This window comes from Salvelinus namaycush, chromosome 38, assembly GCF_016432855.1.
Source record: "Salvelinus namaycush isolate Seneca chromosome 38, SaNama_1.0, whole genome shotgun sequence".
Lineage (NCBI taxonomy): Eukaryota > Metazoa > Chordata > Actinopteri > Salmoniformes > Salmonidae > Salvelinus > Salvelinus namaycush.
Genome location: NC_052344.1, coordinates 16,431,077 through 16,575,255, shown reverse-complemented (window position 1 = coordinate 16,575,255; position 144,179 = coordinate 16,431,077). Strand labels below are relative to the sequence as shown.

The 144,179-nt window shown below is 45.3% G+C and overlaps 1 protein-coding gene across 1 annotated transcript; it reads right to left on the bottom strand.

Moving 5' to 3' along the window:
- Positions 1 to 24,887: 24,887 nt before the first annotated feature.
- On the bottom strand, positions 24,888 to 107,339 carry LOC120032284 (membrane-associated guanylate kinase, WW and PDZ domain-containing protein 2-like). Its single transcript, XM_038978299.1, has 22 exons — positions 107,276 to 107,339; positions 103,833 to 104,048; positions 100,620 to 100,851; positions 98,885 to 98,964; positions 75,260 to 75,317; positions 72,244 to 72,365; positions 70,142 to 70,324; positions 65,791 to 66,480; positions 49,863 to 49,894; positions 46,428 to 46,650; positions 43,290 to 43,331; positions 42,543 to 42,634; positions 41,961 to 42,153; positions 40,862 to 41,131; positions 40,062 to 40,247; positions 39,448 to 39,575; positions 39,341 to 39,396; positions 36,525 to 36,768; positions 31,448 to 31,591; positions 28,782 to 28,920; positions 27,755 to 27,843; positions 24,888 to 25,040 (listed from the first exon to the last, which is right to left on the bottom strand). The coding sequence occupies exons 1-22, from the start codon at positions 107,322 to 107,324 to the stop codon at positions 24,981 to 24,983; spliced, it is 3,528 nt and encodes a 1,175-aa protein (XP_038834227.1). The 5' UTR covers positions 107,325 to 107,339; the 3' UTR covers positions 24,888 to 24,980.
- Positions 107,340 to 144,179: the final 36,840 nt, after the last annotated feature.

Below are 144,179 nucleotides of genomic sequence, written 5' to 3'. Positions count from 1 at the left end.
CTAATTCACACCAAAGACTCATTACTAAGATGGTGAACAGTTAGCATGTCAGGCTAACAGGAGGCTGCTTAGTTAGAACCCATTCATCACAGGCTGGGACTGTGGACCAGTGACTCAATCCCCTAATGTGGAAAAAGGGATATCGTTGCAGCCATAACCACCGACTTCTCAATGTTTCCTGCATCACTGCAGGAGCTTCAAATCAAGTGCTTTTAGATCTGGGGTGACTGATCAATAATTCACTTATTCCATTTCTCCCTGTCAACTGATGCCTATAATATAGGGTTGGTTTTCAGCCCAAGACCAACATCAATTTCAAGATGGTGGAAATTCAGTGGACCGCTAACAGGTTAGACTGACATTCCCTGATAATCCACTGCTGGTCATTCACTATTCCCAGGAGACACAACAGTGTCAGTAACCCAGACACAACCCTCCACTGTTACTGAAGCTTCCATGTCTAGGGCCTTTCTCAATGATGCATCATCATTACATGTAACAGCAGCCTCTACTTCCTGCTATCTAGGTCATAATACTGTAAACAAACCTACCTGATAGATTTCTACTATTGACATGAAGGATGCATGAAAGTGAAGTCTATTTCCAGCCTTGACTTGAGTGACAGGCCCTGAGTAATCATGAGACCAGCCTGAAGTGAGGTGTCGTGACCCAGGCAGATTGATTAGTTTAATCAAGCATTGAGTGGAGAGTCGCATTACAGTCAACAGGAGATGGAGGGAAATGGACATGCGCACGACCACGCATCAATGTACGACTACACAATAATGATGGGGCCTTGTTTGCTGCCAGCACGGTCTATAATAAATGAACATTGGGTGTCATTGGCAAGCTGTCTGGATGTACTCCATCTTTTGGTCTTACATTGTGACTATAGGCCATGATAAGACCAGGAGTTTTTCCTGGTCAAGTCACCAGGTACCAAATCTTTTTTTTAGATTGTTTTTCAATTTAACCTTTTATTTAACTAGGCAAGTCAGGTAAAATGGAAATAGAGGGTTGAAAGTAGAAAGCGGAGTTTTTCCTGACCACAATCCTAGTCCACAAGAAAACTCTTAGGTCTAGTTGAGAGGCTTCAGGTGGTAAAAAGCAGGAAGGGGGTTAGGTTAGATCAGGAACAGGCAACTCCAGTCCGAGGGGGCCGGAGAGGTTTCACTCTTTTACCTCATCCATAGCAAACACAGCTCATTAAACAAATTGCATTCTAAACTGAAGATCATGATTAGTTGATTAGTGGAGTCAGGTGTGTTAACTGGAGAAAAGGTGTGACACCAATCAGGCCCCCCGAGGACTGGGTTTGCCCATACCTGGGCTAGATTAAGACGCGGGAAAATGATATACCACTCCCAGGCAGATTACAGTATTGCAAAAATATTTATTTCCTTCCATGAATTCGGCACACAAGAAGAAAATTTCCTGGATGCCTCCAACAAACATAGACAAGCTGTTCTAACACGTATCATCCACACAACCACCTGTAAAGTAGAGGTACAACCTAGAAAAGCTCACAGATAAAGGGAGATATAGGCCTATTCTTCTTTCAGAGGAGAACAATTCACAAAGGAACATTTTTTATGTCTGTTTTTATCCTTTTAATGCCAAGATGCCAAAGACAATTTTCCATTCTGTGGAAACCTAATGGACAAAAAAGTTTTCTGACAAATCTAACTAACTACATTTTGGGCCGGAAGTTGTTGTTGTTGTTCATTTGTTTGTTCGGGGAAAAGAGGATACAATCAGCTTTGGCCTTCTGCTGGGTACAAGGCTGGTCGGAGTGAGAAATTAAATAGCTGTCTCTAAGGTTATTCTCAGAGGCACCACTTTACTGCTATAAAGCCGCGTCCCGTTTCCCACATCTGTTAAAAGAACACTGTTACAATTCTGTTAGTTTCTGACAGGTATATTTTCGGGAATGCAATCAACGTCACCCTCTGTCATACCTTGAGGGGAACAGCGAACTCAATAAGTTCAGCGAACCTGAATGTCTCAAGAATGTCTTGCGTTCACCTGAATGTCTCAAGAATGTCTTGCGTTCACCTGAATGTCTCAAGAATGTCTCGCGTTCACCTGAATGTCTCTAGAATGTCTCACTCTCACCTGAATGTCTCAAGAATGTCTCACTCTCACCTGAATGTCTCAAGAATGTCTCACTCTCACCTGAATGTCTCAAGAATGTCTCACTCTCACCTGAATGTCTCAAGAACGTCTCACTCTCACCTGAATGTCTCAAGAATGTCTCACTCTCACCTGAATGTCTCAAGAATGTCTCACTCTCACCTGAATGTCTCAAGAATGTCTCACTCTTACCTGAATGTCTCAAGAATGTCCCACTCTCACCTGAATGTCTCAAGAATGTCTCACTCTCACCTGAATGTCTCAAGAATGTCTCACTCTCACCTGAATGTCTCAAGAATGTCTCACTCTCACCTGAATGTCTCAAGAATGTCTCACTCTCACCTGAATGTCTCAAGAATGTCTCACTCTCACCTGAATGTCTCAAGAATGTCTCACTCTCACCTGAATGTCTCAAGAATGTCTCACTCTCACCTGAATGTCTCAAGAATGTCTCACTCTCACCTGAATGTCTCAAGAATGTCTCACTCTCACCTGAATGTCTCAAGAATGTCTCACTCTCACCTGAATGTCTCAAGAATGTCCCACTCTCACCTGAATGTCTCAAGAATGTCCCACTCTCACCTGAATGTCTCAAGAATGTCTCACTCTCACCTGAATGTCTCAAGAATGTCTCACTCTCACCTGAATGTCTCAAGAATGTCTCACTCTCACCTGAATGTCTCAAGAATGTCTCACTCTCACCTGAATGTCTCAAGAATGTCTCACTCTCACCTGAATGTCTCAAGAATGTCTTGTGTTCACCTGAATGTCTCAAGAATGTCCCACTCTCACCTGAATGTCTCAAGAATGTCTCACTCTCACCTGAATGTCTCAAGAATGTCCCACTCTCACCTGAATGTCTCAAGAATGTCTCACTCTCACCTGAATGTCTCAAGAATGTATTGTGTTCACCTGAATGTCTCAAGAATGTCTGTCCCACTCTCACCTGAATGTCTCAAGAATGTCCCACTCTCACCTGAATGTCTCAAGAATGTCTCACTCTCATCTGAATGTCTCAAGAATGTCTCACTCTCACCTGAATGTCTCAAGAATGTCTCACTCTCACCTGAATGTCTCAAGAATGTCTCACTCTCACCTGAATGTCTCAAGAATGTCTCACTCTCACCTGAATGTCTCAAGAATGTCTCAAGAATGTCTCACTCTCACCTGAATGTCTCAAGAATGTCTCACTCTCACCTGAATGTCTCAAGAATGTCCCACTCTCACCTGAATGTCTCAAGAATGTCTCACTCTCATCTGAATGTCTCAAGAATGTCTCACTCTCACCTGAATGTCTCAAGAATGTCTCACTCTCACCTGAATGTCTCAAGAATGTCTCACTCTCACCTGAATGTCTCAAGAATGTCTCACTCTCACCTGAATGTCTCAAGAATGTCTCACTCTCACCTGAATGTCTCAAGAATGTCTCACTCTCACCTGAATGTCTCAAGAATGTCTCACTCTCACCTGAATGTCTCAAGAATGTCTCGCGTTCACCTGAATGTCTCAAGAATGTCTTGCGTTCACCTGAATGTCTCTAGAATGTCTCAGTCTCACCTGAATGTCTCAAGAATGTCTCACTCTCACCTGAATGTCTCAAGAATGTCTCGCGTTCACCTGAATGTCTCAAGAATGTCTCACTCTCACCTGAATGTCTCAAGAATGTCTCGCATTCACCTGAATGTCTCAAGAATGTCTCACTCTCACCTGAATGTCTCACTCTCACCTGAATGTCTCAAGAATGTCCCACTCTCACCTGAATGTCTCAAGAATGTCCCACTCTCACCTGAATGTCTCAAGAATGTCTCAGTCTCACCTGAATGTCTCAAGAATGTCTCAGTCTCACCTGAATGTCTCAAGAATGTCTCACTCTCACCTGAATGTGTCAAGAATGTCTCACTCTCACCTGAATGTGTCAAGAATGTCTCACTCTCACCTGAATGTGTCAAGAATGTCTCACTCTCACCTGAATGTCTCAAGAATGTCTTGCGTTCACCTGAATGTCTCAAGAATGTCTTGCGTTCACCTGAAGGTCTCAAGAATGTCTCACTCTCACCTGAATGTGTCAAGAATGTCTCACTCTCACCTGAATGTCTCACCCTCACCTGAATGTGTCAAGAATGTCTTACCCTCACCTGAATGTGTCAAGAATGTCTCACTCTCACTTGAATGTCTCAAGAATGTCTCTCACTCTCACCTGAATGTCTCAAGAATGTCTCTCACTCTCACCTGAATGTCTCAAGAATGTCTCACTCTCACCTAAATGTCTCAAGAATGTCTCACTCTCACCTAAATGTCTCAAGAATGTCTCACTCTCACCTGAATGTGTCAAGAATGTCTCACTCTCACCTGAATGTGTCAAGAATGTCTCTCTCACCTGAATGTCTCAAGAATGTATTACTCTCACCTGAATGTCTCAAGAATGTCTTTCTCTCACCTGAATGTCTCAAGAATGTCTCACTCTCACCTGAATGTCTCAAGAATGTCTCACTCTCACCTGAATGTCTCAGTTAAGCTTCCTTCCTCCTTTCAAGACAGTCCGGGATACAATCCGATTGCAGGTTATAGGCATTGCAGCTTTTAAAGTTTGTTCCCACGTTAGCTGAGACTGCATTCACTGCATATGTCGGCTCAATCTATCGTGGAATCTGTAAGGCTTCAGAGATAGCAGGCTGAATAGAGCCTGTACTGTGTTTTCTCCCTTATCAAACACTGCAGAACACTAAAAACTTCTCAAACTTCCCTCTGGTTCCAGGAAAGGATTACTGCACACTATCACCAGAAGAAATTGGGAGTTGTGTGTGTGTGTGTGTCAGCTTGTAATTGTATGACAGAAAAGCCTCTGGGCTGATAGAAAATGAACATTAAAACAGGCAAAGGTCATTCAGAATGGTGCATAAGTCTGAGAGAGAAATATTATCTTACGTCAATACTGGGTATCCACTCTAGAATATAGGATAAGGATCAGAGCCAGCAGTACTATGTTGACCACCGCACATACTGTAGCAGACAGTTCTCATGCAATGTCAGGTCTAGGTTGTCCAGTCCTCTGTTAAATACATGTACATTACTGTATAGAGAAGCTGTGCAGTGTTAGCCTATAGCATACTGGCCTATAGCCATAAGTGGATATGACATCATTGCTGACATTTAAACAGTCTCATAACTCAGGCACACACACACACACACACACACACACACACACACACACACACACACACACACACACACACACACACACACACACACACACACACACACACACACACACACACACACACACACACACACACACACACACACACACAGTCTCCTGGTCTCCTTTTCCCTCTCTTAACCCATTTAACCCAGTCTAGAGATTGAAAATCAGTGCCTCTTCTCAAATCGAATCAAAGTCTATTTGTCACGTGCGCCGAATACAACAGGTGTGGACCTTACAGTGAAATGCTTACTTACAGGCCATAACCAGCAGTGTCATTTCTAAGTAAAAAAAATAAATAGAAAGGTATTAGGTGAACAATAGGTAAGTAAATAAATAAAAACAACAATAAAAAGACAGTGAAAAATAACAGTAGCGAGGTTACATACAGTTGAAGTCGGAAGTTTACGTACACCTTAGCCAAACACAATTAAAAATTCCCTGTCTTAGGTCAGTTAGGATCACCACTTTATTTTAAGAATGTTAAATGTCAGAATAATAGTAGAGAGAATGATTCATTTCAGCTTTTATTTCTTTCATCACATTCCCAGTGGATAAGAAGTTTACATACACTCAATTAGTATTTGGTAGCATTGCCTTTAAATTGTTTAACTTGGGTCAAACGTTTTGGGTAGCTTTCCACAAGCTTCCCATAATAAGTTGAGTGAATTTTGGCCCATTCCTCCTGACAGAGCTTGTGTAACTGAGTCAGGTTTGTAGGCCTCCTTGCTCGCACACGATTTTTCAGTTCTGCCCACAAATGTTCTATAGGATTGAGGTCAGGGCTTTGTGATGGCCACTCCAATACCTTAACTTTGTTGTCCTTAAGCCTTTTTGCCACAACTTTGGAAGTATGCTTGGGGTCATTGTCCATTTGGAAGACCCATTTGTGACCAAGCTTTAACTTCCTGACTGATGTCTTGAGATGTTGCTTCAATATGTCCATATAATTTTCCTACCTCATGATGCCATCTATTTTGTGAAGTGCACCAGTCCCTCCTGCAGCAAAGCACCCCCACAACATGATGCTACCACCCCTGTGCTTCACGGTTGGAATGGTGTTCTTCGGCTTGCAAGCCTCCCCCTTTTTCCTCCAAATGTAACGATGGTCATTATGGCCAGACAGTTCTATTTTTGTTTCATCAGACCAGAGGACATTTCTCCAAAAAGTAAGATTTTTGTCCCTGTGTACAGATGTAAACCATATTCTTGCTTTTTTATGGCGGTTTAGGAGCAGTGCTGAGGGGCCTTTCAGGTTAATTCGATATAGGACTCGTTTTACTGTGGATATAGATACTTTTGTACCCGTTTCCTCCAGCATCTTCACAAGGTCCTTCGCCGTTGTTCTGGGATTGATTCGCACTTTTAGCACCAAAGTACGTTCATCTCTAGGAGACAGAACGCTTCTCCTTCCTGAGCGGTTGGACAGCTGCGTGGTCCCATGGTGTTCATACTTGCGTACTATTGTTTGTACAGATGAACGTGGTACCTTCAAGCAGATGAACCAGACTTAAGGAGGTCTACAAATTTCTTTCTGAGGTCTTAGCTGATTTCTTTAGATTTTCCCATGATGTAAAGCAAAGAGGCACTGAGTTTGAAGGTAGGCCTTGAAATACATCCACAGGTACACCTCCAATTGACTCAAATGATGTCAATTAGCCTATCAGAAGCTTCTAAAGCCATGACATAATTTTCTGGAATTTCCAAGCTGTTTAAAGGTACAGTCAACTTAGTGTATGTAAACTTCTAACTCACTGGAATTGTGATGCAGGTAATTATAAGTGAAATAATCTGTCTGTAAACAATTGTTGGAAAAATGACTTGTGTCATGCACAAAGTAGATGTCCTAACCGACTTGCCAAAACTATAGTTTGTTAATAGGAAATTTGTGGAGTGGTTGAAAAACAAGTTTTAATGACTCAACCTAAGTGTATGTAAACTTCTGACTTCAACTGTACAGTAGTGAGGCTATAACAGTAGCGAGGCTATATACAGGCACAGGTTAGTCAGGCTGATTGAGGTAGTATGTACATGTAGATATGGTTGAAGTGACTATGCATATATGACGAACAGAGAGTAGCAGTAGCGTAAAAGATGGGTTGGCGGGTGGTGGGACACAACGCAGACAGCCCGGGTAGGCAATGTGCGGGGGCACCGGTTGGTCGGGCTAATTGAGGTAGTATGTACATGAATGTATAGTTAAAGTGACTATGCATATATGATAAACAGAGAGTAGCAGCAGTAGCGTAAAAGAGGGGTTGGGGGGGGCACACAATGCAAATAGTCCGGGTAGCCATTTGATTACCTGTTCAGGAGTCTTATGGCTTGGGGGTAAAAACTGTTGAGATGCCTTTTGGTCCTAGACTTGGCGCTCCGGTACCGCTTGCCATGCAGTAGTAGAGAGAACAGTCTTTGACTGCGGTGGCTGGGGTCTTTGACAATTTTTAGGGCCTTCCTCTGACACCGCCTGGTGTAGAGGTCCTGGATGGCTGGCAGCTTAGCCCCAGTGATGTACTGGGCCGTATGCACTACCCTCTGTAGTGCCTTGCGGTCGGAGGCCGAGCAGTTGCCGTATCAGGCAGTGATGCAACCAGTCAGGATGCTCTCGATGTTGCAGCTGTAGAACCTTTTGAGGATCTGAGGACCCATGACAAATCTTTTTACTTTCCTGAGGGGGAATAGGCTTTGTCGTGCCCTCTTCACGACTGTCTTGGTGTGTTTTGACCATAGTCCTTGTACGGTTCAGAAAATGTCAAACGCTACCCTGTTTTTTCCCAGTTCCCACAACATGGCTCTGGTCTGAAACAGCCAACAGGTCCACAGATATCAAAGGGAGGCAGGCAGTGTTGAATTTATATCCCTGCTTTGAGGCGTGAATGTTCCATCAAATATACTGTTAACAGTGTGTCAGGCACCTGGGCAGCTCTCCACCCCCGTCTCCCCTTCCCATCCAAAGGCCATTCATCCTTGGGGTCTGACAGGTCCCCTCCTTGATCCCTTGCCTCCCCTGCTCATAAATACAGGGACTGTGTACAATGGCCTTTAGTGCTGACACAGAGGAATCTGGGTTTCCCATGAGGGATGTGCGTCAGGTGGAAGAACAGCGTTCCGTTTCCTTCCTATTTCTTCTGCCTCATTTGTTCTCCTCCTTTCTTCTCCTCCTTTCTTCTCCTCCTTTCTTCACGGTATTTTCTTCTTCTTCTTTTTTCTTTTATTCTGTCTATTTCTCTTGCTCTAATGCCATTTAATGATCCTTCCTTAATTCTTTTGAACTCATGATGAAATGTTTCCTTATAAGAGGGTCTTCAGACATACTAGACTTTTCACAAAAATACCCTCGTCTTATATACTGCAATGTAAACTTCCGAACTTGTCACGTCTCGACTGCTATCTCCAGAGGTAGGACACGACACTCGCCCGAAAGTTGCCCTCCTCTAAGCTTTGCACAATCTTGGCATTCTCTCAACCAGCTTCACCTGGAATGCTTTTCCAACAGTCTTGAAGGAGTTCCCACATATAATTAGCACTTGTTGGCTGTTTTTCCTTCACTCTGTGGTCCGACTCATCCCAAACCATCTCAAGTTGGTTGAGGTCGGGGATTGTGGAGGCCAGGTCATTTGACGCAGCACTCCATCACTCTCCTTCTTGGTCAAATAGCCCTTACACAGCCTGGAGGTGTGTTTGGTCATTGTCCTGTTGAAAAACAAATGATAGTCCCACTAAGCCCAAACCAGATGGGACGGCGTATCACTGCAGAATGCTGTGGTAGCCCTGCTGGTTAAGTGTGCCTTGAATTCTAAATAAGTCACAGACAGTGTCACCAGCAAAGCACCCCCGCACCATAACACCTCCTCTTCCATGCTTTATAGTGGGAAATAAGCATGCGGAGATCATCCATTCACCCACACCACGTCCCACAAAGACACGGCGGTTGGAATCAAATATCCCCAATTTGGACTCCAGACCAAAGGACAAATTTCCACAGTCTAATGTCCATTGCTCATGTTTCTTGGCCCAAGCAAGTCTCTTCTTATTATTGGTGTCCTTTAGTAGTGGTTTCTTTGCAGCAATTCAACCACGAAGGCCTGATTCACACAGTCTTCACTGAACAGTTTATGTTGAGATGTGTCTGTTACTTGAACTCTGAAGCATTTATTTGTGCTGCAATTTCTGAGGCTGGTAACTCTAATGAACTTATCCTCTGCAGCGGAGGTAACTCTGGGTCTTCCTTTTCTGTGGCGGTCCTTATGAGAGCCAGTTTCATCATAGCGCTTGATCGTCTTTGCGACTGCACTTGAAGAAACTTTCAAAGTTCTTGAAATGTTCCATATTGACTGACCTTCATGTCTTAAAGTAATGATGGACTGTCGTTTCTCTTTTCTTATTTGAGCTGTTCTTGCCATAATATGGACTTGGTCTTTTACCAAATAGGACTATCTTCTGTATACCTGTTAACCTCTTGACGCTAGGGGTCAGATTTATTTATATTTTTTAAAATAACGTTCCCAAGGTAAACGGACTATTTCTCAGGTCCAGATCGTAGAATATGCATATCATTTACAGATTAGTATAGAAAACACTCTAAAGTTTCCAAAACTGTCACAATATTGTCTGTGAGTATAACAAAACTGATTCTGCAGGCGAAAACCTGAGAAAATCTAACCCGGAAGTGTTTTTTATTTTTTTTATCTGTGTTTCCTGGCCAGTCTTTCTTCCATTTAAAGGGGTATCAACCAGATTCCTTTTCCAATGGCATCCTCAGGCTGTGACCAGGCTTTAGACATAGTTTCAGGCTTTTATTTTGAAAAATGAGCGAGATTTTTCAAAACTAGTCAGGTGTCCTCTGATTAGTTCCTGTGCGCGAGAGGGGTAGCTCTCCATTTTCTTTTTCTCTCTTATTGAATAGGTTACGGTCCGGTTGAAATATTATCGATTATGTTTGTTAAAAACAACCTGAGGATTGATTATAAAAAACATTTGACATGTTTCTACGAACATTACGGATACTTTTTGGAATTTTCGTTGAACGGACCCAAATGGCGTTTTTTTGTTATAAAAGTAATATTTATCGAACAAAAATAACATTTGTTGTGTAACTGGGAGTCTCGTGAGTGCAAACATCCGAAGATTATCAAAGGTAAGCGATTAATTTTATTGCTTTTCTGACTTTCGTGACCATGCTAATTTAGGGCTAGCTGTTGTAGCATTGATTGATACACTCACAAAAGCTTGGATTGCTTTCGCTGCAAAGCATATTTTCAAAATCTGACACGATAGGTGGATTAACAACAAGCTAAGCTGTGTTTTGGTATATTTCACTTGTGATTGCATGATTATAAATATTTTTAGTAATATTTTGCGCCCTGCAATTCAGCGGTTGTTTAGGAAAATGATCAAGGGATCCGTAGCGCAGAGAAGTTAACTGAAATGCATTTCAGGTGACTACCTCATGAAGCTGGTTGAGAAGGCAAAGGGTGGCTATTTGAAGAATCTCAAATATAAAATATATTTTGATTTGTTTAACACTTTATTGGTTACTACATGATTCCATATGTGTTATTTCATAGTTTTGCTGTCTTCACTATTATTCGACAATGTAGAAAACAGAAAAAATAAAGAAAAATCCTTGAATGAGTAGGTGTTCTACAACTTTTGACGACCGGTAGTGTACATTCTGAAATTGTCGCCGTAGTTTTAAATCTCAGTTGTTTTTATTTTTACTTGACTGCACTGAGCCAACAAGGTCCATGCAAGAAGCAACTACGTTTTCAGTCGCAATTTGCTTTTACCTCATATAATGACTTCCATGATATTGATACAATGAAGCCTGGTTTGTTTTAAGACAACTCTAATACGGTAGCTAGTGTAAACCTAAGAACGCCTCTCTAGCCGTAGTTAAGCAAAATGTCAGCATTCAGCTACAGCCATAATGTTTATGTGAGAATTAAGAAATTATATCGTTACCTAGCCGTGTAGCCTAGCTACACAGCTGTGTAATTTTATTTTGCACATGCGCCAAATACAACTTGTGTAGACTTTACCGTGAAATGCTTGCTTACGAGCCCTTCCCAACGACACAGAGTTGAAGAATATAAATAGCACAACACAAGAGGAGTAAAATAAAATACACAAGAATGAAGATATATACAGGTAGTAGCAGTACCAGATCAATGCATACCACTGCTGGCTTGCTTCTGAAGCTAAGCAGGGTTGGTCCTAGTCAGTCCCTGGATGGGAGACCAGGTGCTGCTGGAAGTGGTGTTGGAGGGCCAGTAGGAGGCACTCTTTCCTTTGGTCTAAAAATATCTCAATTCCCCAGGGCAGTGATTGGGGACACTGCCATATGTAGGGTGCCGTCTTTTGGATGGGACGTTAAACAGGTGTCCTGACTCTCTGAGGTCATTAAAGATCCCATGGCACTTGTCGTAAGAGTAGGGGTGTTAACCCTGGTGTCCTGGCTAAATTTTCAATCTGGCCCTCAAACCATCACGGTCACCTAATAATCCCCAGTTTACAATTGGCTCATTCATCCCCCTCCTCTCCCCTGTAACTATTTCCCAGGTTGTTGCTGTAAATGAGAATGTGTTCTCAGTCAATCTACCTGGTAAAATAACAGATAAAAAAAAAATGTGGAGCTATATACAGGGAGTACCAGTACCAGATCAATGTGGAGCTATATACAGGGAGTACCACTACCAGATCAATGTGGAGCTATATACAGGGAGTACCACTACCAGATCAATGTGGAGATATATACAGGGAGTACCAGTACCAGATCAATGTGGAGCTATATACAGGGAATACCAGTACCAGATCAATGTGCAGAGGTACAAGGAATTTGATGCAGGGTAAAGGGACTACTGTAGGCATCAGGATAAATAATAAGAGTAAAATAAAGAACAGAGTAGCAGCAGCAAAATATGTGTGTGGGTTTTGTGTGTGAGTGAGTGTGTATATGGTGTGTATATATAGTCTAGTGAGTATACATAGGGTCAGTGCAAGATAGATAGTTTGGGTACCATTAATTGAATATTTAGCAGTCTTATGGCTTGGGGGTAGAAGCGGTCTCAAAGCTTGTTGATCCCTGAGCCGATGCTCCAGTACCGTTTGTCAGACAGTAGCAGAGTGAACAGTCTATGGCTTGGGTGCTTGGAGTCTTTGGCAATTTTTCAGGCCTTCCTGATATAGAGGTCCTGGATGGCAAGGAGCTTGGCCCTAGTGAGGTACTGGGCTGTCCGCACCACCCTCTGTAGTGCTTTGCTGTCAAGAGCAGTGCATTTGCCATAGCAAGCAGTGATGCAGCCAGTCAAAATGCTCTCGATGGTGCAGCTCGATAACTTTTTGAGGACCCGAGGGGCCAATACCAAATCTTTTCAGCTTCCCGAGGGAGATAAGGCGCTGCTATGCCCTCTTCACGACTGTGCGGGTGTGTGTGGACCATGTCCTTAGTGATGTGGACGCCAACGAACTTGAAGCTCTTGACCCATTCCACAACAGCCACGTTGATGTGGATGGGGGTGTGCTCTCCCCTCTTTCTCCTATAGTCCAAGATCAGCTCCTTTGTCTTACTGACGTTGAGGGATAGGTTATCGTTCTGGCACCACACTGCTAAGTCACTGGCCTCCTCCCTATAGGCTGACTCATTGGCGTCTGTGATCAGGCCTACCACTGTTGTGTCGTCAGCCAACTTGATGGTGTTGGAGTCGTGCATGGCCACGCAGTCGTGGGCGAACAGGGAGCACAGGAGGGAACTAAGCACACACCCCTGAGGAGCCCCAGTGTTGAGGGTCAGTGTGGCGGAGGTGTTGTTGCCTACCCTTGTCTCCTGGGGCCGGTCTGTCAGGACGTTTAGGATCCAGTTGCAGAGGGAGGGGTTCAGTCCAAGGGTCCCTAGCATGGTGATGAGTTTGGAGGGGACTATGGTGTTGAACACTGAGCTGTAGTCTATGAGCAGAATTCTCACATGGTTATTTCTCCTTTTGTTCAGGTGGGAGAGGGCAGTGTGAAATGCAATTGAAATTGCATTATCTGTAGATCTGTTGGAGTGGTATGCAAATTTAAAGACACTGTATAACGTTACTGTACTTTTATATTCGTATGGGAGGGTAAACATTCATTAATGATATGCTAATGCTACTTGATCACGAAGCATGTTGTTAGTTAGCTGTGTATTGTCAGCTAATTTAATGTGTACGAGAAAATGAACCCTTTAATTATAGAGCTGGGAATTGCCAGGGACCTCACGAGATAATATTATCGATTCTCACGATTCTATATGTATTGCGATTCAATACTGTGATTTTATTGTGACTACGTGCTTCAAACATATTGCTCACCATGTGTCTGCTGCAGAGGGACAAGAGAGAGCCATGAGAAAACTAATTGGCTGTAAGGACAGACGCTGGGAGATGAGAAGCAAGTACAGGTAGTGAACATTTTATAAACAACGGACATGAAACAGAACACGGACAGTGTCTGGACAGGGGAAACAAAACAACATTAATGCTGACACAGGGAACAAACTGAGGAACAGACAGATATATAAGGGGCAATCAACAAAGTGAAGGAGTCCAGGTGAGTCCAATATTGCACTGTAATGATGGTGACAGGTGTGCGTAATGATGGACAGCCTGGCGCCCTCGAGTGCCAGGGAGGGGGAGCGGGAGCAAGCATGACATTGACTTCACATTTAAAAAGAAGATGTAGAGAAAGCTATGAAGGAAAAATACTGGAGTTTTGATGCAGGTACAACTATACTATACGATATATCGTAAAAAATATTATATTCCGATATGTACCTGTATCGATTTTTTCCCCCATCACTAGTTAATTGTCTGCACATGCTTGTGGATTGTTGCATTACTCAAGAGTGTAGTATGGTTTGGTTGCATTATTCAATACTGAAATATGTTTTAGTAGAAAAGTTGTTTGGATTATTAAATTGTTTTTGCATAATTAGTGGCTACTTATTTACGATCAATTTGAGCTGCGGACCAAGAATGTAGTATTGCCAGACAACGAAAGGTAAGGCAAGGATGTAGTGTGAATTGAAAAGTAGAAATCTCTTTGGCCACTCCGCTCTTCAGACTCTCCTTCAGCTCTCGTAGGGGGAATAGTGCCATATTTAACAGAGTGTGTGTTTAGTGTTACTCACATCCTGCTGTGCCAACTCCCTCATTGACAGGATTAGCATCTCCACTGGCACCGAGCACACAAATCACACAAAACCAAAAACACAGAACCAAATCAGCCAGTTAAATAGATTACATGGTCACAATAATTATGGGACTGTATTGGAACAGAAGCAAAGTTAAAGTAATGGTATCACAGATATGCCTCGAATAAGTGAACTAAAGCAGTAATAAACAGCCTACAAAGCAAGTAGTCTGAAATTATAACCACCTTCCCCCAAAGCAAAGTTTCCTTTCCCATTGCTTCAGTCTAATGTGTTTGTATTGACTAGGGGTGAAGTGCATCATCATGTCCCATTAGCATGGCTCCTGTGCCTGACCTCTTCAACCCATCACAGGAAACACATTAAACTATACTTCTCCTTCCCTATGCATTTCCCTACATTATTAATTCACTTCATAGACAATCCCAACAGCATGCAGGTCCTTGCATTCAACATATGAGACTGTTAAAGTTTGAGGTCTACCTTTTCTTCAGCACTTTTTTAGTGGGGTCCTTAAAAGTAGCAATCAGCAGTTAAAATAATAACAAAGCGTCTCCCCACCACTGTGTGGGTAAAAAAGCAGGGGGATAGGGCTGGAGCAATGTAACCAGTCTCAAATTCAAAGACAGAGCTATGGATGTAAGGACAGACCATGTTTTAACCAGGTTTTTTAAGATAAACAGTGTTTGTTTACATTTACTTTGTTCACAAACATTGGAGTAAAAAAAGCTCATATTTTTAATTCTGATGGGTTACGACAGTTGAACTAAGCTCAATGGATACATATAATTTAATTTATAACTCCAAAAATGGATGTAGCAACTGCTGACTACTCCTTTAAGCATCTGTTTGAGGAGGTTATTTACAGTTACATAGTTGAGGAGTTCATGCAGTGGAATATCTCTGATTCTCAACAGGTGTGTATTTCTTTTACCCCTTAGGTCCAGAGCACCTGCAGCACACTCTACAGTTACAGCGCGCCACATCACATGAGCTTTATGCCACAAAACATCCATCCATCCACAAGCATCCTGATGTGTTTGCATAACACAAAGCCTCTTTGACAAAAACCCCTGCAGGTTTCCTGACTGAAACTACTGGCCCTGACAGATTCAAACCTGCTCTACAAATAAATGCTTCTAGAAGTGCTTTTGAGGCTGTTGCAGAACTCATCCACCCCAAACTTCTACTTCCGGAAATGAACACGAGTTGAAAGGAGGACGGGACTTATCTAAGTGGGGAGGAAAGACTCAACCAGGAACGGATGATGATGCCCACAGCCACTGAGTTCACCCATGATGCATCTGTGATGTGCATGCCACCCTGTTCTCTGCGGGCAATGGGCAAGAGCATGGTGGCAAAGAGTGCCAGGAGAATGAAACACACTTTGGCACCGAGAGAGAAAGCACAGCGGCTGTTTAAAGTAGGGGGGAGTGAGAGAGCAAGAAAGAAAGAGAAAGAGAGAGAGAGGAAGTGAGTAAGAGAGTCTAGCTGTCTGATTCTGCCTATCCATACTAAGAAATAAGAGAGGGAGAGGCAGGAGGAGAGAGGAGAGAGTGAAACGGAGAAGCATGGCTCAGAGACAGTAAAGAAGAGAGAAAGTGCAGTGAGCACAAAGGAATGGAGAGGGTATGCCCCTGGAAATTGAGGGTGTAATTTAGAACTCCTTAATGCTCAGTCAAGAGTGTCAATGGTCATCTCTAGCGTAATGTTCTCAGTAAATTGAATTACTACGTACCTTACTGGAATGAGAGTACAAGAATGTAGCGCTGCTTTTACATGGACTTTTATGAGGGGAATGAAGTGTCAATGTGTACTCTGTCAGGTTGCTACACCATGCACAAACTCATACACATAACTACTTGGCTGTGAACAAGAGCAGATCATCACTGAGGTCTCCCAACAGAACAAAAAGTAAATATAGGCCAGTGCCAGTCTCTGAGGATAACTCAACCTATCTGTGACATCTAGGTTCAGAAACCACCGCAAGACATTACCTTTCCTACGTTTTCTTTCTTTTTTAAACTGATGACAAGTGACATAACGTGACAAGCTATTTTCTCACACCACATACCTCCAGACCCCAACACCTGGCTCAAAGTGCACTGGCATATATGGTGACTGCAGAGGTCAATTTGGCCCTCACTCTCCTTCTCCTCACCTCTGCAGTGTTGTATAAGGTCAACAGGGATTCTCACACATTCAAAAGTTAGGAGCCCATCAAGGTGCAAATATAGGCTTAAGGTCAGGGGTCAGCCACCTCAGATATGTTGTAAAGGACTATATGAACTCAAATTCAAATCTGACGACTGGAAGTCCCACATAATACAGTGGTGGATACTAGCTCATTCTAATGGCCAATGATAGCAAAGGACACACACATTTGTAAGAAATTGTAATAGATACTGGAAACTAGTAATAACAACTTCTCAACATAAGCCATCTTTTATATAAAATACACACACTCTTCTTTTCTCTTGGACATATGCTGGACTCATTAAGACACCAACCACAGACACACACAACTCCCCTCCCCCATGACAACCACAGACACACACAACTCAAGGTTGGAGCACAAAACAAAGAACTATCTCAGGAACCAATGGAACGTTGACACCAGGCCTGATCAGGACTACCCAAGACCCAGATCGACCAATCGGAAGGCCAGACTACTAGATCAACCTACTTCATTCAATGCATATAAAAAGCTGTACAACTGTTTAGAGTCTAATTTAGACTCATTTCGCATCGTGGGCCACATACGGCCTAGGGAGATGTCAAGTGGGCCGGACCATTAAAATTATACCATACTCTGCTATAAATAACCAAAATATCATGTCTTTCCTTTGTTTTGGTGTAAAGAAGCACAAGAACATTAGGAAAATATTGAAATTTAATGAACTATCCTTTTACAAAACATTTCATGAAACACCTCATATTTCCTTAGACAAATGTGCAATTTACTTTTATCATTCACAAATATGCATTGCAACTGATCCCACTGATTGTACAAAGGCACAAAACTTTAATTGGTACTGAAAAATATAGTAATGCACTTTAAGATTAAATGAGACTTTTAAAGAAAGGAATTTTTAAACCACTTACACATACGCATATAAAATCTAAATGTAATCCCTGCGTACACCTTACAAACTAAGGAGAGTGATTTTAAATGTGTAATGAAGAAAGTGTTCGCCTGTCCTGTAAATCTGTAAACTTCATACATGAAACATACATACACATACAATACATACTGAAAATGGATGAAAGTTGACTGCTGTTTCCTCAGACCCGCCAGCAATTCGTTAATCTTATCTCTTCTCAGTTGTCCTTGCAAGCCGTCATATTTTTCGCTGTGATGAGTCTCGTAGTGGCGTCGAATATTATATTCCTTCAATACCGAAACTTGTTGCAAACACACCAAGCACGAAGGTTTTCCGTGCATCTCTGTAAATAAATAGGACGTGGTCCATTTTTCTTTGAAAATTCTACACTCCTTATCTACTTTTCTCCGTTTGGATAACGACATTTTGGCTAATGAGGGTGTAGCGGAGAGGTAGAGACCAAGGTATTAACAACGTCGTAACAAGCAGCAGATGGCGCATTGATACCGTCTGCTGTTTTCAGTCTGTCTCAGTGATGCGGCTTGTCTTCTACTCTGATGGAAAGAGTGCGCCCCTTAGCGGATAATCCATGAATTGCAGCGAATTAAAAATATTAATTCCATGTCTTTTATGCATTTTTTCCACTTTCAAATTATCCTGCGGGCCTGATCGAACCTCCTTGGGGGCCGGTTCCGGCCCGCGGGCCGTATGTTTGACACCCCTGGTTTAGACTGTCTCTTTCCTGACGATTCCATACGAATCAGACAGAAGGAGCCGTGCTGCACGCTTTGCCTGATATCTTTACATGTGATTAAACGGCCTTATTATAAAATTATCCACCTTGTCCTATGTCTCCACTTGTTCTCCTGTCTCCAGTAAACGTTTTATCAACACATTGTCATAATGCAATGTCCAACATTACCTACAACATGATTTCCTGTTCATTTGAGGTATTTTAATTCCGAATAAATTCTAAGGCAGTTACACAACATAGATAACAATACTGTCAGAACACATCTCTCTCCCCCAATCATTTATGAACCTTTTTGCGCAAGATAGAGAACGCGCGCTTCACTTTCAGCGCGCAGAGAGAGCACTCGCCGACCTCTGATTACTCAATGAGCGCCAGCAATGATTCCACATGAGAAAGCGCTGCACAATAAACCAATATGACAGTTATATCTGAGTCATTTTACCGGCTTTTATACCGCCTCCTTTTATTCGGAAGCATTTATCTAGCTGATTTGTTCAGTTATTTTGAGCTATTGTAAGCTAGTTTATGTGGGCCTACAAGGAACAATATTTACGCACGCAGAAATATTCTGAGGATTTACAAGAGACCTCCCTCACATTACAGAAAGCTATGCAATGTACTGTATATACTGTAGAGACTGGACTGGACTGACTGGCCGCTGGTAGAATCGGGCACTGTAGCTCGCGCGCACTCACTCAGTCATGTTAAGACATTAATGAAAGCGATCACAGTATGGCTAGGCTAAATTAAATGTTCATCATAGCAAGCTAGTGTGCATGTTTGTAAACAAACAGAAGGCGTCAAATGGGCACGCTTTCTACATTCCCAACCCAGACAAATCTGACTGGGGATTGAGAGACACTTCAGTCCTTCACTCCAGCACCTTCTTATACATTTACACCAAAACGGGATTTGAAAAATTTAAAAACGAGTAAAAGCAATCTTACCTTGGATAGGATATCCTTGTATATATGTGTTGGCTGGTAGGTTTGCGACCCAGAACCGAAACATGCGCTTTCAACTTGAGAATGCAGATCTTACTGCCCGCTCCTTCGAAACGTCTCGTTGTGGAATTTTCACTGTCCTAGACCGCGCCAGCCGGCCACTCTCATGTCTCCCCACTGAATACAGAGGAGGAACGTGGTTATTGATGATACGGGATGAGAGAAACCGGAGGGCGTGTTCCAGACAGACAGACATAGATGCACATTTTCTCAGCTACGGAAATCGTTGTTTTCTGTTATTTTGGTTCACCTGAGACGGCCCCTTTCCTGGTGCCATCCTTAGGTTTTTTGATGATGTTCAGCAACAAAAGTGAGGTTTTAACACAGGCCACTGTATAACCAAACACATTGGTTGTGAACTGAATTGTATGGATATTGGACACAGGTAACAAACAACCAACCACAGGTGATCTTTTGCAAGTACCAGCCCACATACCAGCCCACATCTAAACACTCACCACTGTATTGTAGTGTGCACCAGTTGAGTGGTCCCATGAATGCCTTATTGTTCATTCAGAAGGAAGCTCACACATCTCCATCAGGTCAAGACATGTTCTCCAATTACTGAACGGACAATTCATTATAGAACATGAGAAGTTGTCATTTAGTACTTAAAGGTGCTACACATAGGATTTATTTTCCCTTTTGCATTGTAATTTCACAAAATGTTCATAATATATCTGCAGTAATAGTGGAATGATTGTGTTTCACAGTGTTGTGATTGGCTGTGATATTCGCCTACTGATTTCTCCTGCCAAAGTGGCATCTGTTGTCAAAATGGGAAAGCTGTTCTGACTTTGGGGCTGTGTTATCTAGTGGAAATAGTTCTGTCATTTTCTGGTTGCTAAGATTCTACACTGTTTGCTCAATTTCAGTTTATGTAAGAAAACAAGCACTGAATAGTGTAGGAAAACTGAACTGAACACCATTCAGGGCAGGGCAGTGATTTGAACCACCATTCAGGGCAGGGCAGTGATTTGAATCACCATTCAGGGCAGGGCAGTGATTTGAATCACCATTCAGGGCAGGGCAGTGATTTGCTCTATGGAAAGAAAGTTATGATCACATGAGTTGAGAGCTGTGTACTGTACATGTTTGGTGATCATATGTGTACAGTAGGCTATATCACTTTAACTATTCACAGGGAAAGTCTACCTAAGGCCATTCCCTCTGTTTTTCAACACAAGATTTTATCCCTAAAATCGCAGGAGGAATATTTGGAACAGGTTATATAGGTTAAATAACCTATGCATTTATATATAAGAAAATTAGGTTAAATAACCTATGCATTTATATATAAGAAAATGTTACGAAACGATGCAGAAAACCAAAAACGAGTCTACAATGCTCTCTAGTGGAAACAACAAGAATGTACAATAGTCATTTTGAAATCAGGGATTTGCCTTCTTTCCTTACACAGCACTGCCATCATGTGGTCATAAGGTTGGGGAGATCCTGCTGTAAGTACCTCCGGGCAAGTTGTTGTTTTCACTTGGAACAAAACAGAAGCAAACAAGCCAAAATACGGAGGAACTAACCTGAACTTGTCCTATAAGAAACCTTTGTTTTTGTTGCAAAACGTTTTACTACGGTGTGCACTAATGAATACACCCGGGGCAAGCTGTTCACCTGACATTAGGCCATCCGAGGTCAGACATAAATCAATCTTAATTGAATACTTTACACCGTGTCAAGATTTTATTTGACAGCATTTCAGAAATATCATACGGTAAACAAGATTTCTGCAAAAGTTAATATATCCATAGTGTTGCATTTCATAAAAATAGGTCGTTCACTTAAAGTCTGGGACTATCCATAATAATACATTGAGTCATATTTATAATAGCAACACACCTGTACAAGGTCAATAACACGGCTAATAATAACACTACACAGTGATACCCTGCTGCATTAGGTAGGCTCAGGGGGTTCATGTATTGTACGTGGCGTCATTCTTCAACACACTCACCGTTTTAGATAAACCTATCTCTTCTGATCTGTCCATAGAAAAGTACTGACATTTGCCTCAATGGGGGACTGCTCTGACGAGGAAAAGCGGCGAACTGTGCAACGAAGGAAGGACATTCTTCCTTGTCTCTAGTCTACACAGAAGTCATGATAGGCTTAGTGATGAAGGTGCAGTATACAGTCAGGACTGTCCAGACACTAGGAATGGTTGTGTGTGGAGTGAACACAGTGGCACTGTTCAAATGAATCCTTGAAGTAACCAGTGACACTTAACATGAATGAACATGTACTTGCTTTACATTATTATATATGTCTTTATTGTCATTTAACAGATGATCTTATCCGGAGCAATTAGGGTGAAGTGCCTTGCTCAAGGGCACATGGGCAGATTTTCCACCTAGTCGGCTCGGGATTCAAACCAGCAACCTTTCAGTTACAGGCCCGACGCTCTGAACCTCTAGGCTACCTGCTGCCTACTTACTTGAAGTAACCACTGTTCTTACAAGACGTTAGGAAAGAGAGAAGGAAGAGAGGAAGGATGCATTGTTAAAGTATTCAAACAGGCCCAGACAGTGGCTGAGCCACAGACTCCTGTCTGCTCAGGGTCAGTTCCCCAGCACAATTTACATGGCAATTCTCTGAACCACTTTGTGCTTTAAAGAAATATATTTTCCTCTCGTAAATAGAGATTCCAACGGCCTCTGAGCATCACTCACTTCTCTCGTATCATTCCTATTCTGAAAGACTGTCTGCATTTCTTCCACCCGGGGGGGGGGGGGGGCAGCTTTGTTCTGCCAATGTCGTCCTCTCTTTGCTGGATTGTTAGCTCGACACTGCAAATTACCACTCAAAAATCAGATGTCTGCAGAAACTAAAGGGGACACATTCGGATTGCTCCTTAATGACTTTTCTTTTATCGCCAAGAATGATTCTTATGTCTGTCAACGATCATAATGACTAGATGATTGTAGTCTCTCCACATCTCCATGTACAGTATAATAGTTATCAGAGTGACAGATGAATTAGCTTCCCAGGGCCAGAGAGAGGGTTTGAGAGAGTTTTAAAAAACAAAAAACTCTGCCTTAGTCATCGGATGACAAGGCGGTTCTGAGGGACGCGTGTGTGTAACTGTGTACCTGTGTGTGTGTGTGTGTGTCTGTGTAAACTGGTAATAGTAAAGTGCAGACAGGGCCACTGACAGAGCCTCCACTGTCTAGAGTTCCTAAGTGAATTGGAACACAATCTGGTAGAGAGAGATGTGTATATATACAGTATATTAACGTAGCTGGCTATGTAGACGGCATCACTTAGAGACTAAACAAATGTGGAAATGAATATTCAGACAGTTGTCAGTTGTAATGTATAAATATGCGTCTTTGGGAGATAAAAGTGTTTCATGTCTTGTGTCAATGAACAGCGTTAAGTGAAGCCACAGACCATTAGACACATTGTGATGAATGAGCTCGTGACAAATGGCAATGTTTCTCTCTCTCTGATCCCCACCAGAAATACTAGTGTAGTTTCCTGCTTTCATACACTTGCCATATTTTCACCCAAACACGTCATTCTGTGTAGCTACAGCTTGATTACACCATCTGTTAGAGATGTTCTGCCTAGACGTTTCGATATCTGACGATGAGATGCCAACAGAACACCAAAAAGTTGTGGAACTGACTTCAATCTGTAAGGAAATGGAAAGATCTGCTAATGATTTCTGACCAAATAAATACTGTGGGGTCTGTAAATATAGTGAACAAATTTCAACAATCAGATATAAAAACATGAATGTCCGTCATGGCACAGATGTATATGAATATTGGGACATTGGTATTGACTGTACGGTAGCAGCCTGGATTGAATCACATCAGTCTAGAGAGTGTTCTAGGTTCTTTAAGTCCATAACAGACCTCTCTGTCCGTCGGTCCCTGATCGTAAGGCACTCTGCCCCGATATCCCATGAGCCTTCACTCTCTCCACAGTGTCCAACAGACAAACCTCAGCAAATTGCTTTGTTCGCGAAGCACAGTGAGGGGGAAATGTTTCTCCTGTGACCCAACCGTTGATTACTCAAGCACGAACAGCCCTTAGAGTCCACTGCAGTCTCGTAGAATGGGTCCACACAGACTAGAAATGCAATATCCAAGGCTGGGCTGTGGAGTTATAATGGAGTGTTGAAAAATGGTGTTGTGTTCCTTCGCTCGCCTAGCTTATGAGGCGTCTCAGAACTACCATTGGCCCAACTAGGTATGCATTAGAGATGATCACATGTCCCACATATTAATACTCATCATATAATAGATGTATTTCTATACCATTTGATAGATTACTCGGGATAGCTTCTTCAGCCTCGCACAGTCTCTTATTTAAGGCAAAGTTCCATTAATGCGTATACTCTTTTTCAAGTTCTGGTTTTCATTCTCTCTTTTCAAAATACACAAACAGGCAACCCCTCTTCAACATTCCTTTTCATAAAATAGACTCCATTGTATAAAAAAAACTGCAGTGTCACAGTCAACCAATCGGTGAGTGGTTCAATTTGCATGTACGTCCTCGACTGGAGTGCTGTGGGGATTTGAGCACTTCCAAATGAAGTTCCTGTATTCGGACCCCTTAACACTGCTCAAGGATCCAGTCACGCTACACACATTCTGCTTGGTTTCTTCTTGTTTTGAATTTTTAAGTGGATGCTTTCCAGTTCTTAAGGTGGTCGGTGTAAAATATCTCTCAAAATAATTTAGAGTACAATATAAATAAAAATGGTTCTCTAAAAACGCATGGAGGAACCCCCCTTTACATCTGCGGTCTAGAGGGTGGGGGAGTGGAGGCAGGGCGAGGGGAGCCAATGAAGGGGCTAGCCAGGCTTAGTGTAGCCCGGCCTGGGGGTCTGGTAATGGGTATACTCCAAGGTGTTATCTGCTCACAGTGGACGTGCCCGAGCGCAGGGTGCTGGGCAGCTTGTCAGAGCCGGGGATCTTCCAGGGCCCAGGGGACACGGTGGCCTTCCTACCTGCTGCCGTGTTGCCACTGCTGGTGCTCTTGGTGGGGCGGCAGGGCCGGGTCTCTCCAGGGCGCCTCTCTGCCTCTCTGGGCCTGGGCTTCTCCTGCGCCGGTTCCCCCTGATGCCCGACACTAACGTCTGGGTGACTGCTGCTGCCGTTCCCGTTAGAGTTTGTGTATGAGGGCGTGGAGTTTTTCGTCGGGGACTGGGTGGTTTCTCTTTTTCCGTGGGACATGCTGCTGCTCTCCCCAGCTATCTTCTCCTTAGACCTCCCCCTGGAGGAGCTTTTGGGCTCCCCTCCCCCAGGTAGCTGTTCATCCCTCCCCACCGGCCCTCCGTCTTTGGGGCCACTCCCTCTGCAGGTGGACCTGCCACCTTCTTTCTGCTTGGCCCTCCCACTACTGCAACCACTCCCACTAGGCTGGTCGCGGTCCTTCCTCCCATGGCCGGTCTGATCCGGATTATGCGGCTCGGTCGGGACCTTCCGGGGGCTCTGGGAGCAATCCACCCTCCTGCTCTCTTGCGCCGCCGGCTCCCACGGGACCTCCTGCGGTGGCAGGTGAGCCAGGTCAGGGCCTGGTGGCTGCTGGGGCGGGGTCAGATGAGATGAGGGCGATGGCATGGTCAGAGTGTCTGGGGGCAGGGCTACTTCCGACAGACTTGGGGAGGCTGAAGGGCGTGCATCCCAGGGGGAGGTACTGTCTGCTGGGGCACAAACACACAGTTAGACATGGGAAAGGATAGTCTTAACAGTCAGGGGCGAATCCTACCTTCCATTTACTTAGTCATGCATGGATGTCAATGGGAGACTGAGTGAAAAGTTGACTTAAGTGGAAGTTTGCCCTATAGAGATATATCTATGAATCTATAGCTTTATCCAAACAACACACACCAAGCCAAGAAACCCGCCTCTAGTCTACATGGATGACAGCAGCCATATTGTAGCAATCACAACAATCATACCCAGTCTTTGTGGCATGGGCTGCAAGTGAAATATCACTTCACTCCTATAAGTCACACACTGCAAGTTCACTTTTAGGCAGCATACATCTCAGTTCCCTAGCTCCCTTTAAAGCCTCAGAACTTCTAAGAAGCAGGCAGAAAAATCACAAAACAGGTTTAATGGAATGGATGATGTGCTGAATCAGGCGGTGCTTCAGCCTGGCTCGGGAGAGAGAACCTGGGGGTTCGAGACTCCCCACCGGTGCTCTGGGCTGAGTAACCACGGTAGCGGCTAAACCTAGAGGGCTCTACCTTCTTCTGAGGTTGCTGCAGCTCACAAGGCCTGTTAGCTTCTCTCTCTGCATCGCTGAGCTAGCAGTCCCAGGGTTATCATTCATTACAAACAGGCAGGCAGGGAATCCTCCAGGGAGGCTAGCGCCAATCGTCTAACTAGCAGGGGGAAAGAGGGAGGCTAGGCTAGGCTAGCTCCATGAGGCCTCATTACAGACTAGATGGACTCCCAGACCAGCTAGGAAGGTCTGGTGATTGGAGAGAGCTCAGTGAGCAGGCTCACAGACGATGCAGGTGCCTGTTGCACTCTGAAACCCTGGACATTTCACACCAGCTCATTCCCCTACCCATCAGCCACTGCTTGGTGTATTGAAGTGATGACCCATCTCCCGAGGAGGCTGTGTGGCCCAATAGGATTGTGGGAGGAAGTATGTGTAATGAGCTAATACCTGCTGTCACCTTGGATACGGCTCTGTTCGTTCTAAGGGGTGAGGGCCCTGCTGCCCAGCTAGCTGACTGGATCCGACCTTAAAACAACCTCCATACTCTAGTACTCTGTATGAGGGGACAAATGTACACATGCACTAATACATCCACACAATACACAGCATGCACACTTCCACATACTCACAAACGTCATGCACGCGCACACACACAGTATCATATTGTGTGGTAGTAAATGTGGCAACCGTCTTTTATTCCACTTCATTATTTCATCAGGATGCAGTTTTTATAAGCTTTGAATTCCGTTTCCAAAGTACTGTATAAACTAGCTGAAAATACAGAGCCGCTTTGCAAAATGTAGTTAAATACTCTGAAGCAGTGCATCAAACTCCATAAATACTACATCCTCTCAGTATGCAGATAAACCCAGGCCTGTAAAACATCTACGTATCCACACAATCCCCCACATCCATGTTACAAATGGCTATTCCACTTTTATGTGACTGCTCTGCCCAGAACACACAGGTTGATAGTTGATATGAAAAGTGACGCTGGTGATTTAATATGGCGTCCTCTGGCTGACAGTGTAATGGGCTCATGGTGCGTATTTCACAGCTTTATGTCACCCTCGGGCAGGTAATAGAAAAACCCTTTCTGATGGGGGAGAGAGAGAGGGGTGGGGAGCGAGACAGAGAGAGGGAGGGAGAGAGAAAAAGAGAGAGAAATAGATAACAAAAAATCTCTGTCATAAATGGCCGGGGAGAGTCCCAAACTGGGAGAGGAAATCAGAAGTCTCCTAGCAGCGAAGATGGAGAAAAACAATACTATTTCCTGTGTTTAAAGACCCTGGTCACCTGCCAAAGCTAAGTGCTGATGACTGTATTTCACAGTGGAGGCCTTGGCTGGCTGTGGAAGAGTCATGTGCAGTGCTAGCCTCAGCGCTAACTCACTACCCACAGGCCGGGAGTGTGACTCTCCGTTACAGAGGCCATGGGAGAGTCTGACACATCAGGATTTATTACCAAGTGGGCCGCTAGGTGCTGTCATTCCCTGAGGTGCAGGGGACATAAATGTCTGTTAGGAGGCTCAGCGTGCACCACGGTGGGATTTTATCACAGGAAATAGTCTGCCTATATATTTCTGACTAATCTATCTAGACGATAGTGGCTGTCAGTTTGAATCGCCATTTTGTAAAAGTTGGTTCATGGATCTTTCTAAATGTGTAAAATGTATTTATTGTGTGTACATACAGTATAATAATTCCATTGGGCTGGCCTGATGACCATGTGGACATATGCCACGTTCAAGACAACTGGGAACTTGGACATCTCAGACTTAAGTGTGTTCAAAACAAGTGGGAACTTGTACATCTCAGACTTAAGTGTGTTCAAAACAAGTGGGAACTTGGACAACTCAGACTTAAGTGTGTTCAAAACAAGTGGGAACTTGGACATCTCAGACTTAAGTGTGTTCAAGACAACTAGCATCTTTATAAAACTCAGATTTTCCGACCTGAAGATCGGTGACATCATGATTTGACCTCGCCCCCCCTCCCCAGTTGTCTTGAAAGCCCCAATAGCTGAGGAACTAGGTTGATGTCACTGTGATTGAAGTGGAGAGGAGGAGCCAGTGTGTTCTGACCAGGAAGTCACAGCTGCAACACACGGCATGGGCACACAAAAACACACCACAAACCACGATACCAAGTAAAATTAGACTGGAACATGCAGATCGTCACAAACCGTGTCTTTAGAGTGGCCCATTAGGAAGAAATAGGGGGAGCCATGCTTGTCACTTTTCATGCACATGGAGAGACTGGAAGGTACCATTCCTAAGGAAAGGGGAGTAACAACCTATACCAATCATTAGGGTTAAACCAGACGCCTTGAAAGGAAGAGTTACACTATTATTAGTCAAGAGAAAGACAAGTTTATCAGTGTTAAAGTATTAAGTAGAGAGAAAGACATTGCTATGGGTAAAGAAAATATAACTACATTAGAAGATAGGCATGCCAGACATAAGTAGAGTTATAGTTATAAAGTTGATGTTTTTTGTCATTTTTACCCCCTTTTTCTACCCAATTTCGTGATTGCGAAATTGTCTCATCGCTGCAACTCACCAACGGGCTTGGGAGACGCGAAGGTTGAGTCATGCATCCTCCGAAACATGACCCGCCAAACCGCGCATCTTAACACCCGCTCGCTTAACCCGGAAGTCAGCCTTGCCAATGTGCTGGGGCAAACACAGTTCACCTGCAGGCGCCCGGTCCGCCACAAGGAGTCGCTAGAGCGCGAAGAGCCAAGTAAAGCCCCCCCAGCCAAACCCTCCCCTAACCCGGATGACGTTGGGCCAAACCCTCCCCTAACCCGGACGACGCTGGGCCAAACCCTCCCCTAACCTGGACGACGCTGGGCCAAACCCTCCCCTAACCCGGACGACGCTGGGCCAATTGTCCGCCACCCTATGGGACTCCCAGTCACAGCCAGCAATGACACAGCCTGGGATTGATCCCAGGCAGTAGTGATTCCGCAACACTGCGATGCAGTGCTTTAGACCACTGTGCCACTCGGGACGCCCGAGTAAAGAATAATCTATAGACGTAATCATTTTAGAAGTGTGTGTGTGTGACTTTTAAAATGTGATTATAGTGTTACTGGAATCAGATGAGATTAGAAGGTAAGCAGGTGGATTTGAGTGTGTTACAGCTGGATTAGCCTTGGCCTGGGGATGGGTAAACACAGAGTTAGAGGGACAGAAGGGAAAACCCACCATACTCTGGGACCTGCCCTGTGCCTCTCTTCAGGAGCAGACGCACCCGCCGGCCCCCTGACTTGATGAGCTCGATGGCCCGGGCATGGGTCATGTCCCTGGTGGTGTCCCCATTGATCTCAATGATCTGGTCCCCTACCTGGAGAGAAGGAGAGACAACACAGTGAGAGAGAGAGAGAGAGAGAGCAATACTGTAGATAGATAGATAGAGTGTGTGTGTCCCCGCTGTTTGTGTGTGTATGTGCATGAAATCCTGTTGCCATGCAGATACTACACAGACAATAAATAGACAATAGACCACTGTGACAGTAACCTCTAAATCACCAACCCACTGAGCACCTTGTGTTATATAAACATGCGTTACATTGCGTGACAAGTTCACACCAATTCCCTGATTAGATGAACAAATTATGGAAGAACGCTGGCACACACTGCCGCAACCACCAACGCAATTATTTCTTGGCAGGCCTCCGAGATAAGCACACACACTACGTATTAAAGCACAAAATGAATGAGGCAAATTTATTGTGGATCACAATTTATTAGGATCAATGTGGATCTATAAATCATAGTGGTGCAGTGGGATCAGAGCGGCCAGTGTAAAGCGCTAATCAGAATTAGCACTCATGAATGTGGTGTCAGTTGTCATTAATTCCTGCAGCCCGTTTTTATAATGTCATTTAGATTGAATTATGGACTCTTCCCTGCAGGGGGGGCGAGACTAAAGAGGATACCCTCCTGAATACCAATGTCCTGGGCGTTGTTCATTACGTACCAAACGGAAGAATATGGACTGAAACAGGGAGGGTGTTCCTGAATCTGTCCAATAAGAAACAGTTGTTTACGTTTTCCGTTGCAAAACGTATTCCTAATGAATATGACCCAGGACAATAGCAGCTGAAGACCTGGTAGTAACCTATTCATTTCACTAAGTAGACTACACCTCCCTTCCAGCACTGCAGTGAAAAGGTTGTGACCTCTCTATGACTACAACATCAAGGTCAGAAGCCAATTGTATAGGCATATCCCCTGAAGGATCTCACTAACACACTTCCTTCACTTGGGAATGGGACCAGTGCCCTCTTGACTAATAGTGTAGGAGACCACGTGCTGCGGCGCCAAATGTATAAACCAATTACTGTAACAAATGGAAAAGTTCTCGGCTAATAGTGGAAGTAATTTGAAAGCTGAGGAGAGAGAATCCGCCCGGCAACAGAGAGAGAGAAGGGGAGTCATTAAGTGTTATTAGGCTGATCTGAGTGGAGCTGGGCAGCCCGTCCATCTACACCTTCTGACAGTTAGTGAATGGCTGAGGCCGGCCTGAGTCATTCCCCTTTAAATGGATAGGAAGTGACTGGGTGTGGATGGGAGAATTGAACACCAAGCCAACAGCAGTAGTATGACCTCCAGGCTCCAGATGAAGCATGGTTATCCTTGGATTGTCTCTCTGTGTCTGAAACAGCACCCTATTGCCTATATAGTGCACTTTTGACCAGAGCCTGAGCCTTATTCCTTGGTCATGTAAAAAGTAGTATACTATATAGCCAGCCGGCCCATCCCAGTTCATTTCAACAGCGGTGTTAGATGATCCTACCTTTCCCCCTCGACCATTCTTCTTCAAACTGGGCCTGTGTGTGGCGGACTGCAGAGTTTGAGTGGGCCTTTAAAACTGTGATTACTGAAGGATAAATCACGATACCGGCCTGGGCGTTGAAGAGAGAGAAGAGGACCGCTAGCTATCCCTCATCCCCAGTCGATGGGTTTGGGCCTGGGCCCGCCGAGCTGCATTTACCTCGCTGTGGCGGAGTGGGAGTAATATCCCTACGGGGTGTTTTACACACATTATCTCTGACAGGTTCATTACAGATAATGAACGCTATTGGCCCACACTAGGGAGATTGGGCAGAGAGAAAAGTGTGACGGGTAGGAGACGATCAAGATACTTTAGGAGATATAGAAAAACTGCAATGACAGACTTGTAATATACTCTTTGATATCGGAAAAGTAAAGTGAGATTTCTGTATTTTTTGCGCCATAAAGTGGTCAGAGTCACTGTGGATGAACATAGCAGGCTACAAGAACATATACAGCTGTTGAGAGAGAGAGTGACTCATACTTTCACAGAGGTGATGGAAGGAAGGCATGAACTTGGGGAACTAAAAGCTTGGTACGCTCTGCATCTTTTTACAAAGAGTACTACATTTGAACTTCAATTTAGAAAATAATTGTCTTCTTTTTTGTTGTTAAACAGACGGTGACCGGCAGATAGTATCCTCTGTCCCTGAAGAGAACATTACGAAACGGACCATCGTGAAAACTATTAATGGTAAAAGCAGCTACCCTTTAATTATTCATCTGAATGTTCATAGTACCTAATGCATTATTGACTAGACCTGAGAAAGGTTTCTGCTGCCAGTAAACCCACTAACCCAGCAGGTGTCAAAACATCCCAAATCCTTCACACACTCAGCCACACTGCATTAGCAGATTATTTTCTTACAGGGCTTAAAATGGAAATTTGCTGCCAAGATAATCATCAGACAATTAAAACTAGCAAAGAATTATTATTAATATCCCACTAAACCAGCATTGGGAGAGAAGCTACTGTAAGTATGTTGAGGGGAAGTGTTAGTTCAGCGCAGGATGTGACATCGTCATCAGCCTACCCTCATCCTCCCGTTGCGGATGGCGGGTCCGTCCTCGGCCAGTCGCAGGACAAACAGGTCCATCTTGTACTCCCTCCCTCCACGGATACTGAAGCCAAACCCCTTCACACTCTTCTCCAGCTCCACGGTGAAGAAGTCAAAGTCCTGGAGAAGTAACAGGACACATTCAGACAACAGGCAGTAAGAACCAGGGAGGAGGGGGAGGAGTAGGACACATTCAGACAACAGGCAGTAAGAACCAGGGATGAGGGGAAGGAGCAGGACACATTCAGACAACAGGCAGTAAGAACCAGGGAGGAGGGGAAGGAGCAGGACACATTCAGACAACAGGCAGTAAGAACCAGGGAGGAGGGGAAGGAGCAGGACACATTCAGACAACAGACAGTAAGAACCAGGGAGGAGGGGAAGGAGTAGGACACATTCAGACAACAGACAGTAAGAACCAGGGAGGAGGGGAAGGAGCAGGACACATTCAGACAACAGGCAGTAAGAACCAGGGAGGAGGGGAAGGAGCAGGACACATTCAGACAACAGGCAGTAAGAACCAGGGAGGAGTGGAAGGAGCAGGACACATTCAGACAACAGGCAGTAAGAACCAGGGAGGAGGGGAAGGAGCAGGACACATTCAGACAACAGGCAGTAAGAACCAGGGAGGAGGGGAAGGAGCAGGACACATTCAGACAACAGGCAGTAAGAACCAGGGAGGAGGGGAAGGAACAGGACACATTCAGACAACAGGCAGTAAGAACCAGGGAGGAGGGGAAAGAGCAGGACACATTCAGACAACAGGCAGTAAGAACCAGGGAGGAGGGGAAGGAACAGGACACATTCAGACAACAGGCAGTAAGAACCAGGGAGGAGGGGAAGGAGCAGGACACATTCAGACAACAGGCAGTAAGAACCAGGGAGGAGGGGAAGGAGCAGGACACATTCAGACAACAGGCAGTAAGAACCAGGGAGGAGGGGAAGGAGCAGGACACATTCAGACAACAGGCAGTAAGAACCAGGGAGGAGGGGAAGGAGCAGGACACATTCAGACAACAGGTAGTAAGAACCAGGGAGGAGGGGAATGAGTAGGACACATTCAGACAACAGGCAGTAAGAACCAGGGAGGAGGGGAATGAGTAGGACACATTCAGACAACAGGCAGTAAGAACCAGGGAGGAGGGGAATGAGTAGGACACATTCAGACAACAGGCAGTAAGAACCAGGGAGGAGGGGAAGGAACAGGACACATTCAGACAACAGGCAGTAAGAACCAGGGAGGAGGGGAATGAGTAGGACACATTCAGACAACAGGCAGTAAGAACCAGGGAGGAGGGGAAGGAACAGGACACATTCAGACAACAGGCAGTAAGAACCAGGGAGGAGGGGAAAGAGCAGGACACATTCAGACAACAGGCAGTAAGAACCAGGGAGGAGGGGAAGGAGTAGGACACATTCAGACAACAGGCAGTAAGAACCAGGGAGGAGGGGAAGGAGCAGGACACATTCAGACAACAGGCAGTAAGAACCAGGGAGGAGGGGAAGGAACATGACACATTCAGACAACAGGTAGTAAGAACCAGGGAGGAGGGGAAGGAGCAGGACACATTCAGACAACAGGCAGTAAGAACCAGGGAGGAGGGGAAGGAGCAGGACACATTCAGACAACAGGCAGTAAGAACCAGGGAGGAGGGGAAAGAGAAGGACACATTCAGACAACAGGTAGTAAGAACCAGGGAGGAGGGGAAGGAACAGGACACATTCAGACAACAGGCAGTAAGAACCAGGGAGGAGGGGAAGGAGCAGGACACATTCAGACAACAGGCAGTAAGAACCAGGGAGGAGGGGAAGGAGCAGGACACATTCAGACAACAGGCAGTAAGAACCCGGGAGGAGGGGAATGAGTAGGACACATTCAGACAACAGGCAGTAAGAACCAGGGAGGAGGGGAAGGAGCAGGACACATTCAGACAACAGGCAGTAAGAACCAGGGAGGAGGGGAAGGAGCAGGACACATTCAGACAACAGGCAGTAAGAACCAGGGAGGAGGGGAAGGAGCAGGACACATTCAGACAACAGGCAGTAAGAACCAGGGAGGAGGGGAAGGAGCAGGACACATTCAGACAACAGGCAGTAAGAACCAGGGAGGAGGGGAAGTAACAGGACACATTCAGACAACAGGCAGTAAGAACCAGGGAGGAGGGGAAGGAACAGGACACATTCAGACAACAGGCAGTAAGAACCAGGGAGGAGGGGAAGGAGCAGGACACATTCAGACAACAGGCAGTAAGAACCAGGGAGGAGGGGAAGGAACAGGACACATTCAGACAACAGGCAGTAAGAACCAGGGAGGAGGGGAAGGAGTAGGACACATTCAGACAACAGGCAGTAAGAACCAGGGAGGAGGGGAAGGAGTAGGACACATTCAGACAACAGGCAGTAAGAACCAGGGAGGAGGGGAAGGAGCAGGACACATTCAGACAACAGGCAGTAAGAACCAGGGAGGAGGGGAAGGAACAGGACACATTCAGACAACAGGCAGTAAGAACCCGGGAGGAGGGGAAGGAACAGGACACATTCAGACAACAGGCAGTAAGAACCAGGGAGGAGGGGAAGGAACAGGACACATTCAGACAACAGGCAGTAAGAACCAGGGAGGAGGGGAAGGAACAGGACACATTCAGACAACAGGCAGTAAGAACCAGGGAGGAGGGGAAGGAGCAGGACACATTCAGACAACAGGCAGTAAGAACCAGGGAGGAGGGGAAGGAACAGGACACATTCAGACAACAGGCAGTAAGAACCAGGGAGGAGGGGAAGGAGCAGGACACATTCAGACAACAGGCAGTAAGAACCAGGGAGGAGGGGAAGGAACAGGACACATTCAGACAACAGGCAGTAAGAACCAGGGAGGAGGGGAAGTAACAGGACACATTCAGACAACAGGCAGTAAGAACCCGGGAGGAGGGGAAGGAGCAGGACACATTCAGACAACAGGCAGTAAGAACCAGGGAGGAGGGGAAGGAGTAGGACACATTCAGACAACAGGCAGTAAGAACCAGGGAGGAGGGGAAGGAGCAGGACACATTCAGACAACAGGCAGTAAGAACCAGGGAGGAGCGGAAGGAGCAGGACACATTCAGACAACAGGCAGTAAGAACCAGGGAGGAGGGGAAGGAGCAGGACACATTCAGACAACAGGCAGTAAGAACCAGGGAGGAGGGGAAGGAGTAGGACACATTCAGACAACAGGCAGTAAGAACCAGGGAGGAAGGGAAGGAGCAGGATACATTCACAGGCAGTAACAACCAGGGAGGAGGGGAAGGAGCAGGACACATTCAGACAACAGGCAGTAAGAACCAGGGTGGAGGGGAAGGAACAGGACACATTCAGACAACAGGCAGTAAGAACCAGGGAGGAGGGGAAGGAACAGGACACATTCAGACAACAGGCAGTAAGAACCCGGGAGGAGGGGAAGGAGCAGGACACATTCAGACAACAGACAGTAAGAACCAGGGAGGAGGGGAAGGAGCAGGACACATTCAGACAACAGGCAGTAAGAACCAGGGAGGAGGGGAAGGAGCAGGCCACATTCAGACAACAGGCAGTAAGAACCAGGGAGGAGGGGAAGGAGCAGGACACATTCAGACAACAGGCAGTAAGAACCAGGGAGGAGGGGAAGGAGCAGGACACATTCAGACAACAGGCAGTAAGAACCAGGGAGGAGGGGAAGGAGTAGGACACATTCAGACAACAGGCAGTAAGAACCAGGGAGGAGGGGAAAGAGCAGGACACATTCAGACAACAGGCAGTAAGAACCAGGGAGGAGGGGAAGGAGCAGGACACATTCAGACAACAGGCAGTAAGAACCAGGGAGGAGGGGAAGGAGCAGGACACATTCAGACAACAGGCAGTAAGAACCAGGGAGGAGGGGAAGGAGCAGGACACATTCAGACAACAGGCAGTAAGAACCAGGGAGGAGGGGAAGTAACAGGACACATTCAGACAACAGGCAGTAAGAACCAGGGAGGAGGGGAAAGAGCAGGACACATTCAGACAACAGGCAGTAAGAACCAGGGAGGAGCGGAAGGAGCAGGACACATTCAGACAACAGGCAGTAAGAACCAGGGAGGAGGGGAAGGAACAGGACACATTCAGACAACAGGCAGTAAGAACCAGGGAGGAGGGGAAGGAACAGGACACATTCAGACAACAGGCAGTAAGAACCAGGGAGGAGGGGAAGGAGCAGGACACATTCAGACAACAGGCAGTAAGAACCAGGGAGGAGGGGAAGTAACAGGACACATTCAGACAACAGGCAGTAAGAACCCGGGAGGAGGGGAAGGAGCAGGACACATTCAGACAACAGGCAGTAAGAACCAGGGAGGAGGGGAAGGAGCAGGACACATTCAGACAACAGGCAGTAAGAACCAGGGAGGAGGAGAAGGAGCAGGACACATTCAGACAACAGGCAGTAAGAACCAGGGAGGAGGGGAAAGAGTAGGACACATTCAGACAACAGACAGTAAGAACCAGGGAGGAGGGGATCACCATCACAAAAGCTAATGGCCATGTGTATTACTATAGCCTGGTTAAACCAGACTGAATGCTGAGCTCACTATTGTTTAACTCAGTGCAGCATTCAGTCTGGTTTAACCAGGCTAGAATTACCACATCTTCCTCGTTAACCTCTCTACCTGAACTACTGTTTCTTGCTTGTCAATGCCCATGTATTTCAGTTGAATGTATTTATTTTATTTTAGTTTCACCTTTATTTAACTCGGCAAGTCAGTTAATAAGAACAAATTCTTATTTACAATGACGGCCTACACCGGCCAAACTCGGACGACGCTGGGCCAATTGTGCGCCGCCCTATGAGATTCCCAATCACAGCCGGTTGTGATAGTCTGGATTCGAAACAGGTTGTCTGTAGTGACGCTTCCAGCACTGAGATGCAGTGTTTTAGACCACTGTGCCACCTGGGAGCCCCATTTTTGACGGCTTTACATGCTTAAAGTAAAAGTAAAATTTAAGTTTTCAGACATCACAGGTCAATATTGTATTGATGAGTAAAGTATCTGACCTGGTAGACCTGTGGCATCTGTGGCTGGATCTGTCTGTAGTCGTGGGGCACAGGCATAGGGAAGTGCCTGGGGTCAGTGGACAGCTGTCTGTAGTCCATCAGAGGAGGGTGTCTGTAGTCCAGGGTGGGCGGCTGGCGGTAGTCTGCTACAGGAGGGTGTCTGTAGTCCAACGGGGGCTGTCTGTAGTCTGTGAATGGAGGCTGCCGGATGTCCGGTTTCACGTCCTGCCTCGCTTTCACCTCTGACCTGTAACTAACCAACCAATCAAGTTATAGGAAAATTGTCCCACTGGGCATAAACTGGTTGAATCAACGTTGTTACAACGTAATTTGTCAATTTATTGTTACAAGGAATCTACATGGAAAATACATTGGATTTGAAAAACGTAATCAATGTAAACTGCTGTTTTGAGGGTGAAATTTCAACCACATAGATGCTGTTGTCATGGTAACCACATTTAAACGTAGACAAACCTATGTTGAATTTGTACCTTTAAAACAGCGTCAGCTCTTCAAAACAATAGGCTGGGCAGCACCTCCTACTGGAGAATTGATATATCTACAGCTACCCTTTAGTCTCCCATCCAGGGTTGTAACCAAGCCCACCCTGCTTAGATATGATATTTATCAGTGACTATTACCATGATGCTATCTTGACAATGATTGTTTTGAGATCTCACTTAGCAACAGCAAATCTATTTAGTTTTTATCAAAGTCATTCCAAAGGGAAAGTTTCACAGAGAAAATTACATGTGACCATACTTTATCACTCATATAACGTCAATTAGACTATTTCGGCCTATATAGCATTTGCAAAGTCATCGACAGCTATTGTTTCAATTCAACTCAGAATTCAACTAAATATAGACAATACAATAGGCCTAGGGTTGCAAGCTCTGGTTGATTTCAAATGTAATGATATTTAGTTATATTGAATTGTGTTTAGTTGTCAACACAACCAAATATCAACATTTTAAAGGAGATGCATCTTCTGCTTGGATAGTTCTGTCTGTAACACTGACTTAGTCTGGCTTTAATTACAGTTCGTCTCCAAATTAATATTTGATATGTTGGCTTCACGTCTCCATCTCAACGAAATATGTAAATAAACACAACAATCAAAGTTAAAGAATAGGACTAAATTAAATCCAACTTTATTTAAAGTGCATTTAAAGTTTGATTTGAATGAGTCCTATTCTTTAACTTTTATTGTTATGTTGAAAATCAAACACAATTCAATGTTTGGAAAACAATAAACAATGAATAGCATATTGACAAGTTTAACAAATGATATGTTGGATTAATGTCTCCAACTCAACCAAAAATACAAGTTAAAAAATGGGATTAAGCTAGTGGCTCAGATGGAACAATGCAATCAGTAGATACATCTCATTTAAATGTTGATATTTGGTTGCTTTGTCAACCAAACACAATTTAATATAGCCTAAATTAAGGCTATCGTACAAACTAATGTAACATTCAACTTTAAAATGAGTAACACATCCATGGCCACATTGAGGTTGAGAAACTATAAAATCCTTATTATAAAACATGCATGTTCTACATAGCATGAATAGGTTGTCGCAGGTCTCTGGAGATCTTCACTATTGCTGTAATAATCTGTGCAGAATCTTGTGCAGCACCATGTATTTTTAATGTAATCTCAACTGCAATCCAGGTCATTTGGTTCTGCTATTAGATGAAACACAGTGATAACACATTCATCTGTTGTGTATATATAAACAAAATATCTGGCATTTTTTTCCCATTTGAAATTCGCTGTGCTTTTAAATGGTTGAAAGTGCAGTGAGACATTTCAGTGAAAACTAAACCAAAAATCTGACATTGTTTTTCCATTGGAAGTTGGTTGTGCTTTTTTCAATGGTTGAATGCACAGTTGAACTAACTTTTGGATGTCTTTTTGAGTGGGTGAATATATAGTATGTTGTAGTCTCATTGATCAAGTTCTCAACTAAACATTACCTAATTAATGTAATTAATGTTGAAATGATGTAGTGTGTCCAGTGGGTTATCACTACAAGCATTTCATATGAATGTAATGGTAATGCTCTCTGAATCAATTCATGTCAAATTCTACGTTATTTAGAAATACCTTGTTTGTTACAATCAAACTACCTTTGAGACAAGACTCTAATTTTGAGCCACCTAAAAAGACACTCAGTCTTTTAAAGAGTTGGCAATAAATAAGAGTACTCAGAGATTTTTGGAATTCTCCAGAGCAGGAGGGAAAGGACAATGACAGGGTACATTTTGGGCCCCCTGTAAGAGCTTGATGAAATATTCAGCGTAGGTCTATAAAGAAGCTATTTAGGTTAATAATTCAGGAGTCCATAAGAGTTAAGTGATGTTATACAACAAACTGGAGACAGGGAGAGAATACCTCGCTCTCACCTGTAACTCCCTTAGGAACAGTGCTTTTACCCCAGAGATAAAAAAAAAAAAAGCTACTACTGTGCTGTATAAGATATCTAGGACTTCCACAGCATTGGGACCAGCAGACAGTACAATACCGAGGAAGCCCTAAAGATTACATTGAACCATACACATACATGATCAAACATCTTAAACCATTTAAATACATAGGAAATGATAGAGCACTCAAATGCTGCACGTCTTAAATCAAATCAAATGTTATTGGTCACACACATATTTAGCAGATGTTATTGTGGGTTTAGCGAAATGCTTGTGTAAATTATGGCCCTATCCTGGCGGACCAATATTTAGAACTGGGCTGGGTGCTATGGATTGGTGTGTGTGTTTTTAAGCAGTGTGCGTCTGTGTGTGTGACCATCCGGTTGCCTTACCTGCTGTCGTGGGTGTAGATCTGGGGTGTGGGGGCTGGGGTCTGTGTGATGGGGCTCTGATGGGTCAGGGAGCTGGGCTGGGTGACTGCAGGGCTAGGCTGAGTGACTGCAGGGCTGGGCTGGGTGACAGCAGGGCTGGGCTGGCCCACGGTGGGACTGGGCTGGGTCTGAGGACTGTGCTGCTGGGTCACTGCTGGGCTCTGTTTCTGTGAACTAGGGGCTGATGGGCTCAGCTCTGAAACACAGACAGACAGAAGTGTCAGACACAGTGACCGATAGACACACACCACAGTATAGACTGTGCTAGACAGAGCCACATTAACATAATACACGGTGCATCTACTTCAAAGAACTGTCAGTACAATGCTCTGTGTGTAATCTACAGTAGATGCTCGTCATACCAGAAACACCCATGAAGCATTAGAAGATGGTGACAGAAACAGACTCACTAGACAGTTCTCCCAAACAGACATATCACTTTCTGACCCACGCAAATAGTGCCTGAGCCAGAGATAGAACAACCTCCTTTAAAAAAGGATGTAAAACGGTCTGTACAGTAAGACGACGTGCTGCATTTAAGATGACACACAGTTTTAACAACAGTCCCTGAAAGTCCCCCCACATCTACAGTATAGAGTTATCTGCTGACCCCTTGGTCCCCCCATTATCTCCAGTCTAGTGACCGTTGTCCCCCCCCCCCCGTCCCCCCCGTCGCGCTCACCTTCCTGTGGTATGATCCGGAGGGTGACGCTGAGGCCGGCGTCCTTGATGAGCTTAACGATGTCGGCGTGGGGCATGTTGATGATGGACTGGCTGTTCACCGCCAGGATGCGGTCACCCACCTTCAGTTTGCCACAGCGGTCCGCCGGGCTGCCGTCGATGATACGCCCAATCTTATGGGGCACGCCTGGGATGGGAGGAGAGGAGAGGAGGAGGACAATACACACAGAGTGAGAGACACACAGATATGGTTAGTTGAGGATGGGTCTGAGTTCAGGCTAATCTTACTGGTTGGATGCTTTCTTTCCATCTCTCCCTCTCTTCTTTCTATCTATGTTGCTCGCTCTTTTCACATTTCTCTCGCCCCCTCTCAGCTTATGTAAGACAGCTGGCTGTATGCACGGCGAGTGTGGGCAGGGAACTAAAAGGCAATGCGGTGTACTGTAGCCTAGCTACCTCAGATCTGAGGGATTGATATAGTCAGGAAACCATTAGGAATTGAGACGGGTTAGATAGTTAGAGGATGAGTACATGGTTCAAAAATAGAGGTGTTACATTTTCTATGTAGTTGTGACCTCTTCCTCTCAGCAATTTTTGTCAAAATGGATTTGGTTATCTCTGCTTGGAACGACCGTATCTGCTGGACTAAAATGCATGAAAACTCAAGAGCATAATAATATGCGAAGCCTTCCCTTTTAAGGTGAAATTGCCATAAGGCAGTACATTTGTAATGTAAACAACTCATGGACACGCAATAACACACACACTCACTCATGTACACACACACAGAGCAGCACTCACTGATGGCACTGGCGGTCTCGGGCCGGTTGAGCGAGCTGATGATGACGAATCCAAACCCTTCACTCTCCTTGCGGTGGATAATGACATCACTCGGTGGCTGCTGCACGCTGGAGGTCGGCTCTCCGTCTGTGGTGCTACCTGTACCCATGGCGTCAGTGGGTGGGGCTGCGTTGTTGCAAGGATACGTGGCACTGGTGAAGTCGCTTCGTGGGGAGCTGTGCTGGGTGGACACAGAGCCGGGGCTGCGGCCGTTCTCTGGACACGGCTCTCCTGTGGGGGGGGGGGGTAACAGAGAGCTGAGTTAACCTGCTCTGCTCTGCTCTCCTCCACACCACACTGCAGCCCAGCAAAGAAGCACAGCACTCATCAATGGACAAAGAGTGGCCCTGTCTGGACTGGCTATCAGATCAGAGAAAGGTCATGGTTTCTCTCACACCTCATCGGCTGTATTGTTGCATCCAAAGATCTTTTTAATCCAAAAGAAAACCTACATTTGAAGATATCTGTAGATACAATCGCTAAGAACTAAGATTCCCTCAAAACCAAGATGTCATGTTAGAACTCATTACATCTCCTTCAGTGATCAAGGTTGAACTGAAGACAGTGAGACCTCTGGGAGAGACAGAGTCTTGACACCTCCAAAAGTGTTACTTTGAATCAAACGTTCGAGGGATGAATGGCAAGACCACGGACGACATGGATGAGTCAGACAGCTTTTCATGACTGAAGACGGAAGGAGAAGAGGGAGACAGAGGAGGGGAGACGGGATCTCACCAGGGTGGCTGTGCTCTCCTCCCCAGGCACCAAAGGCAGCCGGAGCGTAAGCTGACATAAGGGAATGGGGAGATCTGAAGGGGACGGTGTGTGTAGAGGGCTGCTACACTCATCACACAGCATGTTCTTGCAGCTCTACAATTCATGGTACAATACAACAGCCGGACTCCACATAAGGCCAGAGAAAGTAAGACTATCAGGCCTTCTTGGAGTAGGATGAATTGGTCCCTAGAGGATGATCTAAGGCCAGAGTTTAGTTTTCCTCCCTAATGATTAGGAGTGTTCAGGAAACTGATCCTAGATCTGTCCTCTCCCATCCTCTCACCTGGGCCCTGTAGCCTCCTCCTGATGGTGAGGTTGACCTGTCCATTGCGGGCGGCGCCGTGCATCAGGTCGATGACGTAGCGGTGGGGCTTCCCCGCCACCGGGATCCCATCCACAAAGATGAGCTCATCGCCTGGCCGCAGCCGCCCGTCTCTGTCCGCAGGGCTCTTCTCTATGATGGCCCCAATCAGAATCTGTTTATGGGAACCAGACCAATCAGAACGCATGGAGAGGTAGGGGTTAAAAAGTCGGTTGACCAATCATAGGGCTGGATTCAGAAAAGGACTACATTGAAGCGATATGTAGCCATGGTCAAGTGGACAAGAAACATGCAGTGAGTAACTGTATGTGAAATGACATGTATAAGTGGTTGTTATGTCAGTGGTGCTTATGAATAGATACGTGGCTCCATGTTTGCGCTGTGTGTTACTCTACAGACAATTAACCAGTAACCATCCACAGCAGCATCACCAGTCTCAGTCAGGGTTCAGGGTTAGATATGTATGCAGTGGGTTAGAGAGGAGAAAATGACAGGGTTCCACGCCCATCTCATACGAGCCTTCTCACGGGTGTCCGGACTCACAGGCTGTCCTGCCTCGTCTCCCCCAAGGATGCGGAAGCCGAAGCCAGACTTCTGCCTCCTCAGGTGGACCTCCACCTCCTGGTACTCTGCCCCTGGGGTCAAGGAACAGACAACACCTGTGACACGTGTTGACCTTGGAGTGCCCTCAGCCTAATGACTAATTTATGTGGAGCCAGAGGATTGTTGATCACATATTGTGGAAGTTAACACATGAAATTAAAGGCACTGTTATTTCTGTGTTTTACATAATATTGTACAACAGCTGATGGAACTAACACTGTTAAAGTGTGATTTTTTAAAATCAGTGTTATTTCCTGGTAGCTTGTTGAAAAGAATCGACACAGGACCCTAATCAGCAGGTTTGCATGGGCGGGAGTTTCGGCTTTCCATGGGGACATCAATGTGGTATATTGGTTAATAGACCAATAACAAAGAGTTCCAAACTTCTCTGCCAATAACAGCAAGTTTTCAGTTTTCCACTCCCCACTCAAACCAGACAGTTCTTGCTAAAGTCTTGCTTGAGAATGTTTTTTAGGCTAAAAAGCTAATTTTGCCAATTTTAATGGAACTCTATTACAGCAAGGCACTTATTTGTTACCCAGAAATGATTTGATATTGATATAAAACGGCTGCATTGGGCCTTTAATGCATTGCAAATTAAATTAAAGGTTTCATTAAAAAAGACATTTGTATTTTTTTAGAATAATTCCTATTCCTCCCTGTGGACAGTCTTCTTCAGGGCCATACCTGAGTGGTCCACAGAGAAGATGGTCCGCGGCAGGCCTGGCTCTGTGTGGGGGAGGGAGATTGAGGGAGCACCCATAAACAATAATACAACACACACACTGTCTTACAACTGTCTCACTCAGAGCAGACTATTAAAAAGACTGAGACTAGAGCAAGACAGAAAAAAACTTGCCTCAGCACATTGTCTGCACAGAGTTCCTACATCATCCATTACACTGTGGAAAAGATGTGCCTAGGGCTTGTAATACAGTTATCTTTTTATTTACAGTATGTGTTAGGGGAGCAGAAACTCATCTGCAATCAGGCCTTTACTGGAAAGCAGAATGATTTGTGGCATAGTGATATTCATTACCCTGAAAACCCTTTCCTATGAAATGAAGTAGAGCGGGTCAAAGTGACTGTGATGAGAAATGGGCTCTATTTACAGCAGGTTTAATCACGGAGACCAGTGTCCGCTGGGATACCAGAGGAATTAATTGAGGAAACAAAGATGGCGGATAAGGAGACTGACTGACAAGTCTTACCACGGAACCCATAAACAGTGTTTTAAGTTTATATTAAATAAGATTGCTGGAAAAAATACTCATACATGTGGGCAGAAGATAAGGACAGAATGACCTTGCTGGCTAGAGGAGGATTTTGGTGTATTACAGACTGTGTTGCAGTTTACATAAAATACACAATTCATAAATCTCCATCTATCTCCAGCTCTCTCACATGCAATGGGGTCTCCTGGTTTCCTACTAGAATACAGGCATCTAATTACAGATGTAGGATTTTAATTTGATCACTCTTTTGTTGCTGAGAATTTTCCTACACAGCAGGAAATATAAACTTGTAGTGTATTTGTAACAGTATAACTTTAAACCGTCCCCTCGCCCCGACACGGGCGCGAACCAGGGACCCTCTGCACACATCAACAACTGACACCCACGAAGCGTCGTTACCCATCGCTCCACAAAAGCCGCGGCCCTTGCAGAGCAAGGGGCAACATTACTTCTAGGTTTCAGAGCAAGTGACGTAACTGATTGAAACGCTAGTAGCGCGTACCCGCTAACTAGCTAGCCATTTCACATCCGTTACATATTCAAGCTTAAAAAGGCTTCTAAAGTTCTTAATATATATTGTTTTATCAACCCCTACATTCTTTTCCATGAATTATAACCCATTTCCTGTTGCTGCATGATTATTTTCCAGCTGTAGAAAACCTTATCAACATTCAGTGGAAGCTACACTGACTTGTCTATGGTTGTGGGGTATGGGTGCATTTTCTTCTCTAACAGCCTGTATTGGTCTCCAGGCTATATTGAGAACAGTCCTAGTTAGATAAGGTTACTGAAAAATACCAATGTTCATGACCTAGAACTCCCACACCACTGAGGGAAACAAGTAAAGTGTTCCTAAAAGTTGCCCTGTGCCTCAACCCTGTTAACCTGACTGACCAACAGTCTGCAAGTGTAGCCTAGCAGCGAACAGCACTTTGGGGGCTTGTTACACGGAGGGGACAGATACTTAACACTAAACTGAACACACGAGAGAGCGAGAGAGAGACAGAAAAGCTACAGAGAAAGATTGACTGAGAAGCTGGAAGGCTTTGACGTGGAGTTCTTCCGACAGCCCTGTCCTCTTTAATAAAGGTTGTGTTGCGTAAGCACGCACACAGCTCGCCTCTCTCCTCACAGTGTGCATCTACTGTAGCCTACGACTGACTCAGGCCCACAGAGATTCTACAATAGAGAGGAGCAGAGCATTATCATGTCTACCGGCTAGAGCCTCGCATGTCAATCATGAAGCCTCTATGGTACATCAAGCTGCACGGACTTAACAGAAACTAGCACTGTCACTAGCACTGGTCAAAAGGATGAGTGCACTTTATGTTCAGAATCATACAGTAGATATGACTACTGATGTCAAAAACCAATGGTATACTGTCGTACAACTCCTTCTACAGAGCATATCTTGGCAACCCAGTTAAAAGCTTGGTCGTACACTCAATGAACTGAAAGGAAATCCCTATGCTTGTACCCCTGACAGGATCTTTAATGGCTCAAATACAATTGTTGGCTCCTAAAGTATACAGCGGTCTAAGAAGACAGGTTGTTGGCTGAGATGTTCCTGAAAAAATAGCTAATTTGACTATACACTCTGGCAGAACATCGACTGGAGGCAGAGATCCGCGAGATATTCAGAGATTCCCCGAACGAAGGAGTCTAGGCCAAGTACAAATGTATCAACATCAAGTCATCTGTCAGCACTAAGATAAAAGTATAAACTCTTAAACCGTTGTCCTACTCCATATTTACAGAAATACATCTACAGACAAAACAACATAATACATCTCATTCTGCAGAACTCAGATAACCCAGACTATGTCCCTATAGGAACAGAACCCAGACTATGTCCCTATAGGAACAGAACCCAGACTATGTCCCTATAGGAACATAACCCAGACAATGTCCCTATAGGAACAGAACCCAGACAACCCAGACTATGTCCCTATAGGAACAGAACCCAGACAACCCAGACTATGTCCCTATAGGAACACAACCCAGACTATGTCCCTATAGGAACAGAACCCAGACAACCCAGACTATGTCCCTATAGGAACACAACCCAGACTATGTCCCTATAGGAACAGAACCCAGACAACCCAGACTATGTCCCTATAGGAACAGAACCCAGACTATGTCCCTATAGGAACAGAACCCAGACAATGTCCCTATAGGAACAGAACCCAGACAACCCAGACTATGTCTCTATAGGAACAGAACCCAGACAACCCAGACTATGTCCCTATAGGAACAGAACCCAGACAACCCAGACTATGTCCCTATAGGAACAAAACCCAGACATTTGTCCCTATAGGAACAGAACCCAGACTATGTCCCTATAGGAACAGAACAGGTGGAGCTGAGGCCATTGCTATATTGCACTATGGAGCCCTGACTACTGTTCACGAGGGCTACAATGATTCTTTCAGGAGATGAGGTGTGTGTGTGTGTGTATGAGTGTGTTTTTGTGCATCTTCATAGGTCCACCTGTTCAGAAGAACATTAACCCCTGGAACCCCAGACAGATATGATGGGGCTGTTGTTGTTGTTGATTCTGTTGTTGTACTAGTGTGGTTCCAGTACTTACGCCTACTATTCTCATAGATAGCCCTGGACTTCTCATAGAGGTCATAGGGGTCGGGCCTGCTCAGATCAAAGCCCTCGGGGAGGGCAGAGTCTGGGACTGAGGCCCTGTGGAGGTGGCGGGTCAGGAAGGGGGCGTTGTGGGGGACAACGGGGGCAGACAGACTGGTCTGGGGGCTGCCCTGACCCCCTCCCTGGCCTTGGGCCGCGTCCCACTGCTCCAACACCTGTAAACACATCAGACATCAGGGCATTGGTTCAGTCTCCACCACCCCTACCCTGGTTCTCATCCCTAAGGGATGCAAGGGGGCGCTGTCCTGGTACTCCAACAACTTCCTCTTAGACAAACCAAATGAGGTGAGAGCAGGTAGCAAAGCTATTCATAGTATACAGGTGGGGACAGAGGCCTTCATGGACGTCATCGACTTCATTGACCTCTGTCATTCACTACAGCAGTCTAATATTAGTGGGAGTAGTAATGCAACAAAGCAACATGAGCACCAGCCGGCAGCGACTAATTAAAGCAACAACAAAGATGAAGAGAGGAGAGGTGAAGAAACGTTTTAAAGGAAATAGAAGATGCCAAGGCTTATTAAAGCAGGTCCGGAAAAGCAGTGTGTAAATTATGCAGAGGGAGAGAGAGCACAGGCACACCAGTTCAGGGCTGCTGGGAGGAAGAGGGAGGCAGGCGGAGAGCATATTAAACATGTCAGTGTGCCACTGTCGTCGTCGGAAGATGGCAAATGGCCAAAGTGAGCACACAGAGGGTACTGGCCCAGTTTAAGGTGGCTACGGCCCAAGACATTCTATGATAGAGACTGTAGTGGATGCTAGAGTGGCATGGTAATAGGAGGAGTGCAAACACACAGCATTCACCCCCCTCAGAGAATCTATTTGATGAACCTGTGTGTGCGTGTGTGTGTGTGTGTGTGTGTTCTGCAACTATAATGGAATGTAGATGTGGTGGATAATGTGTGGTGTCTCTATTGTGGTGTCTCTAATACAATGCAGAAAAGCCAGCAGTGCTAGTGTCAAAACAGGTTTGTTTAGTCCCAATTACTCTCAGCAGCGTTGAATCCCAAACCACTCAGTGTGTGTCCAGGAGAAAAAGAGAGAAGTGCTAATTTATGCGGGTGTAAATCCAAACAATGCAGCTATATGGTTAAGTGCATAAAATATGATTTCTCTTCCCATTTGAAATAAGCACCACACTGATTATTTGAAGTGATACACACTATGACCTATTTTGACAAGCTGAGCTGCTTTCTTGTGTTGTACAAATGTCAGTTGTCTTTAGAAAACAGAGTGGTGTTGATGAGATAGTGAAGATGACACATTGGTATGTTAGGATGACAGTGAGAAAAAGTTCTCTCTAGTACCACCCGATAAAATGACTAATTTGATATCAGGAGCTGTATAAAAAGATGCTGCCAAGGCATCTAGTTCCATCGAACCAAGGCAAAATCAAAGTGTTCCCACTCTGTGTGGTTCCACCCATCTCTGCTCCTGATCTTCGGAATGTCTGAGTGTCTGGCCGTGTAATGGCAGGGTGACAGTCAGGGGATCTTATTAAGTCTGGACCAGACTATAGCACTGTCACTTCCCCTACCTCCTTCTCCGTCTTTCTCTCCCTCCATCTATTATACTGTATGTACTAAGTGAAGTATGAAGTATGGTCTTTCCTAACTGGCTCTGAGAGGGTTAAATAAAGTTGTTTTGAATTGAATTGAATCTTTCCCCCTCATTTAGTCACAGGCAGTCAGGCTCTTTAAGACTGTATGACCTGTGTGTATGGCTAGAGACTGCTGTTTCCTACACACAACACTCTCAGGTCTGGCCATAAATTGATTCTGCATCCACACCAATAGTACTACAAACTACTGTATATTCTGTTCTTCACTCTCATGACTATATGAGAATATACTCATATATGAACAGGCTTTGTTCCAAACTGAATTCGGAAGGCAGGGCATCATTAGTATTTGTGCCAACTTTGAGACACAATTACAAAACTCCCATAGTCTCCGTTTTTAAACTTTGTATCCATGTTGGATTATTTGGGCTGGGCTTCTTTGGGCTACGGGAATCGTCCTGAACTAATGATATCCAATTAAACCTGGGCTGTTGGGGGCGGTTGGCAGCTGCTGGTGCTCTGAAGCCTGTTCTGCATCATAGCTCAATGTGTGGAGAGGAACAAACACACGCTAGGGGAGAGAAAGAGTGGCTTCGGCTGGACCGCCTGCCTGCCTGACTCCATAGCTATTTTCCCAGGCACTTCTTCTCCGGGAGCTCAGATTCAGAATTACAGCAGGGATAACACAAAGACTGCTTCTTCTGAGTCCATGGACGTGTGGAATGTTATGATCTGTCACCGGAGACTCTACAAATGAGCTGAGGTTAGTAGCTGGTTAGCTATATCAGCCAAACTAGAACATGAAGTAGCATGAAATGGGATACACACACAAACACACACACCTTGTTTCTTGGCAATACACCATGTCTAACTCGACTCAGAGAGTGCTCTGAGAGGCATTGTAGCTTCTCTTCCTTGTCTGGATGACAAGTGTTTATTGAGTGTTTGGGGACAGAGTCCAGACAGACAGACAGGCAGACAGACAGACAGACAGAGGCTAGGTTTGAACAGAGTGTTGTCTAAGAGGTCTCAGACATCTTTAAAGTTTCAGCTTTCAACATGTTAGTACAATCTGTCTCGACAAAAACTAAAAATACAACATTTGTATATTTTGTCTGACATATATGACATCTGAGAAAACATAGTTATGACAAAAGATGATCAGGAAAGATAGCTAAGTTAGTAGCAGATCAATATCAGCCTGGAGATGAAGGAAGAAGGGAAGAATGGATGAGTGATAATTTCTCGGTATGACTGTTAGAAAAGGGTTCTCTCACTCTCTTTATCAGGGATACAGAGGAGCTGAGAGAAAGATGGAATGTTGAGGGGACCATGCCAACCCAGAGTCTGGACCATAGATATAGCATTACTAGAAGAGCATCTGGTCTAGCAGTTTGCATAGACGTAGACTGTCATGTGCATAGACATACACCACATCGAATGACCATCAAGATTTATTTAGATCATGGCCCATCGGGCTCACGGTATGACGAGTCTGGTAATTCTATATCTATGAGTGGGCCACTTATCCCTTTCCTCTGCATGTGACGGCAAGAGGAAGGGTCCAACTCAAGGCCAGGATACAGCAGCAGCCGAGACACGACAACAGCACTACAGTTAGTATAAGGGAAGGGAATAGAATAGAGTAGTCATTCTCAGCTAGTTCAGAAGATATAGATTTAAGGTTATGTAGTAAAGTCAATCAGAGCAGCTCCAACATATATGCACAGTGCAGCCATTTTGTTAACTAAATGAGTCAATTAGAATTAATGGGAGAGCTGAGGCTTGGAAGACAATGCATTTTACCTGTTTAGGGGTCTTCCAGGGTGAATAGTGACCTGCAATAGTGAGAAAACAACAATGTTTAGCCTAGAGAGTAGTGGCAGCCATTACATTAGGTCTGAGCTGGTCTGTCTGTGTCTGAGGGCTACTCCATGAACTAAAGAAAGATAACAAAACTTAAACGGAATAAAACATTAAGAAACCAATGGAAAGATGACAGATTTGCACTAAAAGCAATGAGAGGGCTGCAAAGTAATCCCACCCCAAGTGGTGCGATGCAATGTCCTTGAGAAGCAGATTCTTGAAGCACCAGAAAGACAATGGGTCAGAGAGGATCTTACAGTAACGTTGGTCTCCAAGCCAAGGGGAAGTTGAAAACTGCCACCACCACAGTGCACAACACATGAAGAACACCTGCTCTTTCCATGACACAGACTGACCAGGTGAATCCAGGTGCAAGCTATGATCCCTATTTGATGTCACTTGTTAAATCCACTTCAATCAGTGTAGATGAAGGGGAGGAGACTGGTTAAATAAGAACTGAGACATGGATTGTGTATGTGTACCATTCAGAGGGTGAATGGGCAAGACACAAAATGTAAGTACGTTTGAACAGGTTATGGTAGTAGGTGCCAGATGCACTGGTTTGTGTCAAGAACTGCAACACTGCTGGGTTTTTCACGCTCAACAGTATCTCGTGTGTATAAAGAATGGTCCACCGCCCAAAGGACATCCCGCCAACTTGACACAACTGTGGGAAGCATTGGAGTCAACGTGGGCCAGCATCCCTGTGGAACGCTTTCTACACCTTGTAGAGTCCATGCCCAGACAAATTGAGGCTGTTCTGAGGTCAAAAGGGGGGTGCAACTCAATATTAGGAAGGTGTTCCTAATGTTTGGTATACTCAGTGTACATTACCGTATGTGTTGCTAAATTATCCCAAATAATTGATAGGGGATCATATTGGAGAAGCCTTTGCCAATATTTGGATAAACATCCAGGCTTGATCGTATAACAGAATTCTCTGTCATTTAATTTGCCTTACAGGGACAACGCTTGGGGAAAACACCAGAGGTGAGGGTCTGATAAAGAATCAAATGGGATTCTCACAGAAGTAGAATAGGTCATAACCTTAGAAAACCCTAAACGCTCCCCTGACTCTAAAGTTGGATTGAAGTGATGAGAATGATTCGATAGGTGATGAGGCTTCACCATTCAACACAATTTTCCCTGGACAAATATAACCTACACAGTAAGTTTCCATGTTAGACTGGTAGATTTTATACAATTCAAGATATACACTACAGCCGTGGTATTCAAACTGTTTCAGCGGGAACCCCATGTTTTCAGCCAAAATTCTGGGGACCTCATTTTTTTTCTGAAGAATTTCTCACGACCCCCCCCACCCCAAGTCTAATGAAACAACTTTGAAATCGGTACATTTTGATTTTTACATCAACATATAACCTTCAATGCATTACATTTTCTTTTCTTATCAAAATGAAAAGAAACCAATAAATACATTTACTCAATAAAATAATGTTTCTCAAAAGCGTTTGTATATTGTACCATCTGCAACCCCAACTACAGTTCCCCCGACCCCGACTTTGAATCTCACTGCACTACAGTGTACAAAGCCGTGTAGGTCCTGTAATTGTGTGATTTTAGCAAGTCATTGCATGCACTTCATTACATCATTTGCTAGCAGTAGCATGGACCTCTGCCTTGGATTGAATCATTCAGGGAACTGTAGTGTCAACAGTCACAGCATGTGATTGGATATCATAAGGTGAATGCACCAATTTGTAAGTCGCTCTGGATAAGAGCGTCTGCTAAATGACTTAAATGTAAATGTAAATGTTTGTGGGGTGATGGCATATCACAACACCACTGTGTTTGGACCACATACTGCCAGGCCAGAGGCTCCAACTATTTCTCAGGTAAATATTAATATTCCAGTTAAAGGTCTCTACTTCTAATATATCAACATGGATTGTGACTTTCGTTCATTGATTGAAGGCATACCAGAGGCGCTGTGTGAATGTGCAAAGTTTTGGGATGATTTTGGCCGGAGGGTAGTGTGAATGAATTGGCTGTGTTATGAGTAGGTTATGTGTTTTCAATGGGAAAACAGAACCCACTTTGCTCCCTATACCTCTCCCCTGAGCACTAACATACACCCATCTGTAAGCTGTAAATAAAATGGTGGAAGCTCCACCACTACACTTCTATCTATCCAGATCCTTCAGATCTGCAAACACCAAAAAGGAAGGGTGAGTCCTTACCCACCACCACTGTCATTTAAAAAAGCCCAGCCAACCTTTACTCAGCAAATTACAACATTCCACAATCTACTTCAGCCTAGAACACATGATCACAACAAACAGAGTAACAGAATGCAGGACTTCCAGCGGTACTCACCACCGCCAGTGTTCACACTCAGAGCTATGCAACGCAAGGCAGCAGTCTCACATCAAAAGACCCAGCTTCATAACACATACGGCCCAAACTATTCACTCCACATCGGCTCCCCGGAGAAACAGGAAGGAACGTAAAAAACAACAAACTGTCTGTCGACTGTCTGTCTACTCAATTCAATTTTCAGCCCCTCCAGGAACAGAATGTTGCGGATGCAAATCGTCCAGGATCGAATTAGCGAGTGGCTGCCTGCGTTACATGCCAGGAGGCTTCCCAGCGTTACATGCCAGGAGGCTTCCTGCGTTACATGCCAGGAGGCTTCCCAGCGTTACATGCCAGGAGGCTTCCTGCGTTACATGCCAGGAGGCTTCCTGCGTTACATGCCAGGAGGCTTCCTGCGTTACATGCCAGGAGGCTTCCTGCGTTACATGCCAGGAGGCTTCCTGCGCTACATGCCAGGAGGCTTCCCTGTGCGTTACATGCCAGGAGGCTTCCTGCGTTACATGCCAGGAGGCTTCCTAGCGCTACATGCCAGGAGGCTTCCCAGCGCTACATGCCAGGAGGCTTCCCAGCGCTACATGCCAGGAGACTTCCCAGCGTTACATGCCAGGAGGCTTCCCAGCGTTACATGCCAGGAGGCTTCCCAGCGTTACATGCCAGGAGGCTTCCCAGCGCTACATGCCGGGAGGCTTCACAGCGCTACATGCCGGGAGGCTTCCAAGCGTTACATGCCAGGAGGCTTCCCAGCGTTACATGCCAGGAGGCTTCCCAGCGTTACATGCCAGGAGGCTTCCCAGCGTTACATGCCAGGAGGCTTCCCAGCGTTACATGCCAGGAGGCTTCCCAGCGCTACATGCCAGGAGGCTTCCCAGCGTTACATGCCAGGAGGCTTCCCAGCGTTACATGCCAGGAGGCTTCCCAGCGTTACATGCCAGGAGGCTTCCCAGCGTTACATGCCAGGAGGCTTCCCAGCGCTACATGCCAGGAGGCTTTCCCAGCGCTAGTCTCTTTTTAAGGGCGCAATCACACTGTAAACATGCCCTCCATCACCAACGAGTGGCACAGCAGAAATGGAAAGTGATCAACAAAAGAGTGGTAGAGGAGGGAGGAAGGGAGAGAGATGCAGCGACAGAGAAGACATGTTTGCAAACTATCATTCTCTCTCAGTGAGTCATCAATCTGACTGGAGCTTGCCTTGCACAGATCCACGGCTAGAATACATTTTTTTATAGATGGGGATAAATTACAGCAGCTTATCAGGAACGACTTTAACAATTCTCAAATCCAATTATTTTTTTGGACAGCTCTATCAGCACAGGCACAACATATATACAGGTGATAAAGAATCCACATTACTGGGTGATAAATGAGAGAGCGTTCAGACAGCAGGCCTGTTTTTTAATGAAAACTGACTCTTCACTTTCTCAAAACAAGGTCAATCAATACGAGTGCTCTTAGGATGACCTGCTATCAACCAGCATTACTTCAAGACAGAACAACCTGTTTTCTCTGGGAAAGGCAGAGCTACAACCATCATGGAGGGTACTCCACAGGGTAAATCCATTCATTGTTAACTCAGGCATAGGAGGTGTTTGGTTCGAAAGAGATGTCAGTGATGCCCTTTCTTATGGTAGATCAGCACTGAGATGTATTGAGTGACAGACTCTTGCCTCTGTTCCTGTGAGACGCCATAGCAGAGTCAAATATGTTCTAATACCTGAGCTGCATTTCATTTAGTTTGCCTGGTACAGTAGAACACATTTTATAGTTCAGATAGTGCAGGGATCTGAGCTAGCGCCACATCTGCAAGTTAACCATGACAGGTCACGTTATCATTAGCCTACAGTACTCATAGTACAGTAAGCTACCTACGACACTTGCAATGATGACATTCCACCTGGAGATCTGATAGAGTAGAGGTGTCTGAAGTGAGTCATTTGTCATTGAGCAATGGGACAGAACCATTTAAGAGCAGTGGGACAGGACCATGTAAGAGCAGTGGGACAGGACCATGTAAGAGCAGTGGGACAGGACCATGTAAGAGCAGTGGGACAGGACCATGTAAGAGCAGCGGGACAGGACCATGTAAGAGCAGCGGGACAGGACCATGTAAGAGCAGCGGGACAGGACCATGTAAGAGCAGCAGGACAGGACCATGTAAGAGCAGCGGGACAGGACCATGTTAGAGCAGCGGGACAGGACCATGTAAGAGCAGTGGGACAGGACCATGTTAGAGCAGTGGGACAGGACCATGTTAAAGCAGTGGGACAGGATCATGTTAGAGCAGTGGGACTGGACCATGTTAGAGCAGTGGGACAGGACCAAGTTAGAGCAGCGGGACAGGACCATGTTAGAGCAGTGGGACAGGACCATGTTAGAGCAGTGGGACAGGACCATGTTAGAGCAGTGGGACAGGACCATGTAAGAGCAGTGGGACAGGACCATGTTAGAGCAGTGGGACAGGACCATGTAAGAGCAGTGGGACAGGTCCATGGTAGAGCAGTGGGACAGGACCATGTTAAAGCAGTGGGACAGGATCATGTTAGAGCAGTGGGACAGGACCAAGTTAGAGCAGTGGGACAGGACCATGTTAAAGTAGTGGGACCGGACCATGTTAGAGCAGCGGGACAGGATCATATTAGAGCAGTGGGACAGGACCAAGTTAGAGCAGCGGGACAGGACCATGTTAGAGCAGTGGGACAGGTCCATGGTAGAGCAGTGGGACAGGACCATGTTAGAGCAGTGGGACAGGACCATGTTAGAGCAGTGGGACAGGACCATGTAAGAGCAGTGGGACAGGTCCATGGTAGAGCAGTGGGACAGGACCATGTTAAAGCAGTGGGACAGGATCATGTTAGAGCAGCGGGACCGGACCATGTTAGAGCAGCGGGACAGGATCATATTAGAGCAGCGGGACAGGTCCATGTTAGAGCAGTGGGACAGGACCATGTTAGAGCAGTGGGACAGGACCATGTAAGAGCAATGGGACAGGTCCATGGTAGAGCAGTGGGACAGGACCATGTTAAAGCAGTGGGACAGGATCATGTTAGAGCAGCGGGACCGGACCATGTTAGAGCAGCGGGACAGGATCATATTAGAGCAGCGGGACAGGACCATGTAAGAGCAGTGGGACAGGACCATGTTAGAGCAGCGGGACAGGACCATGTTAGAGCAGCGGGACAGGACCATGTTAGAGCAGTGGGACAGGATCATGTTAGAGCAGTGGGACAGGATCATGTTAGAGCAGTGGGACAGGACCATGTAAGAGCAGTGGGACAGGACCATGTTAAAGCAGTGGGACAGGATCATGTTAGAGCAGCGGGACAGGACCATGTTAGAGCAGCGGGACAGGACCATGTTAGAGCAGCGGGACCGGACCATGTTAAAGCAGTGGGACAGGATCATGTTAGAGCAGTGGGACAGGATCATGTTAGAGCAGTGGGACAGGACCATGTAAGAGCAGTGGGACAGGACCATGTAAGAGCAGTGGGACAGGACCATGTTAGAGCAGTGGGACAGGACCATGTTAGAGCAGCGGGACAGGATGATGTTAGAGCAGTGGGACAGGACCATGTAAGAGCAGTGGGACAGGACCATGTAAGAGCAGTGGGACAGGACCATGTTAGAGCAGTGGGACAGGACCATGTTAGAGCAGTGGGACAGGGCCATGTTAGAGCAGCGGGACAGGACCATGTTAGAGCAGCGGGACAGGACCATGTTAGAGCAGTGGGACAGGACCATGTAAGAGCAGTGGGACAGGACCATGTTAGAGCAGTGGGACAGGACCATGTTAGAGCAGTGGGACAGGGCCATGTTAGAGCAGCGGGACAGGACCATGTTAGAGCAGCGGGACAGGACCATGTTAGAGCAGCGGGACAGGACCATGTTAGAGCAGCGGGACAGGACCATGTTAGAGCAGTGGGACAGGACCATGTTAGAGCAGCGGGACAGGACCATGTTAGAGCAGCGGGACAGGACCATGTTAGAGCAGCGGGACAGGACCATGTTAGAGCAGCGGGACAGGACCATGTTAGAGCAGCAGGACAGGAGAATGTAATGACCAGAGAGATTAGGACCGTGCTGCCCCGCCAGTTTTACTGTGACTCTTCTGCTCCAATGAGGAAGGGACACTGAATTTGGGGGCTTGAGGGCTGAAGTACTGCAGACTTTATTTTCTACCTTGATTAATTGATTGTCTGGCTGAGGTTTGAATAACTTCCTGATTAGAAGAAAAATGATAAATAGCTCTGATGTAAAGTGTGACTGTTAGAGTGAGAGGGCTGACATATTTTCTGTCTACGGCGAAAGAGCTGTATGCTAAATGAATCAGTAACATACTAATGGGACTTAGTGCTGCCCCCGTACAGTTAATGAGTTGATTGAATCAGAGCCATACGAGACCCTATGTAGATGTAGATATTTCCAACATGACACGACACACCTGCACATGCGTACACACACGCATGTGCACACACACACACACACACACACACACACACTCACAACAGTGAAGAGCACTATAATATCACACCGCCAGGCTAACAGCAGGCCATGTCATTATTTAAATGAGATTTGGATAACACTACGATTTGATGGAATCTTGCATAGCTTATGAATATACATAAAGCCCACAGGGACGGTTAGCTACTTTAAATAATATCTGCCGCATGAAAATTGATTTTGTTGCATGCTGGTTCCATGTTCACTCATGTGTTCAATACCAACACACATCCAGCTGAGGAACAGTAGAAATGATGTGCAGAGAGAAAACTCCATGCTTCAATCCACATTACAGCTCACAACAATCATTTCTTTGTCCCTACGACTCGTATAATAGAATCACACTTTAATCGAACGCTTTAAACACACTCCAAATAAAAGGGCCTAGTTTCGTCAATGGAGCCGATCCAGGTTAAGCACCCTACTTAGACTCCCAACACACTTTTGTGAAGCCTTAACCCCTGACTCAATGAAAGTGATCTTAGCACCACTCAACCCTAGTAAATGTGTTTAATAACCTCTTCTAGCCCCGCTGGGATCTGACCTGTCTGCTCACCCATAAGCCATTTGGATGTCTCTCCCACCTCCCTCTCTCTTCCTGTTCCTCTCTCCTAGGGCCATTCTGATTGGCCAAGGATTCCTGCAGCGGCACAGGGCAGTTCTGGATTGGCTCAGGTCTGCATGGTGCATGTTGGTGGAGACAGAGCTGTGAACATGGCTGTTGCTGTTCAGCACTGTCTGGTTTGGCAGGCAGCCTGCTCTAGGGCCTCTTGCTGTTAGCCAATGAATCACTGTCTGGCTGTGTGCTGAATAATCCCTGTGTTGCTGGGCGGCGCTCATTGATTCAAAGACTCTCCATCCCTCCCTTCTCTCTCTCTTCATTGTGATAGTCATCTCTGGTTCAGCCCGGAGGAAGATATAGCCACCTTAAAGAGCATTAGGAGGGAACAGGACAGGCCAAGTGAGCAAGAAAGACTAGAATGACTAACACACTGGCAGCATCCGTCAAGAGAAAACCTCAGTGAGAGAGTGTACTCGACCAGCAAACAGCTATTGACCATGTATGGGTGTATGAGTATGTGTGTACTGTGTATGTATACATATGGGTTACTGCTGATGGGTAAGCATGGGTGGGCGAACGTATGTGAACTTCACAATCCTGCCACGTCGAGGCACACTAAACGGACATGTCTGAAATCCTCCAATTAGTGTTGTGGTGAAGGCAGCTTGGGTAATGGCGTAGATGGGCCTTAATGAGGGTGTCTGCAGCACACTCGCTAATTAGTGGCGCTGATGAGAGGCACGGCGGCTATTTGTATTGGCAGAAACAGGCCAGGAGTCAGCGGGGAGTTGAAGGGATGGCTGAATATCTTAACTTTATGAGGAGAGCAGGACCGTTCGAAAGTGATCCCGCGTAATTCACTGGATGTTAGGGATGGTAAGTGAGTCCGTTTCTGATCCATGGAGGAGAGAGTAAACGGTGTGGACGTCCTCCATTCCTGACGGTGAGCGTTATGGGAATTGATACCAATACAAGTGAAGACATACACATGCACACACACACACAACCACACACACGAACAAACACACGCACATTCACATCGCAAGCTCAAGTGACTGCACTGATAACATCAGTTTAGCTGTCATAAGGTAGTTATGAAGTAGCAAACCATGAAGCAATAATGAACAACTATATGACATGAACAGCAGAAAGCTATGGGCTAGAGGCACGGTGTAAACAGGCATTACATCCACAGTGTATGTACAGCTAATATATGTGTTTCTGCTACCATTTAGCAATGATGATCACTAACGCCACTTCAAATACTATAATGTTTGTGGTGACATGGTGTAAACAAAAAGACACATTCAATGAAGCCTTCACACAGTGACAGTGGTTGCAACTTTCACCGCAACGCTCATCCGTTGAGTACTGGTGACCATGACAACGTGCAATCGGGCTACATCATAAACAAACAAACGCACGCATGCAATCGCACACAAGTAAGCAGGCACACGCACAGAGTGCTGGGCCCTCTCTAAAATCATACATCTCAATAGTCAATAGCTCCTAGAGATAAGAGCTCTCCCTCATCCTAGTTAGTGAGGCCTGTGGCCATCCCCTGACAGACAGAGCTGCTGTGAGGTAACTCAGCCCCCACTGATCATTTAGGATCTCACTAACGCTGTCTCTGCCTTTAATGGAGGGGTTGGCACGGCAACCCGCCATAAAAGAGCCACAACAGCGCCGCGAGGCTCTACACGGACAAGAAATCATGAGTGTGTGTGTGTGAAAGAGATGAGCGTTTAATAATAAGGCTGTCACAGCTTCCCCCTCTGGTGACAGAGGGTGTCAGTACTAAACACCTCCACCAGATGGTGCTGTCTCAGTGTGTTGTGAGGCTGGGAGGTGGTAGACTGTAGACACGTCTGGAGCCGTCTGACTGTCATTAGATGAGCCGCATGCCAGTACTAGCCACACAACCATCTGGCCCCACCACACACACACTCTCATACACACACTGCTGCACAACGGACAGAGCCAATGCATAATCAACTTAGTTAGCTAGTCCTCCTTCTGCTCTCTCTCGCAGTTTGAGAGTGTTTACCAAATAGATGAGCTGTGTGTATGTGTGTGTGTCTGTGTGTATGTGCCATGACACAAACAAGGCATTTGAGAGTCAATGAGAAGAGAGGACGTGTTTGCTAGTTGTGTGTAATGTGGTGAGACAGACAAACATTGGCGATCACCTCTTTACTCTCTCTCTGGGCAGTGAGTTGAGTGGAGGCACAGGTCCTCAGGGACTGAGACAGGGGGCATTTTAATTAGAATGTATGGCCCGGGTCCAGTTCCCTGACAGCCCAGCCAAATCGCTGGGCATTAAGAGCTGGAACATAATTTCAATGGAATGGTGACAGTTTTATTAGGGCCGTAATGGCCTGGCTAAACGCTGGAAGCTCTCATCCCTGATTGGTTTGGAGGGATGGAAAGATATTTTTTCTGTTTTCACCCGAAGCAACAGAAGTTAAGATCTGGGAGCCGGGAGGGAGTGTGAGCTATTGGCTGCAGGGGTTGAGGTCATTTCCATTCCAATTCAGTTCAAGTTAGGACATGAGGTGAATTGAAATTCCAATTCAATCACTGAAAAAATCCTAATGGAAGAAAAATGAGTTTATGACTGTATCCCCAGTCAATGTGGTATGGGTGGGGGGGCGGGGTGACGGCCATGTTTGAAACAGACTGAATCGTGTCAAGTGACTACTATGACCTTTCAACTTCACCGCCTGTCTGTCACAAGATGTCCGACAAACAAACGTTCCGCCGTGGCGTTCTGCCTCAGGGTGGTGGCGTAGAGGAGCTAAATGGTGCTAAGTGGGTTTGATGTAATGTGACTAAATCTACATCAGTTAGCTAGCTGCTTCATGGGCCAGCAGGCAGCGCTTCTAGGAGAGCGCACTCCTTTTGACCTCCAGCTCTGCTCGACCGCCAGGGTCCGACTACCACACAGATGCGAGGCTCTCTCTCTGTGTGTGTGTGTGTGTGGTGTGTGGTGTGTGGTGTGTGGTGTGTGGTGTGTGGTGTGTGTGTGTGTGTGTGTGTGTGTGTGTGTGTGTGTGTGTGTGTGTGTGTGTGTGTGTATGGGCATCCCTCATGAGACAAAAGCAACTTAACCCTCTCAGCACCCAATCCCTTTCTCCACTTCCTGGTCTCACATCTTCTGCTTTCTTCTCTCCTTCATTCCCCTGCTTCCCCCGTCCCTCTGTTTTTCATTCTGTTCACATGCGCTCTGTTGGGCCCTGGATTACATGCCAGCCTAATAAAGAAAGAAATGTTCAACTGACAGTAAATCAATTCCTAAAATGACATTGACCTTTCTCTGTAAGTTAGTCACCATGGAGCTATCTGCCTGGCTCTCTGACTATTAGTCTTCTACCAGTTGATCAACAATTATTGACGGGGTGTGTGTGTGCGTGTGTGTGTGTGTGTGTGGGGGGGGGGGGGGGGGGGGGGCAGTGTAATGGCTGAGTCATTGTGGGGCATTATTGCAATCACTGACTCCACACTTCAATAGGGCAGGAGGATTAAAATCAAATCAAATCAAATGTATTTGTCACATACACATGGTTAGCAGATGTTAATGCGAGTGTAGCGAAATGCTTGTGCTTCTAGTTCCGACAATGCAGTAATAACCAACAAGTAATCTAACCTAACAATTCCACAACTACTACCTTATACACACAAGTGTAAAGGGATAAAGAATATGTACATAAAGATATATGAATGAGTGATGGTACAGAATGGCATAGGCAAGATGGGAGCTTCCTGATCACAGTAGGCTTAACTACAACTCATGTCCTGCTATTAACCTCTACGGTGGATGGGATCACTCCCTCTCTCTCTCTCCCCTGAATGATACAAAACGATACTGACGTCACATTAAACAAGGTCCATCAAGTAGAGGTTTTCTCCCTTATATTAGAAAGGGACAATTTTCTGACTTTGACCAGTGACATGGAGTTCCATATACAATTGTATCAGATTTCCTACCCCAATTCTAGCCCAAGTAATGTACCTGTATAAGCACAGCATTCATATAACTGATCTATCTGATGTGATCATCTATACAATACAACCCTCCAATCATCCTAGAGGAAACAAGAGGAGAATCATAGTATGACTCAGATAAAGATGGCTAGCCTGTTAGCAGCCTGTTACATGTTGTCTGTTAGCAGGCCTTTCTCTCAGACAAACAAGACGGAAATAAAAGCACTATAGCGCAAATTATCAACTGGCACTGGCTTGTTAACATTCTATATCCTGATCACGTCATTGTCTATTTATTTCACGCTGTAGTTCTCTGCACACAAAAGTCTTACATACTTTTCTAAAAGAAAGGTTGCAGGGCAAATAGAAAACAGACACCTTGAAAATGAGACAGCGTTTTTATCAAGCAGGAAATTCAATCAATAAAATCTCCACCTCCTAGAGATACAAGGGGATGGGATCACTCCCTCTCTCCTCCTTGAGATCGCTCTTTCTCCCCTGAATGATACAAAACCATACTGACATCACATTAAACAAGGTCCATCAAGTAGAGGTTTGCAACCTTAGAGAAGTCAGATTTTTCTGACTTGAATAGGTGACCACAGTGCTATTGGGTTCCATATAAAATCTTAAAAAGGTGCAATATGCAGAAGTCGCTCCAACATTTCCTGGTTGCAAAAATTCTAGTAATTCGCCTTATTTCAGTTTATGTGACAAAACAAGTAGTCATTGCGTAGTGAATCATTGTACCATCGAAACCGCTATGAAATATATTTTCCATAACCAAAACTATAGTATTTTCAGCTGTTTGAAGCTGGTGTACAAAACCGAAAGTAAAAGAGGCAAAAACTAAACTTAAGAATGGGAAGCATAGAAATAACACACATAGAATAGATCTACACTCTATAGCTGTTCGAATACTCATACTAACCGCACTAACCGTAGTATTTGTGATATGAATTGAGTATATAGTATGCTTATTGGTCATAGTATGGATAAAGTTAGTATGCCAAAAGTTCCCGGATATCGTACTACATTCTCCAAAATAGGAAGTATACAAGCAGAGGACACTATTTCCGTACTTTAGGGCCCATAATGCAATTATTCAGGAAATGGGCGTGGCTTCACATCGTTTTCAGATTTGAAGAAAATGGCGAAAAATATGCAGCCGAAGTACAACGAGAGCGGATACAAATCCATTGCTTTAACTAATTATGACAAATGTTAAGAAAATGTTGACCAATGTAATCAAGTAATGACTTTTCAAATAAGTGACCTTACACGTTATGTTGGCTGACAATTTGTTAGCTACACTGTCCTTACAAACCACATAGCATATCATTACAGCAGTATATACCGGTATGTTGTTAACTAGCTACCTAACGTTAGTTGACTACTTATACATCAAACTTGCCAGTATATTAACTATACGCTATCTAACTAACTACCCAATGCTTATTGACTTGATTTTTCCCATCATTCTTAGCTTAGCTAAATGGTATAGTCGTTGTGCGCTCTCAATGGACATTCAGGTGCTTTCGTAAATTCGCTCTGGCTTTCTACTCCGATTTGCAGAATAATGAATATACAAGCGCCCAACAACCGTTGAATATGGCTGGTGTCGGTAAACGTGAAGGAAAAAAGCAATTTAATTGTTGCCAGCAGCACAGTTAGTCAACAACGCTCTGGATAACATGAAAACTGCCTAACCAGCTCTGCTAGGGTGAGTAAAATGGTCAGAGTGGTCTCATTTGTGTCTGGAAGTAGGTAGCAAGCTAGCCAACGTTAGCTTGGGTGCTTGACTGCCAATGTAAGGTCAGAATGCTCAAAACAACCCTACTCCTCGGCCCGGGCGTCCAGTGTGCGCTCCGAGAACGAAACGCTCTGAATTTACAAACGGACAATCTGACAAAGCTCGGAATTTACGAGCACACTCTGGCCCTCCAGATTGAATTTAAGAACACACCCGGAGTCATAAAATGTCTAACTAGTCATTTGTATGCTATAACTAGCTAGCAAGAGGTTGCATAGCAACAGCATCAACTTTTGGAAGACAGGCGAAGAGCTAGTACGCTCAACTGAAAGGATACTGTTCGTTTACAGTATACTGAAATGAACTAATAGTATATAGTATGTAGTATATACTCACTAAGTATGTAGTATACAGTATGTTAGTAAGGGTAGTAGCTTATATCTTGCTCACGTCATTGTCTTTTTATTTTGGCTGCAATTTTCTGCACACAAAAGTCTAGACTGCACACATACTAAACTTTTCTAAAAGAAAGGTCGCAGTACAAATAGAAAAACTTAAAAACCTTTAAAATTAGTCAGCGTTTTTATCAAGCAGGAAATGTAATCAATAAAATCTCTGTTCGGATGACAAAGAAAGAGCACAAGCTAAATATACACAACATGAGTCCTTCAGAGTAAACGGAAGGTAAGCACTTTTTCTCCCCAGTAAGTAAAGTAAAGTAGAGTAAAGATCCTGTGAGAGTAGCTGTGTGTCAGTCAAACACGGCCGTACTGTATAATGGGTTTCTGTGGTCTTAGGACAGGACACACACACTCACCTGGACCAGGTCACCAGGAAAAAAGAGAGAGAGAGATAGAGAGTAAAAGGAGGAGAAAGAGAAAGACAGTGTGAGAGAGCAAGATATACAGTCGTGGCCAAAAGTTTTGAGAATGACACAGATATTAATTTCCACAAAGTTTGCTGCTTCAGTGTCTTTAGATATTTTTGTCAGATGTTACTATGGAATACTGAAGTATAATTACAAGCATTTCATAAGTGTCAAAGGCTTTTATTGACAATTACATGAAATTGATGCAAGAGTCAATATTTGCAGTGTTGACCCTTCTTTTTCAAGACCTCTGCCATCCATCCTGGCATGCTGTCAATTAACTTCTGGGCCACATCCTGACTGAGGGCAGCCCATTCTTGCATAATTAATGCTTGGAGTTTGTCAGAATTTGTGGGTTTGTGTTTGTCCACCCGCCTCTTGAGGATTGACCACAAGTTCTCAATGGGATTAAGGTCTGGGGAGTTTCCTGGTCATGGACCCAAAATATCGATGTTTTGTTCCCCGAGCCACTTAGTTATCACTTTTGCCTTATGGCAAGGTGCTCCATCATGCTGGAAAAGGCATTGTTTGTCACCAAACTGTTCCTGGATGGTTGGGAGAAGTTGCTCCCGGAGGATGTGTTGGTACCATTCTTTATTCATGGCTGTGTTCTTAGGCAAAATTGTGAGTGAGCCCACTCCCTTGGCTGAGAAGACACCCCACACATGAATGGTCTCAGGATGCTTTACTGTTGGCATGACACAGGACTGATGGTACCGCTCACCTTGTCTTCTCCGGACAAGCTTTTTTCCGGATGCCCCAAACAATCGGAAAGGGGATTCATCAGAGAAAATGTCCTTACCCCAGTCCTCAGCAGTCCAATCCCTGTACCTTTTGCAGAATATCAGTCTGTCCCTGATGTTTTTCCTGGAGAGAAGTGGCTTCTTTGCTGCCCTTCTTGACACCAGGCCATCCTCCAAAAGTCTTCGCCTCACTGTGCGTGCAGATGCACTCACCTGCCTGCTGCCATTCCTGAGCAAGCTCTGTACTGGTGGTGCCCCGATCCCGCAGCTGAATCAACTTTAGGAGATGGTCCTGGCGCTTGCTGGACTTTCTTGGGCGCCTTGAACCCTTCTTCACAACAATTGATCCGATAAATGGTTGATTTAGGTGCAATCTTACTGGCAGCAATATCCTTGCCTGTGAAGCCCTTTTTGTGCAAAGCAATGATGATGGCACGTGTTTCCTTGCAGGTAATCATGGTTGACAGAGGAAAAACAATGATTCCAAGCACCACCGTCCTTTTGAAGCTTCCGGTCTGTTATTCGAACTCAATCAGCATGACAGAGTGATTTCCAGCCTTGTCCTCGTCAACACTCACACCTGTGTTAATGAGAGAATCACTAACATGATGTCAGCTGGTACCTTTGTGGCAGGGCTGAAATGCAGTGGAAATGTTTTTTGGGGGATTCAGTTCATTTGCACGGCAAAGAGGGACTTTGCAATTAATTGCAATTAATCTGATCACTCTTCATAACATTCTGGAGTATATGCAAATTGCCATCATACAAACTAGGGCAGCAGACTTTGTGAAAATGTATATTTGTGTCATTCTCTAAACTTTTGGCCACAACTGTACAGACAGACAGACAGACAGACAGACAGACAGACAGACAGACAGACAGACAGACAGACAGACAGACAGACAGACAGACAGACAGAGACAGAGACAGAGACAGAGACAGAGACAGACAGACAGACAGACAGACAGACAGACAGACAGACAGACAGACAGACAGACAGAGAGAGAGAGAGAGAGAGAGAGAGAGAGAGAGAGAGAGAGATCGGTATATGAAGAAGCTCTGCTACATGGAAAGAAAGACAGGAAGAAGCCAGCCGGTTATGGAGGCCCCAGGGTTATTCTTACCTCCTCCACCCCTCTGGATGACCAGGCTTGTCTCAGCCCCGACGGCACACTCCTTGAGCAGCTCCACCACCTGGGTGTGACTGAGGCCCTGCACTCCCTGCTGGTTGATGTCTACGATCAGGTCCCCCTCACACAGACCAGGACACCCCTGGGGCTCCAGCACCTGCTTCACCCTCTGGCCCGTCGGGCTGTCTGCGATGGTGAACCCGAACCCTTCCGCCCCCTTCACCATGGTCAGCGTCAGCAGCTCCGCCTGCGTCGCCCCCGATGACGCCATGGACACCGAGTCCTCGCCGTGCGGCCCACCGGGCGTCAGGGAGGAGCCGTCCAGGTGGGTGTCGCCAGGGTGCGGCGGCGGCGGGGGTTGATGGTGGTGGTGGGCGTTGAGATGTTGGTCACCGTGCTCCTGGACGAAGCGTGCCGTGCGCGAGATGTAGTCCATGTAGCTGTCGTAGTTGGAGCGTCCGTTGACCAGGAGGGGGCGCTGCTCCATCAGGCCCAGGGGGGAGAGGAGGGTGGTGGTGGCGCCGGCGCTGGCGCCCGGGTCCTCGGGGTCGTAGGGCAGCTGATAGCCACGGCAAAGTACCAGGGTTACGCTCTGCCCGATGGGCACTGACTGGAACAGCTTGACCACGTCGGCATGGGTGGTGCCCAGGACACACACGTCATTGATGTACACGATGACATCACCTGGAGGAGGGGAGACACACAGCCAATCAAGGCCAAATAGACTGCCAAAAACAAAGACCTATAGGGTGTTCAATAGGGCTTATTCAATATTGTGTAGAACAAGCATGGTTCTTTATCATGCAGAATCGGTCTTTGTCTCAGTATCAATACGCTACATTTCTATCTAAAATGTAATCTGAACGTTGCGTTCTACTGAATAGGTCCCAGCATTAATGTACCTGAGTTAGACCTCAGATAATGGACAAAACCATTAGGCACAGAAATACACTAGTCAGTGAATTGTGTGGTGGACAAACGAGTGAGATTTGTGTTCTGTCAGGTGAGATACGGCTCTATATTTCAAAGGATGTTGATTAAGTGGGAGAACACAAGGTGGCATCCATATTTAATTTCAGTCTCGCCAAAACGCAATGCCCAGGTTTATAATGACAATCATTATTTTTCAATTTTAAGCATATGAGAGAGGAGAGGAGAGAGAGAGAGAGAGAGAGAGAGAGAGAGAGAGAGAGAGAGAGAGAGAGAGAGAGAGAGAGAAAGAGAGAGAGGGAGCGAGAGAGAGAGAGAGAGATGTATGCACAATTACCATAGATGTTTGCAACTCAGCACAAACAGACCTGGGAACCGGGCTACTTAGCATACCCTGTCATTGTCATTTCCTTTTTGTGTGGAGACAGAACGCGCTCAGAGTTTAAATACAGGTTCATACTGACAGAGCTAGCGTTAACGTATTCCTGGAGGCAGTGTGACGTGTGGAAGCGGGACTGTTTAATTAATCTGGGTAAATATGGACGACATTTGCCTGGAGCCCTGGTGTCACAATCAATAGCTTCACACGCTCCTGGAAAACAAATGATGGCGCCATGACCTCATCATGCCCTGGCCGCCTTGGCCCAGGAAATCATTCTTTATGACGGGGGACGAGGAGGGACACCACTGCAGGATTTCACACGCATTTTCTCCCACACCAAATATGCATGCGCATACATACGAACACACTCACCCAGTGCCACACACACACTTTGTCTCTCTGTCTCTATCCTCCGCTTTTCTTTGACTTCTAGTTCTTTCTCAAAACAATCACGAACCTCTACTCCACATTACCCTACGTCTTAAGTCACCAATGTCCTCCAACCTCCACACTATGACCTGACCAATAGAAACACACTATCCAAGGACCATGATGCTTCCATCCCTACCATCACGTCTATCTCCTACTAATGGTCGTTCAACAGTATGGACCAGAAGACACCCTCCTCCTGCCAAGAACAGGCCATCATATCATAGTGTTAAAGTGTCCCCAGTAGGGGGGGATCTGACTGCAGTAGATGCCATATGTGTCCATGGCGGAGGACAGAGTAGCCATCTGGACCATTGGCACATACACACACAGACAGAAAGAAATTTGAGCTGGTCAGTCTGTGTTGGTAATCCTGTCGAACGCGTCTTTTAAAAAAACTTATTGTGTAGTGGAGCTGCATAAGTGTTGCTCTCCACTTTCTGGAGGATCAAGTTTTGAAATCAGTGGAATTAGTGTATGATAGCTAAAGAGATGGAGAAAACACCTGTCTCCAGATTACATCTTCAAACTAAGGGCAACCGTGGCATGGCATCCGTGACAGGGAGACGCGTCCATCATGCATAATGATGTATACAGGTAAGATAGTCTAGCGTTAGCAAGCTACATTTTCAGATATTACACATTTCTAATTTTGACAGAAAGTGGTTTCATTTCCAGTTAAAGTGTACTGTTCGCTAGCTAGCTAATGTTAGCTGGTTGGCTCCCTGGCTGACGTTAGTGGTATCCCAGAGCCGTTTGCTTTTCTAGTTAGAGCCTAATGTTAGCTAGCCATCATTGAACCTGGTTAGTTAGCTCCCAGCATATTCATACAGGGTAGTAACGACATGATTTGGCACTGTGTTCATTGTTGTTTACCTAGATAACGTGTGTGATCGTACACGCTGTTTACCGAGCTAGGTTCATTGTTTACCTAGCTAGCTAGCTACATGTCTTTAGCTAAAGTGTACAACACCCGTTGAATATGGCCGATGTCAGTAAACGTCCTCAAAAAAGTAATGAAATTGTACCAGCAGAGCTGGTTAGGCTGTTTTCCTGTTATAAATACACAAGGCCATGCAGAGTATTTTATAAATACACAGGGCCATGCAGAGTAGTTTATAAATACACAGGGCCATGCAGAGTAGTTTATAAATACACAGGGCCATGCAGAGTAGTTTATAAATACACAGGGCCATGCAGAGTAGTTTATAAATACACAGGGCCATGCAGAGAGCATTGACAGGTATTCCAGAGTTCTATTCCCCTGCTGACTTTTAGTGCAGTTGGCTAGTTTCTCAGTGTGTGTGTGTTTCCCATGCAGCCCGGGGAGCACAGGCAAAGCCAGGAGTTATGGTGTTAAGAATCCTTACAGTGATTAATGGACAAACACAGCCCCGCAGGCACGCACGCACACACATACGCACACACACGCACCCAAACAGTCTTGCAGGCAAGTTCGCACACACACTGCACCCCACACACATGTGCAGAGAGAGAGAGAGATGAACTCTCCTGCTGGGTCACCACTATATATATACTGTATATATAGAGCGAGAGAGAGAGAGAGCGCGAGAGAGCGAGAGAGAGAGCGAGAGAGAGAGAGAGAGATATTATCTCTCCTTCTGGGTCACCACTATAGACTGTCCCATTGTTTCAGAGAGACTGTCCCATTGTTTCAGAGGGATTGTCCCATTGTTTCAGAGAGACTATCCCATTGTTTCAAAGGGATTGTCCCATTGTTTCAGAGAGACTGTCCCATTGTTTCAGAGGGATTGTCCCATTGTTTCAGAGAGACTGTCCCATTGTTTCAGAGGGATTGTCCCATTGTTTCAGAGAGACTGTCCCATTGTTTCAGAGAGACTGTCCCATTGAGACACTCAAGGATAGGCCATTTCCAGTCCAAACACTCTCTTGCTATCTGTACGTGTTCATGTCATGTATGTGTGTCGTTTAAATAAGCATGTACATGTAATGTGCACATTTACCTGTTTGTCAGTATGTATAGAATACATGTGTGTAAACACTGTGTGCGTGTGTGTGTGTGTGTGTGTGTGTGTGTGTGTGTGTGTGTGTGTGTGTGTGTGTGTGTGTGTGTGTGTGTGTGTGTGTGTGTGTGTGTGTGTAGAAGTTTGTGTTATGAATGTGTGTGGTTCAATGTGAGTAGACTAGCTCAGTTTGACCTGTGTCCATCTTTCAGACTAGCTCAGTTTGACCTGTGTCCATCTTTCAGACTAGCTCAGTTTGACCTGTGTCCATCTTTCAGACTAGCTCAGTTTGACCTGTGTCCATCTTTCAGACTAGCTCAGTTTTACCTGTGTCCATCTTTCAGACTAACTCAGTTTGACCTGTGTCCATCTTTCAGACTAGTTCAGTTTGACCTGTGTCCATCTTTCAGACTAGCTCAGTTTGACCTGTGTCCATCTTTCAGACTAGCTCAGTTTGACCTGTGTCCATCTTTCAGACTAGCTCAGTTTGACCTGTGTCCATCATTCAGACTAGCTCAGTTTGACCTGTGTCCATCTTTCAGACTAGTTCGACCTGTGTCCATATTTCAGAAGAGTTCAGTTTTACCTGTGTCCATCATTCAGACTAGTTCAGTTTTACCTGTGTCCATCTTTCTGTCCTGTGCAGCGGGGCCGTCAGGTATGACACTCTTGACCTGCAGGAACTCATCTGGCTCGTCTCCTCCGATGATGGTGAAGCCAAAACCCATGTTGCTCTTCTGCAGGGCCGTGGACAGGAAGCTGCCCTTCAGCTGGGTGGCGTCCCGTGTGAACAGGGGCTTCTCTGTAAGGGAGAACACACACAAACGGAGGGACGGACAGACAGGCACGCAAGCAGACACAACACACACAAGTGTGCAGACACACACACACACACAAAAAACACACACACAAAAAACACACACACACACACACACACACACACACACACACACACACACACACACACACACACACACACACACACACACACACACACACACACACACACACACAATCAATGAACAATATACACACATACATCATACTTAGATCTTTACAAAGCGAACATTATGCACCACAAATGCTGATGCAAGGCCATTTGATCATTCAATAGGATGGTAGAGGTAAGGCTTGTTTAGTGGAGGGACTGCATGAACACAGGGATACTCTCTAGGTAGGTGGAGTGGTAGGCAGTGTTAGAACAGTGAGGGGTGGGTGCTGACTTATGCAGGTGGGACGGTGTTTGCTCCAGCTCCAAGCTGTCACTGCCAAGACCTTCCACTGAACGTCTACAGCCATTTAAAATGTCATCACTTACACTCCCATCCTACGCCAGGGTTCTGGTAGCTGAATACACACTCAGAGCTGGAGCAAAAACACAGTGCAAGGAATAATCAGCATCCATGGGAGTAGCTTGGTATATTTCCCTTCTCAGAGGGGTGAGGGAAGCAGGTGAGAGATCTTAACATTGTGGAACAACATCCTGTTGGGAGTTGGAACACTGAAGAATCATGAGCTCGCTTCATCCGCCCAAAAAACAATGCTCAGGGAACCAAAAAGTGGAAGGCCAGGATTCATGAAATAGTCTCTGGCACGGCAAAGGGGAAAACTCAACGAGGGTTTGCCACACTCAATTCAATCTCCCCTCCGTTCACCTTGGAAGGCAAGTAGGGGGCACACACCCGTCTCTCTCAGTTTGCTTAAAGCCAATGTTTGTTGTCAGGCGTCCAGACATAGAGCGGGTGTTTGCAGTTTCTGCTGCCTGCCGCCAGACGTAAGGAGGGGAAGACACACCGTAGTGTAGCGCCATCAAACATGTCAAGCAGCGAGTCGAGCGTCTGAGACGAGGAGGGATCCAGCGTGGGTCTGCCGGGGGAGCAGGCATGCTTTGAAAAGAGAGCGAGGCAGCTCAGTCCAGGCAGAAGAAGAACAAGCCTGTATCACTACTCACTGCCCTACTTACTGAGAGAGCACCACAGGGGGAATGGGCTACAACCCACAGCAGCCGGCTCTACCACAAAGGCGTGAAGCGACTGGTGGAGGTGCTGGTGTGGGCAGCACGACGTATCCCTCCGCGCACGGTGGGGGCGCCGCAGTGGGGAGTTGGTGGTGGAGGCGGGGAGCATGTGGGTGTGCAGGCCCAACAGCGACACTCGGTGGCACGGGGGGAGGGACTGGGAGAGGTCGCTGAGGCTCTGGCAGCGCTCCGGGGCCGGGCCGATGTGGGCCAGGGTGGCTGTTGGTAACGTGGCGGAGAGTGGAACCTCCTCTACCACTGTGACAGAGATAAAGTAGTCCACTCACTGTCTGATGCTCCCACAAGTAAACTTCCTTTTTATCTCCTTGTTTATATGTGAAGAAATATTCATATTTTTTACCCCTCTCTGCTGTCACTGCCTTCACTTTTCAGCGTACAGGAAGGGTAACCATGGAGACAAACCCCTTCACTCACAGAGGCCAATTTAACACGGAGACAAACCCTCTCAACCTATACAGCATGTTTTACCTCAGACAGCCTCGATGAACTTAGTGGGGTGGTAAACGTGTGCTGAACAGAGAAGCTGGTGTTAGCACAGTGTTAGCGAAGTGTTAGCGAAGAAAAGGGAGTTACACAAACACAAACACAAAGATGACAGACATTTCCCTAGAGCTAAAAACATCTACACACGAGAATCATACACAAACTCTTAACACATTGGGTAGAGGTAGAGGGTGCCTTACCTCTGTAGATAGTAGGTAGGGGCAGCGAGGACAGACCCTGCTCTTGCATTTGCTGGTGTTGCTGGACTCTCCTCTTGGCTTCCAAGACTGGGTTCTCAAACTGTGTCCGTCTGTTTATGTGGCTACAGAGAAAGAAAGGTATGACATTTCACTGTGCTCTCTGTAGTATCCACCTCCTCATCCTTTTCCTCTCTCCCTCTGTAAAGAGCTGGATGCACAGTGCTGTGCTACGATGATTAATTCAATAGCCTTAGTATCCCTAGTATTATGTAATGGAGCTGCAGAATGGCTTTGCTAAGAAAAAATTAACAAACGCCCGATTAGGTCCCATTCTACTGAAATCTGCAGCTTCCTGTAATCAGCATTAGGAATCATTTAGTGTGTGATTCCTGGAGTGAGTTCTGAAAAAAGATGTCTCCTTGAGTGTATTTTATAAAAACATTCTGTCAGTGCTAATTTGGTACGTCTTCGGGAGCGAGTCGATAATTATAGTCGATCATTTTAAATACTGTAATTTTGAAAGTGTGAAGTAATTAATCATCATTTAGATGTGCCCTCCTGGACGGTGCAAGACTGGAGGAATAATGCTTCTGTAGGTACGAACAGCGTCTGCCCAGCCTACACACCCTCTGTTTCTTCATGAGACATTAGGTTAACTCAACGGTACAGCCAGGCAGTGGGACATACAGTTGAAGTCGGAAGTTTACATACAGTTAGGTTGGAGTCAAAACTCGTTTTTCAACCACTCCACACATTTCTTGTTAACAAACTATAGTTTTGGCAAGTCGGTTAGGACATCTAGTTTGTGCATGACACGAGTCATTTTTCCAACAATTGTTACAGATAGATTATTTCACTTATAATTCACTGTATCACAATTCCAGTGGGTCAGAAGTTTACATACACTAAGTTGACACTGCCTATAAATAGCTTGGAAAATTCCAGAAAATGATGTCATGGCTTTAGAAGCTTCTGATAGGCTAATTGACATCATTTGAGTTAATTGGAGGTGTACCTGTGGATGTATTTCAAGGCCTACCTTCAAACTCAAATCTAAAGAAATCAGCCAAGACCTCAGAAAAAAAATGTGTAGACCTCCACAAGTCTGGTTCATCCTTGGGAACAATTTCCAAACGGCTGAAGGTACCACACTCATCTGTACAAACAATAGTACGCAAGTATGAACACCATGGGACCATCCAGCCGTCATACCACTCAGGAAGGAGACACATTCTGTCTCCTAGAGATGAACGTACTTTGGTGCAAAAAGTGCAAATCAATCTCAGAACAACAGCAAAGGACTTTGTGAAGATGCTGGAGGACACAGGTACAAGAAGTATCTATATCCACAGTAAAACGAGTCCTATATTGACATAACCTGAAAGGCCCCTCAGCAAGGAAGAAGCCACTGCTCCAAAACCGCCATAAAAAAGCCAGACTACAGTTTGCAACAGCACATGGGGACAAAGATTGTACTTTTTGGAGAAATGTCCTCTGGTCTGAAGAAACAAAAATTGAACTGTTTTTCCATAATGATCATCTTTATGTTTGGAGGAAAAAGGAGGAGGCTTGCAAGCCAAAGAACACCATTCCAACCGTGAATCACGGGGTGGCAGCATCATGTTGTGGGGGTGCTTTGCTGCAGGAGGGACTGGTGCACTTCATAAAATAGATGTCATCATGAGGAAGGGAAATTATGTGGATATATTGACGCAACATCTCAAGACATCAGTCAGGAAGTTAAAGCTTGGTCACAATTGGGTCTTCCAAATGGACAATGACCCCAAGCATACTTCCAAAGTTTTGGCAAAATGGCTTAAGGACAACAAAGTCAATGTATTGGAGTAGCCACCACAAAGCCCTGACCTCAATCCTATAGACAATTTGTGGGCAGAACTGAAAAAGCGTGTGCGAGCAAGGAGGCCTACAAACCTGACTCAGTTACACCAGCTCTGTCAGGAGGAATGGGCCAAAATTCACCCAACATATTGTGGGAAGCTTGTGGAAGGCTACCCGAAACGTTTGGCCCAAGTTAAACAATTTAAAGGCAATGCTACCAAATATTAATTGAGTGTATGTAAACTTCTGACCCACTGGGAATGTGATGAAAGAAATAAAAGCTGAAATAAATCATTCTCTCTACTATTATTCTGACATTTCACATTCTTAAAATAACATGGTGATCCTAACTGACCTAAGACAGGGAATTCTTAATAGGATTAAATGTCAGGAATTGTGAAGAACTGAGTTTAAATGTATTTGGCTAAGGTGTATGTAAACTTCTGACTTCATTTGTAACTATTGGACTTGGCAGGGTCAGGTATGGCGCTAGTGTGCGTACGTGCAATGGCTCAAATGGCTGCATGGGGATATGGGATTTCTACATGGCAGCGGGAGAGAGGGAGTGTAGGCAAGGCAGGTACAGTGTTCTGGTCTTTCTTGGGGATAGAGAATAGGACACGGCCAGCCAGGCAAACTCCCTATAGACCTCCCCTCCTCTCCCTGGACTAGGGGGACTAGTGCGCATCCAGCAGGAGAAAGGACACCTCCAGAATAGGAAGGGTACATTTGGTTCAATAGAGAAGACAGAGACACATCACCATTGCACCACATCGCACAAAGATGGCACACACACACACACACACACACACACACACACACACACACACACACACACACACACACACACACACACACACACACACACACATAAACTTGCGCATGTAAACAGGTACACAGGTACACAGTTACACACTCACACAGAGACACAGAAACATACACACACTCACAAATGCATGCACACTAACAAACAATCACCCACTGACCCATCCACACGGACAGACAGACAGAGATAGAGGTATAAATGAGCAGCAGAAAAACCCACCATCTGCCTCCTGGCCACAGCCCTGTACAGCGTTAATGACTCTGACTAACACAGGACAGTGGAAACATAACACGGGGGAACACTGGAAATCAAAATAGTCATTAAATATTAAAGCAGTGGGTCCAGACTTACTCCACATAGTAGCTTCCGTAAATAGGGTCATCGATCTTCTCCCAGCCGTACGGCAGCTCTGTGGAAGAGACAAGCACAACAACATACTAGTAAGTCAACAGGCCGGGGGACAGCATGTTGATTCACAGAACAATATATTCATCAGGGAATTTAGGTCACAACATTATTGTATGGTCATTTATTACAGAGGATTTGAGGTTAATTATAAAATCATAATTGACTATGGTAAATCTGAAAATGATTTATTATGCTCTATGGTAACTGTGCTAGTTACTGAATACTGTGTGAGGTCTATGAGCCTCCAGACTTGCAAACACTATCAAAACATTTGGATAAACTTAAGAGACAAGACACATGATACCCCCATCAGCATTTGCAATCAAAATTCAGATCCAAAATTCACGAGTGTGAAGGAGAATGGCTGTTTATCAAGCAGCGGACCAAAGGTTACTTAAAATCAATGTCAATATGGCCCCACAGGTCTACCCCAACCATCTCCTGAACTCTCACACTACACCAAACACACTGATAGATGGAGTCGTTTGAATTGGGGTGATTTTAAATATTCATGTCCTGCCATCCTTTCTATTTTTTAAATATTCAGTTATGATGCCAGCGATGTTTGGATATAGTTTAAATGTTTGTATCTGGAGCACGTACATAGCTCCTGGGCCCCTTAGCCCACACAATATTTAACTGGAACACATTACACCATTACAGTTGGGTCTCAGAATAGACTGACTGTGGATCTAACACAGTAGCTGTCAACTGTCGTGGACCAAAATAAACCTTTGAGTGGAACGTAGAATATCATAACTTCAGTCATGTCGGTGTTGATGGTGCAGGTGTTCCTACACATTGTATCTACTCTGATATGATGAGCCACCACTGTGGCATCAGGAGAGGTGTTATAAATAGGCTTGAGCGGTATCCAGGGGGTCATACCTTCATACTGACCTTGTTCCATCCCGAGATATTCGATAATACCGGCAATGAACACTAATCTCAATTCAAAGGTTAGCAATGCTAACAAGTACATGTAAAATCCAATAGCGAATGCTAGCTAAATGCTAACGATTTTATACAGTCTCTGACATAAGCTATTTGCAGAATAGACATCCCATCTGATAAAGTTATACTCAAAAATGCTACTCAAAGTTTGCTGCACGCACAAAACAAATGCTGTCTCTTGATCTAGCTAGCTAGCTAGATAACCAGCTACTAAGTTAGCAAATCAAATGCACAACTGCACAGCTTTAGCACATTTTAGAAAGTTAACTTTATAGTTATTAGATATCTAGCTGGCAAACATTTAGTTGTGAATTCCATAGTTTAACTACATATATCAGTATATAGATCACCTAGTGAGTGCTGCACAATAGTGAGTGACTCATCATTTAAAAAGTTGAGGTAGGGCCTCCCGAGTGGCACAGCAGTCTACGGCACTGCATCGCAGTGCTAGAGGCGTTACTACAGACCAGGGTTCATTCGGGCTGTGCCACAACCGGTTGTGGCCGGGAGTCCCATAGGATGGCGCACAATTGGCCCAGAGTCGTCCGGGTTAGGGGAGGGTTTGGCTGGTGAGGCTTTACTTGCCTGTGGGCTGAACCCGGTCGCCAGTTGAACGGTGTTTCCTCCAACACATTGGTCTTTAAATTAAAGATCCAGGCAGCCTCTCGTTTAAACAATAAATTGTCGAGGTCACCCCCTCTCCTAGGGAGGGTGACATGTTCGATGCCGATATAACGTAAGGACGAAATCGAGTGGTTTGCTTTCAAAAAGTGGGCCGCAACTGGGTAAGTCGAGTTTTTGCACCTAATGGTGCTACGATGCTCCGAAATTCATACTTTTAATTCGCGCTTTGTTTTACCCACATCATTTTTACCACAAGGACAAGTTATAAGATAAATAACTGCCTTAGTGGAACATGTGATAACACCTTTTATTGGGATCTGTTTCCCTGTTTGGGGGTGTTTGAAGGATCTACATTTATAAGTGCCATTGCATTGAGCACAGCCATTACACTTGTAGTTTCCATCCAGTAGGGCCGCAAATAGACGTTGTGCAGGGATATCTTGGGGTGGTAAATCAGAGTTTACCGGTTGTTCTCTGAGATTTCTGCCCCGCGAGAATACGACCAAGGGAGGGTCCGAAAACACATTACCGATACTGTCATCGGATCTTAGAATGGGCCAATGTTTGTGAACGATTCCATTAATTTGTTCAGAGCATTTTGAATAGAGGGCAGTTAGAAAGCAAGAATGCTTCTTTTTGCGAGATTGTCCTTGAAAAAGGTCATGTCTCGGTTTGTTTTGAATTTTCTCAATGGCAGTATTAATTTGACCTTTTTTGTACCCCCTCTCCTTGAATTTTCTTTGAGTCTCAGACATATTTCTGTCAAAATCTGATTGTTTTTTGCAAATTCTTTTGATTCAACAGAATTGGCTGTAGGGCAAACTGCTTTTCAAGGGAAGCGGGTGACAACTATCAGCCCTAAACAAACTGTTACGATCAGTAGGTTTCCTGTGAAGATCAATGTATAGAACATTATCCTCACACAAGATCAGAAGATCAAGGAAACTAATTTGACGTGTGTCAGATTGCATAGTAAATCTCAGATGCTCAGAACAAGAGTTAAGAAAAGCATGGAATGCCTGGAGCTGTTTTGCATCACCTCTCCATAGAACAAAAATTGATTGAGAGGATTGAAAGAGGATGAAAATGGACTGTTTCTCCATGTAACCCACATACAAATTAGCATAGTTAGGAGCCATGGGGGATCCCATAGCAGTACCTGAATAAAGAAATCATTTAGAAACATGAAGCAGTCGTGTGTGAGTACTATTTCAGGCAATGTTATAATGCATGCACTGGAAGGTAGTTCATTAGGGTTATGTTACAGAAGCAAATGTTCCATAGCTTCAATACCGCCCTCATGTGGAATATTCGTGTATAACGACTCAACATCAAAAGTAACTAACAAAGTGTTTTCAGGGAGAGGATCAAGAGATTCAATGATAGAGATAAAATACTGGCACTGAACGCGGATGAGGCGCTGGTTGTAGAGCGTTGGTCAGACGGAGAGGATAGAAGTGAGCGCCATCCCTCCTGCGTCTGTCATGGAGAGGAGGAGCAGGACCTATTTTATCAGAGTTTCTCCAGAAGTAGACTTTGTCCTCGACCTTATCTTTTTTGTCTTGGTTGAATTTCTTAATTTTATGTTCCTTTATTTCTGGGGACAACTTGACACTTCATGAAAACTCAATGTGAAACTGATTTGTAACTCCCAATATGGAGAGTGGAGGGAGCTGCGTCCATAGACATAAAATTACTAGAACGGTAAAGCCCCTCACACCACATCAACATTACTGGAACACTCGTGGGTACACTCAATATGGCTGAAAGTAACTCTATTTATATGGCTTAGTACTTGGGCTAAAGCTGACTCACACTACGGAGGTCACTAACCCAACCTCCACTTCAAGTGCATCTTCATCAGGGAATTTTTTGATCAGCCTCCCTCCCTCTCTATTTCACCAGGGGTATACAGTAGGTTCAGCACACTGTGCTTGTACTTAGTGATCAAAGTGGATCTCTCCCCAACCCTAACCTCCTCCCATCATTCATGTCTGACAGGATTGTTCTGCCTCTCTCTTTCTCCCTCGTCACACCACACTGACCAGGGGGACTGGTGCATTGACAGCCGGCCTGAGGCTGATTCCATTTAAGGCTATGAGGTTGTGACCAGTGTGGTGGTACTGAGACTGGTCCAGAGTGAGAGCCGCTCTAATCAGACAGACAGACAGACAGACAGACAGACAGACAGACAGACAGACAGACAGACAGACAGACAGACAGACAGACAGACAGACAGACAGAGACAGACAGACAGACAGACAGAGACAGAGACAGAGACAGAGACAGAGACAGAGGAGACTAATCAGGAGAATGGAGATAATATCTCCTAACTACAAACATCAGTCAGAATGGGGTGATAATGTACCGAGGCTGATGGGAAGCACACACACGATCACAAGTACACACACACTTACCCACACATATCCCACAGACAGTCACGCACACAATCTCAAGCACACACACATTTTTTTTGTATACCCAATCAGGATTCTGGAGACATTGTCATACACAATACAAGCACATGCATGCCATATGTCTCTCCATTTTACTCACACACATACACTGCCCCCCCCCCCCCCCCCCCCCCTACTCACACACACTACCACACACCACTCCCCACCCCCACCCCCACCAGCCACAAAAACACACTCACTAACATGTGCTGTGACTGATATGTGAGTCTGCTAGGAGTGGGTTGACAGCCCTAGGAAATATCTCCTCTCAGTGTTCCTCTCCTCTCCCTTCCTTAGCCCCATCTTCACTCATTAAATATGAAAGAGGCTGTTTCATGTTCTCACCTCCACTGAGCTCCACACACAGAAAAACACCACACAGATCAAAGTCCTGCCATGTATTTCTGCCACGCACCACTCCGTCTAATGAAACACCCTTCTATTAAAACCACCTGAGCTTCAGAGCTAGGCAGGCAGTCTGTCTGTGTCTTCAGCAGAGCTAGGCAGGCAGTCTGTCTGTGTCTTCAGCAGAGCTAGGAAGGCAGTCTGTCTGTGTCTTCAGCAGAGCTAGGCAGGCAGGCAGTCTGTCTGTGTCTTCAGCAGAGCTAGGCAGGCAGGCAGTCTGTCTGTGTCTTCAGCAGAGCTTCAGAGATACACACAACATCACACTGCAGGTAGCCAATATCTCTAGATTCCTACTGTTTGTTTCAATGTCACTGTTTCTGGCTTAAAAGGTCTTGTGCAGAGCACATGCATACAACACACGCAGAAGCACGCTTACACACACACGCACGCACGCACGCACGCACGCACGCACGCACGCACGCACGCACGCACGCACGCACGCACGCACGCACGCACGCACGCACGCACGCCCCCCCCACACACACAGCAGTGAGTATGTTTGTGTGTGTGCAGTAAGTGTGTTCTAAATGCTGAACTCCAGAAGACTCTCTTTCCACTAAGCACAGTCACACCCCCTGTCAGTTAGTAGCGTGGGAGGAATGATTCCATGGATCTGGGAGAGACAGAGAGAAAGAGAGTTGTGCTCTCCATTAGCCTGCAGCGCTGAAGAGAAGGGCCACTTTGTCACTGTAACAATTTGTGCTCTCTTTATAGGGCCAACACAGTCTAAATGCTGCTGTGGAGGAGCTGTCAACTCCCAGGAAGCCTAAGGAAGGATACTTCTGAAGGAGCTCCAGTGTTAAATGTGGTATAGTGTTTTAGAGTACATCCCTTGTCCCAGGTCAATTCACCTTACATTAGTGACAATTATAATGGTATAGATCAGGTATTCCCAAACTGGGGTACGCGTATCCCTGACAATGCTGTCGGGGGTACGCCAAATAAAAATGTGATTCACATTTAAATAATAAATAAAAAACTGTACATTTTCAAACAGTCCATTTACCAGCTCTACTGGTATTACTGCTACTGCCAGCAGTACTACACCTGCACCTGTCGACGACACAAGTTGTTCTGCTTCCACGAGCACATCCAATGCTAGCATCAGTAATTCTACATTTGTTGTTAGCCCAGCTAGTATGGACACTGAAAGTTGTGAATCTGATGCAGCTGAAGAACTACTGCCCCCTTACCCGGGAAAGCACAGAACAACAGACAGGGACGTTGGACCATCGAAGAGGCACAAATATGATGAGAACTATATTGATTGGGGTTCACTTATATTGGGAGTAGTGCCTTTCCTCAGCCACAGTGTGTTATATGTGCAAAACTACTATCTCACAACTCGATAAACCTTCACTCTTGCGCATAATAAAGATGACTTTTGAGTAGTAAGACATGTAAAAAAGCAACCGATACCATTAATAAGAAGGGGCTAGAAGCGTCTTATATGGTGAGCTACCGAGTGGCTAGGACAGGCAAGTCCCATACTATTGTGGAGGACTTAATTCTTCCTGCTGCCTCAGAAATGGCTGGGACAATGCTGGGAGAACAGGCCAAAAAAAAACTATACAGACAATGCCTTCATCAAACAATGCATCAGTGACATGGCAGGAGATGTTTTGAAACAATTTCTGCTTCACATACAATTGAATTCTATGCTTTACAGCTGGATGAGTCAACAGACGTGGCGGGCCTGGCACAGCTCCTGATATATGTCCATTACATTTATGGGGGGGTCAATTAAGGAAGACATCCTCTTCTGCAAACCACTGGAAACCAGGACAACAGGAGAGGATATTTTTAAAGTACTGGACAGCTTTGTGACATCAAATGGACTTTGGTGGTCAAGATGTGTTGGTATCTGTACTGATGACGCAAAAGCCATGACAGGGAGACATAGTGGAGTGGTAACGCACGTGCAAGCAGTTGCTCCCGACGCCACTTGGGTACACTGCAGCATCCACTGAAAGGCTCTTGCTGCCAAGGGAATGCCTGACAGCTTGAAAGACGTTTTGGACACTACAGTGAAAATTGTTAACTTTGTTAAAGCAAGGCGTGAAGAATTGAGAGATGAGCTTAAAGTTTTCTTTACTGACCATAATTTTCACTTGTCTGACCGCTTGCATGATGACGAGTTTCTCACACGACTGGCCTATCTGGGTGATGTTTTTTCTCGCCTGAATGATCTGAATCTAGGATTACAGGGATTTATACAACTATATTCAATGTGCGGGACAAAATTGAGGCTATGATTAAGAAGCTGGAGCTCTTCTCTGTCTGCATTAACAAGGACAACACACAGGTCTTTCCATCATTGTATGATTTTTTGTGTGCAAATGAACTCAAGTTTATGGACAATTTCAAATGTAATATAGCAAAGCACCTGAGTTAGTTGGATGTGCAATTTCGCAGGTACTTTCCCGAAACGGATGACACAAACAACTGGATTCGTTATCTCTTTCATGCCTTGCCTCCAGTCCACTTACCGATATCTGAACAAGAGAGCCTCATCGAAATTGCAACAAGCGGTTCTGTGAAAATTTAATTGAATCAGAAGCCACTGCCAATTTTATGGATTGGGCTGCGCTCAGAGTATCCCGTCTTGGCAAATCGCATTGTTAAGACACTGATGCCTTTTGCAACCACATACCTATGTGAGAGTGGATTCTCGGCCCCCATTAGCATTAAAACTGAATACAGGCACAGACTGTCTGTGGAAAATGATTTCAGACTCTCTCCAATAAAACCCAACATTGCAGAGTCCATTCAAGCACACCCTTCTCATTAACCTGTGGTGAGTTATAAAACCTTATTTGTTCATCGAAAATTGTGAATATGTAAGATGCCTAAATAAAGAGCAAAAATGATTGATTATTATTATATTATTATTTGTGGTCCTATAAGAGCTCTTTTTCCCTTCCCACGAGCCGGTTTGTGACAAAAACTCACACTCATTCTTATGTTTAATACATGTATCGTATAGTGTGTGTGTGGCAGGCTTACAATGACAGAAAAAACAACATTTGAGAGTGCGCTGACCCTGGTGCTAGAGGGGGTACGCAGCTGGAGGTTGAATGTTTGAAGGGGTACGGGACTATAAAAAGTTTGGGAACCACTGGTATAGAGCAAAGAGACTGAGTGTTGAAATAAAACAATAGGTTTTCCCACAGGGTTTTCCATGCAGTCTGAGAAATGTCGACATCAGTAGGCTAGGCCTCAGTAAATGTTCCTTTGGTTTATCCCATTTTGCATTCAGCAGGGGGATTCTCTAAGCTCTCCCCCTTCTTTCACTCTCTCCTCTCTCATTCCCCGTTCGGCCATCCTCTCCTCTCCTGTCCGCTCCTCTCTCCCTGTTTGAAGAGCTCTAAAGGAAAACACTTTAAAATGCACTCGTACAGAGGGACTTTTTGAAGTAAAGTTTCATGCTCTCATGCTCATGCATATTTCATCTGGCCTTTCTAATTCTGTCTGAGGAGAGGAACAGCCCATGTTACCCTGCTTTCCCTTTTCCTTTCTTCAGGGGAGGAGCTGGCTGAAGTGAATTCAGGTCACCTGCAGCACATGGGGCTGTTTCGTCTCTGATGTCGCACCCCCTTCCCTCTGGTGCCTGTTTAGACAGGAGACCAATACATCTAAACGTTTTCCTTCAGCCGCTTCCTCCACCCGCTGAGTATCTCTCCAGGGTATTCCCACTGAGCGCCAGGTGTGTAAACATCCCAAGGGCCTTATTCCAATACTCAAAATATGGGGTGGAGTTAGCAAAGTTATGCCCTTAGGCCTCTGTTTTGAAGCCCTCATTTAAAGTGTTTTCTAGAATAGTCTCGCCAGGTCTGATCCCCCACAATTCTCTATAATCTCCACTTCACTTGATTCACTCTCCAAACAGCTATCGTTGTTTTGGAATGGACTGAGGAGAGAGCAACTAAGACGGGAGCCACTAAACGAAAAAGGAAAAAGGGAATTGAACTAGTGTGTGTTGTCACAGTGATAGCACCCCCATGCTGAGACAGAGATATATCAGTCAAACTGCTGCTGAGAATGAGGAGGAGGAGGAGGAGCAGGAGGAAGAGGAAGAAGTGGTTTGCTGGGTTTATTCTCTTTCCTTGATGAGGTGGTTGCCAGATGGAACAGAGGACATCTAAATAGCCCCTGACACACTGAGATATACTGTATATTAACTTGACAGCCCCAGTCCAGCTGAGTCACAACAGCACACAGTATCCGTCTTAAACAGAGTCATAAACTGAAACAAGTCTTAAGAAAGAAGACCTTGAAGGACCTCAAGTAAACCTTCTCCTTACAATAGGCAGGATTCCATTGACCTAGGTTTATTCGACAAAAGCAATGTTGCAAAAAATGTAATTGCAACACGTGTAATGGAAACAACAGATATAGGAGACATTTTCTAAAGATTGACAACATTTGTTTCCGTTCGACATGGTGAATTTGTCTTTTGTGTAACTGTATTGTGACAAATGATGATGGAAACTGTTTTTCCAATAAATTAGTATAGCGGAATCTTTTTTAAGGTACGCGGGGCCCGTGATGTCATGGCCCCAGCATTTGCAAACAAATTATTTTTCTGTACTAAATTCATAAGATGGCCTAATTTGTAAACAGAGTGACAGTGAGTTGTGAGCAAAATAACCAGGAGGGAGGTTGACAATGGCTATTAATAGGCATAAATAAATCAAATCAAATTGTATTTGTCACATACACATGGTTAGCAGATGTTAATGCGAGTGTAGCGAAATGCTTGTGCTTCTAGTTCCGACATTGCAGTAATATCCAACGAGTAATCTAACCTAACAATTTCACAACAATTACCTTATACACACAAGTGTAAAGGAATGAATAAGAATATGTACATAAAAACAAAATATATATATATATGAATGAGTGATGGTATAGAACGGCATAGGCAAGATGCAGCGGATGGTATAGAGTACAGTATATACATATGAGATGAGTAATGTAGGGTATGTAAACATATAAAAGTGGCATTGTTTAAAGTGGCTAGTGATACATTACATCAAGATGGCAAGATGCAGTAGATGGTATAGAGTACAGTATATCCATATGAGATGAGTAATGTAGGGTATGTAAACATATAAAAGTGGCATTGTTTAAAGTGGCTAGTGATACATTACATCAAGATGGCAAGATGCAGTAGATGGTATAGAGTACAGTATATACATATGAGATGAGTAATGTAGGGTATGTAAACATATAAAAGTGGCATTGTTTAAAGTGGCTAGTGATACATTACATCAAGATGGCAAGATGCAGTAGATGGTATAGAGTACAGTATATACATATGAGATTAGTAATGTAGGGTATGTAAACATTATATGAAATGGCATTGTTTAAAGTGGCTAGTGATACATTTATTATATCCATTTTTCCATTTCCAAATTTCCAATTCCAATTTTTCCATTTCCAAAAGTGGCTGGAGTTGAGTCAGTATGTTGACAGCAGCCACTCAATGTTAGTGATGGCTGTTTAACAGTCTGATGGCCTTGAGATAGAAGTTGTTTTTCAGTCTCTCGGTCCCCGCTTTGATGCACCTGTACTGACCTCGCCTTCTGGATGGTAGCGGGGTGAACAGGCAGTGGTTCGGGTGGTTGTTGTCCTTGATGATCTTTATGGCCTTCCTGTGACATCGGGTGGTGTAGGTGTCCTGGAGGGCAGGTAGTTTGCCCCCGGTGATGCGTTGTGCAGACCTCACTACCCTCTGGAGAGCCTTACGGTTATGGGCGGAGCAATTGCCGTGCCAGGCGGTGATACAGCCCGACAGGATGCTCTCGATTGTGCATCTGTAAAAGTTTGTGAGTGATTTTGGTGACAAGCCAAATTTCTTGCGCCTTCTTCACCACGCTGTCTGTGTGGTTGGACCATTTCAGTTTGTCCGTGATGTGTACGCCGAGGAACTTAAAACTTTCTACCCTCTCCACTACTGTCCCATCGATGTGGATAGGGGGGTGCTCCCTCTGCTGTTTCCTGAAGTCCACGATCATCTCCTTTGTTTTGTTGACGTTGAGTGTGAGGTTATTTTCCTGACACCACACTCCAAGGGCACTCACCTCCTCCCTGTAGACCGTCTAGTCGTTGTTGGTAATCAAGACTACCACTGTAGTGTAGTCTGCAGACTTGATGATTGAGTTGGAGGTGTGCATGGCCACGCAGTCGTGGGTGAACAGGGAGTACAGGAGAGGGGTGAGAACGCACCCTTGTGGGGCCCCAGTGTTAAGGATCAGCGGGGTGGAGATGTTGTTACCTACCCTCACCACCTGGGGGCGGCCCGTCAGGAAGTCCAGGACCCAGTTGCACAGGGCGGGGTTGAGACCCAGGGTCTCGAGCTTGATGACGAGTTTGGAGGATACTATGGTGTTAAATGCTAAGCTGTAGTCAATGAACAGCATTCTCACATAGGTATTCCTCTTGTCCAGATGGGTTATGGCAGTGTGCAGTGTGATTGCGTATGCGTCATCTGTGGACTATTGGGGCGGTAAGCAAATTGGAGTGGGTCTAGGGTGTCAGGTAGGGTGGATGTGATATGGTCCTTGACTAGTCTCTCAAAGCACTTCATGATGACGGAAGTGAGTGCTACGGGGCGGGTAGTCATTTAGCTCAGTTACCTTAGCTTTCTTGGGAACAGGAACAATGGTGGCCCTCTTGAAGCATGTGGGAACAGCAGACTGGGATAAGGATTGATTGAATATGTCCGTAAACACACCAGCCAGCTGGTCTGCGCATGCTCTGAGGACGCGGCTGTGGATGCCGTCTGGGCCTGCAGCCTTGCGAGGGTTGACACGTTTAAATGTTTTGCTCACGTCGGCTGCAGTGAAGGAGAGCCCGCAGGTTTTGGTAGCGGGCCGTGTCAGTGGCACTGTATTGTCCTCAAAGTGAGCAAAGAAGTTGTTTAGTCTGTCTGGGAGCAAGACATCCTTGTCCGCGACGGGGCTGGTTTTCCTTTTATAGTTCGTGATTGACTGTAGACCCTGCCACATACCTCTCGTGTCTGAGCCGTTGAATTGCGACTCTACTTTGTCTCTATACTGACGCTTAGCTTGTTTGATTGCCTTGCGGAGGGAATAGCTACACTGTTTGTATTCGGTCATGTTTCCGGTCACCTTGCCCTGATTAAAAGCAGTGGTTCGCGCTTTCAGTTTTGCGCGAATGCTGCCATCAATCCACGGTTTCTGGTTTGGCAATGTTTTAATAGACGCTGTGGGTACGACATCGCCGATGCACTTCCTAATAAACCCGCTCACCGACTCAGCGTATTCGTCAATGTTGTTGTTCGCCGCAATGCTGAACATATCCCAGTCCATGTGATCGAAGCAATCTTGAAGCAAGGAATCCGTTTGGTCGGACCAGCGTTGAACAGACCTGAGGGCGGGAGCTTCCTGTTTTAGTTTCTGTCTATAGGCTGGAAGCAACAAAATGGAGTCGTGGTCAGCTTTTCCGAAAGGAGGGCGGGGGAGGGCATTATATGCGTCGCGGAAGTTAGAATAACAATGATCTAGGGTTTTGCCAGCCCGGGTCGCGCAATCGATATGCTGATAGAATTTAGGGAGCCTTGTTTTCAGATTAGCCTTGTTAAAATCCCCAGCTACAATAAATGCAGCCTCAGGATATGTGGTTTCCAGTTTACATAGAGTCAAATGAAGTTCGTTCAGGGCCATCGATGTGTCTGCTTGGGGGGGATATATGCGGCTGTGATTATAATCGAAGAGAATTCTCTAGGTAGATAACTTTGTAAACTAAAGGTGTGTTTAGAATTATTTTTGTTGTATTAATGCTATTTAATCTCTCCTCAGACTAATATTATTCTGTTTGTCCTGTGGGTACCTTTGCCACTGTTCCACCCCTAGTGTATTGCGCTGTCATGGTGTATTTGTTAACTAAATGTTACCGCTAGCCAAGTTTCACTTTGCAGCGTGACCATTTGATTGTGAGGAATTCTAAGTCAGGTGAACAGAAGGACTTGAGTTCCTGTATGTTGTTATGATCACACCACGTCTCGTTAATCATAAGGCATACACCCCCGCCCTTCTTCTTACCAGAAAGATGCTTGTTTCGGTCTGTGCGATGCGTTCAGAAACCAGCTGGCTGTACCGACTCCGATAGCGTGCATGGATTTCGTCTACATTGTTGTCAAGAGACTTGACATTGGCGAGTAGTATGCTCGGGAGCGGTGCGCGATGTGCCCGTCTACGGAGCCTGACAGAAGACCGCTCCGTCTGCCCCTTCTACGGCGTTGTTGTTTTGGGTCGCCGGCTGGGATCCGATCCATTGTCCTGGGTGGTGGACCAAACAGAGGATTCGCTTCGGGAAAGTCGTATTCCTGGTCGTAATGTTGGTGAGTTGACGTTGCTCTTATATCCAATAGTTCCTCCCGACTGTATGTAATAAAACCTAAGATTACTTGGGGTAACAATGTAAGAAATAACACATAAAAAAACAAAATACTGCATAGTTTCCTAGGAACGCGAAGTGAGATCTCTGTCGGCGCCATCTCTGTCAGTAACTACTAAATAGTATTTCTATTGTTGCAGTCCTCAAAGATTGAATCGCATTGAATCAAATTAATCAGATCCATTTACCGCCTGTAGGTTGGGGTGCCGACAGTCTAAAATAAATAAAAAAAATATATAAAAATAAATGTTTTCTTTGCAGGACAAAGACTTTCTAGAATGCCTGAATCGCCTTGCTTTTCTGGTTGGCTGGATGGAAGTTTCACCATCCAATGATTTCAGATCTACAGGAGTGCAAATTTAACTATGGCACACACGGTGGTGCTATGTTGGCACATGAGAATTATACGAATATGGCAAATATTAGTCAATTCTTGCATTCCATTCATGCTGGCTCTCGCGAGCTACCTGCGACAGGACACTGATAGGTGGGAGAGCATACAGACTGTCGGCAATTTATTAATGAGCAATTTGGAAACACTTCAACTACTTCAATTCTAATCGACACTGCAGGTTTCTTTTTTAGGTGTGACGTCATTACGTCAAGCTGTTTTTATCGACACAAGATAGTTAAATGGAAACGCACCGCAGTGGGCAATTGTCACATTTATTTTCAATGCAAACTTTCTAAATGTCGACCAAAAAAATCACTGGACAAGTTAATGGAATCATAGCTAATGTCTCTGTCTCTGCTCCAGTCTCACTGTGAAGGGAGATAGTTTCCATGGTAACCTGTGGAGGAGGAAGTGAGGGAAGTCTTTTGGGCTGAGCAGAGGGGCTCTGATCAGGGCTGTCTGATGATGGTGGGCCATTTGGACTACTAATCCTACAGACATGTTCCCCTTCTATGCTGCTGTACTTGACCCCTCAAAATAAGGAGTGGAGTTATCAAAAGTATGCCCTTAGGCCTAGGTTTTACTCCGCCGCCACTGTCGCCCCCGGAAATGAGCACACCGTTAATTTGAACTGAATATAAAAAAATAATTAAATTGAAGAAGAAAGGTTGCTGTTCTGGCATTTACCAAGGACCTAATAACTAACACAATCAATATCATCATAGAAACACGCAGTTTTCGCATAATGTATTTAGACACTGGTTTGGAGATAATTCATTTTCCAACTTGTTTGAACTACTGATTGTGAATCCCAATTCTAAGACTATAACAAACACAATGGATTGGGGAGCTCAGGTGTGACTACAAATCAAAGGTAACCTAGAATTTGGATTCACAATCAGTAGTTCAAACAAGTTGGAAAATTCATTATCTCCAAACCAGTGTCTAAATACATTATGTGAAAACTGCGTGTTTCTATGATCTATGGTTAAAAAGATATGCTGAAAGTTAAAAAAGAAAGAAAATGCTTCTCTATGACATCCCAGGGTAGGATTAAAAGTAAAAAAAGGTGATTTTCAAAACCAGCAATAAGTTTTTAGCCAGAGGTAGGGTATTTTATTTCTCCCCATATCAACGCAACCATTTTAAAAATCACTGTATAACTTTTGTTTAACTTTTTAGGGATAGGGGGCAGCATTTTCACTTTGGATGAATAGCGTGCCCAGAGTGAACTGCCTTCTACTCTGTCCCAGATGCTAATATATGCATATTATTAGTAGTATTGGATAAAAAACACTCTGAAGTTTTTTAAACTGTTTGAATGATGTCTGTGAGTATAACAGAACTCATATGGCAGGCAAAAACCTGAGAAAAAATCCAAACAGGAAGTGAGAATTCTGAGTCTGGTCGATTTTCAACTCATCACCTATTGAAATCCCAGTGAGATATGGATCTGTTTGCACTTCCTACGCCTTCCACTAGATGTCAACAGTCTGTAGAACGTTGAATGAAGCTTCTATTGTGATGTGGGGCCGGATGGGAACTGTTTGAGTCAGTGGTCTGGCAGAGTGCCAGGTCCTGGTCACGCGCCATCCGCATGATATCGACTTCAAATCAAATCAAATCAAGTTTATTTTATATAGCCCTTCGTACATCAGCTAATATCTCGAAGTGCTGTACAGAAACCCAGCCTAAAACCCCAAACAGCAAGCAATGCAGGTGTAGAAGCACGGTGGCTGGGAAAAACTCCCTAGAAAGGCCAAAACCTAGGAAGAAACCTAGAGAGGAACCAGGCTATGAGGGGTGGCCAGTCCTCTTCTGGCTGTGCCGGGTGGAGATTATAACAGAACATGGCCAAGATGTTCAAAATGTTCATAAATGACCAGCATGGTCAAATAATAATCAGGAATAAATGTCAGTTGGCTTTTCATAGCCGATCATTAAGAGTTGAAAACAGCAGGTCTGGTACAGGTAGCAGGTAGGACTTGCGTTCCATTACTTCTGTTGACACAAAGGAATTCTCCGGTTGGAACGTTATTGAATATTTATGATAACAACATCCTGAAGATTGATTCTGTACTTAGTTTGACAAGTTTATTCGACCTGTAATATAACTTTTTGAAGTTTCCGTCCGACTTCGCCTGGACCTGCGCGAGCGTTTGGACATGTGTACTAAACGTGCTAGCAAAAGTAGCTACTTGGACATAAATAATGGACATTATCGAACAAAACAACAATTTATTGTGGAACTAGGATTCCTGGGAGTGCATTCTGATGAAGATCATCAAAGGTAAGGGAATATTTATGATGTAATTTCGTATTTCTGTTGACTTCAACATGGCGGAGAAATTTTGTGCGCCGTCTCAGATTATTGCATGGTGTGCTTTTTCTATAAAGTTTTTTTAAAATCTGACACAGCGGTTGCATTAAGAACAAGCGTATCTTTAAATCTATGTAAAACATGTATCTTTCATCAAAGTTTATGATGAGTATTTCTGTTATTTGATGTGGCTCTCTGCAATTTCTCCGGATATTTTGGAAGCATTTCTGAACATGACGCCAATGTAAACTGAGATTTTTGGATATAAATATGCACATTATCGAACAAAGCATACATGTATTGTGTAACATGATGTCCTATGAGTGTCATCTGATGAAGAACATCAAAGGTTAGTGATTAATTTTATCTCTATTTCTGCTTTTTGTGACTCCTATCTTTGGCTGGGAAAAAAGCTGTGTGTTTTTTGGACTTGGCGGTGATCTAACATAAACATATGTTGTGTTTTTGCTGTAAAGCATTTTTTTAAATCAGACACGATGGGTAGATTAACAAGATGTTTAGCTTTCATTTGCTGTATTGGACATGTTAATGTGTGAAAGTTACATATTTCCCAAAAATATTTTTGAATTTCGCGCGCTGCCTTTTAAGCGGAATGTTGTCAAGGGTTCCGCTAGCGGAACGTGTGTCCTAGAAAGGTTAACTTCACTGTTTAACTTAAGTTTAACTTCACGGTTTAACTTCACGGTTTAACTTCACGGTTTAACTTCACGGTTTAACTTCACGGTTTAACTTCACTGTTTAACTTCACTGTTTAACTTCACTGTTTAACTTCACTGTTTAACTTCACTGTTTAACTTCACTGTTTAACTTCACTGTTTAACTTCACTGTTTAACTTTTGTTGAGTCATCAAGTAGTACGTTTTTACTTCATACTTTTTCTACAAACATAGAAATGTGCCGTTTTCAGATATGTAGACAACGGTATTGTGCTGAAGATAATGCAAATGAGGTTGAAAAGTGGTGGAGTTGCCCTTTAAGTTCTTCAGGAAAGCTAAGGGAGTTGGGTTTGTCCAAAAGCAATGCTGTTCAAAAGCCATCTAAGCTCAGCTGATCTCTCCCTTCACAACGAGGGTAAACAACCAGTGGAACAGAGCAGGTGACTTACTCAGGTAGAACTATTACTACAGTTAATTTAGGTGCTGTGGAGGGGGGATGCAGAAGAGAGGAAGGGAGAGGGAAGCATGGATGGTTGAGGATGATTAACCATTAAGTGTGTCTGGAGTGGGGTGGAGCGTGACTGGGCTACTGAAGGACTCCTACCTCTCCTATTCAGCCTCTCCTCTCAATGGGCTGGGAGAAGGACAGACACACATCCAGCCATGCATTCACCCGTGCACACGTACAAATACTCCGGAACTCATTCGCCATCTTACGTATGGGACATTATCATACACAAACACACACCAAACTCTGCGTCCTCCTCCTCATCTTCAGTCCTCAGGCATCCTGCAGACGAGGATGCTCTCAGAATATACCCATCAATCATGTCACACAGACACAGTCCCTCCCTTCTCCTCTCCTGCTGGAGACTCAAGGTGAGGGAGGACGCCACAACTTTTAGTCAACACACGCACGCACGCACACACGCACGCACGCACGCACGCACGCACGCACGCACGCACGCACGCACGCACGCACGCACGCACGCACGCACGCACGCACGCACTGAGTACGTGAGCACAACAGAAAGACAAGCCATCAAATAAGGCCATTAGGAAAGAACATGTCGACCTTTCCACCCTAAAAGCCTTCCCTCTTTCCTGCCAGTCTCATCTGCACACAGAAATAGGTTTTTACAGCCGGACAGAAAAACAAGTGCTGCTATTTCCCCCGGAGAATGTTTTCACTGGGAGGAGAGGAGGCGCTAACGGGTGAGAAACGATGATAACTTTGTCTGGCGTGTCTGAGGCCTGCTCCGTTTTACATGACTAGAATATAATTACCTATGCCCTGGCCTTGTCTCCCTCTCCCTCCCCCCCTCTCTCTCCCTCTCTCTCTCTCTCTCTCTGAGCCCTCGATCTCTTCACAGAGACGACGTCAAAACAGACAAGACAAAGAAACACAATGGAACAAAGCAGCCATTTAAAACCTTCAACCTTCAACCTCCTCCCAATGCCATCACAGCCCAGATCCCTATCAGTCACACCAGTCCCTCCTAACCAATGCCTTTCATTGGTTACACTGTATTCTGAATGGGATGTGTGTTGTGCAACAGCTTCTTAGGATAGAACTAACCCGACTTTTAAATGATGAAATGCATTGAAATAGTGACGACCGACAGGCAGGCAGGGTGGATTAGTTTTCTTGTTTTTTTCCTTCTACATATCAGGGGGATTCTGTTGGCTTCTCAGAAGGCACAGGGAGCTAGCAGACAGGTTGTATGTAGAACAGGAGAGAGACAGAGACAACACTTAAAACAGGGGAGCCTGTTCTGTCTTCTCATCCAGCAAATATGTGGTAAAACAGGAAAACAAGCTGGCTTTGAGGGAGAAGGAAGGAAGACAGAATTAAACAGCAGTCTTTGATTTGAAGATATTCCTATTCCTCTTCCCCTCAAGTCAAAAAAACTAAAGAGGACAGCAGGAAGATACAGGAGAGAGAGAGAAGGGGGGGAGAGAGAGAGGTTATGTAAGCAAGCCATTGAGCTCCTCCTCTGATGAGATCTCTTTCTATTATTACTGATGTGCCTTTGAACCGGGAGAATCAGCTGACAACCACACTGCTGCTGGCGAGCACACACACACACACACACACACACACACACACACACACACACACACACACACACACACACACACACACACACACACACACACACACACACACACACACACACACACACACACACACACACACACGCACACACACACACACACACACACAGGTAGCAGACATATGCCTGAATAATTGACAGATCTGCATGTATAAGTTGTTTATAGATCAAAATGAATGTTAGAGGATGTATAGTGCTGTTTCTTCGGTGTGTGTTTTCCTTCCATCGTCAGGGCTCCATGTCTCCCTGTTTGGTGAGTCTCTCCTCCTACCTCTCGTCTGTTGTTCAGAGACAGAGTTTAGACCCCACCCTGTGATCCTGTTAACGTTCACCAGAGCGTGGGCACACGCACCCTACACCCCCGCTCCACATGCCTCCTAATCAATACACAATATACAGCGCCAGCTCATCTCTCCTACACATCTCTCAGGGAGGCCTGCTTCGCTGCTACCCAGCTGTCAGCTAGTGAAACATGGGCAGATTCTCACTAACGTTCCCCTGATTATAGCTCCTAGCCCCGGCGTGGGCCCTGGGGATCCCCTCTTAGATCCCCTTCTCCAGCTGGTTGAGGCTCTACATGGGACCATAAGTCCTGTCTCTCCCAGGGCCAGCGATCACTGGATGATCTGTCCAACTAGATCAATATTCATCTCCTTCACATACAGTACATCACATCTCGTAGCATGGAACGTCCCGACTGGAGGAACGGGATCGGAGGTACCCTGATTCACATCTCGTAGCATGGAACGTCCCGACTGGAGGAACGGGATCGGAGGTACCCTGATTCACATCTCGTAGCATGGAACGTCCCGACTGGAGGAACGGGATCGGAGGTACCCTGATTCACATCTCGTAGCATGGAACGTCCCGACTGGAGGAACGGGATCGGAGGTACCCTGATTCACATCTCGTAGCATGGAACGTCCCGACTGGAGGAACGGGATCGGAGGTACCCAGATTCACATCTCGTAGCATGGAACGTCCCGACTGGAGGAACGGGATCGGAGGTACCCTGATTCACATCTCGTAGCATGGAACGTCCCGACTGGAGGAACGGGATCGGAGGTACCCTGATTCACATCTCGTAGCATGGAACGTCCCGACTGGAGGAACGGGATCGGAGGTACCCAGATTCACATCTCGTAGCATGGAACGTCCCGACTGGAGGAACGGGATCGGAGGTACCCAGATTCACATCTCGTAGCATGGAACGTCCCGACTGGAGGAACGGGATCGGAGGTACCCTGATTCACATCTCGTAGCATGGAACGTCCCGACTGGAGGAACGGGATCGGAGGTACCCAGATTCACATCTCGTAGCATGGAACGTCCCCACTGGAGGAACGGGATCGGAGGTACCCTGATTCACATCTCGTAGCATGGAACGTCCCCACTGGAGGAACGGGATCGGAGGTACCCTGATTCACATCTCGTAGCATGGAACGTCCCGACTGGAGGAACGGGATCGGAGGTACCCTGATTCACATCTCGTAGCATGGAACGTCCCGACTGGAGGAACGGGATCGGAGGTACCCAGATTCACATCTCGTAGCATGGAACGTCCCGACTGGAGGAACGGGATCGGAGGTACCCAGATTCACATCTCGTAGCATGGAACGTCCCGACTGGAGGAACGGGATCGGAGGTACCCTGATTCACATCTCGTAGCATGGAACGTCCCGACTGGAGGAACGGGATCGGAGGTACCCTGATTCACATCTCGTAGCATGGAACGTCCCGACTGGAGGAACGGGATCGGAGGTACCCTGATTCACATCTCGTAGCATGGAACGTCCCGACTGGAGGAACGGGATCGGAGGTACCCTGATTCACATCTCGTAGCATGGAACGTCCCGACTGGAGGAACGGGATCGGAGGTACCCTGATTCACATCTCGTAGCATGGAACGTCCCGACTGGAGGAACGGGATCGGAGGTACCCTGATTCACATCTCGTAGCATGGAACGTCCCGACTGGAGGAACGGGATCGGAGGTACCCTGATTCACATCTCGTAGCATGGAACGTCCCCACTGGAGGAACGGGATCGGAGGTACCCTGATTCACATCTCGTAGCATGGAACGTCCCGACTGGAGGAATGGGATTGGAGGTACCCTGATGAACTATATCAGGGATGGGCAACTTTGATAGGGGTGGGAGCCACCAAAAATGTGAACTCATCATGAGTACCCCTGCGTACCCACATCCATACTGCTCCCTCACACATATTGTGAGCAGAACATTTTAGTGGGCCCCCTTTTGACAGTGGAGATCATTTGTATGCCTGTTTTAAAGAAAAGTGCAGTTCTACATATTTTGCCATGAGGCAGAGAGAAGATTTAGCAATTTTATAACAAATTTCATGTAATTCTACTCATTTTGCCATGAGGCATTGCAATGAGCTGCTCTCAGGTTTTAATATGATATCTGAGTGAGACTAACAAAGTCAATGGGGGCCCCCCGGCCGGTAATTCAACCATGATAGCCTGCCTCTAAACTAACCGAGCAAACTATTTGTGTTTTGCTGACATTGACTGACAATCAGTGACTGACATAAGAGAAAAAGTGATCTGAGAGCTTCAAAAGGGAGGCTGCCAGTTGCCCATCCCTGAACTAGATGAAGATGGTTTCCTGGGATTCATCTTTCTAAGACATTGTCTTTGTTTCCTCTTTCTTGTCATCTTCCAAAGTGGTCAACTATCTTCCTGTCTCCTCCATCCTCCTGATTATCTTTTGGATGGCCTGAGAATACTGGAGCCCTACTGTCTGTGTATATACAGTATGTGTGTGTGTGTGTGGGGGGGGGGGGGGGGGGCAGGTCAGAGTGGTGGATGTGATTGTGAGAAAAACTGTCTGTGAGTAAGTGTTTATCAGACAGACATGATTGACTAAGCTGGGGTCAGCTAGAATGATTCACTCCACAAATGAGACCTCATCTCGAACCTGCTGACTGTCTGTGTGTCTGATATGAGCTTCATTCTCCTCAGCCTGACTGTCTCTGTGTCTGATATGAGCTTCATTCTCCTCAGCCTGACTGTCTCTGTGTCTGATATGAGCTCCATTCTCCTCAGCCTGACTGTCTCTGTGTCTGATATGAGCTCCATTCTCCTCAGCCTGACTGTCTCTGTCTGATATGAGCTCCATTCTCCTCAGCCTGACTGTCTCTGTGTCTGACATGAGCTCCATTCTCCTCAGCCTGACTGTCTCTGTGTCTGATATGAGCTCCATTCTCCTCAGCCTGACTGTCTCTGTGTCTGATATGAGCTCCATTCTCCTCAGCCTGACTGTCTCTGTGTCTGACATGAGCTCCATTCTCCTCAGCCTGACTGTCTCTGTGTCTGATATGAGCTCCATTCTCCTCAGCCTGACTGTCTCTGTGTCTGATATGAGCTCCATTCTCCTCAGCCTGACTGTCTCTGTGTCTGATATGAGCTCCATTCCCCTCCACCTTACAACGCTGCTATACCCCTGTCTACTACTCAACAGATAAATCTCACCCAGACGAGAGAGAGATAGAGAGATAGAGAAGGGGTGATAGGAGAAAGATGGAGGGTGAGACTGATGGGGAAGATAGAGCGGGAGATAGGATGAGATAGAGAGAATGATACAGGGAAACAGAGAGCGATGAGAGTGAGAGAAAAAGAGGAGAGAGAGGGAAGACAGAGTGGGAGACATAAAGGGAGAGAGGGAAGACAGAGTGGGAGACATAAAGGGAGAGAGGGAAGACAGAGTGGGAGACATAAAGGGAGAGAGAGAAGACAGAGTGGGAGACATAAAGGGAGAGAGAGAAGGCTGAGTGGGAGACATAAACGGAGAGAGAGAAGACAGAGTGGGAGACATAAAGGGAGAGAGAGAAGACATAGTGGGAGACAGCGGGAGAAGACAGAGTGGGAGACATAACGGGAGAGAGAGAAGACAGAGTGGGAGACAGCGGGAGAAGACAGAGTGGGAGACAGCGGGGGAAGACAGAGTGGGAGACATAAAGAGAGAGAGAGAGAGAGGGAAGACAGAGTGGGAGACAGCGGGGGAAGACAGAGTGGGAGACATAACGGGAGAGAGAGAGAGAGAGGGAAGAGAGAGAGGGAAGACAGAGTGGGAAACAGCGGGGAAGACAGAGTGGGAGACATAATGGGAGAGAGAGAGAGAGGGAAGAGAGAGAGGGAAGACAGAGTGGGAAACAGCGGGGAAGACAGAGTGGGAGACTTAACGGGAGAGAGAGAGAGAGGGAAGACAGAGTGGGAGACAGCAGTGGGAGACATAACGGGAGATTCAGTGAATAAGCTCAATCAAAGTGAAAGGGAGAGAGAGGGAGACAGACGAGAGAGAGAGAGACAGAGACAGAGACAGAGGGAGAGGGAGAGAGAGAGAGAAGGACATGAGAGAGAAAGAGCGAGAGAGCGAGAGGGGGAGAGAGAGAGAGACAGACGAGAGAGATATAGTGTGTGAGAGTGGCTTCAGGGTTGGAGAGATAGCGCGGGAGTCTGAAGCAGAATCCTCTATCAATACCGGAGATCACTCAAAAGCACATTGCCGAATGGAGAAAAATGAGAGAGAGATTTTTCATCCAGAAGGATGCAAAAACATCCTATTCCTCACCTCATGGTCATAGGCTGTATCTCTTCTGCAATACTATATCACTGCATAGCGTCTTCTTTCCCCATCCGTCTCCTTACTCTTCCTCTCTTAGTCACACCATCTAAATTATACTCGCTCTCCTTCCCCTCTGCCGCCTGTTTGTGCGCCTGTGTGTGTATGTGTGTGCATTTGTGTCTGTGTGTGTAGTGTCCATTCTGTGGTGGTGCATAGCTCCCTACTCCCAGCGGGGGATAAAGAGGTCTCTGTTAACCACCCTACCCACTCCCCCAGTCCCTCTACAGGGGCTAAAACTAGCACTATCTCCACACAGGTCAGGTAACACAACACGGTTATAAAGACACTGTACACATCTACAAGTGTCAGACAAGGACCCCAAATAAACCACTGTCCTCAGTGACTGATGACTATTCATATATAATGGTATACGGTAACACCCATCCTTTCAGCTCTCAGATCAAAACACTGAAGATATTGCAAACCGCCATCAGACGATGAATAGATGCTAATGATTTGGACCCAAAAAGGAATTGAAAGGTTTTACGGGAGAGAGAGTTGAGTGACTTTGAAAAGGGGAGAGAGAGCGAGAGAAGAGACACACTTACCGTCCTCTTTGCATTCTTCTGGTGGCTTCGCCTTCTTCGCCAGCCGCGGGTCCAGCCACGACGTCGTCTTGGTGTTGTGGCTTGACGAGAGAGAAGAGGAGAGACAGGGACAGAAAGAGAGAGAGAGAGACAGTGAGGGAGGAGGTTCTCAATTCAGCATCATTTCAGAGAAAAAGAGATGTTCCCCTGTGTGCCCACCCTAAACTGTCTGGCGAGAAGAAAAAAACCTTTAGGTTAACAAAATGGCAATCGATACTTTTAATTTGCACACTGTTTCTCATTAGTGCAGGTAAGGATGGAGGGATGGCGGGAGAAGGGGAGAGGTGTGAGTGATAGAGCTGAACAGCTGTGGGCTTGGCAGGATCAACACTGCGGGCTGTAAAACTGGACTGTGATCAGATGAGAGGCGGTGCCAAGGAAACTTCAATGGATCTCTTTATCGCATCTGAGGACATAATGCCCTCCCTTGAAGACGATGACAGGACAAGAGGGGGAAGGGAGGGAGGGAAACATGGCTACAGGAAAGCGGGATTATCCCCGAATCCACCCTTGGGAGGAGGGGACACTGTGAGCACTAACTGAAAATCTTGGGTGATGAAATGCCCCTTCCTCTCTCTCTCTCTCTCTCTTTTAACACGATCTCTTCTCGCACCTCTCCCTTTCCTTCTCTCTCCCTCCTTTTTCCTTTTGATTCTGCCTTTCAATCTCTTCCCACCCTCTCTCTTTCCCACTTTCCCTTCCTCCTTCTCCCTCTCTTTCCATCTCTCCCTGTCTTCCCCTGTATCTCTCTCTCGGAGGAGGAGGATTCTGGATAAACAAATTGATCGAATCTGGAGACAAATCAAAGGGAGCCATCCCGTTGGCATCTGGTACCGCCTTGGCACCGTATCATTTACTTTTCCTAAAACATACAGCTACAAATTTGGCGGCTAAACGCGTTAGCACACAACATTCCAGATTGATTCATCTAGATGTAGGAACACACAGGGCCTGGGTGGACGAGACATACGGAGACCTAGTCTGCAGTGGCTGGAATTAACAGTCTGCCTCTGTGGAGGAGAGGATACACAAGAGGTATGTGGCTGGCTGACCGGTTGACCGACTGGCTGGCTGACCGGCAGACAACTACATTAAAACTAACCCTGCTGGATGTTTTCTCTGCTACTCTATTATACGACACAATGAAAGGCAGTCCTCTGAGAATCGGATGATGTTTCTGTCACATAAATTCGAGCGATTGTTAATTTCCTAAAGGATTCTGTAATAACCTGCCTATCGACTGATGTACATACACAGACAGGCACGTACACACTCACACAGTCAGAAGACGTTTAAATATTATTCAAATGTGAGAGAAAGACAACTCACCTCTACAATTATATTGTAGCAGTAAAAATCTAACAGACCTGTTGTAAAATAGCTCCAATACAGCTGGCCACACGGAACAATAGAATTCATTACAGTGTGTGTGTGTGTGTGTGTGTGTGTGTGTGTGTGTGTGTGTGTGTGTGTGTGTGTGTGTGTGTGTGTGTGTGTGTGTGTGTGTGTGTGTGTGTGTGTGTGTGTGCATGTGAAAGCTGCTTAAAATTCTTGGGCAACTTTTACCTTCTATTCTCCCTGGTGAAACATAGCATGGACAAGAACCTCTAAATCTCATTACAACAACAGTCAACTATTTTCGCGAGCGCGCACATTGGGATAATTTGACACCGTTCTCTTCAGCGCAGACACTTACTCGATAAAGTACACCTCTCCCTTCTCTGTGTAGGCCATCTCCCAGTTGCCTGGCAGGGGGCCAAGCTCAATCTCATTCTCATCTGGCTTGGGGGGCGACTTGGCTAGCTCGCCCCCCTCCTCCTGGGGGACCTCGTTGTTAGGGGTGGTGGGGGTCTCGGTGGGGGGACAGGTCTGGGGAGGGACGTCCCCTGAGGAGACATCTGTACTCTTGTCTTCATGTTCGCTGGACTCTGAGAAGGAGAAGAGAATGACAGGTGAGTCAGAGCTGACATTACTACTGGAGGACCAGGGGACGGAAGAGAGGAGGAGGGAAGGTGAGAGGGAGAGGGGAGGGGAGGAGGGAGGGGAGAGGGGAAGAGGGGAGGAGGGAAGGGGAGAGGGGGAGAGGGACGGGGAGAGGGGAGGATGGAAGGGAAAGGGGAGAGGGAAGGGGAGAGAGGAGAGATGAGGAGGGACGGGGAGAGGGGAGGGGAGAGGGGATGAGGAGAGGGGAGAGATGAGGAGGCAAGGGAAGAGAGGAGGAGGGAAGGGGAGAGGGGAAAGGGGAGAGATGAGGAGGCAAGGGAAGAGAGGAGGAGGGGAGGGGAGAGGGGATAGATGAGGAGGCAAAGGAAGAGAGGAGGAGGGAAGGGGAGAGAGGAGGTGGGAAGGGGAGAGGGAAGGGGATGAGGGGAAGAGGGAAGGGGAGAGGGGAGAAGGGTAGAAGGGAGAGAGGAGGAGGGGAGAGAGGAGGAGGGGAGGGAAGAGAGGAGGAGGGAAGGGGAGAGGGGAGGAGGGAAGGGGAGAGAGGAGGAGGGGAAGGGGAGAGAGGAGGAGGGGAAGGGGAGAGAGGAGAGGGGAAGGGGAGAGAGGAGGAGGGAAGGGGAGAGGGGAGAGAGGAGGAGAGAAGGGTAGACGGGAGGGAAGGGGAGAGGGGAGGAGGGAAGGGAAGAGAGGAGGAGGGAAGGGGAGAGAGGAGGAGGGAAGGGGACAGAGGAGGAAGGAAGGGGACAGGGGAGGAGGGAAGGGGAGAGGGGAGGAGAGAGGAGGAGGGAAGGGGAGAGAGGAGGAGGGAAAGGAAGAGAGGAGGAGGGAAGGGAAGAGAGGAGGAGGGAAGGGACGAGAGAAGGAGGGAAGGGAAGAGAGGAGGAGGGAAGGGGAGAGAGGAGGAGGGAAGGGGAGAGAGGAGGAGGGAAGGGGAGAGAGGAGGAGGGAAGGGGAGAGGGGAGGAGGGAAGGGGAGAGGGGAGGAGGGAAGGGGAGAGGGAAGAGAGGAGGAGGGAAGGGAAGAGGGGAGGATGGATTGGTAGAGGGAAGAGAGGAGGAGGGAAGGGGAGAGAGGAGGAGGGAAAGGAAGAGAGGAGGAGGGAAGGGAAGAGAGGAGGAGGGAAGGGACGAGAGAAGGAGGGAAGGGAAGAGAGGAGGAGGGAAGGGGAGAGAGGAGGAGGGAAGGGGAGAGAGGAGGAGGGAAGGGGAGAGAGGAGGAGGGAAGGGGAGAGAGGAGGAGGGAAGGGGAGAGAGGAGGAGGGAAGGGGAGAGGGAAGAGAGGAGGAGGGAAGGGAAGAGAGAAGGAGGGAAGGGAAGAAAGGAGGAGGGAAGGGGAGAGGGGAGGATGGATTGGTAGAGGGAAGAGAGGAGGAGGGAAGGGGAGAGAGGAGGAGGGAAGGGGAGAGGGGAGGAGGGAAGGGAAGAGAGAAGGAGAGAAGAGAGGAGGGAAGGGTAGAAGGGAGAGAGGAGGTAGCGCGGAGAAGGGGCAGCGTGATTGAGTGCCAAGGAAAAAGAGATGGAATGGGATAAAAAGAAAGATAGAGAGGATTTCAAATAGGGAGAGGGTGGCAATTACACAGGGACAGAAATAGATAGATAGATAGATAGATAGATAGATAGATAGATAGATAGATAGATAGATAGATAGATAGATAGATAGATAGATAGATAGATAGATAGATAGATAGATAGATAGATAGATAGATAGATAGAGCGAGAGAGAGTAAGGATACCGAGCAGAGAGAGATGGAGAGTGATTGAAAGAGAGAGGGACATAGACAGAGAGAGCAGAGTGAGAGAGATGGCAGGCAGAGGAGATTGAGAGAGAGTGGAGGAGCTGATGATATGTCCTAGTTTGAGTTGTGGCGCTTGGTTGGGCCGTCCCAGAGGACAGCCACAGCAGCAGCAGGCAGAGGTAGGGAGGGAGAGCTCATCTATGAGCTTTCTACTCACATCACACTGTCTTCTCTCTCTCTCTCAACCTGTATATGGACTGTCAACCTGTATATACACTCAGTAACAGAAAACTACAGTGCAGCTCTAGGCTGAATACTCAACATCGACCCTTTCTCAGCTTTGTTCACATAGCCCAATGAATAGCAGAGCTACTGTGAGAAATTACAGCAACATGAGACTACTCCAGTCCTATAGCTCAAGGGCATTTATATGGGTTACCTGACCAGAACATACAGTATAATGAATAGGTTGATCAATAATAATGGATTGCATATATAATGTAAAGCCATTTTCTAAAGGTCTCAAAAGGTTTTACTAAACAACTACCGTAACAGTGTAATTTATTTTTACATTAATACATGTCAAGTCAAAATGAATGATACTATTTTGTTTCATGGCTTACATAGGGTTTCTCCGTTCTTATATTAAGTTAAACAGCCAGTATTTTTGCTCCTAGTTGAGAGTAATGACTGTGACGTGGCTTGCATTGATCCAGTAAATCTGCTTAGTGGAACCCCACGCTTGATCTGATCACAGCCTCTCTGTGTCGGTGCGGGGGGTGGAATCTAGCCTCTGGCTATGTGACCTAGTCTAACTGTACTGTGATCTGATCTAATGACTGGGAGATGGGATACAGTGTAAGGCTGTTGTCTCTAAACACGATCAGTCATGTTACATGAGATGCTTGAGGGATGTACTCATGCTATTTACAGGCACTAGAACTCCACAGCTTTTCATTTAGACTATCTATGATGATGATGATGATGATGATCTGAGCTCCCTGAGAAGAGCTCCCTGTAGGCAGTGGGGACTTGTATCCATCCTTTATTATGTTATTGTATGGGCCTGACTGAGAGCTGGTTGCTATGATGTAACCTAGACGATAGACTGTTGCTATGTTGTCTGATCAGATCCCAGGGGTCGGTGCTATCTCATTTCGGCGGTGAACTTGTTGTCATGACGAGGATCTATAGTTGCACATCAACACTATGTCTGCGTTGGAACCTAACCTGGGGTGATGCCATTGCCGTTGCCATTGACAACAGGCCTCTCCTCCTCATCATCCTCGGGTGGCTCGATGCCGGCCTTCTCCATGTTGCTGACCGACTTGTTCCGTTTCCTCTTCCCCTTGGAGCTGGGTCGGGCGCCCGGCAGGAGCTGATCTGTTACATTTAGCAGCAGAGGGCTGGGCTCGCACGGGGGCTTGGGGGTGCCGTAGTAGTTCTCTAGAGAAGGAAGGAAGGGATACTTCACATTAATGATCATTTTATATACTTAGTCCGTCATACACACATCATATTTTACTTAGGTGCTGGTGGGTCAGGTTAAATAATCCAAATGGCCAATGTGACAGACTGATGTTTGAACTTAGGTCTCTCCATGACACTGTGTTAGTCCCCCATGAGACTGTGTTAGTCCCCCATGAGACTGTGTTAGTCCCCCATGAGACTGTGTTAGCCCCCCATGAGACTGTGGTAGTCCCCCATGATACTGTGTTAGTCCCCCATGAGACTGTGTTAGTCCCCCATGAGACTGTGTTAGTCCCCCATGAGACTGTGTTAGTCCCCCATGAGACTGTGTTAGTCCCCCATGAGACTGTGTTATCCCCCCATGAGACTGTGTTATCCCCCCATGAGACTGTGTTATCCCCCCATGAGACTGTATTAGCCCGCTGATCTAAAGCCTAGGCTATTCCTCCTACAGTGCATCCACTTTAATAGCTACAATGCTCAGATCGAAAATGATCTGAGGAAGTTTCACCTCACTATTAAATGTGATATATGAGCAATTTATAGCATTTTTGCTATCTTTTCATAATAGTTATCTGTACCAGAGGACCGAGACACACATTCAGGAGTTGAACCTCAAGTCACATGGGTGAGCAGTGAGCACGGCCACTGTACAAACCTGCTTAATATGCAACACGCCTGAGTTTTGGACACATTTTGTTTGCCTTTGATGATACGTTTATAAAAAGATTTGCTTGGATGTTTTTCTCCTCTTGTTACAAGTTAATATTCAATCGCTAAAGTAGGGATCACAGTAGACAACACAGGCACAAACGGAACATTAAATTAAACTGTCTATTTAAAGGGAAATATATTGTATAATGAAATATTGAAAGGGAGAGAGCTAGCGAGAAAGTCACGTGGGAAGATGATGTCATTATTACATAACCCAATGGGACCAGGACCAGGAAGTGGAAGGTCAGTTGACGTCCTGGGAGTTAAAGTTCATATAGTTCTTAAAAGTTCATACGTAAGTGTCAAGGCACGTCAAGGGGAGGTACTCAAACACAGTCACACACTCCACAACACATATACCTACAAATACACCCACCCACATGACTTCATATTGGTAACTAAAGCCTGACACTGTCTGGCCCACACCCCAGGCATTTTCACTAACATCACTGTTTGCCCTTTTGTGTCTGCTGGCAAGTCAGTGTTATCCTCCGCACATCAATCAATCACTAAACCATGCACAGATTCCTAGTGATTGAGTGAGTGTGTGTGTGTTGTAAATAAATAAAGAAGAAGCCTGTCTCTCTCTCTCTGGGCTCTGGCCTTTGTGCTCTGTGTGGTCGTCCTGTCTGTCTCCCCAGGGCGGAGTCGCCAGCTCCCAGCATGCAGAGCGTTTCTGGATTCGTTCTGAACATGCTCTCCTGGGCTTCTCCTCGCTGATGCTTTCACACATCACCCACTCTGATCCTCCAGCCCCTGAGTCTGCTAGCAGAAGAGTGTCTGGCAAGATCTCGTCCACACACATAGGCATGCATGCACGCAAACATCCTCTGCTACAGCTTTAGCCCAGAGATACCTGGCAAAGTCCAGAGACAGCGGATGTCCTTGTTAAGCTGATGTGAGATCTGATTAAGTGTTTGGTCTCCACTCTCTGTAAACACTGTGTGAAATGGACTTGGGGGAAATATGATGTTGCCACGGCAATGGAACCAAGTTTCCTTGAGAGCAGGCTTCAAGGCACTGCCTCTCCACTGGAGATTAGGTTCTGAAGCTAGAGAGGGTTTCTATGAGAGATATTATCCTGCACTTCTCAGTGGTGCTTCAGTACTTCTGGAGGAGAAACCAGACACCCAAAGATATTTTGAAATCCAATGAGATTGTTCTAATCCTGGGGATGAAGTATTAAAATGATCAACCCCATCAACACGTATGCCACAGACAGTTGTAGGACCATGGAGAAAATAGTAGCTGGAAAGTCCTATGTTGGTTTGTATCTCAGATATTTGCTGTGGTTAGAAAAAGGACCTGTGAATTTTTGTTCGCATTGCTGAGTACACAGTGAGTGACTCAAATGAAAAAACAGTGCTGTAAAAAAGTTAATTGAATGGAAAGGCTTAAAACCACAGACCACAGACTATTAAACCTAAAATCTAAAAGCATTTTCAGTCAGACTTTCCTGAGAAATCAAATCTAAAATGCACAAAAACAGTATGCCGCATTCTTCAAACCTTCAAACATTCCTACACAAACTGAAGACAACCTCCAGTAGTATGCTACAATGCTAAATGAGTTGCATACCTTACTATTAGCTAAACGAAAGCCAAGAGACACACTGACCCACCCTCTGACCTTCCCAAGCAAGGCTTTTGTAATGATGAAAATACAACACTGTGGATAACATTAACCCGGCAGTGTAGGACCTTTTTTGTTAGTTCTTTCCAATGTGTCAAGTAATTACCTCTCTCTCTGCCTCTCTCTCTCTCTCTCCTTCTCTAATTGAGCATTACATATTAAAAAGGAAAATGTTGGTGGTACAGCGGTGCAGCCACCGAGAAGAGAAGAAGGGTTCTCTCTACGGAAGACGACATCCTCGGAGAAGTGATACACGGCCTCAATCGGAGAGAGAATCTAACATGGCAACCGCTCCTGGCAACCAACCGTTAAATTGACCATCTGCAATTTATTTTTCTGCCATGACAGGCACGAGGCTGAGCGGGAGGGCTCAGCGAGGGAACAGACATGGAGTTAATGCATTATCTGTCTGTGTGGTGGAGTCCCCTGTATCTGACAGAGTGGAGAGCCAGTAGTTTAGTACACCCAGCACAGAACCACACAGACCAGGGCAGATGGAGAGAAACTGGAGTGAGTCGTGTTTATTCTGGAGCCATTAGGGCTCAGAGGAGAGCCAGCATGGAGGAGATAGCGGAGTGGAGAGGTGTAGTGGTGTTGTGGGGTGTGTGTGCGAGAGTGTGTTTGCTCCACTCTGATTAAAACAGCTTTTCTGTTATCTATGTTATGATGTCACAGTGATGTGTGAGAGCTGTCTAAATGCACCCAACTCATTCTTCTCTGTCAGAAAGTGGAAGGATGGTGGATAAACAAGCAGCTACATAATACAATTATTCCAACAAGCAATTGAACAAAATCAGGAAAGACCCCCCCCAAAAAACATGATTACACCCCCAAAAAAGTGAAAAGCTTTCTTTTACCTTCATAAGTTCCGCTCTCTAGTAAGGCTCCACTTTTCTCCAATTCCATAAACTGATCAACAGTCACAAAGTTGTAGTCCACCCCCGGGACCTCTCCTTCCTTGGGCTGCCTGGTTGTGCCTATCAGAGAGGAGCACAGTTACAATCAGGGAACTTACTAAGAAACTGTGCATACACCTGCATACAGGAGAGAGGAGCAGGGTAAGCATTATGAACTGTGTGTACCGTAGAAATAGATTGAAAGAATTGTAATTCTATGGTGTGTACATCATGACAGTACTTTAAAGGGATACTTCTGGATTTTGGTTAACAGGTCAGACGATCACGTGGATACCATTTTTATGTCAATGTGTCAATTATGAAGGAAGTTAGCGGCAGTTTTGCGAGTCAATGCTAGTTAGCTAATGAAACTACCTTCAACTTCCTTCATAATGGACACAGAGACATACAAATGGTATCCAGGACTTCATCTGACTCTGTGGAAGGAGATAAAGGGCGTCATTGTCATCCCTTTAACAAAAGGATCCTACTTTGAACACCTCAACGTCTCATAAAGAATCAGAACAGAACGGCCGATTAAGGACAAGCTGACCCTGAATCAGTTGTATTCATGTATTGTGAGCGGGTCTCTCGGTTGCACATTTGAATTCCACTGAATACTTAAGCCCTGTCCTTTGGGATGATGAGCGATGAGTCCTTCACTAGGTAACGTTACAGGAAGGCTTCAGCTGAGTGATGCAACTCCAACAGAGAGGAGAGAAATAAGTTCAATCTGCATGCAGAGTGTCAACGCCTCTCAAAGACGGTAGACACAGAGCCTCTACACAACCTCACAGGGCTGCTGTCTACATGTTATCGCGAGTGAGACGAGAACGCTAGCCTGCTAAATGCTGACAGTGGCACCCTTTTAATCATGTTAGCGTTAGCATAAGTGGCTAGTTCTCGCCACATTTGCCAGTCGATTAAGAGCATTGGGCCAGTAACCGAAAGGTCGCTGGTTAGAATCTCAGAGCCAGAGCCTCCCGAGTGGCGCAGTGGTCTAAGGCACTGCATTGCAGTGCTAGCTGTGCCACTAGAAATTCTGGGTTCGAGTCCAGGCTCTGTCGCAGCCGGCCGCAACCGGGAGACCCATGGGACGGCGCACAATTGGCCCAGCGTCGTTCGGGTTAGGGGAGGGTTTGGCTGGCAGGGAGGTCCTTGTCCCATCGCGCACTAGCGACTCCTGTGGCGGGCCGGGCGCAGTGCACGCTGACACGGTCGCAAGGTGCACGGTGTTTCCTCCAACACATTGATGCGGCTGGCTTCCGGGTTAAGTGGGCAAGAAGCAGTGATGCTTGGTTGGGTTGTGTTTCAGAGGACGCACGGCTCTTGACCTTCGCCTCTCCCGAGTCCGTACGGGAGTTGCAGCGATGAGACAAGACTGTAACTACCAATTGGATACCACGAAAAAGGGGTAAAAGTTTTTTTTAAAGAATCTCAGAGCTAGGTGAAAAAGCTGATGTGCCCTTGAGCAAGGGTACTTAATTTCTCCTGTAAGTCACTCTGGATAAGAGGGTCTGATAAATGATCCAAAAATCCCAAAATGTAAATGTAAATCACAGGTTTTACAAACTCTCTCTCCTAACCATAGTGCCTGTTTGAGACAGCTGTAATTTCCAGTCAGTGTTGTGTTGTGGAGGATATGATGCTAAAGGTATATCAAGGTATAAATTAGTTCCTAAATGCTCCTGCTAGTGCAGTGTGCTAATTAGCCTGTTTGAGCCCCAGAGGATAGGCTAATTGATGCTGGCTGTGATAGCTCCAATGTACTCCATCCTTGAGGTGTTAAACAGCTTATTCCCACATCCGTGCTAACACTGCTGTAAAAGCCTGGCCTATGGCAGCCTTTGGTGCTGGAAGAGCCTGGCCTATGGCTGTCTTTGGTGCTGGAAAAGCCTGGCCTATGGCAGCCTTGGCGCTGGAAGAGCCTGGCTTATGGCAGCCTTTGATACTGTAGAGTCTGGCATATGGCAGCCTTTGGTGCTGGAAGAGCCTATGGCAGCCTTTGGTGCTGGAAGAGCCTGGCCTATGGCAGCCTTTGGTGCTAGAAGAGCCTGGCCTATGGCAGCCTTTGATACTGTAGAGTCTGGCATATGGCAGCCTTTGGTGCTAGAAGAGCCTGGCCTATGGCAGCCTTTGATATTGTAGAGTCTGGCCTATGGCAGCCTTTGATATTGTAGAGTCTGGCCTATGGCAGCCTCTGCCCCAAAAGGCAGATTGAATTCCTGCTTCACTCAATACCAGTTCCATTAACACATTCCTCGAAAATACCTAGATTCCGATAGAGGCTAGAACTGCACCACGAGGCTAGTGAGGGTAAGTGAGTGTGTGTCTGTTGAGTCAGACAGTTCATGTGTCTGTTGAGTCAGACAGTTCATGTGTCTGTTGAGTCAGACAGTTCATGTGTCTGTTGAGTCAGACAGTTCATGTGTCTGTTGAGTCAGACAGTTCATGTGTCTGTTGAGTCAGACAGTTCATGTGTCTGCGACACCATGTCACAAGATGATGCAGCCATGTGTGCCAACTTAGTCTGGTGCCACAAGCTCTTATCGCCTGTCACATGTCATTATGATGTAACAGCGGTGACGGGAGGTGCTGGATTGGTGCATATTGAATGACTCCACGCCATTCTGTCGCGACAGTCACAAGAGCTGTGAGATACTCTGTGCTTTTCTTCAGTAAGTCGATTTTGGACTCCGCCACCCTATTGTTCAACGCTGCTGACAGGGAGTCCAAGCGTGAAATAACGTAAAGAAAAGAAAATGACTCATTAAAGCCCTTGCCAACGTTGTCTTAAAGCTCAATGTTGATGAATCTGTCCTTAGATGGGAAAAGCAAACCGCTGGAGATTTCAACAGATACCATGCAACGGAAACCGAAAAGTCTCTCAGAGTTCAGCATCAACGTTAAACCATGGTGCTCCACATGAAAACACACCAGGCAGAGAGTTGTAGGTGAGGGTTGAGAGAGGAGTGGGAGGGGGCTGGTCTAGGGGCGTGAGGATGGCACATCTGAGCCATGTTGATATGTGCTGAGGAGAGGAGATGCTAATGAACACACATACAGTGTGTGTGTGTGTGTGTGTGTGTGTGTGTGTGTATCTATGTGTGAGATACACTATGACACTTCCAGTGCTATCCTGCATGAGGCCTGCGTAACGATAACAGATTACATCTCCCGACAGCGCTACAGAACAGCCGACACACAGCACAAGACTTCAAAGGGAACCTTTGATGTCATGGAACTACTGTAGAATTAGCACGGTCTTCCAGTGGGGACTTTTTTGTGGCGACACTTTCTAAGAGGAGCAACCTGTAAGGCATGAAAGTGGTTTTCTGTACTTTCAGAGTACTGGGTCATCTGTTAGACTTGACATTAGTGTAACATCCAAGCTGGTTGAAGAGAGACATTTGTAGTGATGATTCTCTATAAAAAGCCACTGGCACAGCAGAGAGATGTCCATAACACGTCCACAGAAATTGCTTTCTAACCGTAACTCTTTTCGTCCCCATTTTATAGAACCAATACAAATATTAGCATATCTATGAGCATGCTCTGTGATACGGTAAGAATTGTATGCCCTCTCCTCTTCCGTCTCCGCCAACCCTTCCTGGTCACCTGTGCTACATGTGACCAGTGAACCATGACCCCAACATATAGTGCCCTCTAGTGGACAAACAAGTTAAAATAACCATTGACAGACAGCATATACAATGACATATAAACAGGCCAAAACGGCACCTACACACCGGCCCTTATGGTTTGCCATGTAGAAATCACCACTTAGCATGATGGAGTAAACACTTGCATACGTGGTAACACATCCTCGATAGACTACCGGTTCTTCTTCTTCCCTAGAGACTGATCTAAGAAGCCTATATTTATCTGTAATTTACAAAAGCCCCATTGGTATACATTTACAATATGTTAGGGCCACATACTTAATAAATCAAGCTGACATACTGTAGGTGACTTTGAGTATTCTCAAGACTGTTCCCAAGGGAATTTGGGCACCTGGGGCATTTCTAGAGTGCTGATAATTTACACTAAAGCTGTGTATTGTGCAGGAAATGCTTTTTCATGTTCAACAAACATCCTACTTATTAATCTCCTGTTTGGTGGGAGGTGAAGCAAGGAGAGAGAGAGAGAGAGAGAGAGATGGAGAGAGATGGAGAGAGAGCGAGAGAGAGAACACAGACGATTCATCAGAGGGGAAGCCAGGATTTTCACTGGAGCAATCTGCAAACAAAGCCGAGAATAACACAAACAGATTACCAGAGATAACTGTGGCGGATACCCAGCTATTTGTCCCGCGGTACAACGCTGTAATGACTCAGAAGCGGCGGTCGTCTTTCCACGTACAAAATGTTCCATGGAACTCCCAGGGAGCGGAGAGGGGAGTAGGGGATGAGAGAATAAGGGAGAGAGAAAGCGAGAGAGAAAACAATAATGAAGTCTGAACATTTCTTCCTCTACGCTGAGCAAGGAGAGAGGGAGAGAGAGAGAGAGTGAGTGTGAAGGGTCTGTGAGGAGACGGCGTGGAGATGAAGCATGTCTCACGGAGTAGACTAGAGCTGCAGCGTGGGCAGTAGAGCTGCCTGCCAGCCAGGCCTCTACTACTCTCCCATCTCTCCCATGGCTCTCTTCCTACACTACAGTTATATACATCCATAGGGTTTCATAGCCAGGGGCCAATAGATCAGCTCTTAACACATCCAGCTTAGTACCATGGTCCAGTAATGGATCTCGGGTCAGGGCATCTAGCCTGCATTGTTTTAAATCCAAACCCATTCAACAATGAACTTCAGTGGAATAAATGTACCCAGCCAGAAGGGCAGCCATCTGCGCATTGCGCTTCATATGTCATGCATTAGCATGACCCTTAAGTATATCTACACTGTTTAACATCGCTGATTGGCAGAGGCATTGGTAACTAGATCGCAACTATGTGAATCCATGTGTGTGTCCCAAATGGTACCCTATTCCCTATATAGTGCACTACTTTTGACCAAGGCCCTATTCCCTATATAGTGCACTACTTTTTACCAGGGCCCTATTCCCTATATAGTGCACTACTTTTGACCAGGGCCCTATTCCCTATATAGTGCACTACTTTTGACCAGGGCCCTATTCCCTATATAGTGCACTACTTTTGACCCAGGCCCACTGGGCCCATAGGGCTCTGGTCAAAAGAAATGCATTACATCGCAGCCCAAGAGTGTTAAATGAGTGTGTCAGACCATCTGCAAGTGGAAATATTGGCTCCAACTTCAAACACTGCTGGGATGGCGGCGCAACAGAGGTCTGGTTCAGTGAGTGCATATCCCCAGGCTTTGGAGAGAAATAGTAAGATATACTACGCCCAGACTTCAATCTCTCTCCCAAGATACTATATCAACCCTCAAGCAGCTATGATCAAGCCTGAAAATCCACAGCTACTATGGCAAGAGACAGAAAAGCACAGGAAGAAATATCCCCTTCTCTAAGTGTGTAGAGAGTGTGTAGAGCTTAGAGGGACACTGCCTATATAGACCACATGTCACATCACAGGTCTCCAGCCATCCATCAATCAGAGGAGAGTGAGAAAGACACCACAGGACCAGAAGACCCTTTCAAGGCATCGTTATAGCACATCCCTGACCCCTCTCAGTCTGACCTCTCTCCCTCTCCCTCCCTCCCTCCATCTTGGAGACCAGCTATTACAGTCAGTGTGGTTTTAGAACTAGCCAACGTGATGTGACAGACTGCAGAAGAAGACTTGAGGCTGTACCTCTGTCCACCCTGCTTACCTTCTCCTCTCCTTTCACATATGCTAGCCTTCAGACTGCATTAAAAGACCACATGATGCCAGCAGCAGCGGCTATTGCTTTCACAGCTAGTCGAAGGCTTAGCTTACTGAGATACAGACACACAGAGACAGGCTTGACCTCTTGAACTCTGAATCTCATATACTTGTTGTACTCTGTCCCCGACAAACAACATGCAGCTAGTTTCAAAACAGCCTTGAGTTTCACTTAGCAAGCCACTTCTGGGAGAAACTGTTCCATGTCAAATTGAAATCTCCAGCTCCACTGCCTCCAGTAGTCAGACCCAGTGTGTGTGTCAATGGGCTGCAGTGCATTGAAGGGGGCGGGATAAGGGGACTGTGTGGGCAGGAGCTGGTGATGGAATCAGCTTCTGGTTGGCTGGGTAAAGCCCCACTAGGCCCAGTGTGTTGTGACAGTGTGTCAGTCAGGCCTGTTCTGTGGTCCCTCTGGGGCCATCTGGGGCCCTCTGGCCGGAGGTGCTCAGTAGCCCCCTCTATTCACTTCCCTAATCCCCCTGTTATGACAGCGAGAGATGGCGTCAACATGCCCCATTGTCCAGATCCTAATCTAACCCGTTAGCCAATTAGGAAATGGCCAGCCTTCCTAATGCCTGGGAATTAGTGGGATGGATTACGGTGCCATTCAGTGCTGTCCGGCCGCCACGGGAGGTGGAGAGGGCTGAACGGGGGGTGGAGAGGGCTGAACGAGGGCACTGACGAAAAGCTGCTTTCGCCCGCACTTTATGTCCATTGGTGGCGGTGGCAACGCATGGCCACTTAGCCGTGGATGTGCTTAGTCACTGTTGTCATAGACGGCTGCCTTAATCAACCTGATTAGATGTCTGATACACTTTAATAAACCTTCATTGAACTAAGAGAGAGAGAGACAAAGAGAGAGAGAGACAAAGAGAGAGAAAGAGAGAGACAAAGAGAGAGAGACAAAGAGAGAGAGAGAGACAAAGAGAGAGAGAGAGACAAAGAGACAAAGAGAGAGAGACAAAGAGAGAGCGAGAGATAGAGATCAAATCAAATCATTGGACAGATACACATGGTTAGCAGATGAAATTGCGAGTGTAGCGAATGGCTTATCCTTCTAGAGCATCAGTATCTAACAGGTCGTATTTAATAATTCCACAACAAAACCTAATATCTAACAAATTCCACAACAAAACCTAATACACACAATCTAGTAAAGGAATGGGATGAGAATACATAAGTATAAAATATATGGATGAGCAGTGACAGAGCGGCTAAGATGCAATAGATAGTAAAGAATAGATAGTGAAGTATACAGTATACAGTATATACATATGAGATGAGTAATGCGAGATATGTAAACATTATTAAAGTGCAATTATTGAAGTGCATATGATATCAAGTCTGTAGGTAGGCAGCCACCTCTCTGTGCTTGTGGTGTCTGTTTAACAATGGCCTTGAGATAGAAGCTATTTTTCAATCTTTCTGTCCCAGCTTTGATGCACCTGTACTGACCTCGCCTTCTGGATGGTAGTGGGTGAACAGGCCGTGGCTCAGGTGGTTATTGTTCTTGATTTTTTTTTTTTTTCTCTCTCTCTCTCTCTCTCTCTCTCTCTCACGAGGTCACCCACAAGGGTGCGTTCTCAGCCCTCTCCTGTACTCCCTGTTCACCCATGACTGCGTGGCCATGCACACCGCCAACTCAATCATCAAGTTTGCATACGACACTACAGTGGTAGGCCTGTTTACCAACAACGACGACGAGACAGCCTACAGGGAGGAGGTGAGGGCCTTCGGAGTGTGCTGTCAGGAAAATACCCTCTCAATGTCAGCAAAACAAAAGAGATGATCGTGGACTTCAGGAAACAGCAAAGGGAGCACCCCCCTATCCAGAATTGCATTAATAGATTGGCCCTCCTGGAGGTGCTGGTGGACGGCCTTGTGACGTGGCCTGGAGTTATCGATGACTGACCTCTCAGAGACCTCGTGAGAGAGAGAGAGAGACAGACAGAGATGGAATAAGAGAGAGTGAGGAAGGGAGAGAAAGCGAGAGAGAGGAAAGAGAGAGATCGAGAAGGAGAGAGAGAGAGAGAGAGATGGAGCAAGCAGAGGGAGCGAGAAAAAGAGGTTGAGGAGGAAGGAAAGAGAGGGAGAGAGACAGAAAGAAATAGAAAAAGAATGAAAGAAAGGAGAAAGAGAGAGAGAGAGACAGAAAGATGGAGAATGAGAGGGAGCACTGACTGGATCATCGCACTGAAGGCTGTAAAACCCTCAGGGCCAGAGGTATGAATCTGCCAGCTCAGATTCACTCATAACTAAATCATACACACCGGAAAACTATTACTACCTAGCATTGTACCATCACACAGGAACACTATTACTACCTAGCATTGTACCATCACACAGGAACACTATTACTACCTAGCATTGTACCATCACACAGGAACACTAATACTACCTAGCATTGTACCATCACACAGGAATACAATTACCTAGCATTGTACCATCACACAGGAACACTATTACTACCTAGCATTGTACCATCACACAGGAACACTATTACTACCTATCATTGTACCGTCACACAGGAACACTATTACTACCTAGCATTGTACCATCACACAGGAACACTATTACTACCTATCATTGTACCGTCACACAGGAACACTATTACTACCTAGCATTGTACCATCACACAGGAACACTATTACTACCTAGCATTGTACCATCGCACAGGAACACTATTACTACCTATCATTGTACCGTCACACAGGAACACTATTACTACCTATCATTGTACCGTCACACAGGAACACTATTACTACCTAGCATTGTACCATCACACAGGAACACTATTACTACCTAGCATTGTACCATCACACAGGAACACTATTACTACCTATCATTGTACCGTCACACAGGAACACTATTACTACCTAGCATTGTACCATCACACAGGAACACAATTACTACCTCGCATTGTACCATCACACAGGACCACTATTACTACCTAGCATTGTACCATCACACAGGAACACTATTACTACCTAGCATTGTACCATCACACAGGAACACTATTACTACCTAGCATTGTACCATCACACAGGAACACTATTACTACCTATCATTGTACCGTCACACAGGAACACTATTACTACCTAGCATTGTACCATCACACAGGAACACTATTACTACCTAGCATTGTACCGTCACACAGGAACACTATTACTACCTAGCATTGTACCATCACACAGGAACACTATTACTGCCTAGCATTGTACCATCACACAGGAACACTATTACTACCTAGCATTGTACCATCACACAGGAACACTATTACTACCTAGCATTGTACCATCGCACAGGAACACTATTACTACCTATCATTGTACCGTCACACAGGAACACTATTACTACCTATCATTGTACCGTCACACAGGAACACTATTACTACCTAGCATTGTACCATCACACAGGAACACTATTACTACCTAGCATTGTACCATCACACAGGAACACTATTACTACCTAGCATTGTACCATCACACAGGAACACTATTACTACCTATCATTGTACCGTCACACAGGAACACTATTACTACCTAGCATTGTACCATCACACAGGAACACAATTACTACCTCGCATTGTACCATCACACAGGACCACTATTACTACCTAGCATTGTACCATCACACAGGAACACTATTACTACCTAGCATTGTACCATCACACAGGAACACTATTACTACCTCGCATTGTACCATCACACAGGACCACTAATACCTAGCATTGTACCATCACACAGGAACACTATTACTACCTAGCATTGTACCATCACACAGGAACACTATTACTACCTATCATTGTACCGTCACACAGGAACACTATTACTACCTAGCATTGTACCATCACACAGGAACACTATTACTACCTATCATTGTACCGTCACACAGGAACACTATTACTACCTAGCATTGTACCATCACACAGGAACACTATTACTGCCTAGCATTGTACCATCACACAGGAACACTATTACTACCTAGCATTGTACCATCACACAGGAACACTATTACTACCTAGCATTGTACCATCGCACAGGAACACTATTACTACCTATCATTGTACTGTCACACAGGAACACTATTACTACCTATCATTGTACCGTCACACAGGAACACTATTACTACCTATCATTGTACCGTCACACAGGACCACTATTACTACCTAGCATTGTACCATCACACAGGAACACTATTACTACCTAGCATTGTACCGTCACACAGGAACACTATTACTACCTAGCATTGTACCATCACACAGGAACACTATTACTGCCTAGCATTGTACCATCACACAGGAACACTATTACTACCTAGCATTGTACCATCACACAGGAACACTATTACTACCTAGCATTGTACCATCGCACAGGAACACTATTACTACCTATCATTGTACCGTCACACAGGAACACTATTACTACCTATCATTGTACCGTCACACAGGAACACTATTACTACCTAGCATTGTACCATCACACAGGAACACTATTACTACCTAGCATTGTACCATCACACAGGAACACTATTACTACCTAGCATTGTACCATCACACAGGAACACTATTACTACCTATCATTGTACCGTCACACAGGAACACTATTACTACCTAGCATTGTACCATCACACAGGAACACAATTACTACCTCGCATTGTACCATCACACAGGAACACTATTACTACCTAGCATTGTACCATCACACAGGACCACTATTACTACCTAGCATTGTACCATCACACAGGAACACTATTACTACCTAGCATTATACCATCACACAGGAACACTATTACTACCTCGCATTGTACCATCACATAGGACCACTAATACCTAGCATTGTACCATCACACAGGAACACTATTACTACCTAGCATTGTACCATCACACAGGAACACTATTACTACCTATCATTGTACCGTCACACAGGAACACTATTACTACCTAGCATTGTACCATCACACAGGAACACTATTACTACCTATCATTGTACCGTCACACAGGAACACTATTACTACCTAGCATTGTACCATCACACAGGAACACTATTACTGCCTAGCATTGTACCATCACACAGGAACACTATTACTACCTAGCATTGTACCATCACACAGGAACACTATTACTACCTAGCATTGTACCATCGCACAGGAACACTATTACTACCTATCATTGTATCGTCACACAGGAACACTATTACTACCTATCATTGTACCGTCACACAGGAACACTATTACTACCTATCATTGTACCGTCACACAGGAACACTATTACTACCTATCATTGTACCGTCACACAGGAACACTATTACTACCTAGCATTGTACCATCACACAGGAACAATATTACTACCTATCATTGTACCATCACACAGGAACACTATTACTACCTAGCATTGTACCATCACACAGGACCACTATTACTACCTAGCATTGTACCATCACACAGGAACACTATTACTACCTCGCATTGTACCATCACACAGGAACACTATTACTACCTAGCATTGTACCATCACACAGGAACACTATTACTACCTAGCATTGTACCATCACACAGGACCACTATTACTACCTAGCATTGTACCATCACACAGGAACACTATTACTACCTAGCATTGTACCATCACACAGGAACACTATTACTACCTATCATTGTACCGTCACACAGGAACACTATTACTACCTAGCATTGTACCATCACACAGGAACACAATTACTACCTCGCATTGTACCATCACACAGGACCACTATTACTACCTAGCATTGTACCATCACACAGGAACACTATTACTACCTAGCATTGTACCATCACACAGGAACACTATTACTACCTCGCATTGTACCATCACACAGGACCACTAATACCTAGCATTGTACCATCACACAGGAACACTAATACTACCTAGCATTGTACCATCACACAGGAACACTATTACTACCTAGCATTGTACCATCACACAGGAACACTATTACTACCTAGCATTGTACCATCACACAGGAACACTATTACTACCTAGCATTGTACCATCACACAGGAACACTATTACTACCTAGCATTGTACCATCACACAGGAACACTATTACTACCTAGCATTGTACCATCACACAGGAACACTATTACTACCTAGCATTGTACCATCACACAGGAACACTATTACTACCTAGCATTGTACCATCACACAGGAACACTATTACTACCTAGCATTGTACCATCACACAGGAACACTAATACTAGTGTTCTCCACTGGGATTCTCTGCCTCTAACCCTATTACAGGGGCTGAGTCACTGGCTTACTGGTGCTCTTTCATGCCGTCCCTAGGAGGGGTGCGTCACTTGAGTGGGTTGAGTTACTGACGTGATCTTCCTGTCTGGGTTGGCGCCCCCCCTTGGTTTGTGCTGTGGTGGAGATCTTTGTGGGCTATACTCGGCCTTGTCTCAGGATTGTAAGTTGGTGGTTGAAGATATCCCTCTAGTGGTGCGGGGGCTGTGCTTTGGCAAAGTGGGTGGGGTTATATCCTTCCTGTTTGGCCCTGTCCGGGGGTATCATCGGATGGGGCCACAGTGTCTCCTGACCCCTCCTGTCTCAGCCTCCAGTATTTATGCTGCAGTAGTTTATGTGTCGGGGGGCTAGGGTCAGTTGGTTATATCTGGAGTACTTCTCCTGTCTTATCCAGTGTCCTGTGTGAATTTAAGTATGCTCTCTCTAATTCTCTCCTTCTCTCTTTCTTTCTCTCTCTCGGAGAACCTGAGCCCTAGGACCATACGTCAGGACTACCGGGCATGATGACTCCTTGCTGTCCCCAGTCCACCTGGCCTTGCTGCTGTTCCAGTTTCAACTGTTCTGCCTGCGGTTATGGAACCCCTACCTGTCCCAGACCTGCTGCTTTAACTCTTAATGATCGGCTATGAAAAGCCAACTGACATTTATTCCTGATTATTATTTGACCATGCTTGTCATTTATGAACATTTTGAAAATCTTGGCTCTCCCTAATTCTCTCCTTCTCTCTTTCTCTCTCTCGGAGGACCTGAGCCCTAGGACCATACGTCAGGACTACCGGGCATGATGACTCCTTGCTGTCCCCAGTCCACCTGGCCTTGCTGCTATTCCAGTTTCAACTGTTCTGCCTGCGGTTATGGAACCCCTACCTGTCCCAGACCTGCTGTTTTCAACTCTTAATGATCGGCTATGAAAAGCCAACTGACATTTATTCCTGATTATTATTTGACCATGCTTGTCACTTATGAACATTTTGAACATCTTGGCCATGTTCTGTTATAATCTCCACCCGGCACAGCCAGAAGAGGACTGGCCACCCCTCATAGCCTGGTTCCTCTCTAGGTTTCTTCCTAGGTTTTGGCCTTTCTTGGGAGTTTTTCCTAGCCACCGTGCTTCTACACCTGCATTGCTTGCTGTTTGGGGTTTTAGGCTGGGTTTCTGTACAGCACTTCGAGATATTAGCTGATGTACGAAGGGCTATATCAAATAAACTTGATTTGATTTGATTTACTACCTAGCATTGTACCATCACACAGGAACATAATTACCTAGCATTGTACCATCACACAGGAACACAATTACCTAGCATTGTACCATCACACAGGAACACTATTACTACCTAGCATTGTACCATCACACAGGAACACTAATACTACCTAGCATTGTACCATCACACAGGAACACTACTACCTAGCATTGTACCATCACACAGGAACACTATTACTACCTAGCATTGTACCATCACACAGGAACACTATTACTATCTAGCATTGTACCATCACACAAGAACCCTATTACTACCTAGCATTGTACCATCACACAGGAACACTATTACTACCTAGCATTGTACCATCACACAGGAACACTATTACTACCTAGCATTGTACCATCACACAGGAACACTATTACTACCTAGCATTGTACCATCACACAGGAACACTATTACTATCTAGCATTGTACCATCACACAAGAACACTATTACTATCTAGCATTGTACCATCACACAAGAACACTATTACTACCTAGCATTGTACCATCACACAGGAACACTATTACTACCTAGCATTGTACCATCACACAGGAACACTATTACTATCTAGCATTGTACCATCACACAAGAACACTATTACTACCTAGCATTGTACCGTCACACAGGAACACTATTACTACCTAGCATTGTACCATCACACAGGAACACTATTACTACCTAGCATTGTACCATCACACAGGAACACTATTACTACCTAGCATTGTACCATCACACAGGAACACTATTACTACCTAGCATTGTACCATCACACAGGAACACTATTACTACCTAGCATTGTACCGTCACACAGGAACACTATTACTACCTAGCATTGTACCATCACACAGGAACACTGTTAATACCTATCATTGTACCGTCACACAGGAACACTATTACTACCTCGCATTGTACCGTCACACAGGAACACTATTACTACCTAGCATTGTACCGTCACACAGGAACACTATTACTACCTAGCATTGTACCATCACACAGGAACACTATTACTACCTAGCATTGTACCATCACACAGGAACACTATTACTACCTAGCATTGTACCATCACACAGGAACACTATTACTACCTAGCATTGTACTATCACACAGGAACACTATTAATACCTAGCATTGTACCATCAGACAGGAACACTATTACTACCTAGCATTGTACCATCACACAGGAACACTATTACTACCTAGCATTGTACCATCACACAGGAACACTATTACTACCTAGCATTGTACCATCACACAGGAACACTATTAATACCTAGCATTGTACCATCACACAGGAACACTATTACTACCTAGCATTGTACCATCACACAGGAACACTATTACTACCTAGCATTGTACCATCAGACAGGAACACTATTACTACCTAGCATTGTCATGGACGTGATATTTACAATGTAAGACAAATGACAGTATGTACATTACAGTATGTTCCCTTTAAGAGTAGCTGCAAGACATCCATTGATACATTTGTTGCCAGTTATCTGACCATTGAGATATTCTTTGAGTGGAAGGGTGTTGCAGTACAAGCCATCCACATGTCCATCTCCAACCTGGGACTCAGTCCATAGCCATGCTATTGTAATGGTCTGTAATGGTCTGCATAGCAGCATCCTGTTGGAATGTCTGAAGCCATTACATTCTATTAAATGAGTGAGAGTGGAAGCTCTTTCACTTGCGGTCACATATCAGTCTCTTGCCACTGAGATGTAAGACCAAGGACATAGTAGAGAGGACTCAGGTACACTGGGGTTTGTGTTTGATACAGACAGCAATGTGTTAGCTGCAGAGATAACACTGACACCAATAGGATTGTCCGTCCTCTACCAGAAAAACTAAATTGAAAGTTATTTTAAGTCCAGTAAAAAAGGCTTAATCTGAGTCCGGGAAGTCCCAGAACACACCACATTCAGATCTAACACTGAAAGATCCTGCTAACACTACTGAAGCCAAGAAGAGTGGAAGTGAAGTTTTCCCTAGTCCCTCTAGCTGTGCCTGGGAATCTGGGGAGCTAGCCCCACTCAGGCAGCAGTCAAACAGAGACGTGAGTGATGAAGCAACCTGGAGATGTTGACAGTGACAGATTGGTTTTTCATCCAGCTTGTCATCAGAGGCTTCTCCAGTACTTAGTGTGCTTCATCATCAGTGTTTTGGAGGAATCTTAAGTCTGATACCAAACTCTCTCAAGTAACTGTCTACAGTACAAACAACATTCCTTGTAACTAAACAAGCCAAACAATGTTGAGCAAACATTTCACAATACAGCACCATCATATAGCCAACTTTCTGTAAAAGTAATAGTTTTCTGACATGGAAATGTTATATTCCACATTCCACTGTGTACATTGCCTGTACAGTACCTACCCCTAAAGAAAGAGTTGATCATGGTAGTACCTACCCCTAAAGAAAGACTTGATCATGGTAGTACCTACCCCTAAAGAAATACTTGATCATGGTAGTACCTACCCCTAAAGAAATACTTGATCATGGTAGTACCTACCCCTAAAGAAAGACTTGATCATGGTAGTACCTACCCCTAAAGAAAGACTTGATCATGGTAGTACCTACCCCTAAAGAAAGACTTGATCATGGTAGTACCTACCCCTAAAGAAAGACTTGATCATGGTAGTACCTACCCCTAAAGAAATACTTGATCATGGTAGTACCTACCCCCAAAGAAAGACTTGATCATGGTGTCTGTGTCCTTGTGGAACAGGCTGACACTCAGAACATGTATTCTCCTCCTCTCCTCCTTCCCAGGGTTCTGTACTCTTTCATCACATTTCAGACATCCCTTTGGTCTCGCTCCGCATCTGAGCCTCAAGAGAATCAAAACAGTCACTTTTGGTGTTACAGTGTGACACAGTAATTCTGCAACCTGGAGACACTTGACAGCAAATACAGGTTCTTGGAGGCGCTAGGCATCCACTCAAACCAGTCCCTTTAATCTGCGGAGATCCAAAAACAAGAGAAAAGACAACGCTTTCTTTCCCCTCACAGCTGTTTCACTGTGTATCCATGGACGACAGGAGCCTCGTCATACACACACAGCCCAACCCAGGCAGGTATGGAGAGAGAGAGAGAAAGAGAGGGATGGAGAGAAAGACACACACACACATACACACACACACACACAGAGATTAGGGGCGAGCTGATGTCATCCGTTTGGATGTGTGGCCCCGGGGTGTGTGTGTGTGTGTATGTGTTTGCGTGTGTGCCTGTGTCTCTGTGCAGCCCAGACACAGTGGGATTGATGGTGGATGTGAAAGTGCTGCTGTCAGCTTAATCCTCACACTGCAGCCAGAGATGTCCCTATCCCGGCCAGAGACCACATTACCACCCAATGACACAATCTGTTTGTCAGGGACGCCTGCCTGCCTGTCTCCATGGCTGTCTACCTGCCTGCCTACTCTGATTCAGTTATAACACCCTATCACAGCCAGTTAGGCCTGAAGCTTAGGGCGGCCATACTAGCAGACAACAGGTCCACATACCATATTGACCCTATTTGGTGCCATGGCCGAGCTCTGGATTGTTCCATTGCTATCTGAAGTGGTTTTCACCCAGGTCGTTTATTTGCTATAGCCCTACTGTCCTGGGAGCCATTTTGTCAGTTTGGATTGAAGCGTTAGAGTCTCTTGAGTCCTGCTTGGGATTTGAACCCATTACCGTGTTGGGTCAGAGGTGGAAATAATGGTGGGAGATGTGGCAGGTCAGTAATCTAGAGGGGGAATTCACATCATACTAGTAGTGGGAGATGTGGCAGGTCAGTAATCTAGAGGGAGAATTCACATCATACCAGTAGTGGGAGATGTGGCAGGTCAGTAATCTAGAGGGGGAATTCACATCATACTAGTAGTGGGAGATGTGGCAGGTCAGTAATCTAGAGGGGGAATTCACATCATACCAGTAGTGGGAGATGTGGCAGGTCAGTAATCTAGAGGGGGAATTCACATCATACCAGTAGTGGGAGATGTGGCAGGTCAGTAATCTAGAGGGGGAATTCACATCATACCAGTAGTGGGAGATGTGGCAGGTCAGTAATCTAGAGGGGGAATTCACATCATACCAGTAGTGGGAGATGTGGCAGGTCAGTAATCTAGAGGGGGAATTCACATCATACCAGTAGTGGGAGATGTGGCAGGTCAGTAATCTAGAGGGGGAATTCACATCATACCAGTAGTGGGAGATGTGGCAGGTCAGTAATCTAGAGGGGGAATTCACATCATACTAGTAGTGGGAGATGTGGCAGGTCAGTAATCTAGAGGGGGAATTCACATCATACCAGTAGTGGGAGATGTGGCAGGTCAGTAATCTAGAGGGGGAATTCACATCATACTAGTAGTGGGAGATGTGGCAGGTCAGTAATCTAGAGGGGGAGGGGTTTAACAACATACATGGCATCCCTTTACAATGAGACGTGTTCCCTGTCGTTCTCTGACATCTGTTTAGCGGCTGCTCCAATTAGAGAGGAGCGTGGTGACACACCCACACACACCCACACACACAACGAGAGGAGAGTGGTGGAGTTGAGAGGTAGAGATACAGGGTTTTCCCTGAAGCCCTCTCCTGTAGCTCCAGCATAGCAACCACAGACTATCAGAGGTGTATACAGGATCACTTCAGAGAGGGAAAAGCCATTCATTGCATACCACCTCCGTTGTGTGACTGGAGTTTATACATGAGTGTAACCGGTGTGAAATGGCTAGCTAGTTAGCAGATAGTTAGGTAACAATGCTTTTTGGGTGACGGATGGCGGTTGGCGATGTGTTCAGCGGGTCCCTGGTTCGAGCCCAGGTTGGGGCAAGGAGAGGGACAGAAGCAACACTGTTACATGAGCAACACACACAACTTGAAAGACGGCATTCTTGGTGATGATTTCAAACGGTACTTGGGATGAATAAGGTATACAAGTATGTGACATTTAGATCTCAACATACACTGCTATACACCACAACAGTAGCATACTGAGAATACATTTACACAAAGTAAATGCAAAAACACAGATTTTTCTGATAGCTGCTTTATTGAGGAAAGTTTGACGTACCTTGACTGTGATATGTGGTTGTCCCTACTAGCTACCTGAAGTTGAATGCCCTAACTGTAAGTCGCTCTGGATGAGAGTGTCTGCTAAATGACTCAAATGTCAGTGTGATGTAATGGATCCTATCATCTGAAATGAAACCAGGCTACATGACGTGAAACAACGAAGAGTAACTGACCCCAAACTTCGTCACCAGTTCTCCAAATGATACTCAAGTTAATAGGAAAATCATAAATAATAAAGACATTCTATGCATTATTCATGACATTTTTCTTCCCTCGCAGCTCTCCTACTTCTCGCTCGCGGCACAAAATGTGTTCTAGAAATGTACTCACCAACTTGCTGTGTGGAGTAAATAATGGCTTGAGGAAAACGTTTTATATAAATAATCATGAAAATTAAATACATATTTACAGAGAAGAAGGTGGGGTTTGTGTGTGTGTGTGTGTGTGTGTGTGTGTGTGTGTGTGTGTGTGTGTGTGTGTGTGGGGAGCATAAGCACAGACAGTCAGATGGAAACGAGGGTTGAATGAGGGACACGTTTCCATACACTGCGTATATTCACTGATAGTGTAACAATGTGTCTCTCTTGTGTGAATTACACTCTCTATCGCACAAGGCTATTTTCCTTTCCCTTCCGTTCTCTTTAACACGCATAACTTTAAACGTGACTTAATAGATAAACAGGGAATACAATGTCTATGTAAATGGATGCTTGGCTTTTCTACTGAACGAATATCTGATGAGTTTTGTGTCTCTGATTGGTTAAAGTAATTAATTCATCACCATATTGTTGCCAGCGAATCAGGAAAGTCAATTACTGACGCTGTTCCTGTTTAAACACACATCAACAATACATCCGTGGACATACAGTATAAAGCAGAAGGCTACTGTACGTACTGTATGAGCAACATTTGAAAGCTTATGAAGAAATCACATCCAAACAGATCTGAGGGACACTGCTTTCTCTAAAGCAGGGGTCTTCAACCTTTTCACATCTTGTCTAATCATTAGGTAAATTAAGGTGGCAAGGAGAAGTAATCAACTTTTTAAAATGAATACATTTGGTAGGTAGCCTAGTGCAGCAGGTAGCCTAGTGGTTAGAGTTTTGGACTAGTAACTGAAAGGTTGCAAGATCAATGTCCCTGAGCTGACAAGGTACAAATCTGTCGTTCTGCTCCTGAACAAGGCCGTTAACCCACTGTTCCTAGGCCGTCATTGAAAATAAGAATTTGTTCTTTACTGACTTGCCTAGTTAAACAAAGGTAAAATTAAAATAGTTTTCCATTATTTTGACCTCCCCACAATATAATTGGAAGTGGAAGTGTAAACTCTAACATAGCCTATTAGTTATAAAGTTAACTCCAAACACATTTTCCCTAATAGCAGCTGTTAAGCTGATTAAACAAAGGTTAGTCATGTGTTGACAAAAATGTATATCCAAGTCAAGAAAGCTTACCAGCAGCACTTGCCGCGTCTGGTAGTCGTGTGTGCCTTTTCAAAGCCTGTGACAGACACTCCAGTGAGTGTAATTAGCTCAATGTTAGGAGTAGAGGAATACAGTTGACATCATTATAAAGATATACTCCTCTTAAATACTGCAGGTATATCATTGAAAATGTGTTTATTCTGTTGCTAACGATATTCATAAAAAGATTGAGATATTGAGGACCCTAGGTGACATACCCCTTCTCTAGAGTGTTCTCTTTTTCCCACTTTACCTTCTCTTTCCTTCCCATTCTCTTTTCAACTTCCTCTTCCTCTTCCTCCCCCCGGCCCCTCCATCTCTCACCTCCCCTCTGCTTCCTACTATCTCTCTCTATGTCACGTTCTCTCATGGCAGCATGCTTTTCTGTCCCTCCCTCCCTTTCCCTCCCTCTCTGGCTGTCCCATCCCCCTCTCTCCTGTCCTCTCACTCATGGTATTTCCTCTTTCCTTCATAATTTTCCATTCATACTGGATCCAATTACTGTCCCGCTCTGAGGCCCTTCCCGCCTGCGGCCCCTCTCTCTCTAACAGCCCAGCCACATCCATAGCACATCCATCTGAGGACCACCATCTCTCGCCCTCCCTCTCTCTTTTACTCCCTCTCTCTCTCTTGACTGTCACTCTCTCTCTCTGTCCCCCCTCTGTCTCTCTCTCTTTCCCCTCTGTCTGTCTCTCTAACTATCTCCCCCTCTCTCGATCTTTCTCTCTGCCACCAATAATCCATCCAGCCTTCCACAACGGGACTGCCAGCTCTGCACAAACTCTAATTGGATCATTTTAAAGGTGCTCACCATGACCACTCTCACCAATGTAATTATGTTTTTCCTCCTCCTTCATTTAATGCTGTGGGCTGGGACAGACGGGAAGAACTCAGTGCCCTTCTACAGAATGGCTGAAACACTTTGGGTTTTACAGTAGGGCTAATCCAATTTCACCCAGAGAGAAATCATCCCATGCCATATATATACACTTTTCAACAGGCTTTTTTATGGGCCACCGTAAAAGCCATTCAAGCAGTGTTGAATATCCCGGCCTCATTGATTTCAACCAGTTAAAAAAAGGGGTCTTTGTGTCTGTCTGTCTGTCTGTCTGTTCTCTCTCTGTACATACATATATATCTCTCTCTTTCTCTACCCACAGCTGGTTTCCCTGCTAAACCCCCTCCAAACTCTCCTCTCCTCCCCCACCTGTAAAGTCATTCCGGAACGTTCTCCACAAACTCCCCTGACAGAATGCAAATTAGCAGATTTTTCTAGCTATTCATTCCAGCACTTTTGAGGCGATTAGGGGAAGTCAATCAGATGAATAATATATGGACTATCAAAATGCCACAGTGTGGGGCAGGAGGAGAATGGAGGGGGGAGGTGCCATCAGCAGCTTAGTGACAATAAATAATACACGCTACACCTCCGTGTGCAGGACAGAGAAATGGGAGAGGATTGTTGGAAGTTGAGTGAAAACTAGACTAAGGACACAGACAATTGGGGCAAAACCTGCACAACACAAATTCTATTCTATTCCGTTCCATTCAATTCAGCATTCCTCAGTCTGCTCATTCCTCAGATATATGCCTACAATAGAAATAACTGTTAGTGAGTTGACTGGCAGCACTCTGGAGTTTAAGACCTAACTGTATATGCTGAGGGACAAAAAAGCTATTATATGAATGCACCTATCTGATCCAGGACAGGTGAGGGTGAGAACAGCAGTCTATGAGGCAGCAGCACAGAGACAGGTGATGGTGAGAACAGCAGTCTATGAGGCAGCAGCACAGAGACAGGTGATGGTGAGAACAGCAGTCTATGGGGCAGCAGCACAGAGACAGGTGATGGTGAGAACAGCAGTCTATGAGGCAGCAGCACAGAGGCAGGTGATGGTGAGACAGAAGTCTATGGGGCAGCAGCACAGAGGCAGGTGATGGTGAGAACAGCAGTCTATGAGGCAGCAGCACAGAGACAGGTGATGGTGAGACAGAAGTCTATGGGGCAGCCGCACAGAGGCAGGTGATGGTGAGACAGAAGTATATGGGGCAGCAGCACAGAGGCAGGTGATGGTGACAACAGCAGTCTATGAGGCAGCAGCACAGAGGCAGGTGATGGTGAGACAGAAGTCTATGGGGCAGCAGCACAGAGACAGGTGATGGTGACAACAGCAGTCTATGAGGCAGCAGCACAGAGGCAGGTGATGGTGAGACAGAACTCTATGGGGCAGCAGCACAGAGACAGGTGATGGTGAGACAGAAGTCTATGGGGCAGCAGCACAGAGACAGGTAATGGTGAGAACAGCAGTCTATGGGGCATGACAGATCTGTGTGTGTGGGAGATAACCACGCGGTGAAGTCTGTACCTGCCCTGACAGTCCCTGAGCCCAGGGGATGGAAGCCCCTTATCAGGCGTACTCAGTCCTGCAGTGGAGCAGTGCATCCGTTCACACAGAAACACCATCGCCAAGGAAATATAGGGGGAAATTATTAAATACGCCGGGGAAGAAAGACACTGATTTATGTGTTTGTGTGTGTGTGTGTGTGTGTGTGTGTGTGTGTCTGGCGTGTGCGTTTTTGCCTGTGTGTAAACCTTAATCACCGTATTTGTAGTCCCTCTGCGAGCGGTACTAGACCAGGGGGAAATGAAAGAGAGACTACAGAGGGAGAAAAAATTTCTCAGGAAAATAATAAGTCTCGGTTCTGACACAAATATTACTCCGCCGTGATGGATGATAGTTGAAAGCCGAGGAGAGAGAAACTTCAAAGACTTCTTTACAGTGGCAGAGAAATCTTGGGAAGAGGACAAATTGAACTGGGTGTCTTTGTGTAAGACCCAATAACAATCCAAAGAAGGTTGTGAGTGACTGACTGAGTGAGTGAGTGTGAGAGTGAGAGTGAGTGTGAGTGTGAGATGGAGAAACAGAGGAGACTGAGTCATGGCCATAATTAAAGGAGTCAGGCAGCAGAGAGATGTCTCACTGAGCAGTCATCAATGCTCTGGTGTTGACTGACAGGCAGGAAGGCAGGCGACATCAATAAAGAGAATACTGTAGTGACTAAACATGGCTGACTGATCATTTCTCTGTCATGTAATGAGATGCTGAACACTAGACCATGTGAGGTCAGATGAGGAGTATTCACAATTCACAATCGTTCACACCCTCTTAAGCCTTAGAAGATTCACATGTGAGGCCATGTGGTAGACAGAGAGAGTAAGGTAGTGTAGTAAACAATCACAGATTTCAAGACTAATAGTGGTGAAAGTAGGACTCTACAATAAGGAAAAACTACAGGTAAAAATACACTTTATCTAGTCCTTGTTCTTCACATTACCGTCTCTGGTAAACACACACTATATCAGATAATGCACAGGATACAGAAGGTGTAAACGGTATAGTGAAATAGTTACTTGCATATATACATAGCAGCAATATGAAAAATATAAAGATAAAATGTCCAGATAAAAATATTGTGTAAATATTTTATAATTATTAAATGTTGCTTATTCAGACACTAGGGGTGTGCCGAGTAGTCGGATAAAACAAGTATCATAACGGATATGGGCTATTTTCGGGATACGATTATGCTCAGAGTATTTTTTGCAACTATCTGTGTTGACCCTGCTGCTCTGATTGGATAGAGTGAAACTGTATTTCTCCGTCCACTCGCTTCATCGTTTCACCTGATCCCTTTTCCTTGAATGTTTTTGGTCATACCCATGGTATACGGTCTGATATACCGGGGCTTTCAGCCAATCAGCATTCAGGGCTTGAACCACCCATGTTATAATTGCTATCAAGCTATCAATGTGCATAATATCTAAAAAGTGGGGCAAGAGTAGGGATAAAAGATGAAACGCTAATGTGCATTCTGACTGAGTGACAGTAAACCTGGCTGCCCTCTGCAAATTGAGGACACACACACACACACACACACACACACACACACACACACACACACACACACACACACACACACACACACACACACACACACACCTCTACTGTAAGGTGTGCGTGTTGGTGGCAGGGAAGGAGAACGAACTTGGTATAAACAGAGTCATTTAATAAGAAGTCACAAACCAAAATATACAAAAAATAATAAAATGGGTACAAAACCCGTCGCGCACCAACACATAATAGCACTAACATACAATCAAACAATCTCCGACAAGGACATGAGGGGAAACAGAGGGTTAAATACACAACATGTAATTGATGGGATTGGAACCAGGTGTGAAGGAAGACAAGACAAAACCAATGGAAAATGAAAAATGGATCAGTGATGGCTAGAAGACCGGTGACGTCGACCGCCGAACACCGCCCGAACAAGGAGAGGGACCGACTTCGGCAGAAGTCGTGACACCTACCCCTCCGTGTGCGGTTCCTAATCTGAAGCTTTTTTTGCAGTGAGAACGTGCATGGAGATATTTTGCCAACATCTATTTAGGCTAATTAAAACTCTTCCGTTTTTCTGATCACGAGTAGCATCCGATCCGACTATCTACTGTCAATTTACGGATACGATTACGAATACGAGTATGGTCATTGTCGGCACACCCCTATCAGACACAATTGTCTAAATTGACGGGTCATGTGAAATAAATGCTATAACCACCCCCCAGCCACATCCAGCTAAGTGGATGAGTCACTATTGTCTAGACATGTACACATGTTCATGAAATACAATAGATGGCCGTAATCACCCCCAGACACACCTGGCTAACTTGATGGGTCATGTCATCATGACATGTGGAGTCTTTGTTTAGACATGTAGCTAGCTAAACAATAAATCCTAATCCTAACCCATACTACTAGCAATAGAAACTGATTGTCATACATGAAATGCTGTAGTATGAATCTACAGGTAGCTAAAGCTAACCAACTAAGTTCAATGTTAGCTAGCTAGGTTACATTAGGCTAAAATTAGCAACGCAAATGCCTTTCTGAGATACAAATAATATTACTACACAGATCATACACATTCCGTTAGTGAGCCAGAAAGCAAACGTTCGCTAGATGGCTAACAGTACGCTTTAACTTGCATTTCTGACAGAATTAGAAACATGTCATATCTGATAATGTAGCTAGACTCTTATACATGGATGACCACTTCAAGGCAGACTAGAACCCCTTTAACTATGTTTTGTTTGCACAGCTTGTTTAACCCACATTGTTTCAAGTCACTCCGGTTGACTGTGTGCAGAAAGTAGTCCATCACAACTGTTTCCCACTGATGTAGATAGACAGAAGCATGCTACATGGCAGACCAACACTCATCTCTCGGCATGTCCAGCCCATGCATTATCTCAGCCAATCATGGCTAGCTGGAAGTTTCCTGTCTTTTTCCGTCGCTAAACCAACTAGGCTCATAATTTAACAATTTGATTCGTATTTACAGATGGCATACAAGTTTATTATTTAGCACATTAAATTTCACATGTTCCAAAAGGCATTTCAGCCCCCAAAAATATTTAAATAAATGTTCAAATGCCTCTCCTGTGAAGTAGTGACGTGCGACATACGCATAGCTTGCTGAAACGGGTCACAAATGGCAGAACAGCTGAATTAATGTTTTTTTCATAAGCATCAACTGCTATTTTAGTGCGGGGGGTTACTCAAATTTCATTGGGTAAGACCTTCAACACACTGCCGTCAACGTGGCTCGAATTACTTGACAATCACCTCACATGAACATATTTCCCATCGGGCCTGGTGTCAAATCAACGAAGGGGCGACAATGAAAAAGCCTGTTATCACCTGGAGATTAGAAAAACGTGGAGGGTCTCAACACACTAGCTTAACAGTCCTACCCGTCATAGTCAGGGGCCGTTTGAGTGACAGGTGATAATGTCTCGGCTCCTGTGACAACGGTAAACTGATGGATGATGTGATGATGTGATGTAGGAGTGTGTGTGTGTGTGTGTGTGTGTGTGTGTGTGTGTGTGTGTGTGTGTGTGTGTGTGTGTATGTGTGGTGCTATGTAGTTTTAAAATAGTTTTCCATTATTTTGACCTCCCCACAATATAATTGGAAGTGGAAGTGTAAACTCTAACATAGCCTATTAGTTATAAAGTTAACTCCAAACACATTTTCCCTAATAGCAGCTGTTAAGCTGATTAAACAAAGGTTAGTCATGTGTTGACAAAAATGTATATCCAAGTCAAGAAAGCTTACCAGCAGCACTTGCCGCGTCTGGTAGTCGTGTGTGCCTTTTCAAAGCCTGTGACAGACACTCCAGTGAGTGTAATTAGCTCAATGTTAGGAGTAGAGGAATACAGTTGACATCATTATAAAGATATACTCCTCTTAAATACTGCAGGTATATCATTGAAAATGTGTTTATTCTGTTGCTAACGATATTCATAAAAAGATTGAGATATTGAGGACCCTAGGTGACATACCCCTTCTCTAGAGTGTTCTCTTTTTCCCACTTTACCTTCTCTTTCCTTCCCATTCTCTTTTCAACTTCCTCTTCCTCTTCCTCCCCCCGGCCCCTCCATCTCTCACCTCCCCTCTGCTTCCTACTATCTCTCTCTATGTCACGTTCTCTCATGGCAGCATGCTTTTCTGTCCCTCCCTCCCTTTCCCTCCCTCTCTGGCTGTCCCATCCCCCTCTCTCCTGTCCTCTCACTCATGGTATTTCCTCTTTCCTTCATAATTTTCCATTCATACTGGATCCAATTACTGTCCCGCTCTGAGGCCCTTCCCGCCTGCGGCCCCTCTCTCTCTAACAGCCCAGCCACATCCATAGCACATCCATCTGAGGACCACCATCTCTCGCCCTCCCTCTCTCTTTTACTCCCTCTCTCTCTCTTGACTGTCACTCTCTCTCTCTGTCCCCCCTCTGTCTCTCTCTCTTTCCCCTCTGTCTGTCTCTCTAACTATCTCCCCCTCTCTCGATCTTTCTCTCTGCCACCAATAATCCATCCAGCCTTCCACAACGGGACTGCCAGCTCTGCACAAACTCTAATTGGATCATTTTAAAGGTGCTCACCATGACCACTCTCACCAATGTAATTATGTTTTTCCTCCTCCTTCATTTAATGCTGTGGGCTGGGACAGACGGGAAGAACTCAGTGCCCTTCTACAGAATGGCTGAAACACTTTGGGTTTTACAGTAGGGCTAATCCAATTTCACCCAGAGAGAAATCATCCCATGCCATATATATACACTTTTCAACAGGCTTTTTTATGGGCCACCGTAAAAGCCATTCAAGCAGTGTTGAATATCCCGGCCTCATTGATTTCAACCAGTTAAAAAAAGGGGTCTTTGTGTCTGTCTGTCTGTCTGTCTGTTCTCTCTCTGTACATACATATATATCTCTCTCTTTCTCTACCCACAGCTGGTTTCCCTGCTAAACCCCCTCCAAACTCTCCTCTCCTCCCCCACCTGTAAAGTCATTCCGGAACGTTCTCCACAAACTCCCCTGACAGAATGCAAATTAGCAGATTTTTCTAGCTATTCATTCCAGCACTTTTGAGGCGATTAGGGGAAGTCAATCAGATGAATAATATATGGACTATCAAAATGCCACAGTGTGGGGCAGGAGGAGAATGGAGGGGGGAGGTGCCATCAGCAGCTTAGTGACAATAAATAATACACGCTACACCTCCGTGTGCAGGACAGAGAAATGGGAGAGGATTGTTGGAAGTTGAGTGAAAACTAGACTAAGGACACAGACAATTGGGGCAAAACCTGCACAACACAAATTCTATTCTATTCCGTTCCATTCAATTCAGCATTCCTCAGTCTGCTCATTCCTCAGATATATGCCTACAATAGAAATAACTGTTAGTGAGTTGACTGGCAGCACTCTGGAGTTTAAGACCTAACTGTATATGCTGAGGGACAAAAAAGCTATTATATGAATGCACCTATCTGATCCAGGACAGGTGAGGGTGAGAACAGCAGTCTATGAGGCAGCAGCACAGAGACAGGTGATGGTGAGAACAGCAGTCTATGAGGCAGCAGCACAGAGACAGGTGATGGTGAGAACAGCAGTCTATGGGGCAGCAGCACAGAGACAGGTGATGGTGAGAACAGCAGTCTATGAGGCAGCAGCACAGAGGCAGGTGATGGTGAGACAGAAGTCTATGGGGCAGCAGCACAGAGGCAGGTGATGGTGAGAACAGCAGTCTATGAGGCAGCAGCACAGAGACAGGTGATGGTGAGACAGAAGTCTATGGGGCAGCCGCACAGAGGCAGGTGATGGTGAGACAGAAGTATATGGGGCAGCAGCACAGAGGCAGGTGATGGTGACAACAGCAGTCTATGAGGCAGCAGCACAGAGGCAGGTGATGGTGAGACAGAAGTCTATGGGGCAGCAGCACAGAGACAGGTGATGGTGACAACAGCAGTCTATGAGGCAGCAGCACAGAGGCAGGTGATGGTGAGACAGAACTCTATGGGGCAGCAGCACAGAGACAGGTGATGGTGAGACAGAAGTCTATGGGGCAGCAGCACAGAGACAGGTAATGGTGAGAACAGCAGTCTATGGGGCAGCAGCACAGAGCTGAAGTGTTTCCACTACAAGGCATCACTGCATCCTTCCCTGTGTGGACTCATCACTACCACTCTTCCTATAGATCTGTCCATCTCAAGGCCATAAGACATCACTGTTGATCCCAATCCTGACTCACACATGCGTTCACACCTCTCCTCCTCAGCAGACCTGAGTAACAGAAGGATAGAGTCATCTGACATCCTCTCCTCCTCAGCAGACCTGACTAACAGAGGGAAAGAGTTGTCTGACATCCTCTCCTCCTCAGCAGACCTGACTAACAGAAGGAAAGAGTCATCTGACATCCTCCCCTCCTCAGCAGACCTGACTAACAGAAGGAAAGAGTCATCTGGCATCCTCTCCTCCTCAGCAGACCTGACTAACAGAAGGAAAGAGTCGTCTCTGCTTTTAGTCTGTGTGCTCTGTCACATGATAACAGGGTCTCTTACACCTGGTCATGCGTTTAATGTTCATTTTATAGAGGTTGTAGCTCAGTGTAATGGACTAAATATACCATCACAGACGTCGTGTTGATGACTGGGCCGTACTCACAGCATGAGTCAACAGGTTTAATTGAATCCATTCCATTTAACGTTTGCTTGTGCCCAGCCAGTAACCCGAGGACAGTAGCAGCTGTGTGGCGGTAGGGAGACTTCATACATCACGTCAGTAACCAACCCCTTGGTAGAAGTAGAGCACTAGAATGAATGGCCGTGTGAGTCATTACTGGGGCTATTTGAACCTTTCTGTGTCTTCCACCTGCCGCGCTCCACAAGCATTCATCTCCCTACCTTCAAGACCAATGATATCGGAATGCACTGCGCGGGTTGAGCACCGCGCCGCTCGTGTGTGTGTGTGTGTGTGTGTGTGTGTGTGTGTGTGTGTGTGTGTGTGTGTGTGTGTGTGTGTGTGTGTGTTTGTGTGTGTGTGTGTGTCAAACAGGGAGTAGCAGTACTGAGTGGAGGTTACGGTACGAGGTTATTGAGGGAGCCATGTACATACTGTGTAACTAGAGGTAAAGTAACTAGGCAACATGACAGATCTGTGTGTGTGGGAGATAACCACGCGGTGAAGTCTGTACCTGCCCTGACAGTCCCTGAGCCCAGGGGATGGAAGCCCCTTATCAGGCGTACTCAGTCCTGCAGTGGAGCAGTGCATCCGTTCACACAGAAACACCATCGCCAAGGAAATATAGGGGGAAATTATTAAATACGCCGGGGAAGAAAGACACTGATTTATGTGTTTGTGTGTGTGTGTGTGTGTGTGTGTGTGTGTGTCTGGCGTGTGCGTTTTTGCCTGTGTGTAAACCTTAATCACCGTATTTGTAGTCCCTCTGCGAGCGGTACTAGACCAGGGGGAAATGAAAGAGAGACTACAGAGGGAGAAAAAATTTCTCAGGAAAATAATAAGTCTCGGTTCTGACACAAATATTACTCCGCCGTGATGGATGATAGTTGAAAGCCGAGGAGAGAGAAACTTCAAAGACTTCTTTACAGTGGCAGAGAAATCTTGGGAAGAGGACAAATTGAACTGGGTGTCTTTGTGTAAGACCCAATAACAATCCAAAGAAGGTTGTGAGTGACTGACTGAGTGAGTGAGTGTGAGAGTGAGAGTGAGTGTGAGTGTGAGATGGAGAAACAGAGGAGACTGAGTCATGGCCATAATTAAAGGAGTCAGGCAGCAGAGAGATGTCTCACTGAGCAGTCATCAATGCTCTGGTGTTGACTGACAGGCAGGAAGGCAGGCGACATCAATAAAGAGAATACTGTAGTGACTAAACATGGCTGACTGATCATTTCTCTGTCATGTAATGAGATGCTGAACACTAGACCATGTGAGGTCAGATGAGGAGTATTCACAATTCACAATCGTTCACACCCTCTTAAGCCTTAGAAGATTCACATGTGAGGCCATGTGGTAGACAGAGAGAGTAAGGTAGTGTAGTAAACAATCACAGATTTCAAGACTAATAGTGGTGAAAGTAGGACTCTACAATAAGGAAAAACTACAGGTAAAAATACACTTTATCTAGTCCTTGTTCTTCACATTACCGTCTCTGGTAAACACACACTATATCAGATAATGCACAGGATACAGAAGGTGTAAACGGTATAGTGAAATAGTTACTTGCATATATACATAGCAGCAATATGAAAAATATAAAGATAAAATGTCCAGATAAAAATATTGTGTAAATATTTTATAATTATTAAATGTTGCTTATTCAGACACTAGGGGTGTGCCGAGTAGTCGGATAAAACAAGTATCATAACGGATATGGGCTATTTTCGGGATACGATTATGCTCAGAGTATTTTTTGCAACTATCTGTGTTGACCCTGCTGCTCTGATTGGATAGAGTGAAACTGTATTTCTCCGTCCACTCGCTTCATCGTTTCACCTGATCCCTTTTCCTTGAATGTTTTTGGTCATACCCATGGTATACGGTCTGATATACCGGGGCTTTCAGCCAATCAGCATTCAGGGCTTGAACCACCCATGTTATAATTGCTATCAAGCTATCAATGTGCATAATATCTAAAAAGTGGGGCAAGAGTAGGGATAAAAGATGAAACGCTAATGTGCATTCTGACTGAGTGACAGTAAACCTGGCTGCCCTCTGCAAATTGAGGACACACACACACACACACACACACACACACACACACACACACACACACACACACACACACACACACACACACACACACACACACACACACACCTCTACTGTAAGGTGTGCGTGTTGGTGGCAGGGAAGGAGAACGAACTTGGTATAAACAGAGTCATTTAATAAGAAGTCACAAACCAAAATATACAAAAAATAATAAAATGGGTACAAAACCCGTCGCGCACCAACACATAATAGCACTAACATACAATCAAACAATCTCCGACAAGGACATGAGGGGAAACAGAGGGTTAAATACACAACATGTAATTGATGGGATTGGAACCAGGTGTGAAGGAAGACAAGACAAAACCAATGGAAAATGAAAAATGGATCAGTGATGGCTAGAAGACCGGTGACGTCGACCGCCGAACACCGCCCGAACAAGGAGAGGGACCGACTTCGGCAGAAGTCGTGACACCTACCCCTCCGTGTGCGGTTCCTAATCTGAAGCTTTTTTTGCAGTGAGAACGTGCATGGAGATATTTTGCCAACATCTATTTAGGCTAATTAAAACTCTTCCGTTTTTCTGATCACGAGTAGCATCCGATCCGACTATCTACTGTCAATTTACGGATACGATTACGAATACGAGTATGGTCATTGTCGGCACACCCCTATCAGACACAATTGTCTAAATTGACGGGTCATGTGAAATAAATGCTATAACCACCCCCCAGCCACATCCAGCTAAGTGGATGAGTCACTATTGTCTAGACATGTACACATGTTCATGAAATACAATAGATGGCCGTAATCACCCCCAGACACACCTGGCTAACTTGATGGGTCATGTCATCATGACATGTGGAGTCTTTGTTTAGACATGTAGCTAGCTAAACAATAAATCCTAATCCTAACCCATACTACTAGCAATAGAAACTGATTGTCATACATGAAATGCTGTAGTATGAATCTACAGGTAGCTAAAGCTAACCAACTAAGTTCAATGTTAGCTAGCTAGGTTACATTAGGCTAAAATTAGCAACGCAAATGCCTTTCTGAGATACAAATAATATTACTACACAGATCATACACATTCCGTTAGTGAGCCAGAAAGCAAACGTTCGCTAGATGGCTAACAGTACGCTTTAACTTGCATTTCTGACAGAATTAGAAACATGTCATATCTGATAATGTAGCTAGACTCTTATACATGGATGACCACTTCAAGGCAGACTAGAACCCCTTTAACTATGTTTTGTTTGCACAGCTTGTTTAACCCACATTGTTTCAAGTCACTCCGGTTGACTGTGTGCAGAAAGTAGTCCATCACAACTGTTTCCCACTGATGTAGATAGACAGAAGCATGCTACATGGCAGACCAACACTCATCTCTCGGCATGTCCAGCCCATGCATTATCTCAGCCAATCATGGCTAGCTGGAAGTTTCCTGTCTTTTTCCGTCGCTAAACCAACTAGGCTCATAATTTAACAATTTGATTCGTATTTACAGATGGCATACAAGTTTATTATTTAGCACATTAAATTTCACATGTTCCAAAAGGCATTTCAGCCCCCAAAAATATTTAAATAAATGTTCAAATGCCTCTCCTGTGAAGTAGTGACGTGCGACATACGCATAGCTTGCTGAAACGGGTCACAAATGGCAGAACAGCTGAATTAATGTTTTTTTCATAAGCATCAACTGCTATTTTAGTGCGGGGGGTTACTCAAATTTCATTGGGTAAGACCTTCAACACACTGCCGTCAACGTGGCTCGAATTACTTGACAATCACCTCACATGAACATATTTCCCATCGGGCCTGGTGTCAAATCAACGAAGGGGCGACAATGAAAAAGCCTGTTATCACCTGGAGATTAGAAAAACGTGGAGGGTCTCAACACACTAGCTTAACAGTCCTACCCGTCATAGTCAGGGGCCGTTTGAGTGACAGGTGATAATGTCTCGGCTCCTGTGACAACGGTAAACTGATGGATGATGTGATGATGTGATGTAGGAGTGTGTGTGTGTGTGTGTGTGTGTGTGTGTGTGTGTGTGTGTGTGTGTGTGTGTGTGTGTATGTGTGGTGCTATGGCTATACCTCCACTGAGAACATAGCAGCGGATTGACAGAGAAAGCTCATTGAAACTAGTGCTTTAAGTGTGAAGCTGTCACAGCCAATCAAATGTCCCAATCTTGGAATAATAAAGATGACTTGAAGGCTGAACTACTGAAACCAGTCTGAAAAGCGAATGCAATAACACAGCTGAATAATGCGGAGCGAGAGAGGAAATGAAGGATGGAGAGAAGGAGGAGAGGAAGAGTGTTAATGACCTCTGTGAAGCATTGGTACTGAGGTCATTAAAGCATTCATTAGAACGTCATTACGACGTAATTACAACGTCATGCCCACTCGTTACCCCGAGTAGAGGATTTTCATTTTATCACCCTGTTGCAGGATAACTTTCCTGTAATGCAGGACATTTAAAACTTATTTAAGATTTAAAAAGGCTTTAAAAAGTTTCTAATTTCCAATTTTAAAATGTCAGACTTGATTTTCCCTTACGAAAAAAGTATCAACCCCTACAAAAAAGTCCATTAATTATAATCCACATAATAATTCAAATGTCCTGTTGCTGCAGGATTATTTTCCTGCTGTAGCAAACTGGCTCAAATTAAGATCCTACAACTGTAGGCTAACTCCCACACCGGCTGCTTGCACAGCATGGGAGAAAGAGAAAATACCGACACAACCCCAGTCTGAGATCTACTAGAAAGGATAGGAATACATTAATTGAGATTGGGTGGAAAGGCAGGCACTGAGAAGGTTACATTTATCATAATACTGTATGAATCCAAGTGCATTGCAGCATTTCTCTCCAGGAAATTGTTCTTCTCCATACCTGATTAAACACAAAGTCCCAGACACCTGCTTTCATACTAAAACCTGTTCCCCTACAGAACCTGGGTTGTATTTATTTGGCACACCGTTGAACAAAAAAATGAATGCGAACGCTTCTTATTGGACAAGTTCAGGTAGTCCCTCCCAGTTTCGTCCCGTTTGTCTTCCGTTTGGTACTTAATGAATACAACCCACTAGATCCAGGTTAATATTGAATCAGTCTTTCTGTGACGTGACGCATAGAGCCTGTGTCTTCTCTTGTCCATATCTGGCCCTGGCACCTTCTCTCTCTCCCCTGTGTGTCTAACGCTGAGCCTAAGACGAAGGGGCTTAGACTCACGTTCAGTCAGGAGATCCAAGGGAGGAGAGGAAGAAGGGAGGAAGAGTGGGGGATAAAGGAAGTGGAAAGGGATTATCCCGACAGGATGGTAATGCATATTTATGCCTCAGCCGTATTGTTCTTATTAATCTAGGTACTCCACAGTATGTTGTAATAGACTGGTGCCAGGGAAGAGATGCTCTAAACACAGAGGCTCCTGTTTTACCACGGCCTGTCTGCTCTGTAGTGTGGAACAACACCTGTCTTATCAAGCTTCCTCAATAAGTGCTATAGTTAGTCTGTGTGTGTGTGTGTGAGAGAGTTATCAGTATCTGACTATATTGAAGTATGGTAATGTGTATGTAGTGTTTGGGAGATGGCATGTGTCTCCTGTGGTATGTCAGCAAACACAAGAAAAGCAAGCTTGTCTACAGTGCATTCGGAATGTATTCAGACCCCTTGACTTTTTCCACATTTTGTTATGTTGCAGCCTTATTCTAAAATGTATTAAATCTTTTTTTTTGGTTCATCAATCTACACACAATACCCCATAATGACAAAGCAAAAACAGTTTTTTTGACATTTTTGCAAATCTATAAAAAAAAATAAAAAAAATGAAATAGCCTTTTTTCATAAGTATTCAGACCCTTTGCTTTGAGTCTTGAAATTGAGCTCAGGTGCATCCTTCTTCCATTGATCATCCTTGAGATGTTTCTACAACTTGATTGGAGTCCACCTGTGGTAAATTCAATTGATTTGACATGATTTGGAAAGACACACACCTGTCTAAGGTCCCCCAGTTGACAGTGCATGTCAGAGCAAAAACGAAGCCATGAGGTCGAAGGAATTGTCCGTAGAGCTCCGAGACAGGATTGTGCCGAGTCACAGATCTGGGGAAGGGTACCAAAACATTTCTGCATTATTGAAAGTACCCAAGAACACAGTGGCCTCCACTGACTGACCTCAGACTGATGTGAAGGTTCTTCTTCCAACAGGACAATGACCCTAAGCACACAGCCAAGACAACGCAGGAGCGGCTTCGGAACAAGTAACTGAATGTCCTTGAGTGGCCCAGCCAGAGCCCGGACTTGAACCCGATCCAACACCTCTGGAGAGACCTGAAAATAGCTGTGTAGAGACGCTCCCCATCCAACCTGACAGAGCTTGAGAGGATCTGCAGAGAAGAATGGAAGAATCGCTGCCAAAGGTGCTTCAACAAAGTACTGAGTAAAGGGTCTGAATACTTATGTAAATGTGATATTTCAGGGTTTATTCTAATAAATTTGAAAAACATTTCAAAAAAACTGTTTTTGCTCTGTCATTATGGGGTATTGTGTGTAGATTGATGAGGGGAAAAAACAATTTAATCAATTATATAATAAGGCTGTAACGTAACCGAATGTGGAAAAGGTCAAGGGGTTTGAATACTTTCCGAATGCACTGTACGTCAAGTATCAACTTTGAATAAAGGAAACACAAACTTGGCTTAATGGGGCGTTGGGCCACTACGAGCCAGAACAGCTTCAATGCACCCTGGCATAAATTCTACTAGTGTCTGGAACTCTATTGGAGGGATGCAACATCATTCTTCCACGGGAAATTCCATCATTTGGTGTTTTGTTGATGGTGGTGGAAAATGCTGTCTCAGGCGCCGCTCCAGAATCTCCCATAAGTGTTCAATTGGGTTGAGATCTGGTGACTGAGACGGCCATGGTTGGCATATGGTTTACATCGTTTTCATATATATATGAGAGAGAGAGAGAGAGAGAGAGAGAGAGAGAGAGAGAGAGAGAGAGAGAGAGAGAGAGAGAGAGAGAGAGAGAGAGAGAGAGAGAGAGAGAGAGAGAGAGAGAGAGAGAGAGAGAGAGGTATAGAGAAAGGAGAGGTAGAGAGAGGAGAGGTAGAGAGAGAGGAGAGGTAGAGATCTGGGCTGTAAAGGTTAAATACCTCTGTCCAATAACACAGGAGGAGGAGGAGACATACTGAGCTGAACAGAGGTTCAAGAGAGAGAACAGAATGAACCCATTAAAACTCTGTTCCCTTGAATCCTTTCTCTAATGGACCACACACACCGCACCGAATTTTCATTTGCCGTCCATCTGCTGTTCGTTAGGTGCTGTGTGTTTAACACCGGAACCGCTGGGCCTCGAGGTGGCCCCCTTTTGAGCTAATGAGCATTCTGGCTGCAACATTCTAATAGTGTAATTACTACATTTCATATATGCTATTGCAAAAACAGTCATTTGGTTTAGTTTATGAAGGTCTTACCTAACATTAATACTAAAACCTGTTCCCCTACATTTTTTCTCAATGACACAAATAACACCATAGCAGTTTATGTTAGTTTATGTTACTGTAGGCTACACCTTATTGTGGAGTGCCTTTGTTACACCTATGTGTTGGAACATGGTAAAAGCTTATTTTTATTATAATGTCAAAATGAAACAATACTCCAACCACCAAGACACATGGTCAGCAAGACGTGCGATCAAATTATGAAATCATTCATAGCCTCAACATCATTATAAGCTCCAAGTGTGCTTGATAAATAGTAAAAATCTGCACAAAAGCAATAATGGCATTATAATGAATATAACTGCAGATATGACAGCAGTCAAAAACAGTC

What these genes read in the sequence shown, in the direction of transcription:
- LOC120032284 (XM_038978299.1), bottom strand. Translation starts at nt 107,324, where the DNA reads ATGGAATTGGAGAAAAGTGGAGCCTTACTAGAGAGCGGAACTTATGAA. An exon ending in CCTACCTACTATCTACAGAG is followed by an intron (nt 70,325 to 72,243) that starts GTAAGGCACCCT and finishes TCTCCCTTACAG; the next exon opens with AGAAGCCCCTGTTCACACGG. An exon ending in TCACCCAGCCCAGCCCTGCA is followed by an intron (nt 39,397 to 39,447) that starts GTCACTCAGCCT and finishes CTGACCCATCAG; the next exon opens with AGCCCCATCACACAGACCCC.